Raw genomic sequence first — 144,179 nt, 5'->3', positions numbered from 1 at the left:
CCAGGTAGGAATCTACCAGGTGCCAGTTTTCTCTAAAAAAGCTACTGGCACAATGCTCTTCATGAAGTGCCTGGGAGCCAACTGTAGGCCAAAGGGAAACAACTAGCCACCTTGAACCTTAGCAACTGACAATGTTTCACATGAATGGGAAAATATGCGTCTGAGATCAAGAGATGTCATGAAATCCCCTCTGTTGATCCTTAACAGAATTTCTTGCACAGACAGCATTTTGAAGGGTTGATTTTTAAACGTATTTGTTCTGCTGCCTTAGTTCCATGACGTCTCAATTTTCCGAACTTTTTCTTTATGAGGAAGAAGTTCGAACAGAAACCTTTACTGCACTGTCAGAAAGAAACATCCTATATAGAAATTTCCTGTTTTAGGAGAGTGATGTGTTGATGCACTCTCTTGGGAGGGGGCTGACAGGGGTCATTCGAACCAACTCCAGGGTGTGACCATAATGCATGATGTCCAACACCCATTTGTCCGTGGTGATGCTCTCCCATTGGTTGTAAAAAGGAGGAGAGGTGATGGTTCAAAGGTTGACTGTGGTGGAACAAGGTGACTAGCGCCGGAAAAATTTCACTGTCTTCTTGAAGTATCGTAGGTTTTTCACCCAGTCGGGGTCACCGTCGTGCTGGTTGTCTAAAGTACGCCATGCTGGAGCATTGCTGTTGTTGCTTGGTGTACTTGGGTCGATATTCTTGTAGTGCGTATGGCTGATACCTGTACGACTAATTTGAGGGTCTCTGTGTATTATTGTCTTCCTCCACAAAAGGACTGGAAACGCTTGTTGTAGCATTCCAAGAGAGCACGCTGTGTCTGTGTCAGCCTTGATGGCCTGAAGGGTGTCATACATGTGTTTGCAGAATAAGGTGTCCCAATCAAAGCGCATAATCAACATCTTGGCTTGGGCTTCAGGGCAGAACAGGTGGCTTTTGTCAAATATATTTGTATTAGATTCAAAGACAGGACAGTACACAAGAAAAAAACAGGTGTTGGAAGGAGACAGCAATGCCAAGAGTAACAGAAAGCTAAAGTATCCAATACAGTTTGTGTACTATTTATTTATTTAAAAGTTTTATATAGCGCTGGCTAGACTCGGAGGTATCAGAGCGCTTTACATGAACATCAGATTATAGTTACAGGTTACATCGTTACAAAGGTTACACAGTTCTAAGAGCATGGCAACATAGTTACTTGTAAGGTCGAGAAAAACAGTAAGCACAAAATACGTAAGGGGAAAAGAAGGCAAGGTGAGAAATTCGGGGGGGGTTGGAGTAGGGGAAGTAGACAGATAAAGAAGGTGGTAAAGAGGAGGGGAGGGGAGGGTGAGAGACATAGCCTGTGGAGAAGAGGTGAAGGGTGACGGGGACACAAACCGGTAGACGAGTCAAGGCAACGTCCAAATTCCAGTAAGCTGTGATCCCAAGGGAAGTGGTATCCCTTCCCTATCTCTATTGCGAGAGGCTCCCTTTACGCAGTGGACTCTCTCAGAGAGGTCTCTGAGACTCCAAGGCCTACAAACTGGATCCTTCCCCAACAAGGGGAGAGGGAGTGCTTTGGCAAGGGGTGCCATACCATACCTCAAGTGTGAGTGGCTCCCTTTGCACAGCGGACTCACTCAGCGGGTTCGCTGAGACTCCAGAGTATAAATATTGGATCTTTCCCCAACAAGGGGAGAAGGAGTGCTTAGTCAAAGGGCACAACGGACAGGGGGTAGGCAGAGTAGCAGGCAAGGGGAAAGAGGATAGGGGCTAGGGAAGAGACAAATAAGGAGAGACTAAAAGAAGTCTGCTTAAAGACTGACTGGGTAGGTGACGACCAAGGAGGGAATCCAAGGCCCATCTCCCCTATAGCTAAACCAAGTAGCTCCATCGGGCATCAGACAAAATAGTTCAGTCTCAAAACATTGAGAGAGGAGGGAGGGAGAGACATAAATAGAGTGAGGATGCGGTAGGAGACGAAAGGAGAGACAGCAGGAAGTGCAACAATGTGGTTCAACAATATACTAGAAGAAGATCAACAAGTAAACATTAAATCAAACAATCAGCAATGCAATTAGGGGAGGAGTGAAAGGCGAGGGAAAGTAGTGGGGGGTAGGGGAGGAGAGGGAGTGTGGATAAGGGAAGAGACAACCATAGAGACGAAAGGAAGTCTGTCTAAGGTTCACAGAAAAACAGGGTGGGGACAAAGGGCAAGGGCATGGGAGGGCAGAGGACAGAAGCTGGAAAGAGTCGGAGCGGAGAGGGGGGAAGGTTGCCTGGGGGCTGTATTGTCTTGTTGGAGAATGCGGGCAGTGAGACTCTGCTCATCTCCGATGGGTGAAAAAGCTGGCGTAAGCGAGTCCTTTATTTCTAAGTTTGTGTCTTTATTGGTGGCCATTTTGGGATCAGGTGGCCCCTTCTCAGTAGTGCGAGCTGGGGCTTTACAACAGTTGCTGCAATCACCCGGGACACTGCACGGCGTCCGAGGCAGTGAGGAGTGTGTTGCTCAGCGGGTGTCCTGCCCAGGGGAAAAAGGAGTGAGGGGTTGACCGGTGCACACCAGTCTATCTTGCGGCTCGGGTCGTCAGTGCACTGCTCAGTGTATGTTCGCCGCAGCACCCAGGTCCTCCGAAGCAGTATGCCCTGAGAGTATGTTCAGGAGGTATTCAGTTCAACAATGAGGCCTCGCCGGACCCCTCAGCCAGGGAAGCGACGCTGCAGGAGATATATGGGGGGCCTCGGCTCACCTGATATCCATGGTGTTGTGAGCGCTTCCAGGGAGGCTGCTGTGTCTGCCTCCTCACTCACGGCGCTCCACGGGCGCCATCTTGGGGTCAGGCGGGCCGAGTCCCCAGGAGGATGGCGATGAAACAATGAGCGGTGGCGGCCTTCCAGGTCTTGGTCACCTCGCGGGATGACTGCTGGTCAATGTGGGGCTTTTTTGATGTCCAGGGGAGTTACCACAGGTCTGGCTCGGAGGGCTTAATCTCTCTGTTACAAATGCCTTCATGTAGCTTAACTGGGAGTAGTATCCAGACAGAATTATGGGCGTAGAGCAGGAAGGAGGTTAAATCATGGTTAACTTGGTTTAAGATTGTTTTACTGGCAGATGTATGAAAAAGGGCCAGTAGATGGCGCTAATGCCTCATTATTATTCTTGATTTGCTATTACAACAGTGTGCAATGTTTTCGAAGCATGGGAGCCAGATGTTTCGGTGTTGGGTACACTGAAGAATTAACGAAGGATGAGCCTCACAATTGGTAGACCCGCCGTTTAAGAGTTGCTCAGTGAAAAAGATTCTTCAGCGCAGGGTGTACCATTTGTATAGTACTATACAGCTGCCATGTAGACTACAGTTTCGGGAGTGGTGAAGTCAATTTTTAATCTGGGCTTTTCACCCAAGAGTGATGCAAGCCCCCGGAGCTTCAATTGGGTGTTCCAGCGCGGTGGCCATTTTCAAGTGGATGAATTTAAATTACTAACCACCTAAGTAGTCTTCGGCTGAATCAGGGTTTAGGGCTAAATGAAGTTATCCAAGGCAAAATGGTCACATTCACAATATTGAGATATGGAGAAGTTCCTAAAAACGGAGTAAGCAGCCCGTTGAGAGGGCTAAGTAGAGGATGTAAACCCCCACCAAATGCGCCGCTTTTCCGTCTCTTCCCTCCGTAGTCTTTTGGTCATCCAGAAGTCATCGGCTGTGCATCAGTAGGCCGCTTTACACAACCGCAGGCTCTCCCCTCCGTGATCCGGTGATCATTAGCTGAGGCCGACGTTCAGTATCAACCCCCAATGTGAAAGTCCCGGGACCGCACAGCATATAAAGATCTGGGCGAAATAATGAGGCGCCAAAGTGATGCCTTGGACCGGAGCCGTTCCACAATTCTCCTTAGGAAGCGGGCAAAACAGCTGCTGAGTGCGGCCGGGGTAGGGGTGATGGATCACTTGCAGTCCCCCATGGTCGAATTGGTGATCTGTGCAGGCTCGAGAGTTACGCTCGGCAGCAGGGAGACTCATCGAGCAAAGCCGGCAGCGGGTGTCCCCGTCACCCTTCACCTCTTCACCCCATCACAAACCCTGGGAGACACCGAAATCCTCTTGGGACCAGGGCCGTTTCAGGGAGGCGACTCACCGTAGCAATTCTTCAGGGGAGAATTCCGGGCGAAATCTTAACTTTCAGAGGAAGAGGAGGGGTTCGTTGCAGTGCCGCCACTCTTCTTGGTTTCCTTCCGTCGAGTTGAGGGGAGGGTGAAGGGCATGAGCAGGGATTTTCACCAAAGAGTGATACCCAGCCCTGGAGCAACAATGGTGAGCTCCAGCACCGCGGCAGTGTACTAGAACTCGGCTTGCCCATAATATGTTCATGATGAGTCTCCCAGGTCGCCAACAGACCCCGCTCAGTGCACAAGTCAACAGAAACTCATAGGTCAGCAAAGGCTTTGGCTTTCGACCCTCTACCCTAACTCCCGAACGGTCAAAAACAGAAAAAAAAAAAAAGATCAGATGCCATTGCAGGCGAAGGCCGGAACATGGAGCGAGGGAGTCCCCACAACCCCCGGAGCCCCCCTTGGCAAATGAGGGTGGCCAACGAAAGTTCTAGATGTGAAAGAGATGGAGAGCTCGTAGCCGTAGCGCACATGCAAACGGGCAATGTCACTGAGAGAGATTCCACCAAGGTAGCACATAAGTAGTCAAACCCCTTCCTTGAATCATCCACAATGTCTGCCGTTCTTTCCATCGCCAGCACACGCCATAACATAGCCTACCATTGGGTAAGAGTCCTCCACCTTCTTCCATGCGGCCACCACAGCCATCTTGGCGGCCCAAGGCATAGCCACATCACAGAACGGTCCCCGTGTTTGGCGCTTCAGGTTGGGATACCTAATCCCCAGGAGTGTGTGTTCTAGTGCGTCAGGAATCAGATATCCCAGGATCGCTTTGATTTGGGAAAGTACCTCCTTCCACAAGGACTTGATGCGTGGGCAGTCCCACCAATTATGTTTGAAGTCCCCCAGTAGCCCACAGCCCCTCCAGCATCTATTAGAGAAATTAGGGAAGATAGCGTGTGCGAGGGTGCAGGTACCATTCGTACATAATTTTATAATGAGCCTTCCTTCAAATCATGGAACGGATATACTTGGGAATGTCCCTATATAGTGAAGTTCATTGTTTCCTTTCCAATGGGGTAGCTAAGATTGAATCCCAAAGCCTTTGGTGTCTAGAAGTGTGGTGAGATCCCGGAGATTGTATGAATGAGTAAAGGAAAGAGATGGTCCACCTCATAGAAGCTCCTGACTGTGCAAACTTTTTTGAATCAAAGTAAATCCCTAGTGGCTGCCTGCCGTATTTGTGGTTGCAGAACCCAATGCTTAAGTTGCTTGTAGTGGTATTCTTCAGAGGGTTGAAGGTGGAAAGTTTTAACACATTCCGCAAAAGACATCAATTTGCCATGTTCAAACAAATGAGATATCATGAGACAGCCACCCTCCCGCCATGCCTCGAACGACCCCTCCTGCAGCACCGGAGGAAACTCAGGCTTGAAGTGGATGGGCATGTAGGGGGAAGGGAAGGTGGTGATGGGATTGGATCTAGCTAGCTCATCCCAGACCTATAACGTGGTAGCTGTAAGGGCACTTATGTAGGCATTGCCTGGGTGATTGTGTTTCTGCTTCCACAGATCGTCCTACCCACTATTTGTCGGTCCATGTGAAGCCATTGTTTTTCCGATTCTCAGCTGGACCATTCCGTGATCACTCTAGGTTGAGCTGCTCTATAGTACCCCAGAAAGTCTGGCAATGTGAGGCCCCCCTCTTCTCTTGACCTGGTTAGCACTCGATTGGAATGTCGCGCTCTCTGCCCTTGCCAGATAAACTTGGTGATCATTGTTTTCTGCTCAGAAAAAAGCCAGTCCACTGGAATAGGAAGGCCGTGAAAGAGATACAGCAAGCGAAGCAGGACCTTTATTTTGACGGCATTGACTCGTCCTACCAATGAGAAATAGGCAGTCCGCCACCTAGTAAGATCAGCTTTAAGCTGGCATAGCAAGGGCGGATAGTTAGCACCGTAGAGCTGCTCGAGCTTGGGGGAGAGTTTGATGCCAACATATGTCTTTGCGCGCACTCTGAAAAGGAGAAACTCTTTCAATCTCCTGCATGGACTCCGGAGGCACGGTTAGGTTAAGAAGGCAGGATTTCGAAAGGTTCACCTTAAATCCCGAGGCCTGTTCATGAGCAGCAAGCTCCAACCTCATCGCTGGGAGAGAGTAGTGCGGCTTCGTGACTGGGAGTAGCACATCATCTGCAAAGAGAGAGATCTTGTGCTCGTCCGTGCCAAATAGTACTCCCCCTGTCTGGATTGGACCGAATGTGCTCCGCAAGAGGTTCGATGCTGATCGCAAAGAGCAGGGGGGATAATGGACACCCCTGTCTGGTTCCCTGTGATAGGTTAAAAGGTTCCGAACGCCACCCCATTCACTAAGACTTTGGAGCGGAATAATTCGCCCGTATCATCCCAATAAAGGCCTCAATAAAACCAAACCTTTGTAGTGTACGGGTCAAAAAAGTCCCAGTCCACCCCGTCAAAGGCCTTCTCCGGGTCTAGCGAGAGGACCGTAGGTACAGCCTTCCTCTGTGCCTTCTCAACAATGTGAACCACCCTCCAAAGGTTATCATGACTCTGCCTTCCTTTGATAAAGCCCACCTGGTCGAGCTGCACGAGCAGCGGCATAACATGTTCTAGGGGCGAGGCCAGGATTTTACAGTATAACTTGGCGTCCAAATTTAGGAGCGATATAGGCCTATAAGAGGCGCAACTAGTGAGGTCCATCCCCAGCTTGGGGATGACGGAGAACAGAGCCTCTCCCATAGAGAGGGTCACCTGTTGTCTGTCAGCTATGTCATTGAATAGCAACACAAGACGGGGGACTAATTCTGGCTCAAAGGTACAGTAGAAGTGGGCGTTGAGGCCATCAGGGCCTTTTGAAGCTGGAGGGAGTCAATCGCCTTTTGAACTTCCTCTGCAGAAATAGGGCTGCTCAAGTCTTCATTTGTAGAGGCCGAAACTTGAGGTGAGTCTAGAGCCTCTAAATATTGATCCTGAGCATGTGCTTCCAGAGAATCCAGGGTATAATGGGAGCGATAGAATTCCCCAAAAGCCTTGGCTTTCCCTATTTCGCTGTGTAGGGAGATCCCCGAGCCATCTATTATCTGTTTAATGTACTCCTTCTCCTGTCGCACTCGCAGTTGGCGTGCCAATAGTGACCCCACCTTGTTTCCTCCCTCGTAACTCAAGCTTGTAAGAGCAGAAGGGTCTTTTCAGCCCCATTAGTATAAATGGCCTCAAGTTTCCCCTTAACTTGCGTAATCTTATGGAGGGATTGAGTCGAGGGTTTAGACTTGTGATCAGCTTCAGACTGGCGAAGTTCTCCTTCAAGGAGAAGACGTTCTCCCTTACGTTGTGCTTTGACGGTGGCGTCTAGTTCGATACATTTTCCCCAAATCACTGTCTTAAAGGCGTCCCAATTGTTGGCCAGGGAGGTTTGCGCCGGGTCGTTAAGGTCAAAGAATTCTGTGATTGCCTTTCTTAACTCATACAGAAGAAGTCGGTCTCTGCAAAGGAAGTTGGGGAAATACCACCTGGCAAGCTTAGAGCCGGGACAATCAAGGGTTAGCTCTAGGGGAACGTGGTCAGACCGGCAAATCGGGTGGAACTCTGAACCCGCTAATGTGTGGAGAAGGGACTGACTAATAAACAGGTGATAGATTCTGGAATATGTCCCATTCCCATGTGAGTGCGAAAAGAAGTAGTCCAGAGTCGCGGGACGGGCGTCTCTCCAAGCATCTATTAGACCCACCCCTGTAATGTAGCCTTAAGCTGTTTGCTAAATCCTCTCCCCCCCCCACCGGCCCGCTATGGGAATGTGTGGTGTCTAGGGCCAGGTCCCACATCAGATTGAAGTCCCCCAAGCAGTAAGATTTCACCCCTTGTGTAACCCTCCAGCAGGGCTAGGAAAGAACACAGGAAAATATGTTGCCCAGCGTTGGGTGCATAAATTGTGGCAATGGTGCACAATCTACCCCATATTTCACCCCATACTATCAAGAACCTCCCTTCCTTATTCGTTTTAGAGTCATGGAGGAGAAATGGGATTGAAGTGTGAAAGAGAAGCGCCACCCATTGTGTTTAGTACGGGCAGAGGAGCGAAAGATGTGGGTAGTCCCTATGTCTTACTCATTGTTCCTCCTTGCGTGGGAGGTGTGTCTATTGTAGGGCAGCTATTTTAATCTAGTGGTCATGGAGGAATTTGCAGATCGTTAAGTTAAGATCCTTCTTGTTCCACGTTAAGCAGTTAACCCCCCATCAGATAACATATAGCTTGTCCCCCCAATTTCGCTCCTGAGGTTGTGGATCTCAGTATCCCGCCCCTCCCCCCACCGCCGCAAAGTAAAAAAAAAAAGGGCAAGAAGTACCATGACAACAAAACAAAGTGAACCTCAACAAATACAAACCAAAAATTTTAGCTCCGGGGTTCTCAATCACAGAGGAGAACCTCATTTCGAGCAAACGCTGGGGAGGCCCAAGTTCCACCTCCAGAGCCCATAGAATAGCTACTTAGGCACACTTAAGATGGTAGTGCACTATGGCTTTAAGCATTTTAGACTGCAGATTAAGTTCAAGCCCTCCCCTCTTATCCCCTCATCAAAAGAAAGTCAGAGTGACTGAGGTCGGATGGGCATGTTCCCAAGGTCCCTGCACAAGATTGCAAACTACAAGTCATAGTTGAGGACTCCACCAGAGCGAAGGTTCTTAGCGATAAAGATCACAGACCACCTCATCCCGAAGTGTTTTTGCCTACTCGCCGCTGCTGTAGCCAGGTACTCCCCCTTGCTCCTTCAAGCTTGCCGTCGTCTCTGCACCTCTCGATTCCACCTACCGCGTCGGTGCTGTCACCTCGATACCAAGGATTTCTGCAGTGTCCTCCGATTCAGTGCAGTGATAGTTCTTGTTGTCTAGTGTAAAAGCTAAACCAAAGGGATAAGTCTAGTGATATTTCACCTTGCGGTCTCTCAGGGCTGTAGTAACGGGTCGGAACTTCTGGCATCGAGCAGGTGTGGATTGGGCTACGTCTTGGTACAGCGAGCAGGTTGCCTTCTGGAATGACACTTTGTCGAGGGCCAGCACTTTCTGGAGGACCAGCTACATTTTGCCAGCACGTCTCTGGGTTTTCTGGAGTCTCCCGGAGCTCAGTGTCCCTGCTCCAGACGAACTTCCAGCTCAGAGTACAGTTGAAAAAAGCCCCACCATAAAGGCCTCCAGATCTGGGCCTGGGCAACCCTCCTCCAGGCACCTCACACGTATGTTATCTCGACAGGAGCGATTCTCAAGGTCTTCCCATCTGAGCTCCGTGGCTTTCAGCTGAGCTCGCAAGTCACATGAGTGGGCTTCCAAGAGTCGCATGTGGTCCTCTCGCTCTTGGTATTTTGCCTCCAGATCGAGGGGGCGGGCCCCAATTGAGTTGACGTCAGATTGCAGAGCCACCAGCCAGCCTCCCATTTCAGCCTTAAACACATCAAAGGAGGCCCTCATATCAGCCTTAATATCGTCTCTTGTTTAAATTCACGAAGGGAGGCCATCAGATCCTCACGGGTGAGCACCATGCTACCTTCAGATCACGTGGACTCTTGTATATTGTACTGTTCCTCACAGTGACTGTTTGCAGGATCTGTGTATTTATGCACTTCAGGTAGTAAGGTGCATTTTTATCCCGCGTGGCACCACAACTAATTGCTTTCTTGCAATTTATGAATAAGGAAATTGAGAATATAATTTTGATTACCCAGTCTGATTATATATTACCATATGAGGTGCAATCCATTATACATTACTACTGCTCGTGTGTTTTTGAACCGTATCCTGCTGGAACTGCCAACCAGAGTCCATTGGCTACATTGGTGGATCAGGGACCAGGCTGCTCAGCAGCAAAAGCAGGCCTCACATGCCCCGGGGATCCCTGGTACCCTCCTCTCCGTCACTTCGCCATATGACTCCCTGATCCACTTTAAATCCGGACCAGAGCTCATGGTCAGCTTCTTCAAGGCAGCACCTCTTCCAAGGGCCTCATGGCGTCCGTCGTCGATCGGCACCTCCACATCCCGCGGGCCAGATGTCAGGCTTTTTACTTCGGCCATGGTCACACTCAAATGATCACTGTGGAGTGAGCTGGTAGAAGCTCTGGGCCCCCTCAGGGGAGAAAACAGATCACAGTAAGAGGGAGAGCCATCAAGGGACTGCAGCTGCCACCCGGGGCCTCTTGAGGTTGTGCAGAGGTGCTGGACTGCCGCCATCTTAGGGTTAGGCACAGGCTGTTCACAGGCGTCCCAGCGATCCACTGGTGTATTAGGGGTAGTCCCCTCCTAGCGGCCCTCGTCAATGGCACCAATACAACCAGGTGCAGCCCCTTATCGACGGGCATCGCCCTCCGGGGCTAATAAGGCGGGATTGCCAGGTCCTTCGATCTCATCAGCAGCCACTCACCACCCCCACCCCCAGGTCCCGGTGCCGCCGCGAGCGGCTCTGCAGGATAGAATGGCGGAAACAGGCCATCTTGCCTCTCGCCATGGAATCCGGCAGCCAGAACGTTCTCAGTCCTCCAGCCTCATCGAGGGTCACAAAGACACGTCGCCAGGGAGCCCCTGCAGCACCAGGCATCTCAGAATATCAGGAAAACCGGGTTTTGGGTAAGAAGTGCCTTCTTAACGAGCAACACAGCTGGGCCTGACGCACAGCCGATTGGAGTTAGAACTGGTCGGCCATGATGGTTGGCCACGCCCCCACCAGGTGGCTTTTAACCAACCCTGCTGGTGCAGAACTGCTGAGCCCACCACCTAACAGCGGTGGAAGATATGTCCATAGCGGTGTCAATCTGGGAAGACACCCTGGCACCCTCTTGTTCTCTGAAAGGTGATTGAGGAGAGATGTAAGGATTTGAGCACATTTGGCGGTTGTAGTGACCCAGAATGGCAAACGCATTTGATGCTGTGTTGGAAGTGGCTGCCATTGTTGCAGAATGCTTGCTGATGTTGTCAAGCCTTCTGCGTTCCTTATCTGGTGGAGGTGAACAAGGGGCAGAAGGATTGCTGGAGCTTGCATAACCACAGAATCTGGGTGCGGATGCCCAATCAAGCTGGGCGGTGAAGTGTCTGGAGCCTCGTATTTTTATTTCCATTCGAGAAACCACAGCGGTGACTGAAGCTGAGATCTTAATCTACTTTATACCTTCTTCCAAGATATAATTCACAATTGGGATAGATCTTACAGATTTTCTAGCTGACCTCTTAAAACAGTACAGAAAACATTGTTTGTTTTACTGGGAGAGGCAGATCAAATCTTTTGAAAGTATGTTCCAGTAACTCATGAAAGCCTCATATGTGCTCATGAGAACTTGCTGGTGAAGGTGATAATGGAGCAACAGTCATCCCACTACTCACCCGATGAATTGGATCTTGAAGTAATTCTCCTTCTTCAGCCTGATCATATCAATCGTTCTCTATCTAAACATCCCTGATGGTGATGGGAGGAAGAACGAATCTGACCTCCTGCGTACAAACGGGTGCAGGACTTTTAGGCAAAGATGCCTCTGAACGACCCAGAGTGAAAGGGACTGGCACATGCGTGTAATAATCATTTAGCATTTGCTTCAAAAGAGATGGGCAATGTGATGGTATCTTCCCTTGAGCGTTGTGGTTCTTCATAGGGCTCTTCGTAAGGATAGTACTCCTGGAAGGAGTCATATTGATGAGACATAGGCGGCTGGCGAGGCGTGAATGAATAATACTTTTCCATGAAACTAGAATTGTCCTTGTTAGGAACGTCTTCCTCATTCGTCTGGCACATTACCTTTAATTGAGAAAGGCTATATGCAGGACCGAAAAGTCCCTCATCTCCGGATTCCTCCATGTCAAGGAGATAGGCCAGAGGCAGCGGGGAGACCTTACTAGGTGACATCAGGTATGGTCTTACAGAGTAGAGGAACTCTTATAATAAATAATAAAAAAAATAACACCTTTTTCAGCCTCGTAAACGGTCTTTGTTATGGCTGTCAACAGCAATTTGGAAGGCACCATCGACAAGGTAGTCATTAGGCCTTCTGCTGACGAAGCAGTAGTTGTGGTCAGAATGACGGTCTTCACCCTTGTTATAGGAATAGACAGAGAATATACTATAAACAAAATTCTCGTCAATGTTGGTGTCAATGGGTCAGATTTCCGTTGAAGATACAACTTTCTGAAGAGTGACAGGCACAGAAGGGGCTGATTTATTAATGAGCAGAACCTGAAGAGGAGTCCTTAGAGCCTGTGTTCTACTTTTTAGATCTTGATGATTTTTCAACAGCCTTTAGTTTTTTATTGGGCCTTTTACAGATGAAGTAGAACCCTCATGTATGCGTTTTTGCTCAGATGGAGAGAAACTCGGACCATCAGAAACAGACTCTGATCTGGACATTTTCTTTTGAAGCCATAGTAGTCTTGGCAGAAAAGGTTCTGCAGTGTACATTCCTTAGGCTTATGGTTAAGTTGCAAACAGCCTTGGGGATCTTTTTTAAATAAAAAAAAAAGAAAGTCTTGGCTTGCCACATGGCCTGAATAGCCTTTGTTTTAGATCCCGCAGACAAATTGAAGAGAATCTTGAGGAAATACTAGTACCTCAGAGTTGAAGCAGTCCAATGTTATATTCCTTGACAGATAAAAAAATAGTAAAAAGTCCACAAACTAACAATTGAGCAGAGCTCAGGGAGCCTCCCTCACATACAACGTGCAGACATGATGGCTCTGCAGAGGAAAGGTGGTTCAGGGTCTTGCCTCTGATTGGCTGACGTTTGTAAACATATTCACATTGTTTAAATAGACAATGTCACTTTCTCTCTCTAGGTCTATCAATGTACTTAAATGGCACTGCTCTTTTTAAATACCGTGGTACTCCCACCATGACGACCAGGAAGATTCAAGCATGTTAATCTATGAAAGATTCAATACTGGAGAAGCACGTTAACAGGAACCATGACACGTCTGAGCTGTGTGGTTTGCTTGTAAAGATCTATGTCAAATCTGTGCTTTGTTCTGTTAATATTGTGTCTTGCTATAGCCATATAACAGGACACATGGAAGGGGGGGGGGGGAGTAACACAGCGCACAAGGAGGCAAGCGTACGGGGGGGCAATGAGAAGCACTCTGGTGACAGACAGCAACACAATTGTGGGGTGAGGAAAATATACAAAGGAAACAGCTCAAAGACACATGTAGTACTTGAAAAGCAAGCAATGGAAGCAGAGATGCCATCCACTTTAAAAGATGCTAAAGAGACAATGCCCCATGGGAGGGAAAAAGACAAGATTGACAAGCTGGGAAATTACTAAGAAGCAAGCAAATGAGTGCCAAGAAAGTCACCAATCATAAGCAATATGCTGGTTCTGAAAAGTCACAATATGCCTCACTTTCTAGTAGTCTTGACCTACAAAAGGTGGCATAGGGAAGGTACAATGTCTCACCCATCCCAACATTTTTCACCAGGGGTGGTCTGTTTATTCACCCAAAAAGAATCCCCCACACAACAGTCACTCTCTTGCCATACCTGACCTGCTCCCACTACTGCTCAGTTTTTTACCAACCTTCCTGTATCATGTGTACACATTAAGGGAGAAAACCAAAACATCACAATTGTCTACCTGCAAACACACTTTCTTGTGGCTACTAGATCAGGGAAATATTTGCCAGACCCTAGCTATGCCTGAAATAGGGTTCGATCCAATCCAGCTTTCAATCAAGAACACTTAAAGTTCCCACTCTGGAATATGGGCCCCAACAGATTTCAGCCCCCCTCCCCCCCCCCCCCCCCCCCAAAAAAAAAACTACTTTTCCCACTGTTCTACTAAGAAACATCAAGTTAGGCAAGCAAAGGACGCTATAAGGTGCATATTCGACCACCCACTGCTGCTGGACAAGGGCAGCTGAAATACACGTGAGTGGTTAGGGAACAGGACAACCCCCAACCCTCTGAAAAATTACCTGGAGCACAACCTTGAAAACTTCAGGTCCTGCCTGGTCAGAACACAAGTTGGTGCCGCACTTCTGTCCTTAAATGATTTTCCCACAACTTCCAAAAATCGGTGCAGGTGTAGCGTCAGCCTACATCTCACACCAGCGAGTAAAACCCTAACAAGCAGCATGGGGCTGACCACTGACTGCATAATACACTCCTGAACAGGATGACAGTCCCTCAGTGGAGAAACTCAACTAGAACTGCCTTCAATCCAGGTAATACCCATTGCGTCAACCCTTGCCCACCAACAAAAGAATCTACACCAGGAATACTCAAATTACAGCCTGGGCCGCATGTGGCCCTCCTGACCTGTGGACCCCTGTTAAACAGCAGCACTGAGCTGCTGTTCACTTGACTCAGTACACACATTAAAAATATGTTTAATTAAACAGGCAATCTTTTATTTCAAGGTTAATTCAGATTTTCCACAGCTTGGTGGGTAGAAAATCATGATTTTATTAAAGACAGACGCTGATATTATGCATACCTCTTTAATTGCAAACTCACAGCAGCAACATCAATAATTAAAAAGAACTTTGAATAAGAATCTAGTAACATTCCATTCTGTATATAACTCCTTGTCAGACAGCCATCTTCCTTCTTTTGCTGCAAACAAACTTTAATGTTCAACTTCGATTAATATTCCTAAAACAATCAAGTCTCAGCCAACTGGAACCACTTCCTTCTTTTTCCCAGTTTCTTCTTTAAGTCTTGTAATCGCCTCCTAAAATAAATCAAACATGGGTGGGAAGAAGTAGGGCGGGATAATATCAGCCTCCATGTCTTTAATAAAAACCTGAATTTTATGGGAAGGCACAGAGGCCAATATTCTGCATGTTTAAAGCCTTGCCATAATATTCCTAACCGCGGAATCCACAGGTTTGAAATTGTATTTTTTTAAATTGATTCTGAGGACCAATCAGCTGCAGCTAAAATACCTTTTTTGTATAAAACATATTTTATTGCCTTTTGTACTCAACATTGCTCATAGTAGGTCAACAGTACATTCACATATTCCATACCATGTTCCTTTACCTTACATTGCATATTTTGACAGCATGATATGCTTGTGCGCCGCTAAAATACCAGGTAATCCACTTCCCAATAAATATGATTTAGATGTCATATAGCATCTCTAGTAGAATGTGCACCAAATTTAGCAAGACCTTTCCCGTTTTCTTCATAACCTCCCTCACCAACCTAGGCAAAGTAGATGTAGACACCGCTTTGTAAGGTTTCCTGAATGAAATTAAAAAGTTGTGCATCCATGATGTCCCGCAAACTCTGTCCGTTTCCTACACATCCAAATTTGGATCAAAAAGTAGTTCTGGGCATTGTCTTTGCTCCCCTAGTTATATTGAAACAAACTCCCTCTGGGAAATATCTCTGTCCTGATACCTCCAAGTCATTAACATCCGACACCCTCCTAAATGAAATTAGACAAAGAAGCTTAACCGATTTCAAAGAAAGTCTTTTCAAATCCAGAAATCATTCTCTTACCAGCTCGTTAATTCCTGAAGAACCACATCCACAAAGATGAATACCTTGACCTGAAGGGGCTTTTAACTTTACACTTCTTAACAGTCGTTTAACTACATCATGTTGTCCTATAGGAACACCATCCACCAATTCATGTCCGGCTGAAATTGCCGACCTACTAATGTTCACTAAACTATACGACCTTCATTTCAGAAAGTACTCCATTAAATAATTCACCACATCTACCAAAAGGTAGATAGATATGGGATCTAAACCCCTTGGAGCACACCAACAGATCCATCTTCTTCATGCCAACTTGTATGCTGTGGAAGTCTCTGGAGCCCATCACTCCTTGACAAGTTTAGAAGTTTGCAATGACAATACTGACACTTGCCAGGCTCTCCCGAAATCAACCAATCGATCAACCGCAATTGTCTTTCCAGAGTCAATTGGTGCCCCTTTTCCACTACATTCACCAACAAGTCCAGAATATTTGGCAGAAGTACTGGGTCAGCTATCAACATCTCCATCCCAGCTGGGTACCAAACTTGTGACGCCCAGAAGGGTGCCACTAACACCATCTACGCCCTCTTTCCTCACTTTCAATAGTACCCTCTGGATGGAGTAGTTTCTTACCTGTAACTCCAGATCTCTTGTAGGGGTATTTCCGTGATCATCATAATCATGTGAATAGTTCCAAACATGTGTATAGTCCCGCCCATGTGCGTGAACCCCGGATCACTTCATTAGATATATCTTAAGTTGTCATCTTCTGCCTTTCTTCAGGAAGGCCTGTGTAGACATGTAAGAGATAAAAAGACAATAATGCAGCCTAACCAACTAGGCTACACTGGCCATTACTTCATGTTGAAGTGAAAAAAGATAGCCAGTTTAACTTTAAATGTAGACATTTGTTGAGATTTACACACAGAAAACTCTTTCTCAAAACATTTTTCATGATAGAGATGAAAAGAAATGGATAGAGAAGTCCCCATAGGCTGCCATTATGTGTCTGCAAATGGAAACCATGCCTTTACAAGTCTCTAGAGACCCCTGGTATCCCATGATGCACAGCCAGAGGCAGTTACTTTCAATTCTTTTTGAAGGCGTAAAGAAGCAAAGATTGCTGAGTCTTGGGGACCTCTGTGTCTGCCACCGAGAAGGCGGGCGGGTTGCTTATATAACACAAACAACTCTCCAATGGGGAAACAAACTGAGTACAACCGCACTATTGTGCAAAAAAATTTCAAAGTGAAGCCTGCCCAACCTGAGCATCTGGCCTAGCATCAGTGTCTACAATAGTGCTTAGTAAATGTATGGACTGAGTTTCAAGTGGCAGCCTTACATATTTCCGAAATAGGTACGCTACGAAGTAAAGCCGCAGTAGCTGCTTTACCTCTGGTAGAGTGAGTCCTAGGCTTACTAACCAAGCTACTAGCTTTCTGATAAAGCTGAATACAGGAAACAATCCACTTAGAAATGTATTGTTTGGAGGTAGCTAGGTCAAGTCTGGACGGAGCCATAGTTTACAAATAACTGGTCTGATCTACGGATATCCTTAGTCTTGTCCAAATAGAACTTCAAGATCCTCCTAACAGCAGGAGAAGAAGGATTCTGAAAAAATGTAGGCAATGTTATAGTTTGGTTCACATGAAACTCTGAAACAACTTTAGGGAGGAACTTAGGTTGAGTCCTCATAACTACCTTAGAGGAATGAAAAACTCTATAAGGCTTTACAACACAATGCCTGAAGTTCGCTAACCCTGCGAGCAGAAGTTATGGCCACAAGGAAAGCGGTCTTCCAAGACAGATGCTGAAGAGAAGCCTTATGAATGGGTTCAAAGGGTTCCCTCATCAGTTGTGAAAGGACCACACTGAGCTCCCAGGGAGGCGAAGAATGCCTAATGGGAGGAAACTCTTTCTTCAATCATTCAAGAAAATCTCTGATGACTGGGATTAAAAAAAAAGGAAGTTTGTGAAGGACATTTCCTATAAACAGTTAAAGCTGCCAGGGGAACTTTGATCGAAGGAAACTGAAGGAAAGATTGAGCCAAGTGTAGCAAGTAAGGAAGGGCGACATCTTCCTTGCAGGAGGTAGGATCCACGTTCTTAGAGGCACACCAGATGCAAATCTCTTCCATTTATATCCATAGGACGTGCGTGTAGATGGTCGTTTGGCCTCCTACAATATCTCTGTACATTCCTGAGGGAGGTTCAAATGTCCGTACTGTATTAACTCAGGAGCCATGCCGTCAATTTCAACGACGAGAAGTTGGGGTGCACCCTCTGCCCTTTGAACTACGTCAGAAGGTCCGGCCGGCATGGAAGGCGGAGATGTGGCAGGAGAGACCGGTGGAGTAGGCCTGTGAACCACCACTGACGGTGCCACTCCGGAGCAATGAGGATCATCTTGGCCTGTGATTGCGAGAGCTTGATCAGTACTGTCAGGATCAGGGGAATTGGCAGAGAAACGTAGAGAAAGCCGCCTGACCAGTTGATCCCTAGTGCATTCCCCAGACTCCCTGGTTGGTAAATCCTGGAGGCGAAGTCGATGCATTTGCTGTTTTCCGCGGTAGCGAACAGATCGACTTCCGGAATACCCCATTTTTGAAGATGACTCGCACCACTTCGTCGTTTAAGACCCATTCATGATTTTCTTGAATAACTCTGCTGAGAGCATCTGCCAGAGCATCCTGAACACCTGGGAGGTGAGTTACTGTGATGGTCAGGTTCCTGGCTAACAAACAGTTCCAGATTGCCTGGGCTTCCGAGATAACGCTCGAGATCTCGAGCCCCCCTGCTTGTTGAGGTAGAACATTATGGTTGTATTGTCCGTCTAAACAAGCAGGGAACTGGTGTGAAACAACAGCTGGAAGGCTTTCAGCACCAAATGGCCTGCTCGAAGCTCCAGGAAGTTGATGTGGTACTTGGTCTCTTTTGGGGACCACATGCCCTGTATCTGAAGGTGGTCGGAATGTGCACCCCAACCGTGGAGAGAAGCATCTGTCACTATGGTTTGTGTCAGTATCTCCTCACTATGGGCATGTGAAAATATGCATCTTGCAGATCTATTGCGCATAGCCAGTCTCCCCGATGACGTTGAGGGTAGATTTGATGCAAGGAAAACATCAGAAACGTTTCTCTGCAAACCCATTTGTTGGCCTGTCGCAAGTCGAGGATGGGTCTGAACTCGTTCTAGTCTTTCTTGCAGACTAGAAAAAACTGACAATACAGTCATGTTGCTCACTGTGCCTGAGGAACCAGATCTATCGCCCTTTTCTGTAAGAGGATGCTGACCTCCTTCTGCAACTCAGGTAGCATGTAGTGTGATCGAGTTGGAGGAATCGACGGAGGGACGTAGCGAGTAGCCATTGCAAACAATATTCAGCACCCAATTGTCTTGAGTTATTTTCTGCAACTCTGCCAGATAGTTTTGAATGCTTCCCCCCACCGGAGTGGATAACGGACGAGGGGGAAGAAACCCTTCAGGGCTTGGAACCAGCAGAAGCCTTTTCCCTTGTCCAGACTGCTGGTTGGATCGTCCTCGCTGTTGGCGTTTCTGAAACAGTTGAAAAGACCGCTGAAACTGCTGTTGTTGGTTGGACTGACGGCCCTGAAACCGCTGAAACCTCAGAGGAATTACGCTGCTGGAAAGGGCGGAAAGTTTTTCGCTGCGTTTTTCTAAACCTATAGCCTTCAAAGTCTCCATTTCAGTTTTCATGCGGGCCATCTCATCGTCCGCATGGGAGATAAAGAGAGTCGTGCCAGAAAATGGAAGATTGGAAATGCGCTGTTGCGCCTACGGCTTCAGAGAAGTAAGACGAAGCCAAGCATGTGTCCATAGAGCAATTCCGTGGCAATACCTATGGGCTGCTAGGAGTGAAGTATCCGCTGCAGCGCTGATGACATGATTCAAAACCATCAGGCCCTCATTCACTATCTCCTGAAAATCTTCCCGCTTATCTCTGGGTAGGAGATCCACAAATTGTTGAAGGGACTCCATAGGGATCTGTCATAACGGCCCAGCAAGGCAGTAGAGCTGGCGCCTTCATGGATGTAGCCGCGGTGTTGCAAGCTTTTCTCCCCACCGAATCCAGCTTACGGCTTTCCTTATCCGGTGGATTTCGGAGCTGTAGCATGCTGTTACTGGGCCGCCACCACAATGACTGAGTCGGGGTGGGTTCCAGTCAGAGGAAGGTAGGATCCGACTCAGGTGGGCGATACTTCTTCTGTAATCTGGAAGGCGCAGATTTTTTAGAATGCGGCATCAAGAACAGCTCCATAGCTGGTTCCTCCAAACCAGGCACCAACAGGAGCAATGGACGTGATGTTTGTCTCTGCTGGAGAGTTTCAAATATCACTGATGTCGACGGCACAGGCATAGACATGGGAATGTCAGCTTTGAAGCCCCTCTGACCAGAACCTCCTGGAAGGTGGAGATATTGTCAACAGGAGACACCCTCTGAGGGGAGAATACGTTATAGTAAGTGAGTACCTCTCCGTACTAATGGAAGACGTATCCCTGGTATGCCGGGATCGAGAGCTCTCATATCGATGACTGCTGGATCACGTGGAAGACCGGTGGCGTCTATGGGAACGGCGTTTCGAGCGAGACCGTTTATTGGTATTGGGGGTTCTACCGGACGTGTGGGCTGAGGAGCAGTGGGCCCAGGCTGAAGAAGAAGAGAAGGGGGTGGTGGAGGAGGACTTGGCTGTGGTGAAGGTCAACCACTGGCCGGGCCACAGGTTGACGAGGAGCAAGAGGCGTCCAGGATGGTGAATAGGTACGAGAGTACTCCAAACCTGAAGAAGAGACCAAACTCCTCCGTTTCAGGTTGGCCGCGAAGAAGGAGCCCTAGACTCAACATCAACCTCGACTCACTGCTCGACGGCGAGCATCAACGTCGCCTGGCACGCGAACTTCCTGTCGACTACGATAGGCTCACTATGAAGCGAGCCCCAGAACGGTACCTGGTGTTGACCCCTCGACGTCGACCTTCTCATAGACTTCGATCTTCTCCTAGACTTTGACCTTCTCGTAGACATCAATGGCAATCGGCGGTGACGCGTCGACAGCGACCGCTATTGCCTGTGACACTCTTCGTTGAGTCGACGTCGAACGCGGGGAAACCCACAGCGGCGATCTCGTCCGAGACCTCGCCGTTCTTATCCTCGATGTTGATCGTCCACGTCGCTTTGACCCAAAGCCCTGAGTCAACAGAGAGCATATGGTAGTCATACCTGCTCTCGACGTAGTCGTCCTCGACGTCGATAGTGACCGGCGTAGTTTTTCCGAAGTTTTTCGACTGGAGAGCACCCCAGAGGTCGAAGCATGGGTTTTGGTAAAGGACTCACCCTCTCCTTGCCCAGAGGCTGAAGATGCTGCCTTCTGTCTTCTCTGCTCCAACCCTTGGAGCCGAATCCTCTCTGTCACACAGGGTGCGCATGGAAAAGGTCTTACAAATAGAGCAGGTGTCAAGCACATGAGACACAGGCAAACACAGAATACAGACTCTGTGAGCATCAGACATGGCCTTCCTACCAGTCAGGACACTTGTCGAACAGGGATGGCATTTTGACAAGAAAACTGCAGAAATTCTGCCATAAAACTACAGCAGAATGTAGATAAAGGACAAAGACGTCGAGTGAAACTTCAAAAATCCAAATATATAACTAAGTTTGAATGTAATATCAAAAAAGGTAGAGCTCAATGCTCCAACTAACAGGAGCCGGAAAAAAGAACTGGAAGTAACTGCCTCTGGCTGTGCATCATGGGATACCAGGGTTCTCTAGAGACTCTTAAAGGCACGGTATCCATTTGCAGACACATAATGGCAGTCTATGGGGACTTATCTATCCATTCCTTTTCATCTCTATCATGAAGAGTTTTGTGAAGGAGAGTTTTCTATGTGTAAAACTCAGCAAATTGCTAAATTTAAAGTTAAATTGGCTATCTTTTTTCACTTCAAGATGAAGTAATGGCCAGTGTAGCCTAGATGGTTAGGCTGCATTATTGTCTTTATCTCTTAAGTGTCTTATAGTGTAGTTCCTATCATCCCAATAGGCTCTGCGCATTGGAATAATACCTACAATAGTAAAGGCCTAGACCAGACGGTAACTAGGTCTACTACTGTCGATACTAGACTTAAAGTTTTGGGTTTGCCAGCTTAGCTCAGAGTTCACTAGAAACTTTCTCGAATGTTCAGGAAAGAATTAACTCCCCTGATTAGACAAGAAGGGATTTAGTTTCTGACAACCATAGAACATGACAACTTTGCTCTCCCCTAATCAAGAGTATATCTCGAGAGTCGTGTGAACAAAAGGCAATTTATTTTACTCAGTCAGTACGTGCATTCTTAGTCTCATCAGAATGTAGAGAAAAGGAAGAGACGGGCGTGTTCAATAAAAAGGTGGTATTTATTGATCAGTCTCTTTTCTCATACAAGAGAAATGGATCGATATTATTGCAATACTTATAGTTAAGTAAAGTGCATACATTAAAAGCAATAGTATAAAATAATACTGTAAAAACATTGATATGGTTTCTAAGCCATATGATGTTTTAAAATGAATAAAATATATTACATACACATATACATTTGACTAAACGTACTCAACTGGTGTTTCTAAATACGCCTACCCCGTGTACCTGACCTAAGCCTAATACGTGGGCGGGAATAGAAAGTTACAGTTTAAGTTAAGTTTGTTTTTGCCAAGTGAATAACTAAAGAATTCTCTGTGAGGGGTTATTCAGTTCTGTACCTGGAAGTTAGGATGAATGAGGGATGGTATCTCTCTCTCTGGTCTCGATATTCCAGGCTGCCTGCGAGGGCTGCCCAGAAACGCCGGGGCTGGAATTCTCGGCAGGAGAAAGCAGCGCGTCTCAGCGCGTCAGGAAGGCGGGGCTGCGCCAGCGGGGTCTGCTCTGCTCTTCGCTTCGGCAAGTATGGCTGCTCCGTCTCGTCACCACGCGCGTGTTTGCATAGGGCAATAGCGGTAATATTTATACCTTTAAGGTGCCGAGATTGACGTAAGGATGGACATAGATACGTCAATAAGGATGTCATACGACTTGCTCGTTAGCACATTCTTTTGCTGAAGTTCTCGGTGAAATCAAAACAATGGCCGCAGGGTTTTGCCCAGGTTGTCATAGGTTTGATTTGTTATGAGAACTCCGTATGCCTTATCAGGGGCTGGAGGAATATCGCTTGTCTAATTAGATCGCAAGCGTTATGACCTAATCAGATAACACGTTCCTGTGCCGTAGTGTGACTGCGTCAGATAACGGTATCTGCATCATGGGGATTTTCTGCCTCATGGGCTGATTACTAGTTAACTTGTTAGTTTACTAACCAGAATAGGGTCAGGAATAGGGGGATCGATTCAGGACCTATAGGAATACATCACAGTCTATACAGGCCTTCCTGAAGAAAGGCAGAAGATGACAACTTAAGAAGATATATCTATTGTAAGTGCTCCGGGGTTCACGCACATGGGCGGGACTATTCCCATGATTAGGACTATACACGGAATTCCCCTACAAGACAACAGAGCACATTGAGGAAAAGCATACCTGCAAAATTTGCTCTAATCCTGAAAACGCATCTACTGTTCTCTGGCTCAGGATCCGGTATTCAACTGTAATACCTCCTTATCTGAGCGATCATTCTGTTCCGCAAACAGATCCACGACTAAAGGACCCGATCTTCTGTCGATCAACCTGAACACCTCCTTGTCCAGTCTCCAATCGCTAAAATCCTTCAACTCTTGAATTCCCATCTGCTACTGTATTGTCCATTCCTGGAATGTACTGAGCCTGAATTATGTTTCTCCTCAGGCAAAAATGCCAAAAATCCCTTGCCAAATCTGCTAGTGCTTTGGAACAAGCCCCCTCCCCCCAATTTGTTGACATAACGTACTGCAGAGAGGTTGTCCGTCTATAATAGTACACACCAAACAAACCTGCTAACAACTCCAGAAATTGGATTTGCATTTTATTATCTTGACTTGTACATTTCCCTCCTGTTGTCAATGATCCACATCTTGCTCCCCAGCCCTGAAGGCTGGCATATGACTATAACCACATCTGGAACTGGGCCGAAAATTGCCCTTGCATTCAATGCTGCCAAATTTTCCAACTACCAATCCAATATCCCTCTCGTTTCTCCATATATCTGTACCTCCTGCGAATACCTCACTCTATTCAATCTCTGGAGAGCTCAATAATACGTCCAAATCTGAAAACCTAAAAACACTGTCTCCAATGTAGGTTCCAGACAACTTTTTACTGTTTACTACAAAATCTACATTCTTTAAAATACGGACCTCCAGCGCTGTATGCTCCTCTGCCAACTCCCTGCTTTGTGACATAATTAGGATATCGTCCAAGTACACTGTCAGCCGCAACCAAGCAATTATTGGCCTCCTCACCTATGTGAAGCACCAAGGAGCCGACGTCAAACCGAAAGGGAGAGTTTTGAACGTCCACATAATCCCTTTCCATTGAAATTTCAGATCATTCCTTTGTTAGTAACATAATGGTACTGCTAGATATGCATCCTTCAGGTCTAACCGTGTTAACCAATCCCCTTTCCTCAAGAGATCCCTCAACATATGAATCCCTTCCATTTTGAAGTGACTGTACTGCACCCAATCGTTCAATTCTTTCAAATGTATCACTGGTCTCATGCCCTTGTCCTTTTTCTCCACAAGGAAAAGATTGCTCACAAAACCTGCTGAACAATCATCTGCTTTTTCTATAGCACCCTTTCTTTTCAATTCTTGATCTACCATCTTCTCTTCCTTTTTTGAAAAACACAACACTATTGGTCGCCTTATCTGGATTGGATTTTTTACAAAATCTATCTGATACTCACGGTTTGCAAAACCCAAGCATCTGAAGTTATTTCCTTCCATCCGTCTAAAAAAATGGACGAGTCTGCCACCCAATCTTCCCACAAAACACAGAGGGTCTTTTCCTAAACAAACCTTGTTGTCTCGTTGTTCTCTCTCTCCTAAATCTTCCTCTTCCCCTTTGCCTCTGGGGGTAGAAGCCGGGTGTACCGGGTCCTAAGCTCTGATACCACTGGGTCTGATTCCACATAAAAAGGAGTTTCTTGTGATTACAAAACCACAGCCAGGGATTCGACCTTGCATTCTCCCTGCCCCTCCAAAAGCCTTCTTAATATTCTTTTGAACCTTCTGAATAGAGTTAAAAGCTGCAGCATAACGAGCCATCTCTTTAACAAACTTTTCTCCAAAAAGAAAGGTATTTGCCTCTTGGCCTGACCCCATGCCTGCTAGCTCAGCTAACTTGGTGTCTATTTTCATTAATAGACTTTTTCTTCGTTCTGCACATAATGTTGTGTTTGTGTTCCCCAACAAACACACCGCTATTTGGACCTATTGCCTCAGTTCCAGCACATCCACTGCAGACTCCTACAGGTACGCCTCATCACATAAATCAAATATCTTTGTTAAATGTCCAAAACCATCATGCAGGCGATTGTGACAGCCTTTTATCAAGACTACGTCTTGGATTCCTTCCAGACCTATTAAAAAATGAAATCATATTTGCATCTAACTCTGGCGTATATGCCCCTTTATTGGCCAGAGCCTGCCTTGAGCACTCTGAACGGAGTCTTGTTCTAACCTCTTTGGGCATTTCCCGCCTAAGCCAGTACTCAACGTACTCAGCTAGATGTTTTGCTGGTATCCACTGAGGAGAGGGTGTTGAATTGTATGAGGGTCAAACATGTAATCCCCAAGCATATCTTTAACCTGATGCAACTCACTTTTTTCACCCTTCTCTTTTTTTTTAATCCTTTTCCTTCCTCTCTCTCCCGGTTCTGAATCAGTAAAAACAGAAGAGCATGAAATTACAATATCTCCACTGCTGGTAGATTCATCACAGACAGTCGATCTGTCCTTTTGTGGCCTTTATAGCCCTACCATACAACTCTACTATGGTTGTGCTTTTTTCAACTTTCTAGTTGAAGGCCACTTTTTTTTTCTTTTTTAATTTTTCACTATGCAAGTGCTTGCGTTTTTGTCACTTTCTTACCACTTCAATAGCCATACCATTGCCTGAGACCTCCTCCACAGACAAAAATTCCTCATCTTCAAGCCCATTACAAAATATTTCTTCCAATTTTTCCATAGTCTTCCTCCCTAATTGTGTAGCCAATGCAGATACAGCCTTACTCACACAGTCCGGTACCCTGTCCTCCACACTTCTTTCCACCCTTACTATCTGTCTATCCTGTAACTAATTAAAATCGCAATCTTGACAAAATAGCTATTCCCAATCAAAAGGACTGAACTACAATTACCACTGACCTCCTCTCTCACCTTCCATTGAACTGACAGAAAAGATACTTTTTTGGAATAAAAAATGTGCCCAAAATATGGCCGGCCATTCTATGATTTAATTTCTAGGTTTTTCCCCAATCCAAAATGGCCGTTGCGACATCCAATGCTTCTACAGCGGCTCAAATCAATTATGCCCGACTCGCTTGCACACCTCAGTGTCGTTGGTAAAAATAAGCTTCTCAATCTTTATATTTTAAGTTTCTCAGGCTCGCCAAGCTGCTTTTTATTTAAATATATGGGCTGGCTCAGGTCCTATTTTATTGAAATATGCGCTCATACATTAACTTATAAAACATTTACTCTCCGTAATCATTTACTTGAAGGCAACCCCCCACCTCCTGCTCAGCAAGGTTATTTCAATTAGTCCGCCTCTCATGCTCGATGCTAACTCGCTCGAGCGCAGAAGCGTACAACCGTAGCAGCATGGGTTGAATGCAAGGCAATCGATTGCGACAACCCAGAATGGACACTCGAGGCATGTTTTCTTTTGAAACACGTTCAATGCTTGACAACGCGCTCAATGTGAGGTACTCGCTCTCGCCCGCAGAGAAATTGGACGTAGAGCCTCCAGGGATTTAACTATAAATCCCATTTAAAAGATACCAGTTCTTGACTTGTACGCGGAACCCCTCTCCGCCGAAACCACTCAAAAGTATCTTCGTTTTCACACCAACACATCATCATAGCTATTGACGCATCTTTACTCACTACCGTTGCAGCTTATTGTCATGTTAATATCTTATGACATTATAATCTCTCACGCCCATTCGTTAAATATGCTTTAACCCAACACGTGTCATACTTATAAGACAAATTCAATGCAATGTACTAATCTGGGCTGTGAGCAGCAACAGAGAAGGAAGATGGCTGCCTGACAAGGAGTTATATACAGAATGGAATATTAATAGATTCTTAGTCTAAGTTCTTTGTATTTTAATTGTTGATGTTGCAGCTGTGAGTTTACAATGAAAGAGGTATGCATAATTTTGGCCCCCGTGCATTGCCATAAAATTGAAGTTAAGGAAAGGAAGCACCATGGTTGTCCTGCACCACTTAACTTTTGGAACATCTTCATTTTCAAAGATATCTTGCAGCAAAAGTGTAAAAATGTGAGAAGGTCTCTTCAAAATTCAAAAAAGTGTATTTCATTAATATGCAGAACCATTTCAACTTAGTATATCAGAAATCAGTGCATAGTTCTCAAATATGAATTTAGAAAAATTAAATCAAAATGCAGGGTCAATAGTGAACCAAAAATCAAGTCAGCTGTTATGTGCACTCTTAGGGTGGTCTATGTTCCTATTATATATGAATAAAATTATAATACATTAAATCGAAAACAGTAGACGGTTTTGTTCAGCACACATTCTGAAGTCCTGTATTTTGAAGTCCTCTTATATGTGATAATGAAGAAGAAGTGAAAAATCAATTGCCTAGCATCGCACAATTTGACGAAGTGGGGGAGCTTGGATTAATCCCAGGTTTTCTGGATTTCACATTGTGCAATTCAGCCACTAGATGTATATGCCTTGCATCCACCTTACCACCCCCTCTAAAACCGGACCCCCACCCGGCTGGCATCAGTGCGGCCCTCGGTCACAACACAGACCAAACTTTGTGGCCCATTGGAAAATGTTTGCAAGTACCCCTGATCTACAACAAACATGCCCACCCTGATCAATCCCTAATTCAAGTTTAACCACTTGGCGCTAACAAGCTACTCCCATAAAAATCTTCAACCCATCAACAGGTGGCTGTGTATGTAACAGAAGAGCAAGCAATGGGTTTAGATTGGACTAGTCAGTGGCCAAAACGGATATCCCAACATTCCCCACCTCCAACGTTAGAAAATCACTACAAGAAAGACACGGAGTAGGAATAATTGTAAGGGCCACAACTACAGAAAGGATACCTTCTCGAGAAGCTCTGGTTAAATCTGCCTCAACTCTTTCCTTCAGACTGTACGAGTCCCTACTCATTTGCCAGGTACTAATTTCCTCGGTGAAGCGGAAAACTGTATATTCATACCAATCTCCAAAATGCTGGTGTAGCAACATCCGACCCGGAGGTGCACATTCAACTACCACATCATAATCAAAACAAAAGTTCCCAGAGATCAACACAAGCAGGATAAAATCCACCTGATCCAATTTACAACCATCCGGGGAAAGACTCACTGCAGGCCCCATCCCATAAACGCCTTTGTCTCCTCAGTGCGTAGCTGCCCTAATTATAAATTAGAATTTACTCAAAGGAACTAAAGACATTTGCACCCTATGCCCCACCACTGCACAGGTCTTCAAAGACAGGCTGCAGTCATAGCTAACACACACATTAACCAGGCCCTTTTGCACATTAATCAAATTATTTGTATCTGCATTTACAGAAAAAATGCAAAACTATTACTTTTTTTTTTCTTCATCTTACACATTTCACATTTCCCCTGTAATACTCCATCTCAGCGTAAGAAATGTGTTTCAAGAACCAGTCAAAAATAAGTTCCGGATTTGAGATATACTTAATATTTTGCACTCCGGTGATAACCCCCGACTCCACACAAATAAACTTAAGCCAGAATACTGGAAAAACTATTTCTAGTACAATATGCCAATTTTGAATCTCTCAGTAAAAGTGCAAGCTTGATATTAATTTATTCCCCCTTTTCCCACCAAACACAAAAACAATATTCAGTTCTCCATTTGATACATGGAAACCACATTATGCTGGAAAACGCAGTGGAGTGATTTTTAGCACCTTCTCAGATTAAAAGACTGCAAAACTTTAAAAGAAGAACATTAAAAAGCCAATTCAATTTTTGAAAAGATACATGGGAAAGCTTATTTTTGAAAAAGGGTAAAACGCCGTCTTGATTCTTGAAGGCGACACTGGAGGACCAACTGTGGTCGGTGCATTTCAGTTAATACATGTATAACCCATTTGGATCATATCCGATCACAGAAGTTCCTCAGATGAGCATGAGACCATACAACATTTCTTTCAATGAAACCTAGTGAAGAAAACACAGAGCCAAACAACAGAAGGCAGTAGGACAGATCTAAAGCTTCAAAAACAGAAAGTCAATTGTAGAGTAGTTCAACGTTCTACAAGGTTTTTAAGGTTAAATAATTATAATCATATTGGTTTAGCGTAAAGGGAAAGAATATTTTAACAAAAAACTTTCTACTGCATGCCACATCAATCGCTGAAACACTGCCTACAAGTAACAGCGGAGCAGGAGTGCTGAATGACTTTTATAACTCGTTGCTCCTCCTCCCATCAGCATTGGGCTGAACAAATTTAAACCCTCTCCAAATACAGAACACAAGTTTAGAGAAAATAAGAGCAGCTAAAAGTAGGATACAATATACCTTGAAATTTATTTCCAAGAACTGAATTAGATTGAAGCATTTTAGAACACTGAAGCAGAGCAATCTGAATCCAAATCTGAGAAAATTGTTCCAACTGCTTTAAAATAGCTGTTCGAGTGACCCTAGCAATAATTGTGATAAAATAAAATCATACCAATTTACAATAATTTTCTATATTTTTCCTTATAAAAATTCCCTCTGTCCTAAAGAAACAGTGCATCCAGAACACAAGAGATTCATTTGCATTACCAGCATTGTTCTTTTAGCAGCTACTCCAGATTTTTCAAAATAGCCTACATTTCGTTTAAGAAAATAGGGGCCTTCCAAACTATACCACTCTGTCTCTTACCTGGTATAGGCATCCAAATTATAAAATCTGAAATAATTTATCAAATTCAGAATTTAAATAAAATCAGAAGTTTCTTTGCAAGGGCATTGCCATAGAAATGAGAACAAAAATGAAAGCATGCACTCAAAGAAAGAGGTGAAGACATATACTTATCTATACAGGCACTGGCAGACGCAATTTAATTGTTACCGTTACTCATTGGAACACACACCCCACCCCACAATACATGTTGTTATTCACTAATCACTGAGGTACCAATATTTATGAATGGAAAATTTTATATTGAAAAATAAAACTAAAAATTTGTTTTCCCTCTTAAGAAAACCATGGCAATTTTTTTATGAAATGTTTGAATGCTTGCAGAATTTAACAACCTACATTGGCTTTTTCCCGCCAACAGGAACTGGACATGTTCCACAAACAGATTCGGTCATAAAAACGCTCTTAATATTTTAAAGTCTGACTTGCAAATCAATGAACATATCTCGACTCTAAACTGGCACATCCGCAGGTACCAAAGGATCTCCTTGAAGTATGAATCTGTTTCATTTAGGAACCAATGCGCCGTCCATGCCGTAGTGCAACAAATAGGTGTGATACTCAATGAGACACTGACAAATAAGAGCTGCATGGAAAATACTAAGTCCATCTGCAAAGCAATTCTGTACAAACTGCATTGCGTGCAAAGAACTTCTTTGCAGTGTTGATAAGTTGTTCCTAGACGCGACATTGTCCACTTAACGCAGCCATAGTTTAAGACGCAGTGCATCCACTCCATTTAAATAGTATCTGAACAGCCGTTTATCTCTTACAAAGCCAAGATTTTCGTAAAGTTTCAAAGCAGACTTGTTTGTGATCTCCGTCTCCAACACAACCTTTAAAGAGAGAACACATTTTCAGTTATGTTAATATTAGAATCTAAAGTGGTTTACAAGTAACCGCTATAGTACCGTTATCACTGACTTGAGCACAGATGTGCATTAAAAAGCAATATAGAAAACATTACAGATATGGGTATCTTCTCTCAGGGTTCAAGACTATTTAGGAAATTAATTGTACAACAGAGTAAGCAGATAAAAACACCTTGCTATATAAGGAACTAGAATAATGTGTGCATCTTTTGATATCTTTTTTTGGTATTAAGGACATGCGACTACTGTACTATTACAGGACATTTTCAAGCACTTTAACTCCCATCAGTGAACATCTATTACAACTAAAGTTCTTAATGCAGAATGCTCTAATGTGGCCATCATGGGGTAGTGTAAAGTGGGCATAACCGAAAAACAATTTAGTGATGATAAACATTGAGACAGTGAGCCTATGAGCAAGCAACCACGAGTCACTAATTGAAAAACAGGACATCAGTTAAGTGCAAGAAATTCTGTTACAGTACTTTCATATGACGCCAACTAACAATATATTTTGTTCTTCACAAGAATGTGGGAGGGCTTAAGTTGCATTTGTTTAATATCTTAAGCTAATTCATCAGAATGCAATGATCGACTTCACATGAACAGCGTAGCAAACCCAGCAAATTAACACCTTATCCATGTACATATATTTTATTGGCATCATGAAGGCAATACCTAAAGAAGATCCCATGATGAAGGAGGATAATAAATTAACTCATAGTCACTGTTTTGAAATTTGGGCATTTTCAATAAATTAATAAAAACACCCTGCCCACTAAAATTAGGAAAATGGTTAGAGGGGACAGGGTTATCTGTTTCACACCTCAAAATGAACTAAATGTCACAGCACACTCCTTAATGAGGCTGCTGCCTATCTAGCCCCATTTAACATCTCTTTGTCTTCTAAAGGGAAGCAAGTATATGGCAATTTAGACTTTTTTTATCTGGATATTAAACAGCTTGAGAACATTGTGCATTTAACTTTACCACCAAGGGATCAGTTGTAGACATGCATCACATTTAAGTTCAGACGCTGGCAAAGTATGCATCTTTTACAAGACTTCACTATGACAGTCCAGTGAATCAATGCCATCTTTGGAAAGCATTTTAGACCCCATCATAATTGTGAACGTGTGTGAAACAAACAAACCCCCAGATAGGGATCATGAATAAGTTTCTTGTGAATCTGCAATGCCTTTGAGCTTCAAAACTATTGTTACAGATAGCCAACACTTTCTTTTATGGCATGAAAAGCTACACATTCACATGAATTCCAAAGAGTAACGAGCAGCATTTATTTTGCAGTGGGTTTGAGGCGAATGTAGTGCAAAATACATTTCTAAATTCTGTCTGTCTCTAACTATGGGTCCTCTTATCTGGATTGATACAATAATGTATTGCAGAGTACAGACCTCAAGGTTTCTGCCTTTGATTTTGTGAAAAAAGTGTTTTTTATATAAATGCTACAATTGCTCTTTCAGGCATAGCGGAGCGTGCCCTTTATATTTTTTTATTTAGTCATTTCTTTGTTTTCTGTTAACTACTGAAGTGCCATTTTGACCAGATGATGATCCTTCAAAACAACAGGGTAATAGGTCTCCTTTTTTACTTTTGCCAAGCAATCCTTTATGGATCTCAAAACCATCCACACTACACAATTGTTCATCTTCATGCTGCCCCAAAGGGTTTGAATCTATCAGATGTTAACATATACGTTTTGCTATGGTCTACTGAATTACAATTATGTGCAAACCATCTAAATGTTTTCTGGTTTGGGTATTGTTCACAGCCAAATGAAACAAAGGGAAAAATGCACTAATACTCAGAAGACATCGTATTGTGAGCCTGGGGTGTTGGCATTCAACTAAGTCACAGCAGTCAAGCTTCACAGCAGCATTACATTTGCCCAGAATTGCATGTGGCAAAGGTTAATTAAAGGAATCATCTAGAAATGGTATAGAACAGTGGTCTTCAAACTTTTTTATGCTGTTTCTCAGTGTGAAAAAAATAGGGCCCCTTCAACATTTATTATAATTTATTAAACTAGCAATACTTAAATATGTCTAGACTTTAAACATTGCAGGCCCACCCCACAGTTTGAAGATCCCTGGTATAGGCACTTAGAATTCAGTCTTGGATGCCAACAAATGGCTTCCATATCTGAAAGGCTGATCAGATGCCATGGAATCCATCACACAGTGCTTCTGCTTTCGAAGCTCATGTGTTCAGCAAACTTGTGCTCATCTATCTGAAGTACCAGGACCACATGTAATCAGTGGGTTTTCCTTACTGTAAAAACAAATCCGTTTTGGAATCTATAAACAAAACTGATGTATAAACAAATTAGTTAACCTACTCAAATGTTTCCTTATTGTTTTTGTGAAGTAGTGTACTAACTAAGCCCAATGCTACAATGTGAACCAAGTCTTGCCTTTTTATAAAGACAAACTTGCAGTAGTTAAAAGCTTAATTGCAGAACTTCAAAACAACCCAAGTACAGAATTAATTCACTAGTCAGCATTTCTACTACTACTTGAAAACACACTTTAATACAAAAGAAAACTAAATGAAACCATGTTATAGCAAACTGAACAATACCAAAGGCCACAAAAATGAGCACTCGCTCAATTAGCACATTCTAAAAAGAGCTGCATGTGCAATCTGAAAAATCTTACCTCGTCACAATCGCCTTCAACCATGGCATAAATAGCTTTCTTGACCAAATTTGTACCTACAACAGATTTTTAATAGCATTTACTTTTTTTTGCACAGAAATCACATTTAGAAGTTAGGACAGTTCATTTATTTGAAAATGCTGTTAAAACTACTTTTCAGTTTAAATGGTGTCTAATATCTACATTGATCTTTACTCTTTAGATAGCAAATCAAATAGCTTTAGAAAAGTACATTGTTTTGTTTTAGTCATAAAAGTATTGTATTCCACGGAAACAAACAGCAATGACTTGATAGTGAAGTAAGTATCTAACTATGCATGAGATCACATTGGCATCCATTATCAAACTGGTGAACCGAAGAAATGCTTCTTAGCTGTAACAAGGGTCCTCCAACACAGGGTGTTCTCCTTGAAATAAAAGGTGTTTTGGACTCTCCTCCAGGGAGTGGTAAGACTATGGACAGTTTTTTAGAGGAAAAAAGATGCTCTCACATTAAACAGCACTTTAGAACTAAAAATGATTTGAATATAACCAGAGTGATCCAAAAGGCAGTAGCTCTTAAGATAACTTCACAGTATGGAATGGGAGGTGGAATCACCAATATCAAGTGTAGGTATATCAACTGAGACATTCACCTGTCCTCTTATATGTTTCAGTGGGATAAGTGAGATTTCAGAACCACTGGTAATTGTACTGCATGAAGCTTTGGAGTGGGCACGCAATCCCCACAGGAGGTTCCTTCTTCGCCAATACATAGCTGTTGGAAAGTGGATTATTGGTAAGGGAAAATGTAGGTATGCCACAGGCAATAAGGCCACTAACACAGTATAGGGCTCAGAATAGATCTCAGAAAATTATTCCCATGCTCAACCCTTGGTAACGTAGCTGGGAGCAGACAGGCTTAACTTCAAAGACAGGCATGTAAAGCATTTAAAAACACCAATTCAGTATATAATTAAGACACAACACATAATAAAAATCCAACACCAATTTATAAAAATAGGAAATATTTTGTATCTTTAAAATGACACCAGAACGACAAAAATCCAATGACGGGAACCGGAGATATTAATTTTTAAAGATGTGTCACTTTATAGAACTTGGAAACTTATAGCACTCTATTGGGACATCTGGTCGCGATAGACCGGCTCAAAGTCAAAGTTTCCGGCTGACCGTGATGGAGCCCTGAGTGGCTACCAGTTGCGGTAGGTCGCGGTCACAGTTTTTATCTTCGTACATAGAAACTTTTCCTGGAGCTTTTTCTCGCGGGGTACCTGGATGCTCTTCACTAGGCCGGATTCGGCAAGGGTTCGCCGGCCTCTGATTTCTTCTACTCTTGGTCAATCTCTGGAAGTCGGACCTATGGAGCTTTTAGCGAAGACGAACCTGGATGGCTTGGTCGGCTCACGGTTGAAGGCAGGCGGCTTGGCTGTCCAGGTTGAGTTGGTTCCCCTATGGAGCTTTTTTTCAAAGCTGTTCCAAAGTTCTCCAAACTTCTGCAGCTTCTTCATAGAGTTCCCCAAGGGGTCCCAAAGTGTCCCAAACTCACTCCAAGGATCTGGAAGCTCCAAGAAGGTCCTTGAAAGTGGAGGACTTTAGTTCCCACAATCCACTGGGACCAAACCCTTACAAAGCCACTGGTCATTCTCCAGGTTGAGGATCCTTGGTGATGATGTTCCAGGTAAGCTCTGTTAAGCTGTAGCTTACAGGGAGTCCAATTATTAGTTCCTTTAGAGCAAGGTAATCCTCAGGGCTGTAGTTTCAGCTGGTGCAGTCTCCAGAGGGCAGGCCTCAGAATTTTGCACCCCAACTTCTCAGCATGGCAACGTCTTGCTTTCTCAAGTTTCAAGCAGCAGATCTGAGAGACTCTGCCCCTCTCGGATACTTATTCCAAGTTCTCTGGGTCAAGCAGGTGGTCACTCCTGCCCAATGGGAGCAGGGCAACTCCCCAAGGATATGACCACATCCTGTAGTGTGGGGCATTATTTTGTCCCAGAGTGCACCAAATCCTCCAAATTCATAATGGCTGATTTTCCAGTAGGGAGGTAAGAGCTGGCTAAACACACCCCCAGGATGGCTACTTTCCATAGCCTCTCCCCCCTGCATCTGTGTATTCCTTCCATGAGCCTAGCTCTGGCTTTGGGTCAAAAGAGTGAAGTTGTAAATGACACTAAGCCCGTCCCCTTGCCTTTGAAGACCATGGTTTACGATTCCTTGCCCTGCTCTGGCATTCCCGTGTAGCAGCACACTGCCCTCCCAGCAGAGCTGGTTAACCCCAGTGGCTCTTTATCACCTCTTCAAAGCAGCCTGGCTAATCCACTTAACTCTGACCAATCAGGACAGACCACTGGAAGGCTGAATCTGGACCTACAAACAAGAAAGTCTTATAACTTCTTGTCTATACATTTTAGGAGAAATTCAACAATATCATATTGTTGGATTTACACTACCATTCTGCTAAGTCTTTGAATGGAAGTTCTATCATTCTCCTATCAGGAGTTATTAGTTAACAACCTCTTGCCATCCTAAACTATGTGGCACGGGATTTGCAATGGGAAAAACATATTGGGTCATTTTTACAGCACTAGGGCTTCTAAAAACATTTTATAAGTACAGGACCCCCGCCCCACTGAACAACTTCGGGAGATTTGGTGTGTGTGGGGGGGGGGGGGAGGGGAGATCTGAATCTGTAGAAATATTGCAGATCCTCACTCCACAGTGCTCCTAGATCAAAGTCAAATTTGAGCAGCACTTTATCACAATGTGGAGAGTGTAATGCGAAATTTCACATAACCCAGGGCACATAAAACTCACTTTATAAGGGTGCACCTTATAAATTCCTGACCTCACCCCCCCCCACCCCTGGGACATCTAGGGGAGACCCTGGGGTTCCTATTATGCCAAACCAGTAGGTTATCCATATTTAGGTGCCCCAAACACCATAGTAGCGTTTGGGCATAATTTACTTTTTTTAAAGCAGTCCTACCACCCAGGCCTACTTTTAAAAACTGACCTAAGGATTGAGCAGTGCACACATGCAAGTGCAGAAAAAGCTGCTGGCCTCTAAACTGCCATTCCCTATTGTGGACTAGGGACGTCTATGTAGTTTTAATCCCCCTGCCTGATTATTTAATGGGGTCTGATAGGGTAGGTCATGCCAATCACAGTGGTACCCCATATCATAGTGTATTTAGGTATTTTCACTCTATTCTAGGGAAAGTGCATATCAAAAAGGCACGGAGTCCTTGAATCCTGGTGTGGCCAATTGGCCAGGCTAGAGGCTGAAATAGGCACTATGGAGAGAAGAGTCGAAGAGCGGGATCCAACCCTGCAGACTGACTTACACTCAGAAAGACCAGCTTTCAAAGAAGCAGCAGATAAGGAACAACATTTATGGGCACATTAGCAGAGGCAAAGAAATATGGAGTGGGGGAGTGCCCTGGCCATACCCTTGTGGGTATGATCATTTCGCCCTGGGCAGGCTAAGAGATTGTTAAATTAGAGGACAAGAGGGAGAGCTTTACTACAATCCAGTTGATAGATTAAATTAATTCTCAGTCTTCTACAATAATTTATATGAGATCAAAGCAAATGCCAACATAAAAGAGTTATATAAATATATCGATCAAGCCACTTTGGTCAAGCTGGAGATGCACCAGTGCCAACCATTATGCTCTCCTATTATTATACAAAAAATAAACTGTTAATCAATACCATGAAAAACAGAACTGCCCTGGGAGTGGATGGATGAGCTGTGGAATTATAGAGAGAACCTGCTACTGAACTAGCCCCTTTTCTACTGGCTGCATAAAGTAAAACAACCACCCTCTTCATAATATACAGGTAGGATTTGCTGCTTAGCCTCACTTAGTGCAATAGAATGGCCACTCTATTACATCCCAGTAATCCCATCAATGAAATACACATGGTCTTGTGCTCAGGCTGTGCATTGGAACATATTGACTGCGAAAGTCAAAGCATCGGACATATACTGCCAATGCTCCCTCCATGTAAGAATCCCACAACTATATGCCAGCCCCCTGATATACCTCTGTTAAAAACATGGTTGACAAGATATTATAATTTTTGATTTGTGTTTTTGGATCATTGGAGAAGTAATTCAGCTTGGGTAGACATTGCTGATCCAAGGCGAATGTTTCTGGACGACATTTTTAAAAATGGCAGATCTGTTGCAGTGATGATGTGATATTTTAGGAACCACAAGATGTTTATAATTAATTTTGGTGTCAAAACATTGGTTTGGGGGGTCAAGTAGTCTTATAGAGACAGAAAATTGCCCCTCAGAGCAACCATTCCGCTATTTTTCAAAATGTCAGCTATAATAGAGGGAGAAGAGACTTTTATATATATATATATATAGTGATTGGGAGGACTGGGGCCCACCTTCGGACTCGGCACATGACGAGGCAGTGTTGGAGTGATTTCGCCCCACGCCGGGCGGGCTGGACTTCCGGACCTGCCCCTGCCACACTTCAATGCCGGGACCTTGTGGTTGGTGCGGTTTGGGGAGACGAGGGGATGCCAGCTATGTTATTGATGAGGTGACATTGGCCTGTGAAACATCCATTACCCCCGTTTCTGCATTACATCGTCCCACAGGATTCTGGGACTTGCAGTGTTGACGCATGGGGCGTTCTACAAAGAACTTACAGCCACTACGATCCTTTGCTGTTCGGGGGGGCGGAGCCTGTTTGTCACCTGGCAGGAGCGGAGTTGGTATTTATACCGGTAAACTACGTCCGCATCCTGCTGCAACCTTCCGGCGCTGATGAAGCTTTACAACAAGCCGAAATGCATCCGCCCTGTTACTAGGTTGTTTTAGCATTAAAAAGGTACTTCCTTCTTCTCCCCGCCTGTGGCCTCTTTTCTTGCCCTTGGAGAAATCTATTGACATTTTTAGCGTTGCAGCCAGCATCGCGCTGTGAAGAGGCCCCCGCACTGCACGCTGGTCTTTCTGCTTCTGTGGAAATCTTTAAAACCCAAGTGATTGGGAGGACTGGGGCCCACCTTCGGACTCGGCACATGACGAGGCAGTGTTGGAGTGATTTCGCCCCATGTCTGGCAGGCTGGACTTCCGGACCTGCCCCTGCCACACTTCAATGCCGGGACCTTGTGGTTGGTGCGGTTTGGGGAGACGAGGGGATGCCAGCTATGTTATTGATGAGGTGACATTGGCCTGTGAAACATCCATTACCCCCGTTTCTGCATTACATCGTCCCACAGGATTCTGGGACTTGCAGTGTTGACGCATGGGGCGTCCTACAAAGAACTTACAGCCACTACGATCCTTTGCTGTTCGGGGGTGGCGGAGCCTGTTTGTCACCTGGTAGGAGCGGAGTTGGTATTTATACCGGTAAACTACGTCCGCATCCTGCTGCAACCTTCCAGCGCTGAAGAGGCTTTACAACAAGCCGAAATGCATCCGCCCTGTTACTAGGTTGTTTTAGCATTAAAAAGGTACTTTCTTCTCCCCGCCTGTGGCCTCTTTTCTTGCCCTTGGAGAAATCTATTGATTATATATATATATATATATATATATATATATATAAATACATACATTTAACAAATAATAGTTTTAATCCTTTATGTATACACCAATGTTTGTGATCTGAACATGAAAAAAATAATGTTTATCACTTCCGTTTGACACATTTTCATAGTTCACTTTATTTGTTTCGGCAAACGTAATTTGCAGAAAGTAGAACATTTGAGAAGAGCATATCGAACAGGACATCATTTTGTAGCATAGGTTTTGCTGGTACCTGCAAGTTCTGTGGGTAGAGGCTTTAGAAATGTTAAGTTTTAGCACCCCATCAATAGCTTCCCAACCAATAATCACACAGATTTTTCTTTACATATGCATGATCCAAAACATTTACACATCTTCTGATCGAGTAGAACGCTCTTTTAATGTGTCCACGCATAGAATATGACGTTAGTGAAAGGTCACTTAGCGGGACTGATCTCGATCTCTCTGTACCAAAGATCGTCAAATGTGACACAGTAAGAACGTGTGTACCACACGTGCACAAGATATTTCTTTTACGTCCTTAAAGTCAAATTCTTCTTCTGTCTCAGCAAATCCTTTTAGAAACTTTACAGGTTCAGTAGTTAAAGCTCCAAACTTCGATTCACTTTTGCTAATAGTGTATTCACCTGTAAGAATATGTGCCTTGATAAGAACACTGGGCATCTCTGGAACAAGTGTCTAGTAAAGAATAAGAAGCAGGGTTAAGTGTCTATTCTCGCATATTCCATTACGTATCCATAACTCTCACAAACCTTGACTTAAGAACATTGCAACAAATCTAAGTAGCACAATAATAAAATATGTGTCATTTGGCAGTACAATGACTTAATTGGAACGATTTCAAACAGCCCACTCAACATGTGGGACAACACGAAGGCCAGCTTCCTCCAACTTGCTAAATTGTTGAACAATATGGACCGTATTTTTTTAATCTCTCTGCAGGCACCAACTCCTGATTGACAATCATCAGCTTCCAATAACTGGAAATTCAGTGTTCACTGAAGCATCAGCAATGTTTAGGCGTGCCAACATTTTCAAGTTCATCTTCGTCGATGTTGATACCCAGAATGTATCAAGTTGCACAGGTATAGGGGTCACATTTTTGATGCAGGCAAGGTCAATTGTTCCACTTGCAGACATTCGTCTGATACTCTCACATTCTTTGACAGATAGTTCAAGATAACTGTTGTGATATATGGTTCACAACAACAGCAGTTTTAAATGAGGACACCTTTTTTTAATAAAAATTCTTCAGGTGAAAGATTTCATCAAGCTCTTGTACAAGTTTGTGCGTCACTGGTTTGGTTGCAGCATCTCAATCAAATAATATGCGAGTTGGAAAAAGATCATGTGACAGAATGTCCTTGATAAATCCACCCCTTTCTTTTGCTACATCCATGTCTCTAGGTGCTTGCAAAATTTGTTCTTTTAAAAAAATTAAAACATTTATTAGTATTTAATATCAATACAAACAACTGTGCAGTAGGTCAAGTCATGGTGACAGCCTACTAAAACCATGAAGCAATATGAAAGTCAACATGAGCCGGGTGCATACATATTTAGAAAGGAGTTCCTAAGCAAACCAGGATATAATCCAAGTAGGGTCATGAATCCTTCTTATTGAGATGGAAGGGGGAGGGGGGGGGACAAAGAGGGAATGAGGAGGGAGTGCCGAGACAACAGGGACCATTAACCAACACAGTGTGGTCCAGCTTTAAGCAGTTAAAATCGATGGCTCATACAGCTGAATGACAACACTATTGTTATAAGGAGACCCTTTCAGTGCTGAGCACTCTGCTCACCTCTCGACACTCTTCGGAGGGGGGGGGGGCTAGGGGGGAGCAAACAGCCCACCTCAGACATCATTTCACCTGCCCCAGACCTTTACCCACTTTCCGGGGCATCGTCTATTAGCATAAACTGTCTTTACTGCTACCATACGCCCATGTCCTTTTCCCAGTCTTTGAGCATCGGAGTGAATGCCGTCCCCTAATTACAAGCTATCTTTCTATTGGCAACAATCAAGCCCAACGTCATCCAAAGTGAAAGTTGTTTTTGTACCATGTTTTGTAGTGGCTGGCTGAACGAAACTCTTGTCAAAGAGTGGAAGTTTAGCTTTAGTGATTATGTCAAACAGCTTTGTCTCTTAATTCAAATCTCTCCTGCTTCAGTTCTGCACATAGTTCCGGTCCATGTTCCAGGACATCTAGTAGAAGTGTGTTTATATTGTTATCCGCATATTGTTGGTCACAAAGTTGTGTAGTTGCACTGGCAGAAACATTTCTAAGTGGCTTTCTTGCTGCTGCACGAAATGAAAAAGGCTGTCAACATGTTTATTAGAATGTTGCCCTCTCTTTCCCACAAGTACGAGGTGATAAAGTTTTATGATGGCCCATTCATTTTGAATTCATCATATATCTGAAAATATTGCAAATAGAAAGGACTTCATGTTAAACTGAGAAACATATTCGTTTTTATGTGTCTGACCGACAATTCCCTTGGAGCTTTTCTGTGATCTCTGGATCACCTGTTCCAGTTTCATATCTGGAGCCACAGCATTGAACCTCCCCTATCAGTCTTTCACCACAAAATGTCTTTAGATGAATTTTCTGCATGAATTCCAGCCCACGGAGGAACAGGCTTTTCTTCATTCTCACTTAGCATTGAATAAGCAATATGATAAATTTAGTTAAATCAGCTTTGCGGACCGCAGCATCAGGTAGAAGATCTATGTCCTCAGTCACTAAAAATAAAAATGATGAAGAGCAGCAATTGTAAATCCTTTCCTGATAAAGTGACTTGGAAGAGGTGTGCCGGTGGATTCACAAGATTTTTCAGCATGAGCTGCTTAACAAGTCCGTACTATGACATTGTAACTTGCTGATACACCAATCCTATTCATTAAAGTGATTAGCTCTCTACGTGTGCACTCGTCATAGGTTGCGTGGGCTGTCATCATGTGTAGTAGATTTTTTTAGTGCCGGAATGTAATTCATAAATCATGTTTTTGAAAAGACAGTATATTTACACAGCATAAGCCTGTCTTCCACTTCTGTTATGTTCTGTTATGTTATGTTATACAGTTTATTAAGCGCACAGCTGCCCCAGCAAAGGGGCGTCCCGGTGCTAGTCCCAAGTGAAGAAACATAGCTGAGTTAGAGAAGAGACGGAGGACCACTATTTCTCCGGGAATAGGTGCGTTTTGATGGCTTTTCTGAATTGCAGCACCTCCTCTATCTCTCGAATATGAACAGGAAGTGAATTCCAAAGTTTAGCCGCCCGAAAACGAAAGGAACGACCTCCTGCTCTACTACGCTTAAACCGGGGTACAGCCAACAGATTTTGTCCTGCCGACCGCAGAGACCGCGTGGGCATGTACAGATTAAGCAGAGGGCTCAGCAATTTAGGGGTGGATAGTCTAATGATTTTGAAAGCGATACACAAGGTTTTAAACTGTATCCGTTGAGCCACTGGAAGCCAATGAAGTTTCCGGATAACGGCCGATGTTGGACTAAAACGACATTAGTGCTCTAGCAGCAGAATTTTGAATGCGTTGAAGGCGGGTAATTTCCACCTTATTAACACCAATAAGTAACGAGCTCGCCTAGTCCAGCATTGATAGCACCGTTGATTGGACAATTAGTTGTCTGGTAGCGGGGGTCGAAGAATTTCAAAACTGGCTTGAGGCTGCGTAAGATGCCGAAACACGTGGCTGCAACCTTTTTAGTATGAACAGAGAAACTAAGCTCGGAGTCTAGCCAGACTCCCAAATTCTTCACTTCATTCTTTGGTATCGGGGCAGTCCCCAAAGAGGCTGGCCACCAATGGTCGCCCCACAGGTCCACCTTCCTGCCCACCAACAACACTTCCGTCTTAGCAGCATTTAATTGGAGACAGTTAGCTGTTAACCAGTTAGCGACTGCTGCCAGTCCTGTTTTGAATCTATTATGATCCATAGTAGAGCCTTCGGTTAGGGCAACCACTAGCTGTGTATCGTCAGCATAGGAAACGATGTTAAGGCCCCATGTTTTCGCGACCGCAGCCAGTGGTTGTACGTAGAGATTGAACAGGGTGGGGCTCAAGGCAGAGCCCTGAGGAACACCCTGCTCAATCGAACGCGCCCTGGAAAGAAAAGGAGGAGTGGAGACACGGAATTTTCTACCAGTCAAAAAAGAACGGAACCAAGCAAGAGCCTCCTCCGTGATCCCAGCCTCTTCAAGACGATGGAGAAGGATCTGATGGGAGACAGTGTCAAAGGCGGCACTGAGGTCCAACAGGACCAGCGCCACCATTTGACCATTGTCCATAGTGGAATGAAGGTGTTCAGTCACAGCCAGGAGCGCCGTCTCCGTGCTGTGACCGGACCGAAACCCATGTTGGGTATCGTCCAAAACGTCATCTACACTCAGAATGCTGGTAAGTACTGAATTCACGTGAGACTATGCAATCTTCGCCGCCCATGGTAACAAAGATATGGGCCTGAAGTTTTCTGGTTTTAGAGGGTTTTTTCAAAATAGGTGAGACCCAGGCCTGCTTCCACCTGGCTGGGACAGTAGCCGTAGCAAAAGAGTTATTAACAAGGTTCAGCAAGGGAGTCAGGCAATGAAGGGAGAGCTCTCGAGCTTCTCCACTTAGATCTTAAAAGCCTTAATCAATGTGGTCAGCTTTTGTTCCGAACCCAAATACTTTTGTTTGGAACAATTTTGCTTTGCTGATATTAAAAAATGATGCAAAAAATGTTAGGCCAACATCAGGCATTCTTGTTGACTCATGATTTGCAGAGCTTTGGGGCATCATTACATTTTTCATTAAGGCCAAAATCAAAATCTTTCAGGGGGTTTCTTAAAATGGTTCTTGCTGATTTTACTGCATCATGCGATCTTATTTTGGGAGCAAGAACTTAAGGAGTCAAATCAGCTGAGAACATTATAAGTGTGTCAATCTTTATGTTAGACAGACAAAAACAATTCTGTCATTGTGCAGAACCTTAATTTCATTATTATGGCTCAATACAGTTTCATCAATGTTGAACATTATTTCTCTGGTGTCACTGAGAGTGAATCTGTAAGCCAGCACACAATAGTGGCTTTAAACCTTAATTTGCCTTTTCAAAGAGTGCAAACTTAACTGAAGGCGGGCGGTTACGTTGCAGCTGGGAGCTCATTGTACATTCATATTTTGAATGTCTGCATGCATGCAGTTCTGGTGGGCATACAGATTTGCTGCAAATACATTCATGAAAACATCTTGGTAAAAACTAGCTGCAGATAAAAAACATGTCTGCCCTTTAAGGCTCACATACGCTGTACTTTGTTCTTTTGTCAACCCGGTTAGCTTACCCACAGATAACACATTGAAGACCCACTGCTTTCTCATCAGCTGTTGGAGGTGGATGAGGAGTAGCCATCGATCTTCTAAGTGGATGGGCATCGGGTTTGGTTGTCGTCGCTTTCGCAGAAGACGGATTCTTGTTGCGATTCACTGGTTTTTGCTATTTGACGATTTTTTCTAGGCTTTTGATCATCCAACTTGTATCACTTGTTACAATGATTAAATATTTGATTATCTTCATCCCTCAGTTTCAATCTTTTGTGAACTTGGTCTTGCCGTATTTCTGCAGCACATTTTTCTTTGTTGAACGAGTTCTCAGATTTTTTTAGTTATCAACAATCTCTCAGCAGATAAAGATCCTCTGCTACCACCTATTGCGCTCATGTTTACGAATTTGAATCAAAGGAAAACTTGAAACATAAACATTAAAATAAATTACCAATATGATAGCTAAAAAACATCGTAATACAGCCGCCAGTTTGGAAAATGGCAGATGGGTTGCTCTGAAGAGTTTTCTGTCTCTATAAGACTACTTCGCCCAAAACCTTTGTTTAGACAGCAAAATAGTATATAGTTCTCATGGTTGCTGAAATATTACATCATCACTGTGACACATCTGTCATTTAAAAAAATGTTGAATGAGAAAGATTCAGCCAGGATTACCGAAGTCTACCCAAGCTATTGCTTCTCCAATTATACAAACACACAAATCAATAATGAAAATATGTGGACAATCAATTTTTTTTTTACAGAGTACAGAGTCAGGACTAACTGGCCTGGACTAGTGAAATGGTTATCATCAGACAGCAGTGTGACCAAAAAGTAGACACAGTAATAACATTTTTGTCAAACACTTCCTATCAAATTGAATTTTCAAATGGCACTCCCTGCGGCTCCCCGAAGGTACTAACCTACTAACGCCTAAGCCATTCGCTGAAGAAAATGTAAGCGTTAGTCCCAGAAGAGCCACCAGAGTGGAAGCTGCTATTAATGATTATTGCCAACACAAAATAGTCGCTCGCATGCCTAAGTGCCCTGCCTGACGATGACTTGAATATGGGAACATGACTTGAGGCGTCATGCACAATGGCTATATTGTTGTTGCCAAACTTTAGAACATTTCCCCTAACTACAGACTCTGGTAAAACATTTGAATTGTATTCACAGCATGCTGATATAGTTAGATGTGGCATGTCAGACATGTAAAATGTTGGATGCGGATTTCCTCCACATAGTTTATTTCTGCCCTCAGACAGGTGCTTACTGGCACAAACAGCAGCAACATTGGAGGCACTAAACGTGGTAGTGGGAGTGGCACGAGAGTCTAATATAAATAGCACCAAATTCCATCTACAAATAATACTTTCCTAGGCACACTTAACTAGATTAGAAAGATAGCGCCGGCTGATCAAGCGCAGAACAGAGAATTATCAGTAAGTAAGAGGAAACCAGATGACATTTGGGAAACACTGAAGAAATATGTACACAGACTACAGCCAGAGCTTCAGAACGAAGTCTATGAAAGCAGAAGAAGGCTACTGGAACTGCTGCTGAAGAGACAACGAGCACAAATATTAACTCTAAAATTAAAGGGACGCTGGAATAGAATGGCAGCACACCATGCACACAACTATAAATGATAGCCACCGAATGCATCTCCAAGCAGTTTATAGACATTTTCTGCTAGAGGATAACAGACCCCCCAGGATATAGCGGCATGGATTAGCAAATTTAGCAGCACAAAAATGAAAAATTAGCGGCACAAATAGGGAAATTTAGCGGCAATTTAGCGGCATTGTATTTGGCCATATCATAATGGTGCTTATTGGTGCACTTCTCGTATACGTGGGCCTACCTAGTCTATGAGAGGAATAGAGAATGTCACTTGAGGAATCAGCATAACTAGAGACAATCTAGCAACAGCAATGCAGAGCTTGTGGACTTTTATCACCAAACCCCAAAGCTGCTTGCAGAAAAACTACTCAAAGTGTTCACTGAGGCAAGGGATATCCATGAACAACAACACACTAAGAGAGAAGTAATATTTCGCGCGCATCCGAGATGGCCGCGTGAGCACAGGGCTCCCGGGACCCTTGCCACCTCCCGCATCTATCCTGAACTTAATCCTGATTACGAAGACGGGTTATTGAACACGCAACCCAGCTGATATAATAGCTGCTTTCAGAAATCGATTTGGACTCCGGGAACCGCAACTACGATAATCTGAACTTTTGTGGCCCGCTCCACGGAGCTACCCCGGGCTCGAGTCATTATGGTGCCCAGGCAGTAGTTGAACAACAACGGCCTGCGGGGCTCTGTTCACCACCTTGGAGTTGACTTTCAGTTTTGGTCCCTCGGCCTCCTCCTATCTCAAGACAGCTCTAGCCCCGGGGTGCAGCCGGGCCCCGCAACTCTATCGTATGCCAATGGAAGAGTGTTTATGGTCGTGGTGATATCCTGCTGAAATTCGCTTTTGGAAATCTCGTTGGGTGCATCGTTTGGAGCCATTTTAACCAGGTCTCAAAGGGCCCTCTGGGGCGCAACATCCACTATGGCGGGCAAACCCGATGGGGAGAGGCGAAAGACCAAGATCATTCACCGGGGGGTACTATTCAATAGAATGTTATGGATCGCTATACCCATCCTAAAGGGTCCCCCGGTGGTGCGAGTAGGCCTCTCGTGGAGGCAGGTGACGGTTCAGCCGAGTCGGATGATTTGACTCTACAAGACGTCATGGGCGCCATTGCCAGTAGAAGACCTCCATTGGCCAGCAATACAAGGCTCTGGCCCTTAAGCTTGACACTGTGGCAATCGATGTCAATTTGATCAGGGTGGACTTATCAAAGACCAACGAAAATGTCAAATCCCTAGATTTGAAGACCTCCAGCCTTACGACGGATGTGTCCGATTTACAGACGGCGGTTCGCAATCTACGGTCCTCCAATGATCTCTTTGCTCGTCGGCTGGAGGATTTTGAAAGTCGGACCAGACGCAATATTATACGTATTATTGGGGTCCCTGAAAAATCGGAAGAACCAACCGCAGACCTCATTGTGGAGGACCTCATCCTAAATCATCTCGCCCCCAAAGGCCTGAGCAACTTCTTTGCGGTGGAACGTGCGCATCGAGTGTCGGGTGGGAAGCCGAAGCAGGGTGCCCCTCCGCGGCCTATTATCGCCAGAATTTTCAACTTCAGGTATAGAGACGCTATCCTGCGGCCCCACGAAGTTCGAAAACACTACTGTGAGCTTCTACCCAGACTTCACCCAGTTCGTTCAGAAGCAAAGGATGGAATTTCAGGGGGTTAAGCGACGACTGAGGGACATGGGTATGAAATACGCCATACTTTTCCCAACTCGGCTACATGTTGAATACAAGGATCGGACGTTTTTCTTTGACCGCCCTGAGAGAGTGAGTGACTGGTTTGACACATTGCCTACGCAGCGTGATCGTTCGGAACATTCTGGAGGAGCCGGGGGTGGCCCGTTGGAGCAAGAATGAGCATTGGTTCCTAGTTTCCAGACATTGTACATAACTTGCAGCTGTGGTTCGATGACTTATACATTTACGTTACTTATGGTGGGAGACCCAGGGGTGGCGGGGGGGAATGGGACTCTTTCCTCCTCCAGGTTTCTTTTGTAGACTAGTTAATGTTGGGGCGACTGTCACACTGCAAGTTGGGGTGGCTTTTGAGTCTAACGCAGGGGTGCAGGGTGGAGGGGGGTTGCATCGGGTGTTTATTGGGGGGTGGGGGGTATGTTTTATTTTTTCTCAAGGCACCGTATTGTTTTACCTACGGATCGGGGTTTTGTGTTCGCTGTGGGGTGGGGTCTGCATTCTCTTCTGGGATGGGGGTTGAAGATACTGTGTTGGAATGTTAATGGGTTGGGAGATGGGATAAAACGTGGGGTGGTGTTCTAATTACTGAGACGACTCTCCCCTGATGTAGTGTTACTGCAAGAGACACATCTAATCGGAAACACATGCCACGCTATGAATCGGCAAGGATATCGTCTTGCTGCACACTCCGGATTCACTACTGGTTCTAGAGGGGTGGGTATTCTAGTTAAGAACTCCCTCCCCCCCTGGAGGTAGATGACATAATCCTCGATGACAGGGGGCGCTATGCTGCTCTCACTGGTAGGTGGGAGGGGAATACTGTTTCACTGCTTTCTGTATACGTCTCTCCTGGTCTGCAGACTACGACTTTTGCTGATTTGGAGAGAGTAGTTCTGGGACTTCCAGATGGCGTTCTGGTGATGGGTGGAGATTTCAATTCTGTCGACTCTGGCAGGGAGGACCGCTACCCCCCAGGGACCTTACGGGATCACAGTCTTGGCTGAGTGGGTTTCTGTAGACGCTGGGACTGGTAGATTGCTGGAGGCTACTGCATCCGGGACAGTCGCAATACACCTTCCACTCTGGTGCTCATGGTAGTCTCTCTAGACTTGACTATGTCTTGATGTGAGCAGCACAGGCCTCGTCAGTTAGGGAAGTTAGGCACCTGGCTCGGGGTATTTCAGATCACTCCCCACTGTGGCTTTCGATAGACACGAGGATGGGGGCTGAGGGCCGAGTGGCCCCGATTAATCCTTGGTATCTCCGCAATCCCAAAACCCGGGCAGACTTGGTCAAGTCTCTGGATCTGTATTTTGCTGAGAATGAGGGATCTGTGTCCTCTTCTGTTTCACTGTGGGAGGCTTTCAAGACGGTCATCCGTGGGCAAGCGCCATCGTTAATCGCCGGTGCCAAGAAAAGCAAAAATGAGGCAGTGGTCCGCCTCGAGACTGAAATAGCTGAGTTGGAAAGAGATTTGGAATTGGGTATTACCCATGATAGGGTCCATGTCCTCAATCTAAAACAACTTGATTATAGGGCATTGGTGACGGACGCTGCTAGAGTCATGAGTAGAGAGCAACAGAGACGACTATATGATGTGGGAGACAAGGCTGGAAAACTGATTGCTTGGTTAGACAGAAAGTAGAGGGCGAGTCGTGTGGTTCCTCTGCTTGAAAGAGCTGATGGAGTGCGAGTGACTGACCCTGTTGAGATTGTTGAATGTTTTGCTGAACATTTTCGAAATGTGTATTCCCCAGTCTCCGATAGACTAGAGGAGGATTCACATCGGCTGTTACGAGATATTGCGTTGCCTCGCTTGTCTGATTTAGATAGGCACCTGATGGACGCAGCACTTTCGGTTGACCAGGTGGCACTCGCTATTCGTTCTGTCCGTTCGGGTAAAGCCATGGGCCCTAATGGTCTCCCCATCGAGCTTTACAAGCTTAGTCCTGACAAAATGGCGCTGTATCTTCGTGATATGTTCCTGGAATCGCGAGACATCGGCTCCCTCCCCCGTGATCAGCGACTTGCGACCATTGTGGTGATTCACAAGGAAGGGAAGCCGCGGGACCGCTGTGCATCTTATAGGCCTATTTCGCTTCTAAATGCAGAGCCCAAGATCCTTGCAAAATTGCTGGCAAACCGCTTGATAACAGTTATCAGTGACCTGATCCATCCGGATCAATCTGGTTTCATTCCACATCGTAATACAGCATTGAACTTGCGGCGCTTGCATGGCGTTCTCGCGAGAGCAGCGTCACTGCGTGAACCGGCCATCTTGGCTTCCTTGGACGCTACGATGGCCTTTGATACAGTGGAATGGCCGTATCTCTGGGCCGCCCTTGCAAAGTTTGATTTTGGTCCTGGTTTCATAGGATGGGTGAAACTTTTGTATGTGGAACCGCTGGCTCAGAGTGTGGTGAATGGTCGGGTTTCTCCGTCCTTTGTTCTCGGGAATGGGCACGCGGCAGGGGTGTCCGTTGTCCCCGCTTGTTTTTGCCCTCGCCTTGGAACCCCTGGCTGCATGGCTGCGATGGGAGCCATCGATAAGGGGTATTCAGTGGACCCCTGAATTCGAGGATCGAATATCACTCTATGCAGACGACATCTTGTTGTATCTCACGTCGCCTCGAAAGTCGTTAATTGTATTGTTGGACGTGTTGAACTCGTTCGGAAGGAACTCAGGCCTCGTGATTAATTGGGCCAAGTCTTGTGTCTACGTACTTTCGGGCGACACTCTTTGCCGCGCGGTTGCCCCATACCGGTGATGCAGGTGGGATTTAAATATTTGGGGGTCTTTATTACGTTAGACCCCGAGGTCTGTTACGATCGTAATCTGCTTCCTCCGCTCCAACGGTTAAAATCTGATGTTGTGGCCTGGCGCAGACTGCCATTGCCCCCCCTGGGGCGCGCAGCTCTTTTTAAAATGATGTCCTTGCCGCGGTTTCTATACGCGCTACAGAACACGTTTGATGTTATCCCGGCGAGCTATTTCCGGGAGGTGGAGAGTTTGCAGAGGCGGTTGATATGGGATGGGCGTTCGCGGATTGCCCTCGCCAAACTGACGCTTCCCTGGTATGATGGCGGTATCGCACTTCCGGATATTAGGCGATACTATTGGGCCTCTCAGCTGGGAGCGATCAACCATGGAATGTACGGTCCTGCGTTAAATCCTGCGTTCGAGTTGGATAGGTGGCTGCTACCGGGTGGAGACTATAAAAGGGCGTTGTAGTCCAAATCAGATGAAGGGAAACTTTCGGGACCCACTAAGATAGCGGTGAGGGTGTGGCATTGTGCGACTGCGGCAATTGGATGGAGGGATCGACTGACCCGGGCGACTCCGCTCTATGACTCTGAAAGACTGGGCAGCCTATGGACGACAAAAGGTTTTGAGAAGTGGAATATGATCTGTATTTCTAGGGTAAGTGATCTCTGGGCCAAGGGTAGGATTAAGACTTTTGAGGAGTTGAAGGTAGAATATGAGCTGAGTGACAAGGAATTCTTCCGTTATGTGCAGATTCGCCATGCCTTGAGTTCGGTTTTTCCTGAAAGTACTGTTATCCCGGAATCGCCCCCGCTCGAAGATCGGGTGCTTGACGGATATGTTCCCGACAGCACTATTTCTCCGATATATAAGAAATTGATTAGCGATCGGGTTGACCTGTTGGCGAAACTCAGAGAGGTCTGGACCAGTGACGTCTAGAGTTAGATGATGAGGACTGGCAATTGGCGATATCCTCACCTAAGGAGGCCGCGATTCCGGCCCGTCTCCGGCTCGTACAACTTAAGACCCTGCATCGGGTTTATGTGACTGGCCCCCGCCTAATTCGTATGGTTTATTCTGTGGATGGGTTGTGCAAACGTGGCTGCGGTTCAGTTGGTACTTTCCTCCATATCATTTGGGAATGCCCGGAAGTGGTAGTGTTTTGGAATCGAGTGCATGCTGTGATGGAGGTGGTCACGGGTGTTGCGCTGTTGCCTGAAACCAGGCGTTGTCTGTTGAATGTTTGGGAACCGACTGATTATGATGTGGCGCAGACTCAGTGGGCGACCATTGGGAATATGGTGGCCAAGAGAGACATTGCGCAGTTGTGGGGTTCCCAGAGACCGCCTACGGTCCTGGCATGGAAGGAGAACATGTTTAGAGAGAAGGCGGTGTATGTGGCACGCTGCAGACCAAAGAAGTGGGGCAAACTCTGGGGCCGATGGAATTCCTACCGGGGGGATATATGTACACCACCCCTCGCTGATACTCCAGATGTTCCTCTTTCCCCCTGACCCGACATTCCTAATGTTGTTTAGGCCGCAATGTAATGTAACTCTGATTTTCCCCTGCCCCCCCCCCCTTGCACTGATGATTTGTATTAACTGTAGCGTACGCTCCATCCTCCTAGAGCACATATCCAGCTGTACTGCTTTTATTGCCTTGTTTGTTTATGTTTTATTCATAATAAAAAGAAATTTAAAAAAAAAAAGAGAGAGAGAGAAGTAATAATCTTGATAAGCCCCTAACCTGGCGTGGACCCTGAGGAGTACACGTCATACCAGTCACTGTCCACGATAAACAATAACATCAAATTACTATGTAGGGCTTTGGCAACCAGGCAGCAAAGATAGTGGAATAAATCTTAGATCCAATTAATTAATTCATATCACACAGAAGCACCACACAAAAAAGAAGGCCAGTACGGTTGTAACAACTGGAGTACCTTGGTGTGTTCTCAGGCGGTCAAGTGCACTGGGAAAAATTCCAAGCTATGGATAGTTACATTGGTACCGAAAATGGGGATGGGATGGAAGTCTGAAAAGTTCAAATACCCTGCAATATACATAATTGACAATAGAGAAGCAGTATAGATCTAACATAAATTGCTGACTGGCCTCAGAGGCTCGGTGCAATTTTGGAAAACACTGCTGCCCTCAGTTATGGGATGAATATCACTGACAGAAAGGATACAGCTACCCAGACCCCTGTACATCATGCAAGACATTTTACACTCAGTACCCACACATTGTTTCAGGGACAGGATAGCCTCCTGAATTCTCATGTATGGAGGCTGGCAGCAGGGGAAAACCTGAAAAACAAAAACAAGACTTGTAAAAAGGGAGCCCTGGGCCTACCTGACTTGGAATTATATAATTACTATTCACAGCTACATGATGTTAGATGGTGAAACAAGGCCATTATAAGGGACACATGAGCAAACCTGAGAGCTATTCATAATGGGAGGTAAAATCCATCGCAAACGTCTGTAGCTCATAAAATAAATGGAGAAGATATGGGAAAGAAAGGGGATGAGGGTCATGAGAAGGTCACTGTTTATATGTGCAATGTAATCTTACGAGCTTAGAACCTGACAAAAGATCAGCAGGGATATGTCAGTGGCCCAATGAAGAGACAGGGGCTCAAAGACAATGGGAGACCTAGACAAAGGTGACTAATTACATTGGTGGAAGCGCAGGAGATCTTTAGGTTGGGACCGGGCCTATTTCTCCATTACACTAAGCTAGTGAAAATAATGAGGGAAATAGGGGCCCGGTCCCAAGGGCACCTCGACGGACATGCTGTCATGTATGCTCAATATGGTAGATGGTGGGGGGGAACACTGGTGTCATCCCTGTACAATGATTTGACAAGACAATGAGATTATTATAGTGGGCGGCAGATTGTGAGGGTCCGCTGTCAGAAAAAGATTGGAACTGTGCCTGCTTTGAGGTAGACAAATGTAACTCATCCCACTAAAAGCAGTGATAAATTATCCTGGGAGATCAGCAGCTGTATCCAAATAGTGTGGTGTTGTAGAGTTGTGAAAATACGCTGGGTTACAATGCTAAAGCTGCATCACCCCTAGGTGAACAGTTAAGCAGTGTTTGATGGGAATACTAAAGAATCCCAAATCCAACTTTGCTATACAGGAAACACTACTACAGGGTCCCCAAATGCAGGCCTTGGTGGGGAACAGGATTGAATCAGCCACAAAAGTAGTGGGGCACTATTAAAAATTAACAGAAGACTGTGAAGACTGAATGGTAAGTCTTATCACGGTATTTGAATCCTCAGACATGAGGTGCCATTAAAAATCTATAGTCACTTAAACAGTAGCTGCAGAAAAAGACCGGCATGAGGGTATTAATTGTTACCACTGCACATAATACATAAGTCGGAATTTTGGACCACATGGAGACAGGTCACAGCAGATCTGGGTATAACTGCTGGGATCAGGCACATAACGCCCATTAGGCTAAAAGGGCTTCTGTCACGCCCACCACCCAAACCCAGCGGCCCTCCCCAGACCCACCAGGGTGTGACATAGCGCGGGCTGCAGCTTCGAGCGATCTTGTCTCAGGATTAGCCCAGAGAGAGCACTGTTTGGAATACGGGCGCTGAACCCAACATTTAATTTTCTTACAAAAGACAGGTTCAGTGTCTCCTGCTGCTATACATGTTTTCACATGAGGGGTTGAGGTCACATGTAAAAACCTCAGGGACAGACCATGGTGGGGGCTACCCCTGCATAGAGCAATTTTAAACGAGAGATAAAGAATTGCCTAATAGCACAGGGATGATAGAGAACACCTGCACATGAAAGGCGATCGGTGCCCTCTCCCAAAATGGACAGACACTCTTCTTTGAGCACTTCCAAGCAAACAAGGCAAAAAATGACATTGTTTTGCATGCAACTGCAACTTATATATAAAGCATATCACCAATGTTGGGGGTGGCAAGCACTATGTAAATACAAACCTGGGGAGAAAATGTTCTCCTTTTTTTAAAGTGGGTTTTCAGTGATTCAGTGTCCATCAGGCAGTCCAGAATTTTCTGTCAAGAGCACCTTGCATTCTGGCATTAAAGGGGTGGTTTTGCTTCTATAAAAATTAGACTAGAGGCTAAAAAAATAAGGACATACAAAGTAATATTGGCAAAAAGGGTTATAGGCAGTGCTTAGTTGGATTCAGTCATTGCTGGTAGGTGGCACCTGCACTTATTAACAGGGCCCCTGGACGTATGTAACAAAGGATTGCCAAAATATGTGGCAGGGTTGACTACATTTTGTTGCAAGAATAGGGAAATGATGTGGTGTAAATTTAGATTTAGTGACAGTATTGCTTCATTATTTTGTCATTTTTATACGACTGTTTTAATATTTCACTCGAATAGTACTAGTTAAACTCCCAAATATAACAATAAGAATCTAAAGGGGGCCGTTCAAACTTTGTGTATGTTCTTCCACTGCGCAGCAACACGTGTCCCTGCATTTTCACTAACTTTTTATTGGTGGGAACTAGAAACACATTTCATTTGCTAAAACTGCAAAAATTACGCAGCAGATTATGGAATACGAGGCAAACGCAAATTCATAAAGATGAAAAAAATGGTGTGACTGCTGAATCCCGTAATTCCAGCTGCCCTGCTTATTAGTTGGGGGAAGAGTGTTTAACCCCTTGGGCGCGGCCGCGATTCTGCGCCTGTGTGGCACTTTTAAACAGTGGGCGGGTTCATGACGGCCCCCAGCCGTCATCAGCACACGCCCACCGTGATGCATGACGGCCGTGGGCAGTCTTCAGCATGGAAGGGGTTAAAAGATCGTCCCGCATTCAGTAGTCCAGAACATCAGAGTAAGATCTACTGTTGTATCCCAGAAGGAAGCTTAGGTAAGGCCCAAGCATTGATATTGCTTTTGAGTCTGTCCGCCATTATTGAGTTTCGCTTCAGGCACAGTCCAGCTGCAGGGATCAAGGATGTTGGACTTGTCAGGTCCCTGTAGCTAAGTACAGGAGGCCAGCCAACTAGCCCTTGAAGCCATTCTGGTCGACCTAGGTTCAAGGAGCAGGTCCAGTCCTTCAGTCAGCAGGGCAGCAAGTCAGTCCTTCAAGCAGCAGGGCAGTTGGAGATCCTACGACAGCAGGGTGGTGGGCAGTCCGTCTAAACAGGTCCAAGAGTGAACTGAGAAGCTGGTCTGAGGGTCCAATATTTATACCTGGTGCCAGCCTTTGAAGTGGGAGAAACGTCTAGGCCTTCCTACATCTGGTTCTGGAAATGTCCCCTTTCCCAGGCTCCAAGAGGTCCAGGGGGACAATAGACTGGGATGAAGTTCTTTGTGGGTGTGCTGGAGGCAGCCCCTTTGAAATTCAAGTGGGGAAAGAAATAGCTTCGCCCCTTCCCTTCCTGGCAGGCTAACCTGGTTCCCCTTTGTATCACTGTCTGGGAGAAATACACGAAAGCTAACTACACCCAGTCATATGACTTGGGACACAGGCACAAAATGGTTAGGACAAGAAAATGCCAACTTTCTAAAAGTATCCGTCACAACGAGGAGTGATCCTGTTATCGACCTAGAGGGCTGAGATGAATACATTTTTATTGAAAATACAGGTATTCCTTATACCCATAATACTGGTATTCTTCAACAAAGATACACACCATTCAATCGTAATCTTTTTGTCACTAATGACCTCTACGCGTTTTTACACTTTGTCCTTGAGCCTTAAATTACCTCATGTCTATTGTTAAAATCAATTTGTGCGCCTATCTTTTCTTTATAATCCATGACTGGGTGTGTTGCACATCGCTTATTATAAAAAAAATTGATAGAGGAATTTATACAGGCATTTCATAATCCCATATATTATTATTAAGGTTCCGGTTTTCCCTTTTCACTGATTTTTACTGATAAATACAGCCAGAAAACATGTTTTTCCTGTCTGTATTCATTTGTAAATGCGGAAAATATGCTTCATGTGTGTGACTCTCCACGTTGTCTTTCGTGCTTTTCAGGATAACAGCTGAGCAGATAGCAGATAGACAGCATGGAAAGTTGAAAAAACAGTTCAGATTTCCCTAAATACAGACATATGTTAACGTATATGCGTATTATAAAGCTGATATTTACCTGTGGGTGTAATGTTTCGCTATATTTGGAAGCAAAGTATGAGCACGTTTATTGGTTAAATAAATGTGGAAATATAAGATTTTACCACTCCATTTATTTTCAAAACAAAAAAGAAATATGGATAAATACCAATAAGGTGGCCCAAAAATACAAGAGAAATACAGAAGGAAATGTTAAAAATAAGAATTTGATACAATAAAACCGGAAGCCCTAATTATTATGTGGCGTATGTTGCTTTTACAAGAAAATACACCTTTGCAATAAGGCTTCAGTACTTTTTTCTGTGCGTCAGACATGAAGACAGGACTCACTCAGAAACAGCTTGACGACATCTAATGCTCGCAAATAGCAGTAGCAGAGATCACTGAAAGATTTGGGGTGCAAGTTGTGTCTTACGCCGACGATACTCAACTTGTCGTGGCTCTCGCACAATCAGATGAGACAGCAGCTAGCAACTTTTCTATCTGTCTGCAGAAAGTAGCTGCCTGGATGGCTAATAATTGCCTGAAATTAAATGGAAACAAGACTGAGGTGTTGATTGTGGGGAAAGCACCATCGGTATGGACATCGGCGTGGTGGCCTCAAGTGCTGGGACCTCAACCGTCTCCCAGCGAACAAGTTAGAAATTTGGGAATATGGCTGGACAGTAAAATCTTGTTTGAGTACCATACAAGGCGAGTGGCAGGCCTGTGTTTTGGCATCTTGAGGGGCCTAAGGAAGACTCTTGATCTCCTTCCTACTACAGCCGGGAAAACCCTATTCATGCTCTTATCACATCTAGGCTGGACTATGGGAATGCCCTGTATCTGTGAGCTAATGTCAAATGCATTACGAGATTCTAGCATATACAGAACGCAGCGGCCCGCTTGATTTTGAAGCTGCCAAAGAGTGCCTAGTCTAAGAAGGCACTAGAAACATTGCACTGGCTACCGATTAGGGAGCGGGTGCTGTTTAAAGCTCTATCTATAAGTCATCGCATTACTCAGGAGAAAGGACCCACCTACCTCCTTGATCTGCTGACCCCCTATACTCCATCGCGTCAACTGAGATCTAGCGGTATGGGGCTGGTCCAAGGTTCCAAAGATCAGAAGAGCTAGGATGGGAGGGCGCTCTTTCCGTGTTTTGGCAGCCCAACACTGGAACAGACTCCCACCGAGCCTCCGGCTGGAGACCTCAGAACTGGTGTTCCGTAAACAACTGAAAACGCACCTCTTCCCCTTAGGGTAGAGCAGGGGGGCTCTACTGTGGGGATAGTTTTACTTGGATCTCATAACTATTGCTAGCTGTACCATAGCGCGGGGACACACTGGTCTTAGTGTAACCAGGCGCTTTATAAATTTCATATTATTATTATTACTATTAAATCTGAGGCATACCCTTGAAGCTCCAGCAGTGCTTAGTGTCTCAGGGGAAAGCAGCGAGAAGGACAATAGATTTGGCTTTAAAGAAAATACAAGCATGCACAAATGCTGTTTCCGTGCATTAGCACATTAAAGGCACAATTGTTGGCTTTGCTACAACGTTTTTTCAGACTACATCAGAGGAGGGCTTTGCACCCGCTGCATGAAGTAATGGTCCCTTCCCCTTGTCTTAAACTAATAGTCACCCTCAACCGAAGTTTAGGCCGGGTTGAGCCTCTGGCTGAAATCGAGGTAAGCCAGGAGTATAATGAGGCTGGCAGTGGCAGAAAGAGGCGTTACCCAGTTAACCAGAAATATAATCCCTCATCACTGATGATTTTGATGCCCAAAAGTGTCACACAATGCCAGCTGTACTGTTTGTACATCTTGCATATATTGCAGAGTCAACGTTTTAAAAGAAAACGCCTTTACCAATCATAGTACACTTTATGCAGTTCGGGGCCATGACTGAAGGCTTTCTGGATGCTCCGTTTTGAATCATGAATTAAATAATTGTGGTGATTAAGTCCCCCACACTACTCATTGTCTCACTACGTCTATAAAGAAGGTGACAAATGAACTATGCTTTTATCCAAATCTCTCCCAAAGTCAGGAAATAGGCAGAATCTCCTAATTTTGTTTGTGGATGTTGCTGCAACAACACAGATTCACAAACGGTCCGGAGACCTTGTTCCATAGGAACGTATTCTTTTACAATAAGCATCTGTAAAATAAGTATGCAAAATGAAAAGCATGGTAACTAATGTGGACAGAATTAGAATAAAAAAGTTATACAAGTGTGAAATATTAGGATTTTTTTCCCTGCTTTATATCTCATTTGCATCGCCAGGGATCATTATGGCCAAGAGCACATAATGATCCAAAGATTGAGGGCACTTCACGTTTTAGCATCACTTCTAGTGGGTGCTCAGCTTCTGCTAAGATGGATATATTTAGGGTCCAGCCTAGACCAGTGACAATCTTCACGACAACATAGTTCCATGAGGCTTGGAATTCAGTACTTGCATACACCCACTTCCTACTACAAAGTGGACTTAGAGTGTAGGTTTCAACTTCATTCTCTGGTCAACATACATGGAACTGAATGGGCCAGGATACCTGCACAAACGGTTACTGTTCCTGAACCGATCACTTTAGGGTGATCCTCCCCAGTTGGTGGTTTAGTGTCATCCTCCCCAGTTGGTGGTTGTGCACACCTTCTGGTACTCTTCAACCCCCCGGTGTATGTACTCTGACTTCTAACACAAGTTGAAATAAGCTTATAACCTGATGGGCATATTTATCTTTCCAATAGTAGAACAAGCATTTGCAATGCAATAGGTCTCGCATTAGGAAAGTTTGAGCTGTTGGTATTGTAAATGACAAATTTTATATTTATGTGTTGGTTTTGAAAATAGCGAAATTAATAGCTTTGTTATTTACAATGCCAATAGTTTTAACTTTCGCAAATGTGACACCTATAGCATTTGTAATGCAATATGTGTTGTATTTACGTGACTTAAATGTATTGATATTACTAATAACAATGTAGCATAATTATGTGGCAATGAGTGGTATTGTGTGGAGTGTGTTGCATTCAGTACAGTGTAATTATGTGGTACTGAGTGGTATTTGGAGTGTATGTTGCATCAAGTGCAGTGTAATTATGTGGCATGTAATTATGTGGCACTGAGTGGTATTTGGAGTGTATGTTGCATTGAGGGCAGTGTAATTATGTGGCGTGTAATTATGTGGCACTGAGTGGTATTTGGAGTGTATGTTGCATTGAGTGTAGTGTAATTATGGGGGGTGTAATTATGTGGCACTGAGTGGTATTTGGAGTGTATGTTGCATTGAGCGCAGTCTAATTATTTAGCATATAATTATGTGACACTGAGTGGTATTGTCTGGAGTGTATTTTGTATTCAGTAGAGTCTAAATATGTGGCATGTAATTATGTGGCACTGAGTGGTATTGTTTGGAGTGTATGTTGCATTGAGTGCAGTGTAGTTATGAAGCATAATTATGTGGCACTGAGTGGTATTGTGTGGTGTGTTGCATTCAGTAGAGTGTAATTATGTGGTGTGTAATCATGTGGCACTGAGTGGTATTTGGAGTGTATTTTGCATTGAGTGCAATGTAATTATGTGGCGTGTAATTATGTGGCACTGAGTGGTATTTGGAGTGTATGTTGCATTGAGTGCAGTGTAATTATGTGGCACTGAGTGGTACTGAGCGTATGTTGCATTGAGTGCAATGTAGTTATGAAGCATAATTATGTGGCACTGAGTGGTATTGTGTGGAGTGTGTTGCATTCAGTAGAGTGTAATTATGTGGCGTGTAATTATGTGACACAGTGGTATTTGGAGTGTATGTTGCGTTGAGTGCAGTGTAATTATGTGGCACTGATTGGTATTTGGAGTGTATGTTGCATTGAGTGCAGTGTAATTATGTGGCTTGTAATGTGGCACAGAGTGGTATTTGGAGTGTACGTTGCATTGAGTGCAGTGTAATTATGTGGCGTGTAATTGTGGCACTGAGTGGTATTCTGTGGAGTGTGTGTTGCATTCAGTAGAGTGTAATTATGTGGCGTGTAATTATGTGGCACAGAGTGGTATTTGGAATGTATGTTGCATTGAGTGCAGTGTAATTATGTGACGTGTAATTATGTGGTGCGGAGTGGTATTTGGAGTGTATGTTGCGTTGAGCACAGTGGAATTACGTATTATGTGGAGTGTATGTTGTATTCAGTAGAGTGTAATTGTGTGGCGTGTAATTATGTGTTGGTCTGACTTGTTACAACCATGGCAAATCAATGTCAAGCTATGAAAAATTGAATCCTTTCTTTGTCTAAAACATTTTAAAGGATGTGCTTTTAGTGAGACAACCAACTTATACTAATTTTACTTTTAGTTACATAACAATGTACAGTTATCGTCCGGGCTTTTCTTTAGAGACGGACTTGTCACTTTTTGCAGCTCTATTTACATATGTTGATTAACTATTTGTTGCTTTATTCAAGCTCCCGAACTCAGAATACCATGTGAATGGGTGCCTTTAGAAACGGGCTCCACTCAGCCACTAATGCCGCAAACGTTTATCATGCCGGGTGGAGGGCCGTGGGCACAACTATTGCAGTAACAGAGTGCGGATCTAACCACTGCCACTTACACCCAAGGTCAGTACATGCTACACAGATACCTAGTAAGCGTTAGAGAACGCCCACCGCGTGCCCGGGCTACCCAAATTGCGTCCCATATGACAGCTAACTAACGGGCCTGCTGTCTAAAGGAAACAGATAACTCCAACCACACGCGGAGGCCCTGACGGGTCCAACCAGCGTTCCCTCCACGGATCCTTCATGCTGTCACGGTGTCACCCCCCAAACCCCGGGTTAGCTTCCAAATTCGAAGGCGGGCAGCCCTTTTCGGCTGAGACGTGTAAAGCTAGCACACGTACCTGCACAACACCTTTGAAGCGCTACCTGGCAATCTATATTTCCCCCAACTCACTTAAACAACACCAGAAACGGCGTTGTGTCCTCTCCACGGACGACTTTTCTTGAGCATTCTTTCTAAGATGAGCACTGCCATCTGCAGAAATGGAGGGAACATCTGGAAGATATTCTGCGCTCCGTGACGCGAATGGGAGAAAGATGATGTTTTTTTAAGCAGAGAAATGGTGGGGAAATCCTAATAACTGTGAAAAACGCGAACAAAGCAACAAATACTCTCTATAGCTACCTCAAAATATTGTGTATTCCGCACAAAAAGCCCGTGTTTCATTTTGCAAAGGCCCGCTCCTTCATTTGCCCAAATCAACTCGGCATAATAAAAAAAATGCATAAATACATAAAGAAATAAATCCCGCCTTCGGGTAAAGTCCGCGCTATATAAAAATGCATAAATAACGAAATTAATTAGTACCGCAAATCACCGCCGTCACTGTGCCGGCCTGCGACCAGGAAGTCAGGCAGGCCGGCGCGAGAACAGGAAACAGGAAGTAGGAGGGCGGGAGCCTACCCCGCCTCCAACGGAAGAGCCGCGATGGGAGCCGCGTTTCAAGCACCGGAGCTGGCAGGAGCCGGAGCCGCGTTTCAAGCACCGGAGCTGGCAGGAGCCTACCCTGCGGGTGCCGAAGGAGGGAAGAAGAGTCCTGCTGCCGGGCCCTGCAGCTGAGGAGAGCCGCCGCAGGAATGAAGCCGGTGAGTGGGTTGCTGAGCAGGGGGGGGGTGGGGGGGGGAGCATGTGTGTGCGCGCGCGAGTGCAGGGGGATGGGCGGGCTGTGTATGTGTGCGTGCGTGCGTGTGTGTATGTGTCTGGAGTGCGTGTGTGTGACTGTGGGGGAGGGGGGTGTGTGTGAGCGAGTGTCTGCCGTGTGCCTGTATGTGTGTGCCTGCGTGTGCATGCGCTCGCCTGTGTGTGCGCATGCAGAGGGGTGGGGGCTGCCTATATGTAAAGCGCTCTGATACCTGATTCGGTTCGGGGCTGGGAAAAAAAAAATGGCTGAGTTACTCTGCGCATGCGAGACGCGCGCTCCCGCGGTGAAAACCGCGAAGGAAACGCTCGTCCACATCGGTGTCCACATTCCCATTAACGGGCAACAATAGATGTCGAGACAGACACTCTCAATGCTCACGCATTGAGAGTACGTCTGCTCGACCTAAAAAAGGGTGATTTGACACATCTGGGTAACAAGGTTTAAGCTGCTGCTAGCAGGCTAGAGAGGGTAGGCTTGAAGCTATGTTTTTACTGCCACTGCAGTGAATGGCACAAGAGGGGCTGCAGTCTGCAAGTGGCATGTAACTTTTCATGCAATGGGTGCATTTCTGCACCATGTACTATGGCATTAGAGGAAAAGCAAATATGCCAATTGTGCTGTAACCCAATTTCAACATGTTTTAGGGGTCAGAGCACATACACTGGGGACTGGATAACAGTGTCTGAGTTCAAGATTACCAGCAGGTGAGTTCCCTCAAAAAAATATGATCACCCAAAACGGAGTCACTTTCCAAAAATTCCTACTGGCGCAGGGGAGGGAGAATTCAGGTTACTAGGCTGGTCAAAGACTGCATGCTCAGACTCTGAAGTTCTTTTGTTCTTTCTTTCCGGGTAAGCTGAGCTTCCGGGATCTCATGGATCCTAGGCAATCTTGGTCCACCGAGACATACTCCGTACAGATTGTCCTGTGACTGTGTGTGCAGGTTTTCCAGGAAACAAGTTGCCTTTTCCTGGCAGAGAAAGTCCTGTTGCATGTACAGGGAGGCAAGCTATCAGTTTCTCCTCAGGTCGCAACAAGGATTTTCACACTTGGGATCGGCCTGGTGCCAACATTAGCAATGTAGCAAGTGTCCCACACTTGAAGAGATATCTTTCCCAGCACTAGTGTGTGGGCTTCTTCTGTGTTTAGTTGTTCTACCTAATACTGGCTCAAGCTGCGAGTAGTTATCCCTCAAAACTGGAAAACGGGGTCCACTTTATATACAAGTTACAAAGCAATGGCCATGAGTTGAAATATGGTATGTGTACTGCAAATCGCAGGTTAATACAAACAAAGGTGGTCTACAACATTTAACCCCTTCGACGCTAATGACAAAGTCAGCTCGTCATGGGCATTACCTGCGCTAAGCGGATGACGAGCTGGCTTTGTCATAAACAGCGCGATTTTCAAAAATCAGTGCACAGCGAGGAAAACGCGGTAGCGGTTAATGAACAAATGCGGAAGTTTAAATCATCTCTTCAAACAGACTACCATCACTGGGCCCCACCCGTTTGCCCCTTCTCCCTTTGTGCCCGTCTCTACTTTCTGCACTGAAACATAAAAAAATTAAAGAGCACACAGCATAGGGCAGTCAGTCTACATGTACAGACATATCGGGATAGGCTGACAAACTGATAACCCATACAGGCAGCGAAGGTAAAAACAACAGGGAAGAGAGAGAAACAAAACACAGATGTGTGGCGCATCAGTATAGTGACAGGGCAAGGAAGTTCCTATCAAGCAAAGTGGCTCTTTGATAGTGAACGGACTTCTAAAAATAGAGGCTCAATCAGCTATTCTGTCATCTTTGTTGTAATACCACAGAAAGTAACATGTTTGTTTTACCATCCCTGCTAGACTACCGTTGTCCACTTTTGCTTTAATGCATCAATTGCAGGCTTGGTAAACGCAGGCCACCCAAACAAAGTATAATTCAATTGGACTGCTATTCTCCATGAAGACTGCCCTATCTACGCTATCAGCTGTGGTCGTATCCAGCACACAATCGTGAGAATAAACCAATGTAACAATGGTAGATATAAGTAAATCTGTTGCTAGAGAGTGAAGTACAGGACATGCTCTAGGTAAACCAAAAATGATTCACGATTTTCTTACCAATGCCATTTCTTCTATATTTGGAATCCACAGCTAACATGGCTATATAACCTCTTCGGAACATCTTTTTGTGCATATCCAATTTGCAGACGATGGCACCCACACATTCCTCTCCTACCATGGCCTTAAAGATAAAGTAAGTTAGTTTAAATGTTTGCTAGTTAAAACAGCAGTGATGTTGGTAACCATATTAAGTAACAAGTCTTTTACACTATTAAAACAGTGAGGCATGTGTACCTGAAAGGTTCTCCCTTCTAGAATGCTGGCCGCTGACAAGATGTTACAACAAATGTGTCAAAACAGCCTTTTTCTCAGGATTTAAATAAGGGATTTGGCATAACATGAAATACAGAACACAAAAAATGCAATATGGAGTAATGTTAACAGTAAGCAAAACAATTGGTATTTCCGTGCATTTAAAAAAACATTTGTTAAATACAAATTTAAAAAGAGACAAAACTAAACACCTTCAGTAGAGCTTTACACTTATTTTACAGTAAAACTATACATTTACTATAACCTAATTAACTATTTTGACCTCTGTCTTTTCTTATCCTCCTTACTTTTAACAATTTTTTCAACAGCTTTAGTATTAGCCGTGTACTTCATGTGTGGTGCATAGTAAACAGCAACTCATCTCTCACACAAGCTTGCTGGACAACAGCGGGGAACATTTCTAGGAAAGAGCCGCTAGCGAGCCCCATAAACCCTGAAAATTCCGTTTTTGATGAATTCCTCAATGAACATGTAGGTTAAAAAAAAAAGTACTCATTTAAAATGGCACAGTAGAAGGCATATAAGGCACATTCTTTTTTACAAATCAGCTTGACAACCTACCAGTACGAAATAAGGAGTGACCTGGAAAACAGACATCCTTATTTGCCAAACTGAGTGATGATTGCATCTGGTAGCTACTTGAGGTGTTGCATCCCTCTTAGGCTGACAAAGTCAGTAGCCCAGTGAGGTTACACTATATAGGTACAGTTAGTACTGAAGGTTGTGAACCTCTTGTTTGCAGATTTAAGCCAAGATACAGTGAAAAATGAGTATAGAGTCCAGAACTAAAACAAGCATTGGTAAATGCATTAGGTTTCGCCCATGTGATTAATAATAAGCTTTTTTGCTGTTGTAAGTTGTAGCTTGCTGAGTAGTTGTACAATATAAATTACAGAAAGTCTGTTAAAGTGTTATGATTTGTTTATGTACAAAAAGGTACTGCACCACTTTAAAGCATGACTCTTTTCAAACCCTCCATCATTTCGCAATTCACGAAAGATATCGCAAAAACAGCTACCAAGTGCAATAGCGCGATATTTACTATTCTGGCCGCAAAAAAAAGTCTCCCAGCAGGCATAAAAGAAAGAAATTATGCCATTTTATTGGCTGTACGTGCATACGTCATCACGTGACGATCACTGTACAGCCGGAATAGCGGCCTGCTTCATCCATTACCATATTGAAGAAAGACACACGAGAAAAGGAAAGTATCACTTCTCTGGCACATTCTGTAAAGGCCATAAATGATGTACGGTGCATGCATCATTTATAGGGACAACTAGACAAGCATGCCCTACAGGAAATGCCTGCCGCCATCGAATGTCATCAGGGACCCAATGACCCATCACTGGCTCGCAGAGCCTGGCAAACTCTTGCTCTCCAGCTCACAGGCTCGACTGCTTCAAGCGTTGACGTAATTGCAGGAAACAATGTAAAAAATTAAGGATCCTAGCACGGGGAAGGGTGGGGCAGGCAGACAAAGAAAAGGCCTGTCTTTTCCTTCTTGCCCAGAGAATACAACACTGTCCACTTCTGTTCTACTGCTTCACCTGTCCCCCCTTTCTTTCTTCCTCTTATTCCCTCTCTTTCTGTCTAGCAGCTCCTTCTCACTTACTGAAAACTGACTTCAAGAAACGGTTCTCATCCTCTTTAATTCTTTCGTTTATTTGTTCCCCTGTGAAATGGATCCAAAAAAGAAAAACTGGAAATTTCGTCTTTTTCTGATGCTTTTCTATTCCAAAGTGCAGCTTTGGAGTTAAAAGGTTCAAAATATGAAAAATAACTAAATAAAGCCAGACAGAGTGGTAGCATAGTGGCCAGGTTGATTTAATTCACACCCAAAGACATTTGCATCACTCTACAGAGTTTGCCAGTGAAGCACTACTTTTGTTTTCTTGTCTTATTTGAATAGAATTGTTTTCCCCGCGCAGGAAACTAGTGCACCAATCCTGGAGGCTGCAACTAGTGCACCAATCCTGGAGGTACTGCAACACGTGGATTGGAAAACAAAATTTGTACTGCGGCTCGGTGTTCAGTGATGTGGTCTTTTTACCATACAGCTTACGTTTTGTAAAGATCTAGAAAATGGACGTTGAAATGAGTCCATTCCGTGCCCTATAATCAGGTCCTTAACTATTCAGGCAAAATGAAATGAAATGGGGACTTGTATAGCGCGGTTGTTGCCCTGGGGCGTCCAAGCGCTGCAAGACCAAGATGCGGCTCATCAGATGAGGGGTGGAAGGGGCTAGTTATGAGCTTTAAAAAGGAAGGTCTTTAATTCCTTGCGAAAGGAAAGCAGATTGGGATTAGCCCTAAGCTGTAGGGGAAGTGTGTTCCATAGCTTGGCGGCATTATAGGAAAACATCCTGCCGCCAGCTCTAGAGCTCTTAATTCTGGGGCTATCGCCAGAAAGGCCTGGCTAGAGCGGAGATGTTTGCTAGGAAGGTATGGAGTGATTAGCTCGCGACCAATCTCCGTGCCATTTTTCCAGAAAGCCTGATGGGCTATACACATTGCCTTGAGAGAGATTCTTTCAGGTACCGGGAGCCAGTGTAGGCTCCTCAGCCCGGGTTTTGCTGAAGTTCTACGCGGTAGCTGGAGCAGAGTGCGTGCCGCGCAGTTCTGCACAATCTGTAGTTTCTGCAATGTGTAGCCAGGAGCCCCTAGGTACAGTGAATTGCTGAAGTCCAGTCGGGATTGGATCAGGGCTTGCACAGCTATCTGTTTGGCTTCCATAGGTAGAAGAGGAAGAATTTTCTTCAACATCCTAAGAAGTCCGAAACAGGTTGCGGATAGCTTGGTGGCCTGGGTATTAAAGGTGAGGGCTTTGTCCTGCCACACTCCCAGGCTTTTGAGGTTATCCTTAGGCAGGGGGGAAGATCCAAGGCTTAAGGGCCACAAGGAGTCAATATTAATTGCCGCCGGGGGACCAAGGAGCATCAGCTCGGTCTTATCCCCGTTGAGTTTAAGGCAAGATGTAGACATCCAGCTTTTTACCTCCTCCAAGCATTTCATTAACCCTGGCTGGTTTGATTGGCCGTCCTCCTGGGCAAGGGAGACCACTAGCTGCGTGTCGTCCGCATATGAAATGATCTTGATCCCAAAGGATGCGAACGACATCAGCCAGTGGTCTCATGTAGATGTTGAATAACGCGGGGCTCAAAGATGAGCCCTGCGGAACCCCACAGCTCAAAGGTTTACTGGAGGAGGCCCTCAAAGACCTGGAAGGTCCTGTTGCTCAAGAAAGATTTAAGCCAGGCCATAGCTCCCCCTGAAATACCAAGCTCAGCAAGGCGGTGCAGCAGCAGATCATGATTGACTGTGTCAAATGCTGCACTCAGATCGAGGAGGACCACTGCCAATGATCCCCCTCGATCCAAGATCCTTCTGGCTTCTTCGGTAACTGCAAGTAAGGCAGTTTCCATGCCATGTTTCGGACAGAAACCCGTCTGGGTGGCATCCAGCAACTGATTGCTCTCGAGAAAGTCAATGAGGTGTGTGTTGATATATTTCTCCAGGAGCTTGCTCACCCAGGGGAGCAGAGAAATAGGGCGGTAATTACTGAAATTGCCTGGGTCTAAATTTGGTTTCTTCAGCAGTGCCCGCACCATTGCTTGCTTCCAGGGGGATGGGACCGTGCCTGAAGAGATGGAAGCATTGAGGAGGTTCATTATAGTGGGAAGGACCACATGGCTTACTGAAGCCAATAAGTCTGGTGGGGCTGGGTCATGTGGCGAGCCTGATTTTACTTGATGTATCAACAATTCCAGAGCCTCCTGATCTAAAAGCGGGAAGTGATCCAGCTTTACAGGGGTCTGAAGAGTAACATCAGACACCCTTGACCCTACCTGAGTGCAGGTGGTTAGGTCCTTAGCAGGGAAAGAGGTATAGATTTGATGGACTTTTTGATAAAAAAGTCTGCCAAGTCGTTGCAGTGGTCCATGGTTTTACAGCTGGGTATAGAAGGGAGAGGGAGTTTAGTGAGCTTTTTTTACAATCTGGAAGATTTCTTTGGGTTTTGATTTTGCCAGGATGATTTGTTTTGCGAAATAGGATGATTGGGCATTTTTTATCGCGTCTTTATAGGTTCTAATGGACTCTCTATATAGGATTTTATCAGCCTGGGCATATTCCAGGCGCCAGCTTCTTTCCAGTTTCCTACAATGCCGCTTTTTTTCCCTGAGTTCCTCGGAATACCAAGGGGCTGTTTTTCGGGATCGCTTCATAGTGGATTTACTGAGGGGGAGTGTGGTCTCAAGGGATTGTGCAATCCACCCCTCATATTCCTCATTAGCGACGAACGGATCCCCGTTAGGGGGAGGTATGGAGGACATAAGGCTATTGGACCATTGTTCAACTGGGAGTTTAGACCAGTTCCTAGAGTTTCGCACCGTGGGAGGCGGGGGGGGGGCCTTCTATGTCGATCATATAAAAGGAATAAGTGAGTGGTCAGTCCAGGGTAGGTAGACAGGATGCCCTACCTTCAGTTCAGAGCAGTTGCTGAAAACTGGGTCCAAGAGGTGGCCCTTAATGTGGGTTGAGGAGTCAACCAATTGTTCCAGTTGTAAAGCCGCCAGGTCATCCGCTAACTCTGTGGCAATACGGTCGGAGGCAGAGTCAAAATGAAGGTTGAGGTCGCCTAACAACGTATAAGCACTCAAAAGCACTCACTGATTTCTGAATAGTGAGTGTAAAAGCTTTAAAGTAGCCATGTTGTTCCTGCTAACATTTCACGGTTTGCTTAATTTTGCATTCCCTATGAGTGTTTGCTTTTTCCAGGATGTTGTTGCTTTTTTTTTTGCTCGTTTAGTGCGTAATTTAAATTGAGCCGCACCCAGGTGTTTAAAGCGGGGCACAATTGGGTTGTAGTATAAGGCAGTGTGAGTTTCTCGTGGTGGGGTAGTATGGTGTTTAGTGTGGTAGAGGATGTGACACTGTAGTCAGAGCTGACAAATTTTTAACTGGGGAACCTGGTTCTGAAGGATGATTATTGCGAGATGTCTGTTCTGCAACACTACCTATAAAAGGAAGTCAGTGCACATGACACAAGGAGACTGTGACTGCACGCAGGGAGCGATGGGGGGCTGTGTGACTGCACCCTGGGAGCGAGTGGTTGTGTGACTGCACCCAGGGGGCGAAGAGGGGGATGTGTGACTGAAACCAGAGAGTGAAGGGAGCTGCGGGTCTTCAACCAGGTAGGGAAGGGAGCTGTGTGACTGAAACCAGGGAGTGGTGAAAGTAGTGTCCAGCAGGGGTGCATAAATGGTTAGTAGGTTGGAGCTGTGCTTCCGTAGAGCTGCAGAAACTTTAAACATGCCTAGTTCAAAGTGAAATAACTGTTAAAACAGGTTCCATTGATTTAGGGCTGAAAAGGAATGATTACGAAGAAAAATAAAGTGCCGAAAATGGGAAGGGCTTCCCACAGATCCCTTCACCTTAGAGAATGGTTGTAAAACATTGATCTTTAAAATGAAAAAAAACTTTTTTTTTTTTTAAACGCAACCCATTTTCCTTTAAGGAAAACGATGAGCATTAAAAAAAACAACATTGCTTTATTTATAAGAAATCACGGACATGGTGGTCTGCTGACCCTAGCAGGCCACCATCCCCGTGATTTTTGCGATTGCTAGGGGATCGCAAATTGCGATCTACCTCATTAATATGAAAGAGATAGGTCGATTAGCGACCCCCTAGGAATCGGTATATGAAACACATGGAGTTCCATACATTGGAAATTGTGATTACCTAATTGCGATTCTCAGAAAATCATATCCAATTTTTATAAATGTGGCCCCTTATCTTGACAGTGAATGGGGCTTAAACAGTGTGAACAGCTTTAGTAAAAGTATCGCAAATGTGTGCTGCCAGGGGAAGTTTAAAAAAAAAGTTCAACACAAAAGCGAATGAACACAGTAATTTGGTGATGGGAACTAATACTAGCCCCCCTTTTGAGATATATTAAATACATGAGATTTCACAAGCACAGCACAAGGATGTGCAGGTGAAACCTAAAAGGGGTAACTGTTTTACTGGCGTACTGTTAAGAAGGCATAACTGACAGCGGACAGAGAAATCCATACTGTTGGACATACTAGTTAGTCAAAATGTATGTATGATGGGTATGCAGTATGTACTACATTGTGCCATTTGAACTTTGTTTTTTTCTAGACATCAAGCGGATTCAGTACTCCTTTCTCTGTGGAACGGTATATTAAACGGTGTGGAACCAGACACTGACCATGTTAATAATACACAATTCATGATCCCCTTTTAACATGGTGGATCAGGTTGCAGAATCTGGAATTCAGTTTGGTGAGATGTGAGAATTTCAAACTGTCCGTCTCAGGAGTGGCTAACAAAGCCCTACTTCTGGGCTTATCACACCTTATTGTGTAGGCATTTTCTTCACTGAAAGTGCATAACTAACTGGCCACTCACCTCATCCAGTATTACGGATTTACACATGTGTGCAGGCTTCATCATCGGCCATACCGCATTTGCCAAAGGATCCTCTAATGGCGAACAAGCCCCTTGTTTGGGGCTGTAAATCAGTCATTAGAGGGAGACTAAGGGGGAAAAAAATATTGGGGCAGGTTTGTCGTTTTGTGGTTATTGCACTTCTAAGGGAGAACACAAACAATTCCCTCTTTCAAAACTCCTCGGTCCCAACATCAGGGTGGTCCACTGTGATAAATACGGGCCTAACAAAGCAACTTCAGGTTCTTTGCATCTTAATATGTGATAGCTGAACAGAAGTGTTTACCCCTGATAGTATTAACATAAATGAAAAAACATACTAAGATCTGAGAACATCTTTGTTTTCATTAAAATGTAGCTTACACAAAATTTACCTCCATTCCCTTGGAGCCTAGTTTATACTTAATAGTCTCTTCATGAGTGACATTTGGGATGTTGATGAGGCAGATAGACAATAATAAAAGGCCTTTGTTTTCAGTGAAAGATCTAGTGCTTAGTGGAAAAAAATGAGTTCTGGCTGAGGATATGGACTTCATTTCATGTTGTACATGGGGCTGAACATGCCCCCTTTTGAGCTCTACCCTAGGCATTGCATGCGTTGTCTCTTTGAGACAGGCTGTATTCACTTTGTGGGCTTACAGCCCTTCCACACCTTTTTATTTGTGGCTTTGATTGTCGTTCAAAAATGCTTGCTTGCCAGTAGATAATCTTACTCTTTGTCTCTCCTTTTTAGGTCGAGCGTGCGCGCGCACTGTCTGGAAGACCTGTTGTATTTACCAAAAGGATTGTGATCCCGCCTCCTACTTACCATAGGTTGACTGCAGCATCGCTCCTCTTCCTATTGCCACCTTCTTTCTACCCATCTAATCCGCTTTTTTTTTATGGGCGCATCGGCCCAATGCAACCGTACTCTCACCTACAAATCATTTGGTGAGACAGATAGTTGTTCAAGGTCTATCGGTGCTGTGAAACTCGCAACATGCTCCAAGACAACAAACTTGATATTAGAAAATACTTTAGAAATGTTATGCATTACTGAATTGCAGCCGAGTACGTGTGTCCGATATTCAACAGCCAAGCTCCCGAAATGTATCCAATCATTTACCTACAGCAAACAAAATAGGGACGCACTGACTCACAAAACGCATCTATTTTGAGACCTTGTAAAAGCAGAGGAACTTTCTGCTACAACACTACATTTTCAAATCATCTACCAACAGGGACTACAAACTGCTTCACCCCCATCCCCCTCCCCGCCACCTTTGTACTGTCCTCACACAAAAATATTTAATTTGGGACTTGTCAGACCATGTAGCAACACACTTTTTGATAATGGTACCTTCCCTAGAATAGAATCAAAGTAAAAGAAAATCAGAAAAGTCCAATGTTCCACGAAGGCTCACTTGACAACCGAAAAAATGGTAAACACCAAACTTGATAAAATAGCAGCAGTGACTAAACCAACTGAATAAACCAACATTATAGCTGGGGTGGATATGGGTGCAATAAAGCTAGAACAATCCAAACCCTAATGTTCTGAAAAAATATCAACTTAAGCATTAGAAAGCTGGAGGAACAATAGTGAAGGTGACTAATACAATCACATAAGACACACTAAAAAAGACTATACGCAGAGAACACTTATTGAAAAAAATGTGTTGTTTTTTAAAAACACACATCAAGGCTCAATACTTCTGAAACTAAAAGCCCACTTGCATATGTAACAAAAAAAAGCTAACTACAACCTTTAATATAACTATCAAGCTTTCGCCCAATATGGAAGCCACCCCTCTTGTAGTTAGATGATGCAACATACATTCTTAATGGTGATGATACCTGCCTCCTAGCCTTGCTGGTATGAGAAAACAGACCTACTAGCCTTGCTGGATGGCTTAGTGACGAAACCTGTTTGTTGAGAGGTGTTGGAGAGGACCTTGGAGGCTGGTGAGGGACTCACTGTCTCCGAATCCTGTGCTGCTACCGCGCAGTGCACTTACGTGTGTTACACCTCCTGTGGCACAGGAAGCGCACAGGCCTGTCAGAGACCGGAGCAGGCTGGGCCACTCCCTTTGGTCCATGGTCTTCGGCTCTGGTGATATTCTACTACAGAGGAGCAGATCTTGGACCATGAAGAAAGGAAACTTGGAATTTTGGAATCCCCTGTGGAGGCAAGTAGGGAGTTTAAGTCCTTTTTTCCCCTCATCCTAGGACTCTTTGGACGTTATCCTGCTGCAGCGTTAGCATCTTCCCTGTTGCATATAAGGGGCCTTTTTTTGTTACTCAATAAACTTTTTTCACCTTCCCTGCTGCTTATGATGTTGAACCATCATGGCAGCCTTCTAATCCAAGCTGCTAACTAGCCTGACAGACTGATTAACTCTGTATTATATATTTTGAATCCATCTTCGCCTTGTTGGTGTGCCATCATGGGAAATCGCAAGCTAGCTGGAGGAACTTCCAAAACGCCTATGAACACAGTGACAACCATGGACGTTTTCTTACAAATAGCTGTTGGCGTCTTGGATAAGGAGATTGAGTTAGCTGTCCGAAGTCTCTCCCATTCTCTAGTAAATGATGTACTCAATGCCCCCCCCAGTGCATCTCCCCTCACAACTCCAGATCATTCTGAACCCACTACAGTCCCTGATTACCGGTTCATCGATTTGACGGTGGACAGTGGAATTGGTTTACATTCGACCATGGTACCTTTCAGACAGCAGACAGGGGGGCGGCTGCAGCGATTTTTGCACAGGATACTGGGGTGGGAGAGGGAGCAAGAACTAAAAAGAAGTGCACCCCTATCTGGAGTAACACCAAACGACAAAAGAGTAACAGGGTTCATTCCAGTTCTCCTGCCAGTTCGGTTATATCCAAACCTGACCCGACTGCCCTGGACCTCAAATTGGATCCTATTGTCCAATGCCTATCAGCATTAGAAAGGCGCCTTACCACCCTGAATTTGCCCCTCTGAGTTGACCCTGTGGCAGCGGGTGCAGGGATTTTGGCCATCACCGCTTCATCCATCCCAGTGTGTTGCAGCACGTAGGTGCGTGACATCAGGAGTCCACTGCCCCATCCCTACTAGAGTCAGTATCGGATGGCACCTCTAATCGTATACGCCCATCTCTACGGCCTGCCCACCCATCAACTTTTTCTACAACCCTGAATGAGAGTACTCCTTCCTAATCCAAGTCTAACCCTGGGGATGCCGCGAGTAGTGCAATTACTCCATCTAGAGGGGAGGCGTACAGATTTTGTCACGAGGCTCCCAACAACCATATTTGGTGTTGACCTCTCTACACCTACCACCAGAATTTACTCTCTTCATGGTAGTTCTATTTATTTATTTATTTATAAAACGTGTAAAGCGCGCAAATGCCTCAGGGCGTCTCGGCGCTGTGGACGTGGCAGTGAAGGGGAGAATTTATTGAACAGTCAAGTTTTTATTTTTCTTCTGAAAGCCACCAGGGTTTGCAGGATCTGATCTCCATATTCTAGCAAATGTCCCAGTTCTCACAGAGGGAGCAAAAGAAGAATTAAGTCAATTCAAGAACAAAGTGCTGCATTGGTTGAACTCCAACACTGCCACAGGCTTGGGGGTGGAAAGTCAAATCATTATGTTGAGGAGAATTAGCTGGATGGGAAGGGCCAGGAAGGATTGGAATGGTGATTGTATCGTCATTAACTTTAACAATCCCCATGTTGCTAACAAAATACTTGCATTGACCGTACAGCCCACCAGTATTGGAACCACTTTGATGATTATGGCCCTCCCCTTGGATTACTTCTACAGACCCCCAATCTACCTGTTCCTTGCCGGAGCCAGGAACTTGTGCAGACCCAATGACCTGGGCCGGGGGACATGGCAGGAGGTTGCTTCTGGTATAGACACCTACAATAGGTATGAACCATTGGGATCACTAGATTGCTGCGATTGACTGCCTGCTGGTGCCTTATCAGAAGCCAAGACCCTTCTAAACCATCAGCCAAACAGGTCCCCTGAGGCAGGTCATCCCAACTCTCACTGATTGCAAATCAGTGAAATCTCTCGGAACATCGCATGGTTGGCGAGCAAGTTTCACAATCCAAGTTGGATGCTTCATATAAAACAGTACAATGTGATATCCCTGCAGGAAACGTGGGCCACCGTCAACAGCTTTTTTCTGGAAGCCTTCAAGATATTTTTTGTACCAGCTACTCCATCTGTTGAGGGCAGAGCTAGGGGGGTCTGGTTAGTTTAGTCTCTTTGGCTGTTTGTAGTAGTCTTGCAGCGGTGCTCACAGATCTTTCCACTCCACAGCCTTTGGTGTTTTCTAGGGGGTCCAACAAGTTGCTGGTCTTGAATTTTTATACTGCTGTTTCCTCCCCTGCCGAAGACTAACATCTCCTGGATGGGCTCTCCTCTGAGAAACTTGTGTTTAAAAAATAACAGAGCTACGCTAACCTTGTGAATGCAAGAGACTTTAACATTCACATGTGTGGGGACTTGAGGTGTGAAGGGATTAAACACACCGGCTGTGCACGACTGTCCGGCTGGCATATGGAGCATACGTCATAGGGTATTTTACTCATTGTCATTGTAAATGAGTTTGATTTAACCTTAGCCACGAACAAGTTGTCCCCGAAGAATAAGGATATTAAACCCACTTTCAATGGTGGAGGGTGTGAGTCGTTCCTTGATTTATTTTTGTCTCTACTCCCTTCTTTGCACACGTTTTGGACTTCTACATCCAGGAGTGTGCGCATAGCGATCATAACCCAGTGTGTAGGTCTATTTGTTGGCCTCAGGTTGCCCAACTCAATAGGGCGGAAACCAGGGGGGAACTGACAACGGTGGATGGTGGGAGGAGACTTAAGTGGATACAGATTTCTCCAGTCCAGTTCCACAAGTCCGTGTTCTCTCAGTGTCAAAAGTAGTTTGCAATCTGTACAGACCGGTTGGCTAAGCCATTAAACATTTTAGAAGCCTTTAGTGTTCTCAGGTGCCATTGCAAGGTTACAAAAAGGCCCCGCGACCCTTCTCGATCCAGAGATGGTTTGATCCCGAATGTTCACGAGCCTCCAGGAACCAGCAGGTAGCCCTTGGCACCAAACAAAGAGATCCCTCCACTGTTAAGGCTTGTTGCAGACTATACAAAGCCACCCTGGCTAACCTCAAGTCTCCTTTGAAGGACAAGGCTTGGTTAGATAGCAACTTGACGAACAGCTCGAAGTTCTGGAGCATTATTAATAATCATTGTTATTGAAAACGATGCCATCGACTGAGCCCTATCTTCTATGGTTTAAAAGTACCCCAGTCGATTTTTACTGACTATGTTCCGTTTGGACCTTTTTCATTATCTTCTGGCCCATCCAGGTGAGACACATAGGAGTCAGAGTCTCCCTCCCTGTGGCTGCGACTGGAAGTCTCCACAGGACAGGAATCATTTTTTAATGTTTTGCAGTTTTTATGAAGTACTAAGAAAGTCTTACCTCATTCCCATTTTAAAGGCGGCAAACTTTAGGCAGGTTAGACCTGCTTTTTTTTTTAACAAGTGCTTTCCAGTAATTCATATTTCCTTAGCTTCTTGAGGTCTGCGGTCAGGATTAGAACTAGTTGCGATTAACCTAAAACTGTGGCTACCAAGGAATGTTGTGACTTATATACGATTGCAATCAATCAGGTTTTTGTAAAGCACTCCTCACCTGTTAGGGTGTCAAGGCACTGAGGGGAGGGTGAGAGCAGCTCTGTTGGGGTCATTAGTTTGTATCATAGCCCATTTTATTATCCTTGTAATTTAGGGGGGTGGCGTCTATGAACTGTACCATTAAAGGCCTATGGAACTTAATCCATTCCCTTCTTGACTTTTTGGATATAGCCCATTACATCATTTCTGTAAATTATGGCATATGCTAAATGATCTGTACCACTACAAGTCCCATATATGTTGTACACTGTGTGGTTTTAACTTTACTTCTGTTTTCTCTTTTGTAGTAAACACTGGACATAGTTTAAATGAATGTTGATGATCTCAAGAGAAATGTAGGCAGGTGGGATTGCATAGCGGACCCCTAGTCGAGGTTTTTTGCTTTTCCCCCTCACTTCTGATGCTACCTCTAAATGTAAAAATATCACTAGGCTGTTTTATACAGGGGTTTGATGATAAGACAAACTATCACCATTTTATTATTTTTTGTTATAATGTACTGGAGATCATACCGTTGTCTATTTATTGCACTTTAATATTTTCCCTCTCTTTGTACTTTGATGGTCTATTTTAATAGATTAAATAAAGTTTATTACGAGGACGGCTTATTTTGTTGTGTGTGAGAGCCTAATCAGCATATTCTGTTGAAATCGGCCTGTATATCTGTAGTGAAATGGTTCTCTTCCTCTGTGAAAGCAAAGTGCAGTTTGAACAAATTGAAACATCCAAGCTCTTGCAGGGACAAATCTCTAGATTGTTGACAAACATAATGGTCAACTTTATTACTGCCATCCTTTAACTCTACATAGGGCCACTGAAACTCACTAATAAAAGGCAAGCACATTACTCTTCACTTGTCTGCAAAATATTGCACTAGTGTGTCATGGAGGTATGACATTTGAAAAACCTAAATGCATTTCACAGCAAAAAGTACAGGACGACAATCTTTTGGTTAAAACTAAACCCAGACAAAAGCTTTTTTTCTACTAAACACAAGCAAAGAAAACCCTAAGTCTAATACTGAAAATACAAATATTTGGGTTTCACAACTAGTGATAACAGTCCATTCCCTATGACTTTACAATTACAATACGATTAAAATGCAAAAAAAATAAAACTTTGTAGTATTTCAGATAGCTTATATCATGTAGTTCGAGCATTGAGAATAATACAGAAATGGAGTTATGGCAATTCTAGCATTGGCTCCCAAAACAACAGCTCTGCAAGGACCCTTCTTGCACGCTTAGACTGGACCTGTAATTTGACCTGTAATTTGAACCAGAAAGTGTGACCATGTTCCATCACTTTTGATCACAAACTGCACTGGAATTTGACGTTATATCTCTGTTCAACATCCCATATGTCAACAAGCAAATACGTGTGGTCTACTTTCATAGCTACACGGAAAACTGACCATTGCTTGAGTTTCAAGGCAGTAAAGAAGCAAGTACTCCTGTTGAAGAAACTAAAACCTACGACAAACTGCAAGCTGGACGGTTCTCATTTTGGCATGTCCTCCTGAAAAACATAAGGCTTTAACTATGCCTACTACTGTGCGATATTGGCCGATAGACCAGGGGAGCATTATCTCAGAGGAACAGACAGGACAAGTTGCAACAGGGTGCACCCGCTAGTTGGCTGGGTACACGATGGGCCCAAAGACGCCGCTGTTAAAAAGTAGCTTCAAGAACACTTTCTCATTATGCTAGACAACCTCAAACCATGCAGTTACGCGCACCCAATTGAACAAGTTAGATAAAATCCATGTCGTTGCCCTGATTTGAACCTCAATTATATTGCTTCTATTTAATGCATAGTCAATTCCACAATGCTTGGATACTACCCTTTTAAATCGAACACTCTATAAACGCCCAAAAAAAATACTGAACAGATGTCAAATGTTAGTGTGACGGGGCATTACGAAAACACTGGTTACAGCAGCACACATTAAGGCTTGTCACTGCAGATCTGGAGGAGGCTGAGTGTATCATACACAAATATAGAAACACATGGACCAACTCACAGTACAGTTAACATAATTTTACATTCTGTGACGCACTCAAATTTCATAATAGTGGGTAGTCCTTTAAAAGAAATCAGTTAGATTGGCAAAAAAATAAGAGTAAAAAAACTCCCCAATACACAGGAATGGTTAAGAGAAAGAGGATCAAGGAAACCGGGAGCTACAGAGGATCAGGGAAACCGGGAGCTACAGAGTAGCAGCACCGGGTTCTACTTTGGGTGATGGTCATTGACCCGGGCTCAGGAGGGGCTGGCTCTCCACCGCACTCCCTTTGGGGAAGATCCTCACTTACCAAGAAGCAGAGCTGCGGCCAGTTGTGGATAAAATACCTATAAGTGTATATGGAGTAGGGCTCAGACAGGTCTTTGGTGATCAGTCTCATGATCTCGGGCATCTGTAGCTCGGATTCGTAACGCACATATCTAATGTGCGGGCCCCGCCGATCGGGACCCCGGAGGCTGCAGGCGGCCAGCGCCTCCTCCAGCCCGTTTGTGGTGGGGATCCCGCAGCCACCAGTCCGCGGCCCATGGTGGGCATCTCCTGGGTCTTCCTCCGAGGCGTGGCCCTTACTCCTGGCCGGCCGCAGGTGCCGCAGCTCAGGGGCGATGAGACCGTTGGGCGGATAGTGGCCATGGTGGTGCGGGTCCTTGACACTGCACTCCGACTCCTCGTTCTCCTGTTTCGGCCCTCTCCAGGACACTCCGGGGGCCACCTCCTCCGGCCCGGGGAAGGCCTCGGCCAGCACGCTAGGCCCGGGCGGCAACTCAGTGGTCATCCTGCGTGAAGCACACGGCTTCCCAGGCCTCAGGCCAGGTCGGGGGCCATCTCCGCCCCGCCGCCCATGGTCTCTGCGGGCAGGAGCACTCCGGGCTCCTGAGGAAACGCTCCAAACACCGCCTCCCCCCTCTGCCTCTCACACGGCGGAGAGCCGCGGCCTGCCGGAGAGCACCACTTCCGGGTAGGCTGCGCGACACTACCAGGGCAGCAGTACGACACTTCCGTCACCGCCTTACGACTCTTCCGATGACTTGCGGCAGCGCGCGGTCACAGTAAGGACGAGACGTTGTCCTATTGTGGTTTCTGACGGGCTATCATATAGGTGCTGAGCAGGTGCTTGCAGGTCCCTTGGGACAAAAAAGTGCCAATGGAGGATGTTCAACCGATAGGGAGTTACAGTAACTAGAAATTTTAAAGTGTCCCAGTAAATAAGCTATAAAAGTGTCCCATACCAGGGTTACCCAGTCCAGGGTTGAATGGTTGTACTTACACTTACAGTTCTGCGTTTGATAGGAAACCAAAACCCGGAGGCTAGTGAAAAGAAGAATTGTACAGTCCAATCGGTCTGCACTTGCAAGACGTACTACTTTTATTTAATTTAATTGTTCTGTGCAGATATGCAGAAGTGCATTTCTTTTCGGGCAGCTGTACATGTTACTTGACAACGTTTTAGAACAGTGAAGTGGGATATTTTGAAAAAAATGGGGTAATGTATTTTCCCCATTGACCTTTTATAGCAAGGGCAATTTGACATGGGAGACAGCTGAAATAAAGCTATTTTGGCTTAAAAAATCGGGAGCCTTTCGTCCTGAATCTGGTTTGTTCGCAAGTATGCTGTACACCTGTGTAGTGACATTTCGTAAATAAAGAAGTGAGAATTACAATTGCTTATAATAAGTATTTATTATAATAAACAAGCTTGAGGAAGGAGAGAAAGGAAGCGACTGCGCAGAGTCGATGAGGAGCGAAGAATCCAACATATGGTGGTGACGTAAGTTAAATACAGAGTAGGCATTCCAAATGACGTAAAGGGGAGAACCAATGAAATGTAAGCGCGAGAGAGGCACTAAGCAGATAAGCTAGACTTACAACATCTCCCTTTATAACAAAGAGATTAATTCAATTCATAATCCTCAAATGCCTTGGGTAACCTGGATATTCTGCCAAACCTTGTGCAAGTACCCTCCCAACCACCGTGAAATGTTGCAATATCGTCACCTGCTGCAGTAAGAGTGGGGACTTCTTTTCTGGGCACAACATCACAATTAGCTTCTTCAAACTCCACCGTGTCATTACACATTACTCTTCCTGTGCCAGCAATTGTATCTCCACCTGACACTCTTACATTTCTGTCACCATAGTATTCAAACTGAGGACAATCAACATTTTTATTTTGTACATCTAACTCGTCAATACTTTCTCCTGAATACGTATTAAGCCATGAAAAATCATTCTCAAAACTTGCATTGTCATTTTTACCCTTGAACCACAACTCAACCTTATCTCTCTTCAATTTAATGGCATCGCTATTATTACGCCACCCTGCCTGCCTTAGATAAATGGCACTATCAGATACATCAACAATTTCATCAGGGTCCCAATACTTGGATAAACCCTTGAGTTTAGTATTAGGGTTTTTGATAAGTGCCCATTCTCCTTTGCTGAATTCCTTGTTTACAGCTCTGTGTACTTTGTCGTGATACATTTTAGATTTCAACTGACAATCAACAATTTTCTTTCTAACTTGTAATTTATCATAATTTATGGGTAAAGTGGTTGGTATTCTCTTCTCGACGTTTTAAAGTTTAGGAACTGTATCATTGTCACATCTTCTCCCTCTCATCAAGAAAAAAGGTGAAAAACCAGTGACGTTGTTAGGAGTGGTGTTGTAAGCAAATACTCTTTCTTGAATACATTGCTTAACTGGTAGCCTAGAAGCCAGAGCCAACTGGATACCGTCCTTAAGAAAACGATTGACTCTTTCAATCTGACCATTGGACTTCGGTGAGTATAACGGGGTCTTTTCCTGACGAATACCATGTTTGTTTAAAAAGGCTGTCATTTTGTTAGATGTTAGTTGCTTCCCATTATCGGATACGATAATTCGCGAGTTTCCTTTAATGGCAAAACACGTTTCCAAAAAAACAATGACAGTGTCCGAGTCAATTGTATGTACAAATTTGTGATATATCACTTGCTATAGTAGTCACTTACTGCTATCAAGAATTTAGATTCTTGCTCTAAGATCTGAAAGGGACCAACCATATCAATGGCAATCTTAAACCAAGATGAATTTGGAATAGAAACAAGTTGCATTTCTTGCACTCTGGGTTTCCAATGTTTGTCAGATCTGATGCAAATATCACATTTTCAAACATGCAAATTTACATCCAAGTCTAACCCAGGCCACCAATAATGATCCTTTAGTCTTTTCTTTGTCATGGTGGACCCAAGATGGGAACTATGAGCAGTTGTAATGAACTGATTTCTCAACTTGGATGGAGGAACAAGTAAATCTCCTCTCATTAGGAAACCTCTAACCACATTTAATTCGTCAGAAACATGCAAAAGACTTTAAGATCAGAAGTTAGGTTACGTGCAGGAGGCCACATCGTAGACATGTACAATTTTACCTTGGTCAAGATTGGATCATTTTCCATTGCTTTGATCCATTCCTTCTCTGAAATTACATTGTTTGACCACTGCAAAATGTCTACATTAGAAACGACACATTCTGTTTCTTCCTCCTTAAGAGCTTCTGAATTTTCAGTGGGCAAACGGGAAAGGAAATCAGCTCTAATGTTGTTCTTACCTGAAATGTGCCTGATAGAGAAATTGTATTCTTGCAATTTAGCAAGTAGACGTACCAACCTGGCTGAAGCTTTTCCGTTACCTCTACCATACCCATCAAACATAAATGTGAGAGGTTTGTGATCAGTAATCAATTCAAAATTCTTTCCCCACAAATAGTTCTTCAAATTGTCTACTGCCCATACGCAAGCGAGGGCCTCCCTCTCAATTGTACTGTAATTCTTTTCGGTGTCGCTTAACCTTCTAGAAATGAAGGGCACTGTGTGAACATGCTTACCAACTTTCTGAGTAAACACGGCACCTATGCCGACCGAACTGGCATCAACTGTAATTATATTCCACCCATTTGAGTCAAAAGGTTTTAAAGTAGGTGCGTTCACAATTGATTTTTTAATCTCTGCAAACGATTGATCATGTTCTTCCCACATACATTTTTGCCCTTTTCTTAACAGTGCCCGGAAAGGTTCAACCATTTTAGAATAATTTTCTATGAACCATGAATAATACTCACTGAGACCTATAAACGATCTCAATGAATCCTTTTCTTCAGGTTTAGAGGCATCAGCTATACCTTTTACTAAATTCAACTTAGGTCTGATACCATCCTGACTGAGAATATGACCTAAATATTCCAACTCTGTTTTGAGAAATTCACATTTATTTTTAGACACAGTCATTCCTTTCTTCTGCAACTTACTAAGAACTGAATCCAATATGGCATTATGATCACCTATGGTTTTTGCATGGATGAGGATGTCGTCCTGAAATTTCTGGATGCCTTCTATACCACTAAACATGCTCTCCATAAGTTTTTGGAAGACGCTTTTAGAAGATGCGAGGCCAAATGGTAAACAAATGTACCTGAACGATCCCAGTGGGGTGATGAATGTGGTTAATTCTTTAGATTCATCATCCATCTTTATCTGGTGGTACGCTGATTTAAGATCTTTGAGTGAAAAATACTTAGAACCAGCAGTGGCGGCCAAAATCTCCTGAATTTTGGGTAATGGAAAACAATCCACTAAAATATTTTTGTTCAAAGACCTCAAATCAGCGCACAAACGGACGTCTCAGTTTTTTTTTTAATCAATACAATACCGGAAATCCATTCAGCTGAATCAGCTGGTTCGATTACACCTTCCTTGATAAGTTTGTCTAATAAAAGTTGCAACTCCTGCCTGACTGACAGTGGTAAAGGTCTGACTTTATGTCTAACTGGAATAGCCTCTTTTTTTAATATAATTTTGTGAACAAATCCTTTGACGCACCCTATGTGATCCTCAAATAGGGAATCATACTCAGAATGGAAGAAATTTCATCCTTGATAGATGGCACTGAAGAAATAGAAAGAACATGTACAAAACCTTCATCTAATACAATAGGATCACCTGCCCCAGGTTTTAGAATTATTTTTAACTTGGCTAAATCCTTCCATCCGACAATATTCCTACCACGTTCAGCTACATACATTTTAGTAATCACACACCTTCCTTTGATGTTTAACACATCTTCAAAATAGCCAAACATATTAATGTCAAATTCACCGAAGGCTTTAGGGTTCACATCATATGATAACAAATCAACCTGTGGCCAATGCTGCAAATACTTTTTGTCAGAAATAATGGTTATTGGCGAACCTGAGTCAGCCATAATGTGAAGTTCAACTTCACCAACGTGAGCCACACCTAATGGACCTTTGACTTCTTCAGAAGAATCTTCAATTGCTAACACTATGTTGGCACAATTGTCTTCATCGAATTCTTCGACATTACTTACATTGGTTTTTGCAAAACGCTTCTGACCAAAAGTGACACATACCGTAGCAAAATGCCCTACCTTCTGGCATCTTGTGCACTTTCTCCCTAGTGCTGGACACCCAGAAAAGTTGGCTTTGTGATTTTGGGAACCACATCTAAAACATACAAATTGAGAAGCATTAGAATTGTGGTTTGGTTTGTACCTACTGCTCGAATTTGTATCTTTTTTTTATCATGCACCAAACACACGTTGGAACTAGTATTAGAAACTTTTGCCAATTCTTTGGAATCCTCTAGTGAACGCTCTATGCCTTTGGCAATATCAATAACTTCCGACAGAGTAGGGTTCTTACAGGCAAGCAACCTTTCCTGAATTTTGTGCTCATAGCAATGGAAAACAAATTGGTCACGAATATACACATCAACCATATCCTTGAAATCGCATTTCGTGGCTAAAACCCTCAAACTGGCTATATATTCCTCAACATTTTCAGATTCAGATTGTTTTCTCATAGCGAATCGGTGTCTGCCAACCGTAATATTTTCCTCTTCGTCAAATTGTTTCTCTAGTCTTTTAACAGCTTCTTGAAACTCATCAAGAGGAATGAATTGTCCAGGGGCAGGTTCGTATTCTGGCAAACTGTCAAAAATTTCTTGGCCGGCGACACCTAACAGTCCAAAAAGAATTGCTTTCTTTTGCTCTGGTTCAAATTTCTTACCATTAATAGCGACTAAATAATTTTCGAAAGCTCTAAACCAATTCCGCCACTTCATGACTGATTTTCCAGGTTCATTGAGAAAAGCGGCTGGTGTAATGAAATTGGGTTCACTGGCCATAATTTCGTGTTTACTGTCTGTACTTTCCTGCTTAATAAAGTACTCAATTGTGACTCAGATGCAAGATAATACAGAGTATCAAGAATACAGGTCTAATCTTAACTGAAATTCTGAAAAATATTACTGTAAATTTCATACAATTTACCTATACAAATAAATATATATGAAATATATTTTTGACAATTTGAATTTAAAATATACTTAGAATTTTCACTTTGAAATTATGCAAATTTGAGGAATAAGCTAAAAAGTTTCACCAATATAACAGTGATATATATATATATAATTATAATCAACAATTTCCCTGAACGATATAGAATTATAGTGGATTTCCCACGCTGTAAAGGACTTAGTTAGGAAGATAACAGCTCGAATTCCATTTTAAAACAAAGTATTTACTTGTCAAAAAGTAGTCCAGGACCTCCGCTTCTTCCAATTTGTACTTAAAACTTCACTCGACACAGCTTCTAATAAGAATAAATACCTGCTGTCTATTGCCGAAGAAACAGCACGGTGAAGTCCTTCCTTAGTGATTGACGCTGAGGAAAAACTAAAATGGCGTTGCGTTACTTACGTTGGAGACGCGATGACGTATGCGCGTCAGATCACTGACAGCCGAACAGCTGAGAATGAAGAATGACAGTTGGGCTTGACGTAACTGTCAACGGAATTTGACAAACTGCCACAGCTCTCCTTCATCACATTTCAGTCACGCACTGCAAAAATAGACGTGTAGGAAACGATTATGACCATGGAATTAACTGTCACGATCAAACGAGTATTCGCCACTTGCCTGAAAGTGCTACTGGTTGAACTTGACAATATACGATGGTTCTTCTGTGCAATATTTTCCGTTAACAGTAAACTGTTGCAAGCAGGAACGTATCACAAATTTTCAGCAGCTCTCAAAAATAATGAAGAAAGAATTTATTGATGAGCAAACGTTCCTTTTTGAAAATAAAAAGTAATAACTTGCCTTGAAGTTAAGGATAAGTTGCTCGAAGTTGTAACTCTTCCGCAAGCCCGTCACAATAAATCTTCATCCCGACCTCGGACATTTCGTAAATAAAGAAGTGAGAATTACAATTGCTTATAATAAGTATTTATTATAATAAACGAGCTTGAGAAAGGAGAGAAAGGTAGCGACTGCGCAGAGTCGATGAGGAGCGAAGAATCCAACATATGGTGGTGACGTAAGTTAAATACAGAGTAGGCATTCCAAATGACATAAAGGGGGGAACCAATGAAATGTAAGCGTGAGAGAGGCACTAAGCAGATAAGCTAGACTTACAACAGGCACATGCTGTTACTTAGAGTGGAGGACAGGCAATAGATGAACCGGGCTAATTCACTTTAAGTAGTTGGTTGTAAGAAAAAAAGTGAATCATGTTTGAACTAATTAATTTATGAAGAGGGCTTAAGGAAAGCTGCTCAATGTATGTATATATATTTGTTTGCAGTTTTAGTATGAGTGTTTTGGAAAACATGAGACTGGTGAGAGAACTAGGTTAGACCTTAAAACAAGACTAAATAGCTGCTCTTGCCTAATTCCTACATTTTGATAGACTACTGCTGTGTCAAATTTTAAACATCTTATCAGTTTTATACATACAGAATTAAAGAGTACCACCAAAGACCTCTCTCCGAATTGGGTATTGTGTGGTTATGCATTACTTTCCTTACGTCTTAGAGGCCTAAAGCGATTTTCAGATTGTTGTGGAAGCAACTACTTTATGGCTCCAGGAGGTCACTGTAGTTCTACAACTTTCATTAAGTTCCCAAGCTTCTTCCTGGTGTATGATTGAACGGTGTTGGTTATAGTTTAAACCTACATTTGGCTGGAAGCACATAGTTTGTAGGTAAGGTGGAAGTGTTGGGTGGGCTTCTGGGCACATGAGTGTGATGCTGCGCAGTAGTGTAAGGAGAGACGCTGCAGCACTTTTTGATACCTAACTGTCTTTTTTGTGGTGGTGATTACTGATTGAAGATTGTTGTTGGTAGTGTTTGTATGTTACATATATTGAGCCATTAATTAGTTCCCACATAATTATGAGACGTAAATGGTAAATCCATTAGCTAATTTTGGTCCATTCAGTTATGCTCTTGTGAAGAAATGTCTATCGAGGTGAGATCGGAACTGATAGGTTTTTGATCAATATAATCAAAAGACATACACGTCTCTCTCTGGCTTAAGAGGTTTGAAACTTATTTGGGCAGAAAGTCAGGATTTTATTGCAATTATGAATCCTAGATGGTGGTCAATTGTTATTATTTTCTTGGTTAAGGAGTTCCATAATTTGTGAAGCTGACAGGATGTTTAGTAATGGTACCATTCTACCGGCATAGTGTAATCTAAACAGTACTGGTTTGTTCTCTTTTGGAATATCTCAAAGAGGAGAAACATTTTTTGTACAGTTGTCATAATGTTAAAGTGGTCGTGAAAAGCGCACCTCTGCGCTCTGGAAAATTCCACTCTTGTCCACTTAAATCCAAAGGAGTACAGGTAGTCAGAGGTAAAACAGAGCACTTTATTTACGCTTAAGCAGGTGCAAAACCAACAAGGAAAAACCCTGTTCCGTGAAGGTAATGAACAATTGAAGGAATTCTTCTTTCATATTTATACTATATTTCAAACAAATCTGTGTACAGACTCCACTCCCCTCCCCTAATCAATTGGACATTTCCTTCCAGTTATCCATACAAAAAGAATAGCTAACCACACTACATTTTCAAGGTACGTAATGTAAGAAAGAATCCCAGCCATGACTAATTGCAAATTGAATTGGAATAGAAAGGTGGTTTTACATTTCAGAGAAGCACAAATGATAAACAAGGTGTAATTATTCTAGCAACCATTCCTTATTTTTCCAAGGGCCTGGAAAAAAATGCGCAATGTCAGCACGTACATGGGAAATTCCTCAGACAACGTTTTACAAAGTCAGGTAGATTTAAAAAAATGTCTGCACTCATGTTCATATTATATAAACTTTTCCTCAGGTGGTCGTAGAACAGAGGTTCAACATTTACCAATTACCTGCTATCATTAACCTATAGAATCAGTAATAGATCATTTGAATTGGCCCCTCATATTATGATAGTACTTCAGTTTCTCCATTATAGGGTTGTTAACAGAGAAAATAAAAAACAAACGAGTCTTTGTAAGAAGGCTAATCTGTGAGGACACTAACACTAATGTTCATTAAATCCCATATTTCTTCTTCTGGCATAATAAGCATATTCTGTTGTGGAACAGAAACTGGAGGGGGCTTTCAGGCTGAAAGGAGCATACTGCAGCACACAGGAAGACAATTCACACATAGACAGCACCCTAAAATAATCCCACCTATAACCACAGCTATCACTAATAGTTTCCAACCCCATGTGAGCAGTACTTCTCTAAACCAACATGACCAAGTCCAGTCTCCAGTATCATGATGTATTTCAGCAGCAATTTTGTGAAGTTTTTGGCCAAATTCACATTAGGAGCGTTATCTGGGATATACACACAGCAGGAATTACCAATTAAGTGGCATACCCACCCCTTCTCTGCTAAAATAATGTCTAAAACAATACGACTTTGAAGGGAAACAAGACAGGTAGCTTGCATTTCTACAGTAATGTTACTGAGTGCACCAGCATTCTCATTAATAGCAGCTTCCACTACTCTGATCAATCAGCGCACTTGTACATTATTGGCCATAGAACCCATGAAAGGCACTAGACCCTTTATTGCATCAATAAATTGCTGCAGCATGGTATCTGTCTGGCAACCTGTACTACCCGTTTATTAAGTCGATGTGTCCTGTGATACTCAGATGGTGCAAGGCAAGTGGGAGGAAGAATAAATGGAATATAGCATCTGCCTGACCATCCTTTAGGGAGCCAGACATAAGCCTGATTACTACAAACAAAAAAGGTGTTTTGCGAGGCCACAAATGATGGAGAACTAGTGGAATTTAATATCACTGTACGGGAGCAATTACTATTTCCAACAGCAAGGGGCCCTTTACCTTGAACACAAAAGAGGGTGTTATGGGCATGCACAGGTATGGGTATCATAGCCACCGTGTACGGCTTTCTCTCATTAAAGGATAATAGCTTAGAGAAGTTATCATAGCCTGTACATAACTCCCTCTCTATGGTGCCATAGATTCTAACAGCATTTGGCCAGCATAGATAATAAAAGTGATCCCTAAGCTGGCTCTGTACAGTTTTATTAGTAACTTTGATATAGGAAGCAGATTTCAATTCCCAACAGGCATTACAAGACCCATTGTAGGATAAAGATAGAAGAATGTGAGGTGCCTTCCTTTTGACTGAAGATGGCAGGAAGCCACATATCCAACAATCTGTAGCATTATAGCCAAGAAGGGCATTATGTAAAACCGGAATGAATGTATTATTCACATATTACAAGCGGTGTGCTTGCTTATGTGGGGCAAGGGTTATGTACTGATGCTCAGGTATTGGTGTGGTGACTGATGTCAATGATTTAGAAACTGTGTGGTTTTCTTCTAACCCCTAGAACAACCCTAACATTCCTACTATTATTATCAGAAGCACAACAATTTTCACTTTCTTGGTCCAAAATTGTTGTATTTACCAGACACTGGAATCTTCCCCTCCTGACACAGATCAGAGGGTGATTTCCCAAATGGTCTCAGTTCAATACTCCTAGTCTTACTCATATTATTTATGTGTGATGTAAAAATACCTGTTCTTGATGAGTGATGTTTCTCCTAATATTTATCTTAATGCTCAGACCATTATTTTACTCTCTTTACTACCCTTTCCTTCCTTGGATAGATAACCTTGTTTCTGCAGGCCTCTTTTTAACTTTTAAAAAAGAGAAACAAATCAAATACACCTACACCTAACAGCCAAAAGCAAAGTAACATGGCTAAGACTTCCTACAAATCCCTATCTATTCTACTAAAGAACATCAAGAGTTCCCAGAATCCTTTACTTCAAAACCTCACTGGCAAGCTTTTGTACAGGTCCAGACGTTGGCAGTCTTGACCACCGGCATGGGTTGCTATCGCCCCAGAGATAGATTTTTCATTCAATGTCTATAGCTTTTGACAGTCCTAGGTCTCAATTTATACCTAGGCGAATCACAATCCGGATGCTCAAATAGAGTTATTGGTATCAATTTGGGCTCAACAGGAGTGAAGTTGACCAGTGGATGCGCTACTTCTCCTTCTTCAACCAGCTCACCATCATTTAAAGATACTTGCTGTGGAATTTGTTCACTTTACAAATCAGGAATTTCTTGCTTCACACATTGATCATAGAACTAAGGCAACATAGCTTTCTTAACGTGGCTGGCATACAGCCATGTTTGTGTCCCATGCACTTAACAGCAGTCTCAGTGGCGAGTAGCACTTGCACCGGTCCTTCCCAGCGTGGCTCAAGACTTTCGACATCTCTTGGCGATTTTATTTGTTCTCTTTGTCGATTGTGTGTTGTTTCTGTGTCATGTTTTGTGTTTTGGTATGTGTCTTTCTCCACTATTATTCTAGCATTCTGATTTTACTTTTTTGTGTATTTATATTTGAAGTGAGCCAGTCTAATTTCTGGCATGGTACATTACATTTTGAGGTTTTGACCCGAGCTAATATGTCACAGTTTCTCTGAGGCTTTGGTGGTATTGGTTGTTAAACATCAAAGGATTCCAGCTCTGAACAATTCCAGTATCTTCAAGTCAGGCATGCATTACTCTCGGCTCTCCCTAAAGGAACAGACCTCCCGGAGTCCTCTCCTCTCGAGGTCGATGAGGAGTGGGGAGCCGCAGTTGCTTCGTACCGAGAGGTCGCCATTTCCTCCAGACTCCGGCTGGTTCAGCTAAAAATCCTCCATAGAACTGACCTGTCAGGTCCCACATTGGTTTGTATGGGATACACCCAAGATAGTGGCTGTACACGACGTTGCGGGCAGGAGGGTACTTTTATTCATACACTTTGGGAATGTGAGACGATTCAGAAATTCTAGGAAGGGGTGGTGGCAATGATGGGGGAAGTTTTGGGGCAACAAATACCATGCAATATTAAATAGATTTTGTTAAACGTATGGGACCCCACTGATCTTACGGCCAAAGAGAGGATATGGGTCACATTAGGTATCCTTTTGTTTCAGACTCTAATTTCGATTTGAACATATTTATCACATTTCTATTGAAATACATGAAATTATTAATTTGAGGTAAATTAAATATATATAGATACACATACTTTCTTGGATTGGTACTTTGGACTTTCAGATCTACAGTTCATCTCTTTATTTCTGGTGTGGTACGAGGACTAACTAACTTAATTTAACTCTAGACCTGATATACTAATTTACACAGAGGGTGATGATGTACTTTGTTTTGTCTCTCCGATATGTATAAACTTTATTGTGATGGTGTAACAAAGAGTTAATTACATGAGAAATTTACTGATATCATGTATTTCAATTTTCTGGGTTGCAGCCCTGATGAAGTCATGTGAAGTATGTATATAGCATATGACGAAACACGTGTTGGCTGCGAAAGAAGTTGTTTTGAAGAACGATCATTAAAAACTTTGGACTACTCTTCAAGTTGGATATTTGGATTTGTATACTACAGTGGATTTCCTATCTTTATGAACTTTATGACTGTTTATTAAGAAGAACTTAAAGAGACATTAGTTGGTGATTTCATTTCATAATACTTTTCCCTTACATCTAATTATGCGCCAGAATCTATACCTGGTTACCATTTCTTTTGATTCACATTGGGTTTTATGGTGGCAAAACGAAATATCGCTAGATTGTGGAAGGCTCTGACGTCACCAAGTATTGCGGAATGGGCTAAAGACATGGACTGGTGTATGGTGACGGAAATACCTATTTATGTCTCCAGGTGATGCCCGAGGAAGTGGTCTCACATTTGGGGGCCTTGGAATACGTTCCGGGGGGAGATATGTGAGTCGCCTGGGGGTCGGGGAGTGGGGGTTGATGATGTTGGGTAAGGTGTTATTCCCAAATGCTTTTAGGTTTAAATTTGATAAAGGAGACTCTAGTGTTTATTATACCTTACATTATCATGTGCCTGTGGAATGTTGGATTCACACTGTATAACAAAAATATATATATATAAAAAAAATCCCCCCAAAAAATCAGAGGATTCAGCAGACATGTTGGTGAGAATTGTTTCCGGAATATTTGTAGGGAAATCCTTCTGTAGTTTATAAGCACAGGTTTTATTTGCAGTGATGGTGCCATCAGAAAGTTTAGGATAACCTAGATTATGTATTGGTCACTCCATATGACAGGCTGTGTTTCAATCAGTAAGTTGAGTAAATATTGCTTTGTGGGTATTTTCAGCATCATGTGCTGACCCATTGACACGTTGGTGGTAGTTAAGCGCTTTAAGGTTATTGATTAGGAAGCCTCTTGTCTGGTGAATGTAATGTTTACACAATCAGATATTGAGATCTCCACTGATACAACGACTAGGTTTGTCTATTATGATAGAGGCTGTGAATGCTCGCAATGGTATGCTGTGTAGAAGTATGTTTTCACTATCTGGTGTTGGGTGATCATTTATTGTGGTAGCAATGAGAGAAATGTTGTACACTATCGCTAGACCTCTGCCACAGCACTTTTTAGGGAAGTTCTTTTCAGTTGTTAAATATAATTAATTATTCTTCATGTTATATTGTTGAAGAGTCTTCTCCTGTCCATGTCCATGATGGAGAGAAGTCTTACCTTAAGTTACCTTAAGTTGTTTATTATTTCACTTATGTGGATTCCGTTCTTTCTTAAGGATGTAGCATTGATTAGGATATAAGACAGCTGTTATAGGGGTGGACCGGAAGGTTGCTAGAACCCTGTTATTTTATGCTTTGCAGGTGTTCCATCTTGATTTTGTGGCCCTCCAGATCTGTGGGACTGATACTGGGTCTGGGGTTTGACATTCTTACTGCCCAAGAGTCTGCTAAACTCTCTCGCAGTATTTCTCAGTGTTCCTATGCTAAGTGCACAGAAAGTTCTTGTAAATAAACCCTAGGCATTTTCCTCAGGTGATTGCTGAGACTCATACGGTTTCAGCTTGGCTGATTGAAGGGCATTCAACCATTGTCTGTATTGCTGCTGGTGTCCTTGTTGAGTGAGGTGGTAAGTGGTACTAGGCATGTTGTTGGGTTCTTGTGAGACTTGTGACAGTGTAAAGGTATGCTGTTAAGTCCACTTCTTCCAGTTCACCCAGAAGGTAAAGTAAAGATTTTGCTTGGTGGAGCTTGGGAGAGGATATGTAATGATATTATATAGGAAACTTGGTAGAGTAGAGGGTGATGTGTAGCTATTAAGAATGACTGTGGGTAGATAGGAGTGGAAGAAGTTCTGAAAATTGCTAGGGGATAGTTAATACTGTAAACGGTGTGGCGTTAGAGTGCAGGTTAGTATTGGCATGCAGTGGCCTATGTCTTCTGTGGTTGTTGTTGCAGTAGGGTGAGTATTTTTGGGAGAAGTGCGAAACTGGTGGTGCAGGATGGACTGTGAAGTGGAAGCCGCAGTTGGCAAAAGAGGTGGATGCCAGGCGGTTTGAAGAATAAGACAGATGGAGCGGGGTGTGAGTCAATAAAGGAGTATGAGGATGGTTAAGTGGACTTGGCGTTTGATTAGAAAGTGGAGAGTGCAGTTTAGAAGGGGAATATGGCAGAGACTGAGGCACGTAATGTTAGGGATACACTCTGGAGACAGCTGGTTGGATTGCTATGAGGGGGTAGAGGGCAAAATGGTATGATTGCTCCTTATCCTAGTGGGTGCAGGCAGACCAATGGATCCTTGTGCAGTGCATTGCTTTTTATATCTGGCGTGCTTGCCACATCATCAGGTGTTTCACTTGCGCTGTTACAGTATCGCTGTTACTGTCTTAGGGCAGGCTATGGAGCAAGGTCAAGTTGATCCCTCCAATAAATGGTTGTCATCCATATAGGATAAAAGTAAGACCACATCATATTCCATACTTGTTAAGCAAGGTATGAGAAATTAGTACCTATGGGGTAGGGTAGTAATCCACAATAGTAGTTGTGTGAGACCCCCACTCAGGTTTCAGAAATCATTACCTTAGGGATGGTTTAGTTACCCACAGTAGTAGGATTATAAGACTCAACCCAGTTGTGAGAAATCACTACCTTCGGGATAGACTACCCACACTAACAGGTATATAAGACGCAACCCGGATGTGGGAAGTGGCTATTTTAATGATAAGTAAGGTCCTGCAGTAAGTTTAGATGTAAGTATTGGGTTGGCTTATGTTAGTGTCTCATGGGCAGGGTTTTTGTCACAAGGTTCTTCTCCAGCTCTAGCAGTCCTTAACAGGGACTACCCTTGTGAAAGGAATCTTTAACCTCTTCATCATTCACCTAAATGCCTGGACTGGATGCATTTAAGTGAGGGTTTAACAGATGAGGTGGACACAGGGGAGGTCCCAGAACTGACGATGCTTGTGACATGAATTGCTGAAAGCCTTTAGATCCCAGCCACTGAAAGGAAAAATGAGGTGTGGAGTGGGTAGGCGCAGTGACTTAAGGCCAAAAGGGGGTCGGAAGGTGGGGAGAATTGTTCTGTCAATGAAGCCTTGCATATATGGCATACCAGTAACAGCAGCAGAATCCCATTCAGCTGTTTCTGTTTTTAATAAAGGGCACGTCACTGGGGAAAAAAGTATAGGTGGAATACTTGATTACTCTGAGCCTTATTCCCAGCCATCATTTTTTTTCTCACTGTATGGCTACAGAAAGCGATGAACCATTTGCATATCAGCCTAACTCCTGCTCCAGTACGAACAGTCCAACCTGAACCGCTAAGCCACAGCCCTTAAGAATGGGAACTCAAGCAACTCTAGACGAATGTTAACCTTGTTGGGCCTTGTCAGTGAAATGCATCTTGATTTCTTTGTCGCAGGGATCTACTGGCCCACATCTGGACATACACGTTGCACTTTTGTTGGGCTATGTGCTTTGGTAATGGACCGAAAGCCTCACAGAGTAATTACCAGTGGCAGAGATTATTTTGTGAATCTGCTTACCTCTTCGGGTGTTCTGTGTTTTTCTTTCTCTGAGAATATCAAACGTTTGATGTTTGTGTATGTTTTGAAGTGAAATTTGCAGAATTCTAATCTGAGCAGACCACAGTGGTGTATAGATAATGTGTAGAAGGTAACCTCTGCTGCAGGAATCACTGATGCAAATCATTTGGAACTCAATTAATTTAGTATTTTGCTGATAACTCATAAATGCAATGTCACTTAATCAGCCCACTTCAAAGGCCATATCCTCAACCTCTTAAACCTAATGCAGTTCACCCATGTCCCTGGATTGACCAACTTGCCATTCACATCAGCTTGCTTGACGTCCAATACATCGAGGTCCACCCAAAAGGCGTCAGCAAACCTTTCAAACCTTTAAAGTCTTCTTCATCAACAATCTAAAACTGTTGCATTCTAAGCACTGCAGTCACTCCAGTAGATCTCCTCCATTGCCGCCAAGCACCACCCATGCTGAGCAGAGGAAACTGGTAGGTGTGCCATGACCCCTTTCTCTTAGTTTACAAGATACATCGTGCATAGAGAGGTACTTAAAGAGTAAGTCACCCTAATCCATTTCTTCTGCCTGCTCTTCTTTGTTTTGATTCTATTAAAATCCCTGTTTCCATCACACTTCAGAACAACAAGAAGATATGCATTAACTCATTATCTCTAGCTTCATCTATAGTTTGCTCAGCATTCAAGGGTCATTTCTCCCTATCTGTTCCTTCCTCATCGGCAAAGCTCACTTTCAACATTCTACTCAGATGTGGCTGTCATTTTCTCTTCATAAATGCATGAAAAGTTACAAGGTGCTGTGAAAATGTACTGGGACACACCGCAAAACGGCATCTCGGAATAGTGAGCATTGTGAAGAGTGCATTATAATCTTGCTAACAACTGACTATCCACATATTTCTACAAGGGAAGGAGGGGAAACATCTCCCACTGTGCCTCAAGAAAATCAACACAAATCTATCAGCAGGAATGCAGCGCCAAACCACAGGGGATCTGGGCCTGTCATCTCAAAGTGCCTTTTTTTATACTGCAGATTACAACAAATACCAAGTTCAATAAGAACCAAATGTGATAGAGTTCTTGCCCTCCACCCCACAAACTAGCCACTTGGAAAAAATAAGCATATCTGCATTTAAGAAAATATAATTTTTAAATGCTCCCAAAAAATCAATTAATTTCATAATTAGATATATAACTTACTGTGTACTTCAGCATCTGACCTGAGCAAGATAAATCCAAGCCATATAAGAGCCACTTCCCCTGCTGCAAGGATGTAGCTGCTCAGCATGGAGCTCAGTCATGGAGGTTTGAAGTGCGGGGACGGCAAACTTTGAAATAAATGCTACGCTCTTCAAACCTCAATAATAATATACATCACTTTATAGAACACACGTATATTCATTATTGTTACATTATTGTTACATTTCTTGGAACATCACATTTTGTACGTGAGGCCGAGGCCTGTCAGACAGATAAGCCTCCATAACAAATCTAAGACACCTATGCTTCTGATTACCCTGTTTCTCATCCCACAACACACATTGTTCCAGAATCAATGCCTTAACCTAAGAAAAAAAAAAGAGAAGTACTCTGAAAACAGTGCTTCTCTTGACATGTCTCCACATCTGGCTGTTGAGCGTTGCTCTTGCTTATCCTACTCCCCAGCTTTGGGTAAGGGGTTGCTGAGGGAGGTCTATGTTGTTACCTTATGGGACAGAGCTCCGTGCAGGAATGCAGCAGGCCTCTGCCCGCAAAGAAGTTCTCAGGACTAGATCCGCCGGTCAGCAGTCCTTAGGTGAGGACTGGGAGAGTCTACTCTGTTACAGTAGTTCAGTGGTCTTCACAGGACAGCTGGGTCTGAGGGCCTGTGCCTGGCAGCTCAATGCGGTTCAGATATTTGCACCCCATCACAATCTCCCAACTGCCATGTAATGACAGCCTCTTAGTCTTTAACAGATTCAATAATTTCCAGAATATTACTCCATGATAGAAGCACAATCTCTAAGATAGCGAAAGCATGCAAGGATCCATGTGGTGCAGTCCCCTGCCTCAATATATTTACTGAATAGAGATAATAACATGGGGTGTGGCCAAGTTCAGTGGCCTAGGAAGTACTACCTGAGGCTCCCATCAGTTGGCTATAAACTCCTGTAATCCTGACATCAATGCCATTGCCTGTGCTGGAGTGGAGAAGCAAGAGTGTGACGTGGCGCTCCCCCTACAATGGTGACACTGCAGTCTGGGGCTCCTAGTGCCCCAGCTTTTGTAGAAAACAGTAACTGTATGTGCAAAAACTAAGATGTGCATGGCACAAGCCCAGGGACTGACCTGTAGGAGAGTGGCCCATGTAGCCTGCCAGCGGAGACCTGAACACTGTGGGGAGGTGAGTGTGGGGAGAGACTAGGAACCAGTCCAGCAATTGAGTGGTCCCAGCAGCTTTACATAAAAGAGCCCATGCTCAGGGGAGCACAGACCACTGAAAGAGCTAGGGTGCAGACCAGGACGACAGGTGAGGCAAATAGCATGTTATTATGGGTTGTATAGCAGGAGGGGCTCCCAGTTAATCTCCACACCTCTGAGATCTGTGGTCTGAATCCCCTATACAGAGGCAAGTGGAAAGATAAGACCAATAACTTTCTTGAGGCTGATGGTGGATTGCGCTCTGACCCTGGACGGCTGTGGTGTCTGCCTGGAGACTCTTGGATATAATAGACCCAAGTATCAGCAACACAACTGGGTGGTGTATATGCCAAGGGGACTCTCCAGTGTTATCTGCCTCTCTCCCCTCCCTTTTGCTGTTGGACAGCAAGAGTCGGTAAGTAATCTGCTGCGATGCAGCCTGACCTATCCTCAAGCCTAAAAAAAGTTGTGCTAATCTATGTTATTCAACTGCCGCTTTCATATGAACCCCCCTTTCAGGAAAAATATTGGGACACCATTTCATCCAACGAGGATTACGTGTGATGCAATACTTGAAAAAGGTGAAATGTTTTCTAGGACCACCACCAAAACATATGGACCAGAAGCCTAAGTGTACTGTGAGCAAATAACAATTAATGTGGTGAAAAAATCTCTTACAGTCACTTTTATTTTGACACTAAAACTCACTTTTTTTACTTTCAAGAAGTTCACGGAAAATTTTAAATTCATCCGATTTTTTAAAAAAAGTGTCATGTTGGAAGCCTTTGGACTTTAGGCCACAGAAACAAAAAGAATTAAAAAAATCTATTATACTCAATTTTGTAGAGCTGATCCTATTTTAGACCTAACCTTTTGCATCCCTACTGATGCAGGGTTTTGACATTGGGCTTGGGAAAAATTTCACTTTTTGGGTTGTTTCATTAGGGCAAGTTAGACATCAATCTTAGCCTAATGTTAAATTGATTCTCAAGCTGGAAATGTAAACATTTTTTTACAACCTCACTCTTTTATATGCACACTTTGCAGGGATTTTTTACATATTAGGATTTTAAAATGGGTAAATGTTTCTTTTTTTAACACAAAGTAAAACATTAGTTTTACGCATTTTCACTTTAGGCTTTATAAACAAAATACACATTTCTTCATTTAATTCTCACTTTTCTGTAGCACATTTTCCTTTTAGGCCTAAGCAAAAAGCTGCATAGGTGATGCATGTGTATTTCAATAGGGATTTTTAAAGTCTACCAAAATATGGTTTACCAATGTATTTTCACAATTTTTACTTTAGTAACGCATTGCCCACATGTTAAGGAACAGCTTATGAATTATTAACTAAATAGCACAAAAACTCACTTAATTATAAACAATATTTACTGGGATGCCTAGATGCTCCATTATTTTCTATCATGCAACCAAAAACCATGAATTAAATTTCGCCCTATATGTAATCTACTAGATTTTTTATATATCTTTTGTACAGGCCTTGGGCATGTGAATTGGCACACTTAAGTGTGAATCTTCACAATATTTTGCAATTTATCTTAAGTTTCTATCTTTTATAGTTCATGAATTATGACACAAAATATGCGGCCTACTTCTTCAGAGCAACTGACAAAATTGAGAAGCAACAATATAGGCAAACATTTGTGGTACTTCCCAACTTGCTACATGTATGCAAATTGGCATATGAAAGCGAATTGACATTCCAAACATTATACTCCATGATTTATAAGTTAAAATAATCAGAATAATTTTTCCGAGCACTGGGCAAAATTGGGAACTATACATATAGTCAATATATTTTATATGGTACTTTGTACTTTAAAGTATGCCTCTATCTATTATGGTTTAAGAACTATAAGTCAAACTATTCAGTGTACTTTTCTCAAGCTCCGGTCAAAATCTGGAAACAAACATATAGTCAGGCTACTGTTTATGGTACTTCCCAACATGTTAAATATATGATAATTGGCATATCAAAGCAGTTTGATGTCCTCAATAAGCTGCTCTTTATGCCCCTATCTAGTATGGTTGAAGAACTAGAAGCCAATATATGTGGCATTTGTCTCCCCATCACTGGACAAAATTTGAAAACAACCATACTGTTAACCTAACATTTTAACTAGTTTCCAACATCTCACCGACATGAGCATTGCCATATATAAGTAGGAGAATAGTACAAATATGCTCAAATTTGAAAATATTCTTTATTTTTTACGGTTCAAGAATTATAAGCACCATTAATTTGATCACCTAGTGTCGCCATACATTTCTATGGAATGAACAGAAATTGAATTTTGTAATGTATGCAGCCAATTTCAATTTTATATAATTTCAGTATAGTGAAGTGTGATAATCTGTACAATAGTTTGCAATTTAAATTACATTTCTATCTTTAATAGGTCATGAATTATGGCTCAACTTATTCAGCCCACTTCTTCTAAACCAGAAGCAAAAATGGTAAGCAAAGATGTAGTCAAACTAATATATTTGGTGCTTCCTCAAATGCTACATACATGAACATTGGCGAATGAAACCGGATTGGCATATCTAACAAACTGCGCTTTACACTATGCCTCTACCTATTATGGATGAAGAATTATAAGTCAAAATATTTGCCATACTTTTTCCGAGCAGCTCAAGAAATTGGGAAGCAAATATACATTCAAACTACTGTTTAAGGAACATCCCAACATTCACCATATAAGATAATTGGCCTATGAAAAGGGGGTTTATATCACCAGGAATTTGCATTGTAAATTATGCCTCAATTATGGTGTAGGAATTATAAGTCAAAATATAAGGCATAGTTTTTCCGAGCACTGGGCGAAATTGGAAAGTAAACATATAATCAATCTGCTGTTTATGGTAATTCCCAACATGCTACACACACAGTAATTGGCATATGAAGCAGATTGATATCCCCAACAAGCTGCTTTTTAAATAATGCCTCTATGTAATATGATTCAAGGACTAATAGCCAGTATATGTTGCATGCTTCTCCCTATCACTGGAAGAAAATGGAAAACAAACATATAGTTAACCTAACATTTTAATCACTTCTCAACATGCCCCAGGCATGGGAATTGCCATACATAAGTGGCAAAATACTACAAATATGCAAAGGTTTACAATTTGTCTTTATCGTATATGGTTCAAGAATTGTAAGCAATATCAGTTTGAAAATGTAATGGCAATATTCATTTCTATGGGACGACAAGATGACCAGAAATTGAATTTTGCAACATGCAGTTAATTTAAATGTTTGAATATTTCTGAGCACTACAGTCGAATGTCAATTGGGACAGTGAAGTTGGATGATCTATACAATAGTTTTCAACTTAAATTACATTTCTATCTTTAATGGTTCATTACTCATGGCACAAAATATAGAGCCTACTTCTGAGCAAAAGACAAAATTCGTAAGCAAAGATATAGTCAAACGCACATTTTTGGAACTTCCAAGATGCTACATACATGGAAATCGGAATATGAAAGGGGAGGGTTATTCCCAACAGGCTGCAACTTACCATATGCCTTTATCTATTCTGTGTCAAGAATACGTCAAAATATTCACCATACTTTTTCCGAGCACAGGGTAAAATTGGGAAACAAACATATTGTTTATGGTACTTCCCAACATGCTACATATATGCATATGCAAATTGGCATATGAAAATATATTGATATTGCCAGCTGGCTGCACTTTATATAATGCCTCTATCTAATATGGAGCAACAATCAAAGTCAAAATATTTAGCATACTTTTTCGAGCTCCTGGTGAAATTGGGAAGCAAACATAGTACTGTTTGTGGTACTTACCAACATGCTAAATGCATGATAGTTGGCATATGAAAACTGATTGGTATTCCCAAGAATGTGCATTTTAAAACTACACTTCTGTCTATTATGTTTCAAGAACTATAAGCCGATATATATGGCATTCTTCTCACTATCACTGGACGCAACTGGGAAAAGAGCATAGAGGTAACCTTACATTTAACTATTTCCTACTTGCCACATACATGAGACTTGCCATAGATAAGTGGAAAAATACTACAAAGATGCAGTCATTTACGATTTATCTCTTACAATTCAATAATTATAAGCAATGTCAGTTTGATCACATAGTCGCACCATTCATTTCTGCGGCATGACCATAAATTGAATTTTGCAATGTATGCAGTCAATTTCATTTTTTAATATAATTTCTGTACAGTCCACTAGAATGTCAATTGGCACATGAAAGTGGGATGATCTGTACAATAGTGTGCAATTTAAATTAAGTTTCTATCGTTAATGGTTTATGGATTATGACACAAAATATATGGCCTACTTTTTGATGCTTCCCAACATGCTACATACATGAACATTAGCTTATATAAGTAGATTGCTATTCCTACCAAGCTGCACTTTAGATTATGCCTCTACTAGTTATGGGTTAAGAATTATAAGTCAAGATATTTGCCATACTTTTTCTGAGCAGCTTGAATACTGGGAAGCAAACATATAATCAAAGTGTTGTTTATTGTACCTCCCATCATGCTACAAACATGATAATTGGCATGTGAAAGGAGATTGATAATTCCATTAAGATTCATTTTGAATTATGCCTTTTTCTATTATGGTTTAGGAATTATACGTCTAAATATTGATCATAGTTTTTCCTTCACCGAGCGAAATTGGAAAGCAAACTTATGGTCAAGCTACTGTTTATGGCACTTCCAAACATGCTGTACACATGATAATTGGCACATGAAGCAGATTTATATTCCCAACAAGCTGCTTTTTCAATTATGCCTCTATCTATTATGGTTCCAGAACTATAAGCCAATATATATGGCATATGTCTCCCTACCTCTAGAAGAAATTGGAAAACAGACTTACAGTTAACCTAACATTTTAACTACTTCCCAACATGCCACATACATGAGAATTGCCACAAATAAGTGTCCAAGTACTGCAAATATGCAGTAATTTACAATTTGCCTTTATCTTATATAGTCAAGAATTAAAAGCAATATCATTTTGATTATGTAATGGCAGGAGTAATTTCAATAGGGTGTCCTGATGGCCAGAAATTGAATTTTGCAAAGTATGCAGATAATTTAAATCTTATATTATTTCTGTACAGTCCACTACAATGTCAATTGGCACGGTGAAGAGGGATGGTCTGTACACCAATGGGCAATTTAAATTATGTTTCTATCTTTATGGCTCATGAATTATGACAAAATTGGTAAGGAAATATGTAGTCAAACTAACATATTTGGTACTTCCCAACATGCTGCATACATAAACATTGGCATATGAAAGTAGATTGCTATGCCTCACAAACTGCACTTTAGATTAAGCCTCTATGTCTTATAGATCAAGAATTATAAGTCAAAATATTCAGCATAATTTTTCTGAGTACTGGGCAAAATTGGGACGCAAACATATAGTCAAGCTGCTGTTTATGGTAATTCCCAATATGATACATATATGGTAATTGGCACATGAAACAGATTGATACTTCTAACAATCTGCTTTTCAAACTATGCCTCTTTCTATTATGGTTCAAGAACTATAAGCCAATATATGTGGCATACGTCTCCCTATCACTGGAAGAAATTGGAAAATAAACATTTAGTTAACCTAACATTTTAACCACTTCCAAACAAGCCACAGACATGAGAATAGCCACGAATAAGTGGCAAAGTACCACAAATATGTAGCAATTCACAATTTGTCTTTATTGTATATGGTCCAAAAATTATAAGCAATATAAATTTGATTCTGTAACGGCACCATTAAGTTCAATAGGGCAATCAGATGACCAGAAATGGAATTTTGCAAAGTATGCAGTTAGTTTGCATTATATATTATTTCTGTACAGTCCACTAGAATGCCAATCAGTACAGTGAAGAGGGATGATCTATACAATAGTGTGCAATTTAAAGTAAGTTTCTATCTTTAATGGTTTATGAATTATGATACAAAATACATATGCCTACTTCTTCCGAGCAACAGACAAAATTGTTTAGCAAAAATATAGTCAAACTAACATTTTCGGTACTTCTCAACAGGCTACATTTATGATAATTTGCATATGAAAGTGGACCCTTTTCCCCAATGCACTGAAACTTCCCTTATGCCTCTATCTATTATGGATCAAGAATTATGAGTCAAAATATTCTGCACACTTTTTGAGAGCGCAGGGCAAAATTGCGAAACAAATGTATATTCAAGCTATTTTTTATGGTACTTCCCTACATGCCACATACATGAAGTGTAGCGAATGAAAGTAGACAGATATTTCCAACAAGCTGTAATTTAAAGGTATGGCTCTATTATGATGCAAGATTTAAAAGACAAAATATTTGCCATACTTTTTCTGATCACCTGGCGAAAGTGAGAAAAGAACTAATGGTCAACTTACTGTTTATAATACTTTCCAACATGCTACTTACATGATAATTGGAATGAGCTTGTCATATCGGGGATGGAACATCCAACATATTTGTGGTTGAATAGTCCACCCTCCAAACTCTAAAAAAAGGTCTGAGTTTCTGTGAGAAATTATCCTTACGTAATCATGGGTGGCACCTGTCCTCTGTGTGCTTTGGTTGACAGAGAGTAGTCATACGTACGTTTGCAACTGTTCCTCATAGTTTTCAATGCAATAACCAAAATGACATATTTAAACTTTCCATCTATATCAATTGTCTCTATGATTGGTTTAACATTAAACTTCTTTTTGAAGTATGCATTCATCTTCCATGAGTTTCCATTAAGGGGTGGCATGAAAATAGGGCGTGTGTGGCATCCATGCAGTAATAATCATATAAATACTAGCCCAAGGCGACCCTGGGCTGCTAGAAGCACAGCAGTTGGGCAATAAGCCTCTGTAATTTAAATGGAATTTTAGCACATATACTCAGACTTCAATTTTTAATTTATTTTTCAAAGGATAGCATATTTACTCATAAGCAGTAATCATCAAAAATATATATACACTTGTTTCAAAGGACATTCATAATCAATGTCAAACATTAAGCACATGAAAATATTAACAAGACATATTTTCAATTCCTGTGAGATGGTATTAACGGTTCATCAATAATTGGTATTCAACAACAAAAACCAACATCCCAATGCATTTCGGGTTACATAAAGAACCCTTCTTCAGGGGATTAATCATATACAAACAAAAATTCAATCGTCCTTGAGTGATTGGTCTCTCAAAGTGCAGATTCGACAGGATCTAAAAGACAACAACATACCAAACTATAATGAGTTTTTTCGTATGTACAAAATTTCATCTGAAAAGAACGTTCTGGAGTGAACACTGAGGGAAAACGACCAAAGTACACGCCACCAGAAAATCACACCCGTGTCTTGCTAAGCAATCAATAAGTGCGAAGTATAGAAAATAAGACCGGCTCATTAATGAGAATTAATGAAGAATTAAAGTGTTTCATTCTCAAAGGTGAGAAGCAAGCTACTAACCGTGACATCAAAAAACATGCTGGTGACAATTTCACCTAATGAATTACTGTGTTCAAATGTCTGCCCTTAAGTAGAAAAGTACTACTTCAATGTAAAAAAATACATACGCTCGTGTAAACAGCCTCTCGTGAATCCTATGGCTTGTCCAGCAAAAATATCCCTTTCTGTGCCAACACCTAAACAACAGATAAGTGCGAGCCTATTACAACTATCGTGCAATGTGTTTTAAATAACAGCTTGACTCTAGCTGCGGAGCATGTCTTACCGCCACCTTCAAAAACGGGTCCACACGCTGCTCAAAAGTAGTCGCCCAGCAACATTCTACATGTTAAGAAGAAAACTCGTGGTGAGTTAAAGGCTGTACAGCTGCCGCCCTTACCAAAGGTAACTATTATTCCTCTGTTCGTGCACTGACCTGCCGCCTCCAGCAACGGCGTCCTGAATGAGTTTACCGGTGCGAGTCCGCCCTACCGATCACGTGGTGCGGAACTCGCCCGATAGTTACTACCTCAATCAACACAAAGAAGGGACTATCGTCACGCAACTTTGATTTTCCTCTCTATTCATGGCGGTTGTATTGCGCCCTACAGCCTTAACGCTGTGAACAATAAATGCGTCTGTCATGTGGATCTTCAGTAAACCTGTTCAGAGTTTTCTTCAAAAGTCACTATTACTAAAGTACTTTATCACAGGTTAAGTCAGAGGAGTAGTAAAGAAATACCCTCATGTGTATAATTATGCACAGATGTGTAGCAACCTATGCCATACTGTCATAGATTCATGCTATGTTCCTACGCTAAATACAAGAGTGTCTAAGGTGAGAAGATAAGTGTGAAAAAAATCCATGCAGTAATGACAGATATGAGCTCGCCATGAAGAATGCGCACATCCTCTCCTGTTTAAAATATGCGATTTGCAGTGACCTTCCTTCTTTATCAGTAACAGAGATTCCACTCCAACACTGACTATGTATACATGATTTACTGTGTTTATCATCTGTTGATGATGTGGTATCTGTAATGGGCTTCCAACTCTGGATTATATCCTATACATTTGGGGTATTCCTTATCCATTTGTTTTATTGAAAAACTTCAGTAACTTCTCATCTTTTCTGTTAGTCGGCTTTGTGGAAGATGTTCTGAGATTTAAAGAAGCAAATTAAAATGCTTATTTATTTCTAAAGTGTGAACTTGTCACTACATTTCAGTAAATGTAAATGTTCACTTGCTCATTGTTTCTTCCTTTCTCATAAGTTGCTGTTTCATTAGCCACTTGCCATATGCTTGATGTTCATGAACCTCAACCAGTGTTGTTCATTCTTTTTTGCTTGGTGGATTGCCAGTCATTGATAAGGGAAATTCTTTGTCAAAACCTGTGAGTAAACCATGCAAGTTTCCGCTGGACTCCTTTGATACAGACTGCTCATTTTGTTGTGCTCTTTATATATAAAACAAATTGAAATGATGGCACTAGCGTATTACCATAGTGTTGTGTGATTCAAAGTGAAATGATTTTGATAGAGAGAATTTGCATGTATGATTATTTTAATTATGCCTAGCAAAGGGAGGGATTTACAGGTCACCAAGGTCCAGCATACGTGCTCCAAATGATCTAATAAATGTATGTGGGGTATGCAATTCCTAAAGAAGAATGAGTGTCTATGTGGGTCAACTTCTTAAGCCCCAACATTTCACCAAACACCAGACAAGAAGGTCTCCAGCAAAGAGCCCCTATTGAGGGTGCCCGTTGGGCATTGCAGCGTCGGTCTGATGAGGAGCAAATGCCCTATGATGAAGTATGACACCTATCCAGGTGTGTGAGGGCATTTGCTTCTTACAGGGTCACGCCCACTGTGTACCCTACAGAATGGTTGTTTACCCACATAGACACTCCTTCTTTAGGAACTGCATACCCGCATACATTTACCTTAATTATGCTACATGCGTGTAAATCTATAGGTGTCGGTAGCTTAATTCTGAACAGTAGCCTAAAACATGTATATGTAACTAAAAGAATATAAAGAATTAGACGTGATCTATAAGGTGCACATATAGTTAGGACAAAGTTGACAATTAGGCACATATTACATGGCATACCTCTGCTGCCTCTCTTTAGATGGCACACTTGCTTGAATCTTCTCCAAGTAAACACAAAGAATAATAATGGTTACTGATTGTTTGAAATAACTGTCTATATACAATAATTACTTGTAATGATATAAAGTATATAAAGTATAAAGATTATTGGAATGATAACTATGTTTTCTAAAGGTCAGAGATAGTAAAACAATGGTTGTTGTCTCACTGTTGCTTTCCATGTGTAAGTTTATCTAGTAGTTTGACTGCAGCACAGATATTTTCCACTCTCATCATTCAATAATGCTTTTCAGCTGTGGGAGTTGAATGTGCCATTTAATGCGCAACAATGCTCTTTTCAGCATCAATGCAGTCTTTTTTGGTAGCTGTTTCATAAACTCGTCTGGCTTATTGACTCGTGACTGAAGGGATATTGTACCTGTAAGAATTATTAACATGCAAAACCTGCTGAACATACTATGAATATTCAAGTATTTTATAAAGGTATCATATGGATCATGAGCTTATAACTTTGCCAACAGAATACTGCAGCCATCTCTTTTGGTGCCAGATAATCCCCATCCATTGTAAAGATGTGCAGATGGTCAAGATATGCAGAGAAAAAGAGAATGCTTATCTAACATAAAGCACACATAATTGATGGCCAAAACTCCTTCCACAGGTCTCAATGCTATTTAATTCACAGACTCACTTTTTCAGAATTTAAACATTTTCAATGTTAATTATTTATAAGAAATCATTGTTGTTACTCATTTATCTTAAACAGCTAACACCCAGTGACAAAGCCAATCATACTGACAGGCTTTAGGCGTATGTCAGTTGCTGTGCCATTTATCTGGATAAAATGACATCTCAGAGAGAAACCAAAGTACCGGTCTGATGGCACACTATGGGAATCACAGAAATGTATTTGGCATATTCCTTTATAGGGAGCACCCACTTTTTTCATCTCACTTAAAGACCTGTCTGCACATTTTTCTACATGATTGGTTACAGTCAACAGCTGTGGGTGCTTCCCGAAGTCTGGTTAGAGCATATTTTTCCAAAGTTAATGCTGCTTGCAGTGCAAGACACTGGGCAAGCATACATTTTAAAGGGCTAAAGTTGTCATGCCGAACAATTGACATATTACAGTAACTGTTGAACAAATGAATGCAAGAAGATACGGGGCAGTTTTTAATGTGTCTAATATTTCAAGACTATACATTCCCACTGCCTAATAAGCCTTGCTTTATCGCTGCATTCATTTGCTTTAAAATGCACCATTTGCCAATCTTTTTTAAATTTCTTTCTCAAGAGAGGGACTCTCCCTAGACTCCAGGTTTGTCCATTGAACTGGTTCACATCGCTAACTAGTGTTTTCTATTAGAAAGGGTAGAGCCAAAGCAGTCTTGCTTAGTACCCTAGCCCTCTTCAGAAGTCAGACTTGACTTGACTTGAGTTTTCTTTTAGGAATGCCTAGAAGAACTGAATTTTTAGTCCCTTTATGACAGACATAGTGCTGAAAATCGCACCAAAAATTACCAATTTTCAAAAAATGTCTTCACTGGGAGAGAACCCCCCGAAACCCCCTTATTGCCGTTGAGCTCGCTCGCTGTGCTCGCTCGCTCGCTCGCATTTGTTGATTCCTTCTGCATACGCTTCACCTGTTTCAAATCCCACCACCCGCCACTGGAACTATTCGATAGTCATTTAAACTTATGGTTAATATAATTCATCTTTTTTTATCTTCGTCCTCTTCTCCCAAATGTTCCATGTGTTCTTTCAGTGTTAAAGGAAGTCTGAAAGTATGGTATATATTTAAGAGTTAAAGCATGGAGTGGGTATCTGCACGAGATAATAGCATTCAGGGTTCCTCTCATGGAGGCACACCATGCATGCATGGAACAGCAACCCTCCAAGGGTTAAGATAATTTGTTAGTGATATAGAAGACATATAATAATTAAACATGTTTAAAGATTATGTATGAATTATTATAATGCATTAGCTATGACAATAGATTTGGTGATTCCGGTGGTAGATAGCTAACAATAATAACATAAAAAATATATTTTACTTACGCAAGAACTGGATCAACAGGCTTTCCAGTAACAAAACAGCCATTTGTGTCCAGAATATTGTTAACTTTTTTCTGTTATCTCCATTGAATATAAACTTGAGATTGTGATAATGGTTTTGCCTTCCCTTCTCGAGATGGGCAACCATAGATTCTCCAGCTTCCTTCACTACTGCTCCAATCGCTTTGGGAGGGCTTCCCTTCATGCAGACCCTGGCCAATGAACCGAAAACTGCCCACAGTTTTAAAAACATTTTGTGCAAAACAGCGGAATGCTATTGGCTTTGCTAGAAAAGAAATAAGACAGTCACGCAATTAGAATAACACATTGTAACAGAAAACGTAATTCATTATATTGCTTTTAAAAGACACTAGAATAAAAATAATGAAAAGTGTTAAAACTTATAGAATCTGTTGGCGCGTTGACGGTGAGAAAGGTGGGTTTTGGAGGCAGTCCCTCAAGCTTCCTGCTGTCCAGATTACGATCTGCATTTCCATCAAGCTTTTCCTAGCGGGGACCCCGCCATGCATGACGTGGAAGAAAGGTAGGAAAGGAGGTGCATACTCACCCTTTTTCGGGTCCCACTTTGAAATCCGTGTCAGATGCCATTGTCAAGGTCCTTCCTGTGCTGCTGCCACCAGACCATGAGGCTCAGCAACCCCGTTGTCTCCAGAATCGAAGATAGGCTTCTTTGTGGTGAATGGTAACAGTTACTTTCGGGTAATGTTATTTTACATGCGACAAAACGACATACACAATATATATATGTGTTTTCTGATATTCACACATAGTACTTACCTATCTTTACAGCAGCGACACATCACTCCGTCAGGACACTGCCGCCAAGAGTCCACCAGCCTATCGGGAACATCCAATAGTACGTTTTTTAAATTACTGCCCTAATTACTACAGTTCCTGAGTTTTGATGTAAGAGGCACGCTGTACTATGACTTCCTCTTTGCTAAAATGAAAATGAACTATACATTGAAAAATTTATTTGAGCAACTTACCAATAAACAGAGTCATGCAAATAGGCAAAATGGGATGCACTGCTGTTTGCAATATTATGCTTTTTAAATTATGTCCCTAATTACTACAGTTCCTGACTTCTGATGTAAAAAGGTACGCTGTACTCCGATTTCCACGCAGCTAAAAAGTAAAACAAACTATAAATTTCCACGCAGCTAAAAAGTAAAACAAACTATAAATTCAAAAATTTATTTGAGCCACTTAGCAATAAGCCAGAGGCATACAAAATTGGCACACTAAGTAGGACTGACCTCACCAGTATTATGCACTTTAAATTGTGTCTCTATCTATAATGATTCTTGACTTATTACCTAAAAGGTACTGTGTTTTGTGAAGACTGCCGCAAAACAGGCATGGATTAAACGAATATGAATTAGAAATTAAAATATATTTTCCAGTCACAAGCCTTTTCACCATCTTGAATACTAAAATGGAGGTTAAAATAAGACTACTTTGTGATCAATAAGAAAGAGAATTACAAAGTATTATAAGAGACCAGAGCCACAACCTATGCATTTACTAGGAGTAGTTGATAGCTTTGCTTACATAGAAACGAAGGACCTTACTTAGATCTAGGTGGATGGAATATTCCGTCACAAACATGATGGATATCCCATCCGCTGTATTACAATATCCATAGGATAAAATGGGATCGTAATACTGCGGACGGATAATGCATCATGTTTGTGACAGAGTATTCTCCTCCGCCAAGATCTATTTCAGGTCCAAAATCAAACTCTAGATATAAAGCCATAGAAATAGTTAAATAAATATGAACAACATTACTGAAATGTACATGGCTGTAAAACGTATACCATTTCAAAGAGAGTTGAACTTTGGAACACTCTCTGGCTCTCTGATGGTTATGCTAACGCAAGCATCAAGTATGACCTATTCCTAATGCCTCAGCTCAGGATGCTTAGGACCTGAAATGGCCAGCAGTTAACACCTGGCTGAAAGAAAGGCAGACAGCTGCCCCCCTCAAGCACACCCTGTAAAGTTAAAAACAATATTGTATTAAAAAATCTAAAACATGTATCAAGTCCACGAAGTATGCCGGAGGCATGGAAATTGGCTCAGTGGGGCATACTGATTTGGCCAATATTACGCACTTTCAATTATGTCTCTATCTATTACAGTTCCTGGCTTATGACTTTGTAGTCCTCCCTGCTGAACTATGCTAAACAATCTATAAATAAAAAACTTAATTAAGAAAAGTTCTTTCGAAGGACTTACCAGTGAGCCAGAAGCATGGGAAATGGCACAGTAGGACGTAGTGATCTCCCCAATATTATAAATGTTAAATAATGTCTCTATCTACCACGGTTCCTCAGTTATGATGTAAAAGATATGTTGTACTATGATTGCCTTGCTGCTAAAATGAAAACAAACTATACATTCAAAAATTTATTTGAGCCAATTACAGAAGAACACTGATGTTTCCAAAATTATGCTCTTTAAATTACATCCCTAGCTACTACGGTTCCTGACATGATGTAAAAGGTACGCTGTGATTTCATTGCACCTAAAAAGCAAAACAAATAATACATTCAAACATTAATTCGAGACACTTACTGGTGAGCCAGAGGCACAAAATTTGGCACAGTGTGGCGGCCCAATAACACCAATATTATACACGTACGTTACATCTCTATCTACTACGGTTCCTGACTTGTGATGTAAAAGGTACAGTGTACTATGACTTCCTCACTGCTAAAATCATAATGAACTATACATAAAAAATGTAATTCAAACCACCAGGGTCGATTCAGCTGTCCAGCCTTCTGTATGCCGACGATCTGGTGCTACTAAGTAGAACACGAGTTGGAATGCAGCGCCTCTTGAGGGCAACCAAGACCTATTCCAATGCAAACGGGAAACAAACTGCTACAAGTACCTTGACCTCCCACTCAACAACAGTGGCTCCTTTATGTCACATAAGGAGGAAATCAAAAGGAAAGGGATCGTACTTGCCACTGACCTGGTGGCAATATTCAGGAACCTGAACGGGCATTCACATAGCCTGATTATTGAAATTGCCAGGGCAAAACTGGTTCCCACTCTGGCCTACAGCAATGAGGTGCTTCAAGACAGAGACACAACGGCCCTGGACAAACAGTGCAATATTTCCAGCTACCCTAAAACACCTCTCCAGCCCAGATCAGACTTGAGTTTGGGCTAATAAAGCAGTTCCATGCCAGACGTGCAGGCTTGGTCATGCTTTGCCTCAAGCTAAAAACCTCAGAGGATAACTCCATGAATCATTACATATGGGAGGAAACCACGCTTACATGCCTGTAAACCCCTCAATGACAACATCGACCTGCTAGGACTGGCTGAACTTTGGATGGCTACTACAACCTATGACCAATTAAAAAAAGAGCATCAAAATCATCCAAAATATCAGCATTGCTAGAAGACAGGGCAACCCTAGCAAAACTCTCACAAGCTTGGGTCAAACTGAACAGCTCTAAAACTTTGAGACCCCAGCAGTATCATGGTGCAGTTCTAAACCCTAGGACAAACAGCGAATTTCTGTCTTGCCTCTTGCGCAGTTTCCGCATAACAGACCCTGGTTGATGTCAGTAGGGGACACAACCTGCCAGTTATATTGCTTGGCAATTGAAAACCTAATCCACACCATCTACCTATGCGAGACCACTCTAGACATATGGGGTAAATTACTGCGACTGCAAAGGAACCAGAAAGGGGTGCGCACCTGTAGGGAAGCCATTCTGACCTGCTTTAACTCATCAGACCTGAGTTCAATTGCCAGAACAGGTGCTGACTTCTGATGTAAAAAGGTACGCTGTACTCTGATTTCCATGCAGCTGAAAAGTAAAATGAACTATAAATTCAATAATCAATTTGAGCCACGTAGCAATAAGCCAGAGGCATACAAAGTTGGCACACTAGGAAGGCCTGACCGTTACCAGTATTATGTACTTTAAATTGTGTCTCTAGCTATTATGGTTCCTGATATATGACGTAAAATGTATGGTATTTTTTTGAAGACTGCCCCGAAACACACATAAAATTAAACTAATATGAATTTGAAATTAAAATATAATTCCCAGTTGCAGGCCTCTTCACCAACTTGAATACTGAAATGGAGGTTAAAATAAGACTACTCTGGTAGCAGGGATCAATAAGAAAGAGAATTAAAAAATATAAGTGACCAGAGCCATAACCTCTGCGTTTATTAGTAGTAGCTGACAGCTTTGCTAACATAGAAACAAAATCAAACTCTAGGTAAAAAGCCATAGAAATAATTAAATAGATATGAACAACTGAAGTCTACATGGCTGTAAAACATTTACATTTTGAAAGACAAGTTGAACTTTGGAAAGTGTTGGAGATTTCACCAACACTATGCACTTTAAATTTTTTCTTTATGTAGTACGGTTCTTGCATTACGATGTAAAATTTATGCTGTACTTTGATTATCTTGCTGTTTCAAAGCAAAACAAACTATAATAAATCTGAGCCACTTAGCAATGGGCCAGAGGCTTGAAATTTGTCGCACTATGGCAGACTGACCTCACCAACTGTAGGCACCTTAAATTGTGTTGTTATATAGCCGAATCAAGAAACGAAAATGCTTATTTTAGTTGGTGGAAGTGCCAATGTGGAAGTAGAGGAGGAAGAGTCATAAAAAAAGCTCGTATGGTCCTCAAAATAACCACTTGCACCCATGGTTATCAAAGGTGGTAGCGCAGTATCAGCGTGATGTTGTCGAGTACTGTTCGGCCCCTCACTTTGGGACGCATCTGCGGGGTAAGCATATTCGACTTTAGCATATTCGACTTTATCGTTGTATGAGGATGGTGGCAGAACAGGCAAAATATCAGTGGTGGAGTCCATCTCCCCCTCAGAGAGTAGTTTAATAGAAGAGGATGAATTAACCGGATTCAAACAGATAGCGTGGCATGAAACTGCTGCAGTCACGCTATTCAGAATCTGACAGATGGTGTAACTTGACATTGCCCACAGAAATGTATCTGTCTTCTTTGCGACCAGGCAAAGGTGGTAGAATTACCGTACGTGTACCCTTCAATCCAAGCACTGGAACCAGTGTACGATAAGAGGGACCAAATTCTTTTATGTTCGCCAGCTTTTCTCGTACCAGATCTCTAATCTTAGGAAGCCAGTCGGCGACCGGAATCAGCAGTGCAGCATCATTGTCAGAGGGCAAATGTTCAGTTGTGTAGCTGTCACGGGTCTTTTTTAGGTCCTGTAGCATAGCAGAATGATTATCTACGTCAAAGGCTGCAGCAGCCGCCACAACGTCTAGACCATCTAGGTCGGGCACAAACATTTTAGGCCAAAGAGCATTTTGTATGGGGTCTGCCCACCCAGAGATCTTCTAGGGAGTGCACGTTGAACCCCGTTCAAATGAAGCAGCCAATTCCTAAAACTCTAGCTGTCAGCGATTGCTTTAAGTCATGGTTCAATAGTTCCACTATAGAATTGCCCTCAGGCCTGTATGGAGACGAAAACTACACCTGCACCCCCAAAGACTTCATCGGGACCTTTTACGCCTTAGTGGCGAACGCTGGACCTTGGTCAGAATGGAAGGTGCCACAGGCTAAATTCCTGACAAAGACACGCTAATCTCTAATGACATTTCGAGCGTCAGCACTGCGTTGTGGCCAAACCCCGAGGAATCTAGTGCACAAATCAACTGCAACAAAAATATATTTATATGCTGTAGCTGATTTCAACGGACCGCAGTGATCAAGATATATGCAGCCAAATGGTTCGATGTATAGTTGTGTCTGTGGGGGACATGAAAGTGTAGAGGGGTAGATTTGTGGACAAACATCACAAGAAACCACATAACTATGAGTTTGTTTGTATAAACCATGCCACCAATAACATTGCTGTAGAATAGACATGTTTGCAGACAGTTTAGCATATGTGGAAGCCATGCCTTCATGAGCTGCAATGATCAAAGGATGTCTGCGGTCCATGTTGGGAATCAGCCGATCCCCAACTGATGGAATAGAAGCATAAGGAAAGCGTGTGGGCGATAAATGATAAGAACATTGTGAAGAGAATCCCTGTGGATAAGCAGTTCCATTCTTCGTAGCAGATATAGCTGCCAAGATGTCATTATCTATCTTAGTCATGGACCTTGTAACTGCTGCAACGGAACACGTAGCTACTGCAGATTTAGCTGCCTCGTCAGCAAAGAATTACCAACAGCATGTGCTCTCACAAGCTGAAGGCCAAGAGTGTGTATAACCTGTGTGAGCGGCAGAAGTGTTTTGAGCTCCGCCACTCAAACCCAGAGCATTTTATGCTTTATTGTGTGGCCTTTAGAGTCTCTATAATCATTTTGAGACCAAAAGAATAAGTTGTCATTAAAAGACTGGACACAGTAGTAAGAATCGCAGACAATAAGAGTAGTCACATTAGGATCCACAAACTCGAGAGCTATAATTAGAGCATGCAGTTCCGCCAATTGTGCCGTACAGTCCCTAAGTGCCTGTGTATGCACTATGAAGGACTTAAACTCTCCATTTACAATGGAACTGGCAACAATAGTGCAAGCCGCGGAATAAGCATGTTTAGACCCGATGGCCGGTTGAGCCAAGCCATTGGTGTTGATGATACATTTGTACTCATCCAAGGGAAGCAAAGACAATGGAAGAGGTTGAACATGTTCATATTGTAAAAAACTCCTTTGTCTGAAGAGCTGGATCAAAGATAAATATGACATCAGCCGATGTCAAAGAAGTAGCCCATTGAATCCAATGGGGATGTAAAGCTTTAGAGTTTGGTACACTTGCCTTAGTCACTGCTTCCAAAGCAGGGATAGGTGAAACCATCAGAATGCGTTTTCCCTGCGCCAGTAAGCGTTCTTTCAGAATCGCCATTTGGACCGCAGTTAAAATCTTTTCAACATTGGAAAACCGTATTTCCGCTGCTTTGTACAGATGTGATTTGTATGCAATAGGTACTGTGTCCCCTTCGTTGAACGTTAGGTGCGTGAAACCCACCGTCCCTGGAACAATACGTATGACCAGGTCCATAGAATGATCACGTCTCAACAAGAAGTTAGTCTCTAGTAGATCAGACTGCAGAGAACATAATATAGTGGTATGTTTCGGTAACCAGCAAGCAGAAGTGAAGGTAGGTTGTATCAACGCATAAATCGGTTTGATACGCTGGGTGTAATCGGGAATGTATGTTCTCCCATAATTCAAAAATCTCAGCAAAGACTGAAGTTTTTTCAGTGTAGTAGGAATTTGCAATTGTGCACATTTCTCCAGAAAGTGGGGGGCTAAGCCCCTACCTTCATTGTTGAGCTCTTAGCCCAAAAAGAGCACCGCCAAGCAAGCATTGTGTGATTTTGCAAAGTTAAATATGTATCCGTAGTCTGCGAACGACAATATAATTCTGTCAACTCAGAGTAGATGCGACATGAGCTTGTTGTCTGTCAGATAAATATCATAAACGTACGAGAATACATCTGGGTCTATGCTGTGCAATAAGGGCACAACACATGCAGGAAAAGCCCCGGGGCTGTTCTCATACCCCGTAGGCAAGCGTGTACATTTTTTTCTGATTCCCGATGGTGGTGAATGCTGTCAAGTCACGGCTCTAAGGAGCCAAGTTGTGACTATGGACTATGGAAACCATTGGATATATCCAGTGTTGTCTTATATTATTTATGAACAATGTTGTTTAATCGCGCAGAGCTGTGGGTGTTCTGTACCGCAAATGTACGACAATGACTAAGCAAATTTCGATACTCTAAAACAATGCGCTGTGAACCGTCTGGTTTTGATACCAGAAAAAGGGGATTATTCATAGGAGATATACAGGATTCAATTACACCTTCATATTCCAATTGAGTCAGAATGCCACAAACAGGAACTTTAGCCTCCGGCCTGATTGGCTATTGCGGTTGTGGCTGTGGCATAGACCGTAATGGAATCTCGTGTGCCCGGTAAATCTCTATCCCAGCCCACTTGATTACGGTACACTGCCAGATCAACGGCCAAAGCCCACTCAGCTGCAAAAGCCTTTGCATGCTCCTCAGGGACGTATGATGAAAAAGAGGAAGTCTGATTTTGCCCAAAAAAACGCTGTAATTGTACGCTGTATATCACCCTCAATCTGGAAGACCACTTCATATAGTCTATTCAAGGGAGCAACTTTAGTATCTGCTGTTTCTACTGTAATAAATGTATCAGTTGCTCTTGCCTCCAGACAAGGACGCAGTGCCTCCCGCACTATGGTAACCTCCGCCACGCTGTAGAGCAGAGTCACCCCGCATGTCCAATCTAGAAGTTGTGTTCCCATCATCTGAGGCATACTTTGCTATTAGAGACGAAACCTTTTTCTTCTGATGCGGGGGTCTAAAACAAGGCAGGCCCTCTTGTTTGGCTTTAAGGTCAAACTGTGAAGGTTGATCCCGTCCCTGCTGAGTGGTCGTACCCTTGCCACGATCTTGGCGTTCTCCACCACTGACTTGTGAGTCCAATGTGTCCTGTAAAGAACAAGGAGAGCGCTGATCAAGGATTTGAAATCTATCAGGACTCTTAATTTTCATGCGATCCCACAAGTCATAACTACACTCAGAAGACTCAGGTGTCGGTGAACCAGCACGCAAACCCGGCTTCTGCTGTTGCTGCCCCTGTTTTTTATTTCTCCAATTCTTTTTAGGAAAGAATGGGAGCCCATCTTTAACAGTCTGGGCCATTTGTTGAGTTTGAGTTTGTGGTTGAGTGGCTAGCGCTGTTTGTCTGCGTCTGCCACCACCTCCAGGTATTTTGCCACCTGTAAGCTCACAGCATCACCCATAACATTAACAAGTATCATATCGCATTCAATGTCAAACACACCCACCAATCTCACACCAATCTCATTCCCAACTCCAAGACCGCTTCGGCCCCATGTTCATCCTGAACACATTTTATCATATGGAGAACGGTCATGGAGGGGGTACCGAAACACATTGAATATGCAGCTGCAAACACTCTACCCCAAGTGTTACAGTTAGCCAACTCGGGAACCACTCCTTTAGGCGAACTCATGGTCAAAATCCTATTTTTCCCCACAGGAGCTGTAAAAACAGCTTTGATTTGTCCAAATTTTTCAGCAAGCCAATAAGGAAGTTTATCCTTACTTACTTGCCCATCACTGAATTGATAATAAATGGACTGATGACTACACCACCAGGTGCAGGTGGTTACCCAGCAATGCCAGGTGGTCCCACCTGCAAATTGCACAACATGAACTGAATAACAGCTCTATGTACACGTATTAATGAAGTATGCAATACGCGTAGCTCTGCGATTGTTGCATTGAGATAATTTGGGTGCGGGGTATAACCAGCCAAAATGGGCCACTTGGCCCCATCTATCGATAAGGGGCATAAACGGGCCGGTGTGATAGGGAGAGGAAGAGCGCCATTAAACCATATTTGGTGTTGCCAAGCCGTTAGCGGAACTTCAAGGGACCTGTAAGGTCGATAATGTTGAGGATGGCCTGTGGCAGTGTATTCGTGGAACAAATTATCCATCCCATTGACTGCCGGAAAGGTAACCCAAGAATAAAACACCTTGAAGTGGTAAGCCGCATTCGCCTCAGCTACAAAAATCAGCACGACACCAGCAACAGGCACTCCATATTGAGTCAAATATGCCCTGAGAGGTGCACTGTTAGGAGGTGCTATGACGACCGCCATAGCCAATAATAGAAGATAACAACCTATATCTGTCTGCGCAATAATGGACAAAAGAAAGAGAAAGACCTTTTAAAATTCAAGCTTGAAAAACCTATAACATATCACAATATGGGAGGCTACACCGTTACAACCATCTCTGGAAACAGAAGTGAGGGGTTTGTGGACAAGCACAAGCACCACTCAGGAGTCTCACAGATAAGAACCAGACCAAACGTTGGCGGCACCATGTTGCGGGGATTCTGCACATACAGAAAACTATGTGCAGGAAAACAGGATCTCGGTGTATAGGGGTTGTACCTTCCTACCACATTAGTACCTAAAATCCCAAAACTGACTAGCTATAGTGTCTCATTTGTTCTCCTACATAATCATGAGGCTACAAATGATTAGACAGCCCAGAACACAACACTCCTGACTCTCTCAGGAATCCCGGTAGCAAGATGTACCCTTTCGCTCACTCACTCATACTTGTCCACAATAAGAATGGTCAGAGTCACATTTATAGTTCAAAATGTTTTTAACTATTGTGCTCTTTTATGCAGTGTACGAGCCACTACCAGCAGCAAAACGCATAAACCTAAAACAATTAGCATTTTTACAATTCCATTGAATATAAAGGGGGATGTCATCCTATACAGACAGTGGGAAAAGGGCTACAAGGCCTAACTCCCTCCCCTTTATAAGTTGAAGTTTATTATATAAAGGAAGATCTCTGGACTTTGTAAGCAGACCCCATACTTTAGTGCGTAGATGGAAGTTTTACATCATAGGAACAGCATAGCTCTTCTCCCTGGAAAGGTTTCTTTCCAAGTGTGTGTTTAAACAACATGCATCCCTGTAATATCAAAGCATGAGTTTCCAGCAGTGCAGTTGTGTTAGCATTTTTTGTCTATGTGCTAGGGGCTAACCAGAACAGAATAACAACCTTGCACTTCGTGTTCAGACTAAACACCAGGAACAGGCAGAGAATGCAGAAAGCAGACAGTTCTCATGTGAAAGGCACAAAGCAGAGTCTTGCAAAATAAAGTCATGTGGTAACGTGCGCAAAAGCAGCATGATGGCAGCAGAGCTCATGCTATGGTCTATTGAGATATGGGATAAAATTTGGCTTAAATTGCGCAAATCTTCTAAGGCTGCAAACATCACTCAGACTTTGTTTTTTGTTTATAATAGACTCTTATTATCGCCACTTGCCTTAGCAAATATCATTCAGATTCTTCTGATACATGTTGGACATGCTCCTTACCTCATGCAGATCTGGTACACTCACTCTTCACCTGTGCTCCAGTTCATACTTTTTGGACTCAGGTTTGGTCCCAAATTAATACTATCTTTTCCTCAAATCACCCTTTTTCTGTTACTCACATTTTATTAGGAAGCTTATCTCCTATTTGGGTCCATCATACACCTAACGTCAAGATAATAGACTTACTATTAGCAGTTGCCTTCCAGCAAATCACTAAACTTTGGAAAGATCACACTAAACTTTCATATCAGGCATGGTGGTATGCTGTTTATTCTAACCACAGATTGGACACAACCTTTGTTTATCCACTAGTTTTAGCCACAAAAAGAAGACAACTATGGGACCCCATTACGTCCTTCTTTGATTTGAATGCTAGGCGCTCTTTGTCTATAACTCCCCTCCAACAAGAAGTTGCAAAACCTCCATAATTTCCTTCTATTCACTATATACCTTCATTTGCATGTATAGTATGTTTTATTCCTAATTGATTATTATTCCACTGCTTTTTGTTTTTCCCTGTATCTTGTTTTATTATAACTGATTTATTTCTCACCTTTACATCTCATACCTTTTAATGTATGTTCATCATAACACTGTTAATATTGTAACTTGCATTCTTTTATACTATTTACCTCAATAAAATTCTTCTGAACTGAAAAAAAAAAGAAAAAAACAACTTAGCAAAATCGACAATGACCCTAACAGCCATATAACAATGTCTCTATTAATCCTCTTGACTTATGATGTAAAAGGCACGGTGTACTTTGATGTCCTCGCTGCTAAAAAGCAAAATGGACTATAGCTTTAAAAATCAAATAAACCCACCAAGATATGACCTATTCCTAATGCCTCAGCTCAGGATGCTTAGGACCTGAGATGGCCAGCAGTTAACACCTGGCTGAAAGAAAGGCAGACAGCTGCCCCCCTCAAGCACACCCTGTAAAGTTAAAAACAATATTGTATTAAAAAATCTAAAACATGTATCAAGTCCACGAAGTATGCCGGAGGCATGGAAATTGGCTCAGTGGGGCATACTGATTTGGCCAATATTACGCACTTTCAATTATGTCTCTATCTATTACAGTTCCTGGCTTATGACTTTGTAGTCCTCCTTGCTGAACTATGCTAAACAATCTATAAATTAAAAACTTAATTTAGAAAAGTTCATTCGAAGGACTTACCAGTGAGCCAGAAGCATGGGAAATGGCACAGTAGGACGTAGTGATCTCCCCAATATTATAAATGTTAAATAATGTCTCTATCTACCACGGTTCCTCAGTTATGATGTAAAAGATATGTTGTACTATGATTGCCTTGCTGCTAAAATGAAAACAAACTATACATTCAAAAATGTATTTGAGCCAATTACAGAAGAACACTGATGTTTCCAAAATTATGCTCTTTAAATTACATCCCTAGCTACTACGGTTCCTGACATGATGTAAAAGGTACGCTGTGATTTCATTGCACCTAAAAAGCAAAACAAATAATACATTCAAACATTAATTCGAGACACTTACTGGTGAGCCAGAGGCACAAAATTTGGCACAGTGTGGCGGCCCAATAACACCAATATTATACACGTACGTTACATCTCTATCTACTACGGTTCCTGACTTGTGATGTAAAAGGTACAGTGTACTATGACTTCCTCACTGCTAAAATCATAATGAACTATACATAAAAAATGTAATTCAAACCACCAGGGTCTATTCAGCTGTCCAGCCTTCTGTATGCCGACGATCTGGTGCTACTAAGTAGAACACGAGTTGGAATGCAGCGCCTCTTGAGGGCAACCAAGACCTATTCCAATGCAAACGGGAAACAAACTGCTACAAGTACCTTGACCTCCCACTCAACAACAGTGGCTCCTTTATGTCACATAAGGAGGAAATCAAAAGGAAAGGGATCGTACTTGCCACTGACCTGGTGGCAATATTCAGGAACCTGAACGGGCATTCACATAGCCTGATTATTGAAATTGCCAGGGCAAAACTGGTTCCCACTCTGGCCTACAGCAATGAGGTGCTTCAAGACAGAGACACAACGGCCCTGGACAAACAGTGCAATATTTCCAGCTACCCTAAAACACCTCTCCAGCCCAGATCAGGCTTGAGTTTGGGCTAATAAAGCAGTTCCATGCCAGACGTGCAGGCTTTGTCATGTTTTGCCTCAAGCTAAAAACCTCAGAGGATAACTCCATGAATCATTACATATGGGAGGAAACCACGCTTACATGCCTGTAAACCCCTCAATGACAACATCGACCTGCTAGGACTGGCTGAACTTTGGATGGCTACTACAACCTATGACCAATTAAAAAAAGAGCATCAAAATCATCCAAAATATCAGCATTGCTAGAAGACAGGGCAACCCTAGCAAAACTCTCACAAGCTTGGGTCAAACTGAACAGCTCTAAAACTTTGAGACCCCAGCAGTATCATGGTGCAGTTCTAAACCCTAGGACAAACAGCGAATTTCTGTCTTGCCTCTTGCGCAGTTTCCGCATAACAGACCCTGGTTGATGTCAGTAGGGGACACAACCTGCCAGTTATATTGCTTGGCAATTGAAAACCTAATCCACACCATCTACCTATGCGAGACCACTCTAGACATATGGGGTAAATTACTGCGACTGCAAAGGAACCAGAAAGGGGTGCGCACCTGTAGGGAAGCCATTCTGACCTGCTTTAACTCATCAGACCTGAGTTCAATTGCCAGAACAGGTGCTGACTTCTGATGTAAAAAGGTACGCTGTACTCTGATTTCCATGCAGCTGAAAAGTAAAATGAACTATAAATTCAATAATCAATTTGAGCCACTTAGCAATAAGCCAGAGGCATACAAAGTTGGCACACTAGGAAGGCCTGACCGTTACCAGTATTATGTACTTTAAATTGTGTCTCTAGCTATTATGGTTCCTGATATATGACGTAAAATGTATGGTATTTTTTTGAAGACTGCCCCGAAACACACATAAAATTAAACTAATATGAATTTGAAATTAAAATATAATTCCCAGTTGCAGGCCTCTTCACCAACTTGAATACTGAAATGGAGGTTAAAATAAGACTACTCTGGTAGCAGGGATCAATAAGAAAGAGAATTAAAAAATATAAGTGACCAGAGCCATAACCTCTGCGTTTATTAGTAGTAGCTGACAGCTTTGCTAACATAGAAACAAAATCAAACTCTAGGTAAAAAGCCATAGAAATAATTAAATAGATATGAACAACTGAAGTCTACATGGCTGTAAAACATTTACATTTTGAAAGACAAGTTGAACTTTGGAAAGTGTTGGAGATTTCACCAACACTATGCACTTTAAATTTTTTCTTTATGTAGTACGGTTCTTGCATTACGATGTAAAATTTATGCTGTACTTTGATTATCTTGCTGTTTCAAAGCAAAACAAACTATAATAAATCTGAGCCACTTAGCAATGGGCCAGAGGCTTGAAATTTGTCGCACTATGGCAGACTGACCTCACCAACTGTAGGCACCTTAAATTGTGTTGTTATATAGCCGAACCAAGAAACGAAAATGCTTATTTTAGTCGGTGGAAGTGCCAATGTGGAAGTAGAGGAGGAAGAGTCATAAAAAAAGCTCGTATGGTCCTCAAAATAACCACTTGCACCCATGGTTATCAAAGGTGGTAGCGCAGTATCAGCGTGATGTTGTCGAGTACTGTTCGGCCCCTCACTTTGGGACGCATCTGCGGGGTAAGCATATTCGACTTTATCGTTGTATGAGGATGGTGGCAGAACAGGCAAAATATCAGTGGTGGAGTCCATCTCCCCCTCAGAGAGTAGTTTAATAGAAGAGGATGAATTAACCGGATTCAAACAGATAGCGTGGCATGAAACTGCTGCAGTCACGCTATTCAGAATCTGACAGATGGTGTAACTTGACATTGCCCACAGAAATGTATCTGTCTTCTTTGCGACCAGGCAAAGGTGGTAGAATTACCGTACGTGTACCCTTCAATCCAAGCACTGGAACCAGTGTACGATAAGAGGGACCAAATTCTTTTATGTTCGCCAGCTTTTCTCGTACCAGATCTCTAATCTTAGGAAGCCAGTCGGCGACCGGAATCAGCAGTGCAGCATCATTGTCAGAGGGCAAATGTTCAGTTGTGTAGCTGTCACGGGTCTTTTTTAGGTCCTGTAGCATAGCAGAATGATTATCTACGTCAAAGGCTGCAGCAGCCGCCACAACGTCTAGACCATCTAGGTCGGGCACAAACATTTTAGGCCAAAGAGCATTTTGTATGGGGTCTGCCCACCCAGAGATCTTCTAGGGAGTGCACGTTGAACCCCGTTCAAATGAAGCAGCCAATTCCTAAAACTCTAGCTGTCAGCGATTGCTTTAAGTCATGGTTCAATAGTTCCACTATAGAATTGCCCTCAGGCCTGTATGGAGACGAAAACTACACCTGCACCCCCAAAGACTTCATCGGGACCTTTTACGCCTTAGTGGCGAACGCTGGACCTTGGTCAGAATGGAAGGTGCCACAGGCTAAATTCCTGACAAAGACACGCTAATCTCTAATGACATTTCGAGCGTCAGCACTGCGTTGTGGCCAAACCCCGAGGAATCTAGTGCACAAATCAACTGCAACAAAAATATATTTATATGCTGTATCTGATGTCAACGGACCGCAGTGATCAAGATATATGCAGCCAAATGGTTCGATGTATAGTTGTGTCTGTGGGGGACATGAAAGTGTAGAGGGGTAGATTTGTGGACAAACATCACAAGAAACCACATAACTACGAGTTTTTTTGTATAAACCATGCCACCAATAACATTGCTGTAGAATAGACATGTTTGCAGACAGTTTAGCATATGTGGAAGCCATGCCTTCATGAGCTGCAATGATCAAAGGATGTCTGCGGTCCATGTTGGGAATCAGCCGATCCCCAACTGATGGAATAGAAGCATAAGGAAAGCGTGTGGGCGATAAATGATAAGAACATTGTGAAGAGAATCCCTGTGGATAAGCAGTTCCATCCTTCGTAGCAGATATAGCTGCCAAGATGTCATTATCTATCTTAGTCATGGACCTTGTAACTGCTGCAACGGAACACGTAGCTACTGCAGATTTAGCTGCCTCGTCAGCAAAGAATTACCAACAGCATGTGCTCTCACAAGCTGAAGGCCAAGAGTGTGTATAACCTGTGTGAGCGGCAGAAGTGTTTTGAGCTCCGCCACTCAAACCCAGAGCATTTTATGCTTTATTGTGTGGCCTTTAGAGTCTCTATAATCATTTTGAGACCAAAAGAATAAGTTGTCATTAAAAGACTGGACACAGTAGTAAGAATCGCAGACAATAAGAGTAGTCACATTAGGATCCACAAACTCGAGAGCTATAATTAGAGCATGCAGCTCCGCCAATTGTGCCGTACAGTCCCTAAGTGCCTGTGTATGCACTATGAAGGACTTAAACTCTCCATTTACAATGGAACTGGCAACAATAGTGCAAGCCGCGGAATAAGCATGTTTAGACCCGATGGCCGGTTGAGCCAAGCCATTGGTGTTGATGATACATTTGTACTCATCCAAGGGAAGCAAAGACAATGGAAGAGGTTGAACATGTTCATATTGTAAAAAACTCCTTTGTCTGAAGAGCTGGATCAAAGATAAATATGACATCAGCCGATGTCAAAGAAGTAGCCCATTGAATCCAATGGGGATGTAAAGCTTTAGAGTTTGGTACACTTGCCTTAGTCACTGCTTCCAAAGCAGGGATAGGTGAAACCATCAGAATGCGTTTTCCCTGCGCCAGTAAGCGTTCTTTCAGAATCGCCATTTGGACCGCAGTTAAAATCTTTTCAACATTGGAAAACCGTATTTCCGCTGCTTTGTACAGATGTGATTTGTATGCAATAGGTACTGTGTCCCCTTCGTTGAACGTTAGGTGCGTGAAACCCACCGTCCCTGGAACAATACGTATGACCAGGTCCATAGAATGATCACGTCTCAACAAGAAGTTAGTCTCTAGTAGATCAGACTGCAGAGAACATAATATAGTGGTATGTTTCGGTAACCAGCAAGCAGAAGTGAAGGTAGGTTGTATCAACGCATAAATCGGTTTGATACGCTGGGTGTAATCGGGAATGTATGTTCTCCCATAATTCAAAAATCTCAGCAAAGACTGAAGTTTTTTCAGTGTAGTAGGAATTTGCAATTGTGCACATTTCTCCAGAAAGTGGGGGGCTAAGCCCCTACCTTCATTGTTGAGCTCTTAGCCCAAAAAGAGCACCGCCAAGCAAGCATTGTGTGATTTTGCAAAGTTAAATATGTATCCGTAGTCTGCGAACGACAATATAATTCTGTCAACTCAGAGTAGATGCGACATGAGCTTGTTGTCTGTCAGATAAATATCATCAACGTACGAGAATACATCTGGGTCTATGCTGTGCAATAAGGGCACAACACATGCAGGAAAAGCCCCGGGGCTGTTCTCATACCCCGTAGGCAAGCGTGTAAATTTTTTTCTGATTCCCGATGGTGGTGAATGCTGTCAAGTCACGGCTCTAAGGAGCCAAGTTGTGACTATGGACTATGGAAACCATTGGATATATCCAGTGTTGTCTTATATTATTTATGAACAATGTTGTTTAATCGCGCAGAGCTGTGGGTGTTCTGTACCGCAAATGTACGACAATGACTAAGCAAATTTCGATACTCTAAAACAATGCGCTGTGAACCGTCTGGTTTTGATACCAGAAAAAGGGGATTATTCATAGGAGATATACAGGATTCAATTACACCTTCATATTCCAATTGAGTCAGAATGCCACAAACAGGAACTTTAGCCTCCGGCCTGATTGGCTATTGCGGTTGTGGCTGTGGCATAGACCGTAATGGAATCTCGTGTGCCCGGTAAATCTCTATCCCAGCCCACTTGATTACGGTACACTGCCAGATCAACGGCCAAAGCCCACTCAGCTGCAAAAGCCTTTGCATGCTCCTCAGGGACGTATGATGAAAAAGAGGAAGTCTGATTTTGCCCAAAAAACGCTGTAATTGTACGCTGTATATCACCCTCAATCTGGAAGACCACTTCATATAGTCTATTCAAGGGAGCAACTTTAGTATCTGCTGTTTCTACTGTAATAAATGTATCAGTTGCTCTTGCCTCCAGACAAGGACGCAGTGCCTCCCGCACTATGGTAACCTCCGCCACGCTGTAGAGCAGAGTCACCCCGCATGTCCAATCTAGAAGTTGTGTTCCCATCATCTGAGGCATACTTTGCTATTAGAGACGAAACCTTTTTCTTCTGATACGGGGGTCTAAAACAAGGCAGGCCCTCTTGTTTGGCTTTAAGGTCAAACTGTGAAGGTTGATCCCGTCCCTGCTGAGTGGTCGTACCCTTGCCACGATCTTGGCGTTCTCCACCACTGACTTGTGAGTCCAATGTGTCCTGTAAAGAACAAGGAGAGCGCTGATCAAGGATTTGAAATCTATCAGGACTCTTAATTTTCATGCGATCCCACAAGTCATAACTACACTCAGAAGACTCAGGTGTCGGTGAACCAGCACGCAAACCCGGCTTCTGCTGTTGCTGCCCCTGTTTTTTATTTCTCCAATTCTTTTTAGGAAAGAATGGGAGCCCATCTTTAACAGTCTGGGCCATTTGTTGAGTTTGAGTTTGTGGTTGAGTGGCTAGCGCTGTTTGTCTGCGTCTGCCACCACCTCCAGGTATTTTGCCACCTGTAAGCTCACAGCATCACCCATAACATTAACAAGTATCATATCGCATTCAATGTCAAACACACCCACCAATCTCACACCAATCTCATTCCCAACTCCAAGACCGCTTCGGCCCCATGTTCATCCTGAACACATTTTATCATATGGAGAACGGTCATGGAGGGGGTACCGAAACACATTGAATATGCAGCTGCAAACACTCTACCCCAAGTGTTACAGTTAGCCAACTCGGGAACCACTCCTTTAGGCGAACTCATGGTCAAAATCCTATTTTTCCCCACAGGAGCTGTAAAAACAGCTTTGATTTGTCCACATTTTTCAGCAAGCCAATAAGGAAGTTTATCCTTACTTACTTGCCCATCACTGAATTGATAATAAATGGACTGATGACTACACCACCAGGTGCAGGTGGTTACCCAGCAATGCCAGGTGGTCCCACCTGCAAATTGCGCAACATGAACTGAATAACAGCTCTATGTACACGTATTAATGAAGTATGCAATACGCGTAGCTCTGCGATTGTTGCATTGAGATAATTTGGGTGCGGGGTATAACCAGCCAAAATGGGCCACTTGGCCCCATCTATCGATAAGGGGCATAAACGGGCCGGTGTGATAGGGTGAGGAAGAGCGCCATTAAATCATATTTGGTGTTGCCAAGCCGTTAGCGGAACTTCAAGGGACCTGTAAGGTCAATAATGTTGAGGATGGCCTGTGGCAGTGTATTCGTGGAACAAATTATCCATCCCATTGACTGCCGGAAAGGTAACCCAAGAATAAAACACCTTGAAGTGGTAAGCCGCATTCGCCTCAGCTACAAAAATCAGCACGACACCAGCAACAGGCACTCCATATTGAGTCAAATATGCCCTGAGAGGTGCACTGTTAGGAGGTGCTATGACGACCGCCATAGCCAATAATAGAAGATAACAACCTATATCTGTCTGCGCAATAATGGACAAAAGAAAGAGAAAGACCTTTTAAAATTCAAGCTTGAAAAACCTATAACATATCACAATATGGGAGGCTACACCGTTACAACCATCTCTGGAAACAGAAGTGAGGGGTTTGTGGACAAGCACAAGCACCACTCAGGAGTCTCACAGATAAGAACCAGACCAAACGTTGGCGGCACCATGTTGCGGGGATTCTGCACATACAGAGAACTATGTGCAGGAAAACAGGATCTCGGTGTATAGGGGTTGTACCTTCCTACCACATTAGTACCTAAAATCCCAAAACTGACTAGCTATAGTGTCTCATTTGTTCTCCTACATAATCATGAGGCTACAAATGATTAGACAGCCCAGAACACAACACTCCTGACTCTCTCAGGAATCCCGGTAGCAAGATGTACCCTTTCGCTCACTCACTCATACTTGTCCACAATAAGAATGGTCAGAGTCACATTTATAGTTCAAAATGTTTTTAACTATTGTGCTCTTTTATGCAGTGTACGAGCCACTACCAGCAGCAAAACGCATAAACCTAAAACAATTAGCATTGTTACAATTCCATTGAATATAAAGGGGGATGTCATCCTATACAGACAGTGGGAAAAGGGCTACAAGGCCTAACTCCCTCCCCTTTATAAGTTGAAGTTTATTATATAAAGGAAGATCTCTGGACTTTGTAAGCAGACCCCATACTTTAGTGCGTAGATGGAAGTTTTACATCATAGGAACAGCATAGCTCTTCTCCCTGGAAAGGTTTCTTTCCAAGTGTGTGTTTAAACAACATGCATCCCTGTAATATCAAAGCATGAGTTTCCAGCAGTGCAGTTGTGTTAGCATTTTTTGTCTATGTGCTAGGGGCTAACCAGAACAGAATAACAACCTTGCACTTCGTGTTCAGACTAAACACCAGGAACAGGCAGAGAATGCAGAAAGCAGACAGTTCTCATGTGAAAGGCACAAAGCAGAGTCTTGCAAAATAAAGTCATGTGGTAACGTGCGCAAAAGCAGCATGATGGCAGCAGAGCTCATGCTATGGTCTATTGAGATATGGGATAAAATTTGGCTTAAATTGCGCAAATCTTCTAAGGCTGCAAACATCACTCAGACTTTGTTTTTTGTTTATAATAGACTCTTATTATCGCCACTTGCCCTTAGCAAATATCATTCAGATTCTTCTGATACATGTTGGACATGCTCCTTACCTCATGCAGATCTGGTACACTCACTCTTCACCTGTGCTCCAGTTCATACTTTTTGGACTCAGGTTTGGTCCCAAATTAATACTATCTTTTCCTCAAATCACCCTTTTTCTGTTACTCACATTTTATTAGGAAGCTTATCTCCTATTTGGGTCCATCATACACCTAACGTCAAGATAATAGACTTACTATTAGCAGTTGCCTTCCAGCAAATCACTAAACTTTGGAAAGATCACACTAAACTTTCATATCAGGCATGGTGGTATGCTGTTTATTCTAACCACAGATTGGACACAACCTTTGTTTATCCACTAGTTTTAGCCACAAAAAGAAGACAACTATGGGACCCCATTACGTCCTTCTTTGATTTGAATGCTAGGCGCTCTTTGTCTATAACTCCCCTCCAACAAGAAGTTGCAAAACCTCCATAATTTCCTTCTATTCACTATATACCTTCATTTGCATGTATAGTATGTTTTATGCCTAATTGATTATTATTCCACTGCTTTTTGTTTTTCACTGTATCTTGTTTTATTATAACTGATTTATTTCTCACCTTTACATCTCATACCTTTTAATGTATGTTCATCATAACACTGTTAATATTGTAACTTGCATTCTTTTATACTATTTACCTCAATAAAATTCTTCTGAACTGAAAAAAAAAAAGAAAAAAAAAACTTAGCAAAATCGACAATGACCCTAACAGCCATATAACAATGTCTCTATTAATCCTCTTGACTTATGATGTAAAAGGCACGGTGTACTTTGATGTCCTCGCTGCTAAAAAGCAAAATGGACTATAGCTTTAAAAATCAAATAAACCCACCAAGATATGAGCGAAAGAAATGAAAATTAGCACACTAGGGCGGACTGATCTAGCATATATTATGCAATATTTTGTCTCTATCTCTTATGGTTTCTGACTTATAATGTAAAAGGTATGGTGTACTTTGATGTTTTCACTGCAAACTAAAAATATGAACTGTACATTCAGAAATTATTTCAAGCCACTGAACTATGAGCCAAAAGCTTGAAATTTGACACTCTTGGGCAGACTGATCTCACCAATATTATGCAGGTTAAATTATGTCTCAATCTGTTATGTTCCCTAAACTGTGATGTAAAATGTACTGTGTTCTTTGAAGCCTTTGCAGCAAAAAGCACATGGCATGAACTGCTTAAATAGAAACCTATACAACAAGCCAGAGTAACAGGAAGAAGGGGGCTGAACTAGAAGCCCCAGGAACACTCGCGGCAAGACGCCACTATCGTTGCTGTTTGCGCACGGAGGTGCCTTTATCTACCTGCCAGGGCTCCCGCAGTGCAGGAACAAGAACAAGTCAGAGTAACAGGGAGCAGGGGGGCTGAACTACACGCCCCAAGAACACTCGCATTAGGACGCCGCTGGCATTGCCATTTGCGCCTGGAGGCACCCTTATCATTCTGCCAGGGCTCCCGCAGCACTGGACGTGTGTGGGTCGTGCCAAGGCATGGCCTGGGTGAAGACCGGGCCAAGAGCGGGCATGTCTGTGCCCGTACGCGGTCTGACAAGGCTGGGCTTGGCCCCCCCTCTTTCAGCTGAGTTAACGACAATATTAGGTGAGAACATTTGCTTTTACATATTATTAACCATGGGGAAATGAATAGGACCCACAGTCCTGCATCCCTCTGTCACTATTGACAACAAGTTGGAGAGGGTGGTTAATATTGTTACTATTGAAATCAAACTACTGGAGCGCTGATTGTCCTGGCGACACAGACTGTGCTTGGTAGCGGTGTTACATCTGTTTCTATGCTAGATGGGCTGACTCCTTGTTTATCGTGGCTGGTCACAAGCTCCCTGCTGGTGGTACTGATGGCTCTGGGTGTGGTCTTCTCATTAATCAACACATCACGACCGTCCCCATTGCAATCACGGCTCCAAAATACCATGAGGAAAGCCTATTTGTACCAAAAGGAAGCAACCCCCACTCACTGGTGCACCACAAAGTGACCTAACTTCTTGGATACAGCCATCACCTAGCTCACAATCTATGGCCAAACCATCGAACAATGATGAAACCTGATCCTCTCAAGCCCAGACTGAAGATAAACCTAAGACATCACACATAGAGCAGTCCCTTGTTAATGTATTATGCTCCCGGGTTGGTGATTTAATAGATAAGAAACTCAGTCCTCTGATGGATCACCTAGAGACTCTAATGGACAGGTTTTGCAATTGGGTAATGGCTGCTAATACGGATGCTCTGGTGGGTAGGGATAATCACTTGATCAGCGTTTTAGCCCCAAAGAATCAAGCCAATGTGGATCACTGTCTGCTGGACATTCCTTCAACTGTATCTTTTAGCAGATGTATGCAATTGATTGATCGGCAGCCACCAAACACCATGGTAACACATAATCCCATAAGTAGTGAAAACCCGCACATTTTAGTTCGAAAGGGCCCCTCTGCCCTCCCCAGTCCAAAAACCAAACCTAACTCTATACCTAATTGTTTCCCAGAACCTTCTGGTAAGAGCACTTGTGTTACCCATCACTCCCAAATGGGACTAGTTTTAAAACCAACACGGTCATGCTGAATTTTCCTCCAGTTGCCTGCCCTTCTGTTCTGGTGTTGGCTTGACGGCCTCCACTTAAGGCACATTATAAGAAGTCCTGGGGAGAGCTTTGTAACAAATGTGCTGACTGGCTATGCAACAACAAACAGTTTGATGTGATGAATATGAATGAGATAATTATAGTACAGAGAGTGGGGGGTGTGGTGGTTCAGCTAAAAACATCGAAGGGGATTGCATTGTAATACATTTCCGCAGACCTTCTTTGGTAAGGGCTATATTAAGACAAGAGACCCCTAGACATACTAACATTTGGCCATTTCCTCTAGGTTATTTTTTACAAACTACCCCAGGAGCTATTACACGAGGCACATAATCCTTTGCTGACCAGAACAAATTTGAGATGTTGACCGACCTAGAAGCCCAGGACTGACTTACGCCTATAATAGCCGGCGGAGCTGATCCACCATCTCCACGCTTATTGCGTGCATCCTCAATGGTAGTTCAATCGGACATAGAAGGGGCTTTGGCTTGTGATAACCAGGTCCTGAAAATACTTATTTGGAACGTGGCCGGTCTACAATCAAAGATAGTATTACTTGTTGGGCTGCAGCTAATCAGGCAATGTGATATTTTAATGTTTCAGGAAATCTGGGCTACCAGAGATATATACCTCGAGGGCTTTGAGTGTCATAATATTCTTGCACCACCACCCAAAACGGAACAGCCCTCTGGTGGTCTAGCCATATGGGTGACTATTGCGGTGGGTGTTGTGTCAAGGCTGTACCAATTCATAATGTTAAAAGGTTATAAGATACAAAAGGGGTATGACCCTATATCTGATTAATTTTTTATAATAATGATTTTTATACAGAACCTACCACTAAATTTATTAGCCTTTTTGAATACGTTACTGCCCATAGAAATTCAAAGGATGCAAACACTAACCCAGTTGGTATATGCAGGCAAACGACCTTAACAACACGGTCAGAACACCGCAATACATTTACATCTTTGCTTTTACAGCGCAAATCGTTACCACGACTTGCACTGGAGGGCGTTCTAGACTAAGGAATAGTGTGATTTGCTATTCCAACACCTTCCCTACTGTACGTAGGCTGGAGTTGTAATAGTAATTCATACCATTCCTAAGTCCAGCGCCCTACAGCGCAAGTTGTTGTAACGACTTGCGTTGTAAAAACAGCAATGTAATGTACCCCGACCTAAATGATCGCGTTATTACATCATACATCCTATATGCCTGTGAGTGATTTTAATGCTAAGCTGGCCCCATACCCTTTTTTCGGCAATCTGTTTCCAACTCTCCTGCCCTTGAGTCAGGCACACTTGCCCTCAGCTATAGTTAAGTAGAGTGGGTTAAAGATATATTACCCTGTTGAAGGCTATGGCTGAAACGCGTTGGTCTATTGTCTGCACTGATAGTGAAATCGATAAAATAAAATATACTTACGAAAACGTCGGTGCCTGGCTGTGCTGCTCTTCTTCCTTAACCTCGGATGGAAGGCTCTTTGGATATATATGTATATATTCCAAGGATTTTCCGATGTCTTCACAGAATCACGAAGGCTGCAGAAACTGATACGGACCCAGAGTAAGTGCAAATGAAGTTTTATTGTTTGTGCTTCAGATCGCCATGACGCGTTTCGCGCTGCCCAGAGCGCTTGATCACATGAGACAGTCAATACTCAGGTCATTGGTTTAAATAATCACATTGGATAGTCACATGTTTCAGCCTACAATTCATATGGAAATAGTAGAGTTCCGCAGTTAAAAAACTACAAGCAGTTACTTATGTGCAAATTACATTTAACACATTATTGACATTCCGGCTGAAACATATAATATTTAAAACTACTTTTCGTATAAAACCAATGATCCTGAAAGAACAAGTGTATAATAGTGCAAAAAGCAAGTGTTTAAAATCAATTCTTTCTTATTATTCTGAGACGCAGCTTTATAAGTTACAATGTTTCTGTTATGTGTTTTTTTATTTTTTCAATTTTTAAGACTTCTAGAAGCTTTTTTATCTTTTGTCATTTATTGATGGACAAGAGCAAAATAAACCAGTTGAGTAACATCGGAGCCCCAATGTTACTTTTGCCATCTTAATGGGAGTAAAGTGCATCGTGCTTTTACAAATACAGGTGGGTGTATTCTGAAACGGTCTTATATCAGTGCAAATACCCACTGAATCAAAGTAGATGGGTGTTGGGCTAGGGATGTATGTAAGATCTACAATATTGCTTATGAAATGGGCCTAATAGATCTTCTCTCATATATCTCACCATTCCATTTATCATAAATACACTGTTAATGATTCATAAATATGCCACAATATATATAAAAACCTTAAAATGGTTAAATATTGGCTAAAATGAATTCATTATCATTATATCAAATTGATAAAAAAAGTTTGTTTATATATATACATATGAGAAGTTCTGTTGTAAAATGTAAACTGTAAATAAATATTTATTAATAAATGTTTAAAACCCATAAAAAATTATTAAATTAGATATGCCTACATCTCCCTAAAATTCAGATTCCATCAGTGTATGACCCATATGGTTGTACCCTTAAAGACATGTAAATAGATCCTCTGTAATATTAAGACCCGAAGAATGTTTTGTATTTAACTCTAATATATAGCGGGTCTCGAGGCGGCGTAACTTCTCCTCTCTGTTGCCGCCTCGTCTACTTCCAGGGACACAGTCTATTACAAGGTATTTTAGTTCACTACTTTTGGAATCGTGTTTGGCTTTGAAGTGTCTTGCCACTGGGTAAGTATTGTCTTGGTTGCAGATTGCTCTAATGTGTTGTAAGATCCTTTTGTGAACGGGGAGCTTGGTGCTCCCTACATAGAGCAAATTGCATGGACAAGACAAGACATAGACTGCATACTCCGTTTTACACGTGAGTAGCTTGTTAATCTTGTGCTCCTTCAAATCAAATGGTGAAAGGTAACTAGTTTTGTTCACCGCTTGTAAACAGGCTTTGCATACTTTACAATTGAAGAATCCTGCATGCGACTGAAGCCAATTATTAGATTCCAAGACCTCTGGACTGGTTTTGAAGAGCTCATCCTTCATAGATTGGCCTCTACTATAAGTTATAGAGGGTCTTTTGGGAAGATATTTACCTATTATTGGGTCGCTTAAAACCAAGGGCCAATTTCTATTGATAATGGTTTCAATTTGTTTGTGTTGGGAGCTGTATTGAACAATTATCCTGAACTCAGGTGTGGTTTCTAAAGTGTCCACCCCTACTGTTGTTACATTAGACCCTCCCGTTAGGAGTTCCAGCCTGCTTTTCTGCATCGATTTAGAGATGGCAGCATCGATTATTTTCTCTGAGTAGCCCCTCTCTATAAATCTTACTTTGCTAGCATTCTGGGCTTGCATCAGATCATTCTCCCTGCTGTGGATATGCTTTAATCTCAACATCTCCCCGTATGGGATGCTATTGATAAGGTGTTTGACATGTGAGCTTTTAGCGTGTAGGGTGGAGTTCCCAGCAGTTAGTTTACGATGGAGTCTGGTCTCAATTTTGTTTTGTTCAATAAATACCTCTGTATCCAGAAAAGTGATTGATGTCTTACTGATGGTGGCAGTAAATTGCATGTTAAGGTTGTTCCTATTAATGTCTTGCACAAATCTTTCTGCTGACTCTAAATTCCCGTCCCATATTATGAACAAGTCCATAGGTTCCCGGTGCTCAGTCATGAGGACCAGCTCCTCCCACCAGCCCATGTGAAGACACGCGTAGCTGGGAGAGAAGCTGGCCCCCATGGCAACACCCTGCAATTGTCTGTACATCAAGTTATTAAACATGAACACATTGTTACTTAGACAAAAGTCCACCATCTCCAACAACATATGTCTGTGTTTTGACATGTTACTCAAGGATTTCTGTAAATAAAAGTTAAGTGCATTCAGACCATCAGAGTGTACAATGCTCGTGTATAATGAGCTTACGTCCAACACTATCAGTCGATATTTGTTCTCCTACTTGATATCTTTTATCTTGTAGAGGAAATCACTGGTGTCACTCACATACGATGGTAGATTTTTTACGTGACTTTGTAAAAAGAAATCCACATATTGGGACATATGTTTCAGACATCCATTTCTAGCGGATATAATCGGTCGACCTGGGGGGTTCTTTGCATCTTTATGTAACTTCGGTAGGAAGTATATTGTTGGTACTACCGGGTACTCATTTTTTAGGAATTTGTGTTCTCTTCCCGTGATTAGACCCTCTGATTTCCATTTGGATAATTTTTGTTGTAAAAATTGGCATACATTATCTTCAATTCTGTTCCAGTGTATTTAGTGTAGCAACGTTTATCACTCAATTGTGCATGGGCTTCTTTGATATACAAATCCCTGTGCATTAATATATATATCTTTTTTTTTTACCAAAAGCTCCTTCCGAAGATCCCTCGCCTTTGTAGGGGTGGCTCGGTGCCGGCGGAGCAGCCGGTAAGATCAATGAAAGTAGAAACGGCATTCCAACGAGCACTCGGGTCCGGAAAAGAAACACCAGGATCCGTACTTATGCCAAAACGTGTGAACAAGCCCTTTGTAATGGCAAAACCCGTCACAACAGGTTTATGACCTTAATAAACCTCTTTGTTTTGGCATAAGTACAGACTCTGGTGTTTCTTTTCCGGACCAGAGTGCTTGTTGGAACGCCGTTTCTACATATATATATATATATATATATATATATATATATATATATATATATATATATATATATATATATATATATATATCCAACCAGACGAGTCGCTTTAGAACCCTGCCGCTTTCCCAAAGGCGGGCCTCGGATGGGATAGCGAGTCCCTATGCATACAGCCAAAAACCTTCTCCGTGGTAAGAAAAGCAATCCGGGCCACTTAGAAATGCAAAGCGTGTTTTATTCAATGGCTTTCTCGACGCGTTTCGCAGGTGAAACCTGCTTTATCACGAGACAGAAACCTAGCACCAAGTGCTTTTTAAATACAGTCACATGTTTGTTCAATTCACATCCATGGAAGACAGACTAGTCGGTATATCTGCGGGCTGAGTTTGTTACTCTAGAGCTAAATAATTGACAAAAATAAAAGCTGCAAAATGCGTTAGATTAACACGCAGAATGCAGTAAATTAAATCAACTGGACTAGAATTATTCAAGCTGCAAATGCATAATTAACATTAGCGAACAGTGCATACACTCAGCCCGCAGATATACCGACTAGTCTGTCTTCCATGGATGTGAATTGAACAAACATGTGACTGTATTTAAAAAGCACTTGGTGCTAGGTTTCTGTCTCGTGATAAAGCAGGTTTCACCTGCGAAACGCGTCGAGAAAGCCATTGAATAAAACACGCTTTGCATTTCTAAGTGGCCCGGATTGCTTTTCTTACCACGGAGAAGGTTTTTGGCTGTATATATATATATATATATATATATATCGGTTGACAGTTAGTAGTTATAGTTAGGACCTTGTTTCTATTCAAAAAACATTTTTTCTTTTGCTAATATCTTTGGTGCTGTTTGACGAATCTTTGCTACATTTTTAAAACTAATGGTTCACTCAGGTCAGCTTCTGTCTTGAAAGCTTCGGGGTGATTCATCAAGAGGGGGCCGAGAAAAAAGGGTGTTCCCAAAACGCGTTTTCTACATGTTCATTTCAATAGGAACTTTAGACACGGCTATAGCCCGAAACTGCTGAACGGAATTACACCAAATTTGGCAAAAAGGAAGCTCTTGGTTCAGAAAGCGTGCAATGGTGTAAATCCGTTCAGTAGTTAATGAGAAATTCAAAAAATATAAATATCAATATCTTAGGGCCCTCCTGAGCACAAGCTTCATTCTGATTGGCTGCCAACACTTCAAACCAGAATGTGTTGGCAGCCATCTTGTGACTCGGTAATACTGAGTCACAAGAAATCAGTTAAAAAAAGGATAAAAAAACAAGAAAAGCGGGCAGTGTAGAAACACCCTGACCCCCTAGGCCTGCTCAGGGGGTCCCACTAGGACCCCTAGGGCCAAAAAAAGCATTTAAAAAGAAATAGGCTGAATTTGTGCTGGGTGTGCAAAATCGGGCAAATTTTATTTAAAAAAAGAACGGTCTCCCGCACTTCATTTCTTTAAGCTTCTTTAAGCCCCTTTAAACTTCTTTAGGCCCTTGGGTCCAATTAATTAGTGGGGCCCCGCGGGGGCCCCTGCAGTCCCTGGGACCGCCTCCTCCACGGGGCTTCATCCATAATAAGCAGGGGGCACAGTTACCGCCCGGGGCTTATTTACATAAAAAAGCAAAAAGGAGCTTCGGGCAGCTCTATACAAGTGCTATTGTGAGGATAGGCTGGCCAAAGAGTCCAGTAAACCGAGTGTGGCCTTGTTTTTGAACATTGAGAATGACCATCTACTGGCTGTCTATCTAGCTAAACCTATGGGCCGCTGGGAGTGTGGTCTCCTATTTTGTTTAAGGGCAGGTAGTGTTCAGTACTTATTATGCTTCCCTCTGAGTTTTCAAGCTAACCTTCATCTCGCTCCTTGTCCATGCGATGGCCGCTCAGGCCAAACCCTATTGCATTTCTTATTTTTTTGCATTTATTATATGCAATATACAAAACTGTTCCTTCCTTTTCTTAAGAGGCGTTTCTATGTAGATTATAGAGAAGCATACAGGACCCGTCCTAAATTGAAGGAGGAGTTAATAATTTGTGTGGGGGCCTTTGTAAAAACTGCTGTTAGAGCTTGTAATTGGAGGAACACTGTATGATTGTATTTTAATATCTTTGCATTGTATTGAACTTATATGTGTTTCCTTTTTAACATATCACAATTTTGTGTTTTTAATATTCCAATGAGTTTGTTCTTTTATGGATTTGTTTTTATCTGAAGAAAGTCATAAAGGAAATTAAATGAAACCTATATTGTAGCTAAACATTTCCTTTTGGAAAGATATCTTGAAGATTGGAAACTCAAAGACAGCTAGCCACTGTATGCAGTGGATCAATTTTTTATGAAGTAAAGCCAAAAACCACAGTGCTCGTCCTGCTTATATATTCATAGCCTTCCTCTTATAAACTAAAATAAATGCTAACTTGAATTCAGTAGAGCACAGTCTGTAAAAAATAATTGACCATGAGCAATAGCAATATAATACAAATGTTCTTTGTGTGGTAGGAACCTAAGATTATATCAAGTATCTATTAAAAATCATTTATAAATCTTCAAATGACAGCAGATTGTGTATTCGAATATTTCAATTGCCACCTAAAATTATAACAATGATGAAAACCTAAAAGACCGACAATGCTTACTACAATCTCATGTATTTTTTAACCCTGGGCAAAGCACTACGCTACGCTTGCGTAGTTTGCGAAGTTTCCACTACTTCGCAACACGCGAACTGCACGTAGCACAGTGCAAACACACGTAGCGTAGTGCAGTGGTAATTTTTTGCTTGCTCGCGGTCCTAAACGTCAAGTTGGTGACCGTGAGCAAGCAAAATGACATCCCGGCGAGACTTTTTCCTCGTTCGCAATCAGCAACATCAAGCTGCCGATTGCGAGCGTGGAAAATAAACCTCCCAGCGAGATTCTCAACGCGGGGAGGTCAGGTTTCTCATTGCGAGTGGTCGCGTATGCTCGCGACTGCTCGCGATGAGAAACTACCAGTCCGCGTTGAGAAAGCTGCCACTCGAGAAAAATCTACTCGAGCGGCAGAAAACTACAGCTCGCACTGTGCAAGATGCTGTTTTCAATGATTGCACAGTGCTGGATGCTTATCCGCATTATGCAATCATTGAAAACGTCATCTTCCACAGTGTGAACAGGGTACTATGCAGTGTGCGTAGTGCTAAGCATAGTTTGCGTAGTGCGAAGTGCACTACGCGTAGCTACGTGTACTTCGCGAACTACGCCCAGGGTTAGTATTTTTCAGAAACGTGTATCCCTCTGGTTTGCAGAATTTGCTTGAAAAGTTCATTCTCCCTTGCTGCTCACTTGATGAGAAGATGCATGTAGAGCCGCTCCTCAGAGGTGGTAGAGGGAGCTGTGAAGGAAGCTAAAGATTCGGTTGTCTCACATCTTCATCATGGAAGGGTGTTCCAAAATGAGAATCTTCAGGAACTCTTTGATGAAACTAACACAAGAAATGTAATCACTCTGCTCAAGTCAAATTGAGGCTCTATTGATAGAAAGTCTGACAACTCACTTTCATTGTAAGAAAAATATACATTTTGATTCATAATAATTATGTGTAAGCTGTAAGTAAAGTTTACATTTTCAGTAATATTTGCTCTTCTCTCCTCTGTGGTTATATATTGTTTTATGCTCATAACAATCTCAAAATAAAACCACCCTTTTACCTCATTTGGTTGGACTTTTCTATGCATCATTTCCTATCTGTCACAAGAAAACGTTGGATTATAACTTACTCTGTTCCTCAGTTCAAGTTTCAAATATTGCATTTTTCTAATTTTTAGACATTACCAACCAAGTGAAGCAGAACCTGAAGATGCACAGCTTGGAGAAGAAGAGACAATGCAATGTGATAAACCTCTTGGAATGTAAGTTGTAACACTGATTTTTTGACTTTTATAAAGTAGGTTTTTGCTCTAAACAGTTAACCAAATTAATTCCTAATTTACTGTAGCTGTAAAAGACACAGATGTCAAGCGAAGCCATCTGGAGAATGTCTCATGATTTTGATGGTAGTAAATAAGGATTTCGGCAGTGTTATGCAAAAAGTGATCAGCAGCAGTGAATTAAGTGTTCAGGAGCACTTGCAAGTTTTATATTATTTGAAAGCAATTTGGCTCCTGAAATATCTGCAAAAGCCAATTATTGTCAAAAGCTTTCTTGTAAGAATATGCATTAAACATGTATTTCCAATTTGAAAGGTGCATTTATTGGAGATGTTCAAAGATGTTCATGTTAAATAAAACCTTATTTGCACAGGTTGAAGAATGGTTGGAAAGGATCCAACAGACTGAGGATGGTATGACATTTTCCATTATGACAGTTATGGAATTGAAGAAAGGGAATAAGCAAGAAACAAGATTTGCTTTAAATGCTGTTGAAGAAAATCTAGGTACCTTTTTATAAAAATGCAACATTTTGTTTTTCTAAACATACACCCAATTGGGTTTTCGAGAATGTTGTTTTTTGAAACCTTTGGATGATAAGGTATCCCTAAATATTGATTGAATGTTGCTTTTTAAATGTCATCTCTGAAATTCCAGTATTATCATCTAATTATTCTCATTGTATGTAACACAATTATATTGGAATATATTTAATGTATATTAATATAAAACTCAAACTTTGTTTTAGTGGTTTAGCATATTTTTTTACAATGCTACATCCCAAGATGGTGAAGAACAGTAAGGCACTAATGGAGAGCAGCTCAGGAAAAGATTACCTTTTTGTTTCTTCTGAAGGAGAGGAGGTTTACAATGCAACAATACATTTCACATGGTTAAATGAAAGGTAAATATTTGCTATGGTGATGATAATTCTAAGTAACTATTATATTATTCAACTATAACATGAATGTGCTTATGTAATATGTAATCTCTAGCCAGATTCAGTGCAATCGTTATCTCTTGCTAACAACATAAAGTGAAGGGTGTTTGTGGAAATAGTTTTTCTAATATGTGCAACATATTAACTTGCTGTTTCTGAACTGACTGTTTCTGCCTTTATTTGTAGCTTTTTCAACTAGTAAATATTGAATGGGGACTTAGGGCCTGATTAGGAGTATGATGGTCTCAAAACTGCCGTTCTTATGGGAGCGGACTGACTACCCCGTCCTCGATGGTCCAAGCAACCGATTAGGACCATGGCGCTGGACCACCATAAGACGGCTGCCACTGCCAGGATCTAGGATCCCATGGCTGCGGCAGTGGGGAAAGGCACAATCTGTGGCGACGGTGCTGATGTCAAAACTGCTATGCAGATCACAACCTTTCTTTCTGCTGACCTTTTCATGGTGGGGATCCACTATGAAAATGTTTGCAGAAAGGAAGGTAAGGGGCCCCAAACAGGGCCCCAGTGTGATTATGCCTAGTGTGGGTAGTGGCTGGGGGCACATGTTGTGCCCCCTATGCTTCCACTGTTGTGCGCACACTGTGCGCCATGCACAAAATGGTGAATGAGAACAGTGAGCGCACAACAGTGGAGGTGGTACAGTACTGCAGCATTGACTTCAGGCTCTGTGTACAAGACAAAGCATGCGGCCACCGCATGAACGCCACTGGCACATCACCATCCTAGTGTTAAAATCAAAAACCGGTGGTCGGGATGCCGCCAGCTTGGTGCCATTCCCCCTACCGACAATGCTGCGGCCTGGCAGTTCCAAAGCCAAAGTCGTAATCAGGCCCTTAGGAATATGTGTCATAATAACAGAGGCTCTTGAAGCATAAACATTTGAATTACTAAGTCAATTTGAAATCTTTGTTTCTCTTACAAATACAGATTGCCAAATGTGAAGAGAAAGAAAGTGGTTAAAACATTTGAGGACGCTACAGTTACAAGTTTTTGTCACCAATAGACAAGCATTGTCTTACAGTATATAAAACAATTGAGTGGCATTGCAAACAGACCTGATTAGTATCCAGGTTACTGGAGAAAATGGCCAATTACAACTTTGAGTAACTATATAACACATTAAACATACAATTATATTTGACAAGATATTTCAGTGAAAACTAACACATTTATGTTTATTTTATTATAGTTCCAGTAAAAATAAAGTTACCAGAATCTCCTGTGCCCAAGTTTTGGAAACACAGGAACAGTATGTTTAGATATATAGTACTAAATTATAAGCAATTTGTGCTACTGTTTTCACAATAATATGAATTTATTACATAAGTGTATTTTAAATGTATATTTGTATTTTACAGGACAAATTGGCATGAAATACGAATATCAAGAATTGCAGCATCAGCTTGCCTTTACCATAAAAGGGATAATGCACCAGCTGAGCTCTTTATAGAACACTGCAAGAGTTTCCTGTGACTAAACAGGCAACCTGTATTGGTTCATCCTCCCAAATTTTAGAAAATGCCGCCCTCCTACACGGAGGCAAAAACACAGCGAAGAAATAAAAAACACCACCAGGAAAGATATTTCACTCTTATAAAAACAGGCACATCAAAAGACTTTTCTCAAAATAAGGCATGTGGTTTTATTTGTGCAACACTCTAACAAAAAGGCTTTCCGATATGTCAAATGAACAACATTCAAATCTATACATATATATATATATATATATATATATATATATTACCTACTGGTGATAGCCAGTAGGTATATATAGTTAGGACCTAGCTACCATAGGAAATCCGCAACATTCTATTGGGAATATCTTTGGCGCCGGTTGAGGAATTTGCGTGTAATTTTCCGAAATTATGGCCAGCTCCGCTGCGCTCCTTCCCTGAAAATTTTGGGGGGATTCGTGAAGTGGGGGCTGAGAAAAAAGGGGGGGTCCCAAAACGTGTTTTCCCCATGTTAATTTCCATATGACGTTCTGAAAAGGCTACACCCCGAACCGCTGAACGGAATTACACCAAACTTGGCAAAATTGTAGGGACTGGTACGCAGAAGTGCCTTTGCTATATTTGGTGAAAATTGCTCCAGTGGTTTTTATAAAAATTAACTTCAAAAACACATATATCTGGGCGGAGCCTAACCACACATCTCATTGTGAGATCTGATTGGCTGTCAGCACTTCCTCCAAGAAGTGTTGGCAGCCATCTTGGGACCAATATACATGATAGCACCTCATTAAAAAGCATTTGCCTTTAATAGAAGGTTTTAGGACTTTAGTTACATTATAAACC

At 42.7% G+C, this 144,179-nt stretch overlaps 1 protein-coding gene and 1 long non-coding RNA gene across 3 annotated transcripts; one reads left to right on the top strand and one right to left on the bottom strand.

Annotated features, from left to right (window-relative positions):
* Positions 1-29,290: 29,290 nt before the first annotated feature.
* NAA30 (N-alpha-acetyltransferase 30, NatC catalytic subunit) lies at positions 29,291-79,615 on the bottom strand. Its single transcript, XM_078660368.1, has 4 exons — positions 78,881-79,615; positions 64,126-64,249; positions 33,239-33,294; positions 29,291-30,524 (listed from the first exon to the last, which is right to left on the bottom strand). Exons 1-4 carry the CDS (start codon positions 79,361-79,363, stop codon positions 30,387-30,389), a joined length of 801 nt encoding a protein of 266 aa, XP_078516494.1. The 5' UTR covers positions 79,364-79,615; the 3' UTR covers positions 29,291-30,386.
* Positions 79,616-79,699: 84 nt separating this feature from the next.
* Positions 79,700-141,419, top strand: LOC144781492 (uncharacterized). Of its 2 annotated transcripts, XR_013600999.1 has the most exons (6): positions 79,700-80,356; positions 81,213-81,369; positions 99,663-99,720; positions 109,716-109,782; positions 140,817-140,900; positions 141,292-141,419. It is a non-coding gene; the product is annotated as an uncharacterized LOC144781492 (long non-coding RNA). The 2 variants fall into 2 exon arrangements; XR_013600998.1 differs by having other exon boundaries at positions 79,700-81,369.
* Positions 141,420-144,179: the final 2,760 nt, after the last annotated feature.

Source organism: Lissotriton helveticus, chromosome 9, assembly GCF_964261635.1.
Source record: "Lissotriton helveticus chromosome 9, aLisHel1.1, whole genome shotgun sequence".
Lineage (NCBI taxonomy): Eukaryota > Metazoa > Chordata > Amphibia > Caudata > Salamandridae > Lissotriton > Lissotriton helveticus.
Note: the sequence above shows the minus strand (reverse complement) of the source record. Positions and strands in the feature narration are given on the sequence as shown.

What these genes read in the sequence shown, in the direction of transcription:
- NAA30 (XM_078660368.1), bottom strand. Translation starts at nt 79,363, where the DNA reads ATGACCACTGAGTTGCCGCCCGGGCCTAGCGTGCTGGCCGAGGCCTTC. An exon ending in ATATAGAAGAAATGGCATTG is followed by an intron (nt 33,295 to 64,125) that starts GTAAGAAAATCG and finishes AATCTGTTGTAG; the next exon opens with GTACAAATTTGGTCAAGAAA. An exon ending in TTGAAGGCGATTGTGACGAG is followed by an intron (nt 30,525 to 33,238) that starts GTAAGATTTTTC and finishes CTCTCTTTAAAG; the next exon opens with GTTGTGTTGGAGACGGAGAT.